The sequence below is a fragment of the Musca autumnalis genome, unplaced genomic scaffold (assembly GCF_047663935.1).
Source record: "Musca autumnalis isolate F117 unplaced genomic scaffold, ASM4766393v1 scaffold_3, whole genome shotgun sequence".
NCBI lineage: Eukaryota > Metazoa > Arthropoda > Insecta > Diptera > Muscidae > Musca > Musca autumnalis.
Genome location: NW_027411866.1, coordinates 114,555,100 through 114,692,069, shown reverse-complemented (window position 1 = coordinate 114,692,069; position 136,970 = coordinate 114,555,100). Strand labels below are relative to the sequence as shown.

General features: G+C 35.3%; 6 protein-coding genes, 2 non-coding genes and 2 pseudogenes across 11 annotated transcripts; 5 read left to right on the top strand and 5 right to left on the bottom strand.

Annotated features, from left to right (window-relative positions):
* The first annotated feature begins 4,700 nt into the window (after window positions 1-4,700).
* Window positions 4,701-12,315, top strand: Mgstl (Microsomal glutathione S-transferase-like). The gene is made up of 3 exons (XM_073973986.1): window positions 4,701-4,924; window positions 11,784-11,863; window positions 11,936-12,315. The coding sequence occupies exons 1-3, from the start codon at window positions 4,796-4,798 to the stop codon at window positions 12,177-12,179; spliced, it is 453 nt and encodes a 150-aa protein (XP_073830087.1). The 5' UTR covers window positions 4,701-4,795; the 3' UTR covers window positions 12,180-12,315.
* Window positions 12,316-32,699: 20,384 nt separating this feature from the next.
* Cbs (Cystathionine beta-synthase) lies at window positions 32,700-45,441 on the top strand. Of its 2 annotated transcripts, none has more exons than XM_073973984.1 (6): window positions 32,700-32,945; window positions 40,621-40,766; window positions 40,831-40,937; window positions 43,879-44,917; window positions 44,983-45,170; window positions 45,237-45,441. In XM_073973984.1, exons 2-6 carry the CDS (start codon window positions 40,651-40,653, stop codon window positions 45,335-45,337), a joined length of 1,551 nt encoding a protein of 516 aa, XP_073830085.1. In that variant the 5' UTR covers window positions 32,700-32,945; window positions 40,621-40,650; the 3' UTR covers window positions 45,338-45,441. The 2 variants fall into 2 exon arrangements, with proteins under 2 accessions (XP_073830085.1, XP_073830086.1); XM_073973985.1 differs by lacking the exon at window positions 32,700-32,945 and adding an exon at window positions 40,348-40,491.
* A 3,737-nt stretch (window positions 45,442-49,178) lies between these two features.
* Window positions 49,179-58,489, bottom strand: Stt3A (catalytic subunit 3A of the oligosaccharyltransferase complex). Its single transcript, XM_073973983.1, has 6 exons — window positions 58,050-58,489; window positions 52,137-52,465; window positions 51,542-51,931; window positions 51,193-51,480; window positions 50,288-50,767; window positions 49,179-50,096 (listed from the first exon to the last, which is right to left on the bottom strand). Exons 1-6 carry the CDS (start codon window positions 58,153-58,155, stop codon window positions 49,542-49,544), a joined length of 2,148 nt encoding a protein of 715 aa, XP_073830084.1. The 5' UTR covers window positions 58,156-58,489; the 3' UTR covers window positions 49,179-49,541.
* On the bottom strand, window positions 50,170-50,249 carry LOC141400217 (small nucleolar RNA Me28S-U3344). Its single transcript, XR_012412109.1, has one exon. It is a non-coding gene; the product is annotated as a small nucleolar RNA Me28S-U3344 (small nucleolar RNA).
* Window positions 52,001-52,079, bottom strand: LOC141400218 (small nucleolar RNA Me28S-U3344). The gene has a single exon (XR_012412110.1). It is a non-coding gene; the product is annotated as a small nucleolar RNA Me28S-U3344 (small nucleolar RNA).
* Window positions 58,490-64,974: 6,485 nt separating the features above from the next.
* On the top strand, window positions 64,975-66,615 carry LOC141399933 (U4/U6 small nuclear ribonucleoprotein Prp31-like; annotated as a pseudogene).
* LOC141398281 (U4/U6 small nuclear ribonucleoprotein Prp31 pseudogene) lies at window positions 66,150-66,652 on the top strand (annotated as a pseudogene).
* Window positions 66,653-76,495: 9,843 nt separating this feature from the next.
* Window positions 76,496-98,890, top strand: Grip91 (gamma-tubulin complex component 3). Of its 2 annotated transcripts, none has more exons than XM_073973977.1 (7): window positions 76,496-77,269; window positions 77,489-77,721; window positions 78,996-79,235; window positions 79,295-80,351; window positions 80,414-80,606; window positions 80,677-80,998; window positions 97,611-98,890. In XM_073973977.1, exons 1-7 carry the CDS (start codon window positions 77,134-77,136, stop codon window positions 98,310-98,312), a joined length of 2,883 nt encoding a protein of 960 aa, XP_073830078.1. In that variant the 5' UTR covers window positions 76,496-77,133; the 3' UTR covers window positions 98,313-98,890. The 2 variants fall into 2 exon arrangements, with proteins under 2 accessions (XP_073830078.1, XP_073830079.1); XM_073973978.1 differs by having other exon boundaries at window positions 77,267-77,430.
* Window positions 87,374-88,557, bottom strand: LOC141397550 (peroxisomal multifunctional enzyme type 2). 2 transcript variants are annotated; one of them, XM_073973980.1, is made up of 3 exons: window positions 88,418-88,557; window positions 88,089-88,255; window positions 87,374-87,831 (listed from the first exon to the last, which is right to left on the bottom strand). In XM_073973980.1, the coding sequence occupies exons 2-3, from the start codon at window positions 88,219-88,221 to the stop codon at window positions 87,614-87,616; spliced, it is 351 nt and encodes a 116-aa protein (XP_073830081.1). In that variant the 5' UTR covers window positions 88,222-88,255; window positions 88,418-88,557; the 3' UTR covers window positions 87,374-87,613. The 2 variants fall into 2 exon arrangements, with proteins under 2 accessions (XP_073830081.1, XP_073830083.1); XM_073973982.1 differs by having other exon boundaries at window positions 88,378-88,421.
* Window positions 98,891-120,867: 21,977 nt separating the features above from the next.
* On the bottom strand, window positions 120,868-122,247 carry LOC141397549 (uncharacterized). The gene is made up of 2 exons (XM_073973979.1): window positions 121,912-122,247; window positions 120,868-121,370 (listed from the first exon to the last, which is right to left on the bottom strand). Exons 1-2 carry the CDS (start codon window positions 122,241-122,243, stop codon window positions 121,310-121,312), a joined length of 393 nt encoding a protein of 130 aa, XP_073830080.1. The 5' UTR covers window positions 122,244-122,247; the 3' UTR covers window positions 120,868-121,309.
* Window positions 122,248-136,970: the final 14,723 nt, after the last annotated feature.

Genomic DNA, 136,970 nt, shown 5'->3' with positions numbered 1-136,970 from the left:
CAACTGCGTCCGTGTGAATGTTATTCAAATCAGTTTGGTATGCTTCTTGACCTAGGGGTTCTCGCCTGTATCGTTGGACCTCCTCCTCTAGAATGTGAGGCCTATCCAGCAGATGGTGATTGGGGTAATTCTCACGGTAACACCCAAGCAAGTACTACAACGAAAGAATCTCATTGTGTTGCTGTACTGGAATAATCTTTGTCTCATCATGTAAATGTTATCAGGACGATATTCTGACAAGTTTGAATCTTTATACCCTACACCACACAGTGGTAAGGGGTATTATGTCTTTGTGCATTTGTATGTAACATACAAATGGAAACGAAATAGACCCATAGTTCCTTTTGGGTATATACATATAATCACTTTCTGAGTCGATTTATGCATGTCCGTCCGTCTGTCTGTCTGTCCGTCTGTCCATGTATTTTTGTTCGCAACGTACAGGTCGCATTTTTTGTCCGATTCAGCTAAAACTTGGAAACTATAATTTTTTTAGCCATAGGAAGGACGCTATTGCTTTTGGTGAAAATCGGTTCAGATTTGGATATATCTCCCATATATATTTTCGGCCGATTTCACGTATTTGCTGCACCAAACACGCTATATACGTCCGATTTTGATGAAATTTGAAATGTTTGACTGAATTCGGTCTAGAAATAAGTGTGCCAAATTATATCGAAATCGGTTCAGATTTGGATATAGCTCCTATATATATTTTCGCCCGATTTCACGTATTTGATGCACCAAACACGCTATATACGTCCGATTTTGATGAAATTTAGAATGTGCGATTGAATTCGGTCTAGAAATAAATGTGCTAAATTATATCGAAATCGGTTCAGATTTGGATATAGCTCCCATATATTTTTTCGACCGATTTCGCGTATTTGCTGCACCAAACACGCTATATACTCGTAAGTCCGATTTCAATGAAATTTTGAATGTGTGACTGAACTCTGGAAATAAATGTGCCAAATTATATCGAAATCGGTTAAGATTGGGATATAGCTCCCATACATATTTTACATATTCACAGTGGTGTAGGGTATCAGATAGTCGGCCCCGCCCGACTTTGATCCTTTCCTTACTGGTTTTCCATTGCGTATCACGTAAACTCGGGGACGAAACTGGAGCCGCATTACTTACCACAGACCGACCTATCGTGTTGTATGTGGTCAACAAGGGTTTTATATCTGTACCCCAAGTGCTGCCGGCAAGGGACTTGAGGACATTGTTCCCACTTTTCAGTTTGTCGCAGATAGCTACGGCATATCGAATGTGACCCCTAGAGTTTTGGAGCAGTTTGTGGTAGGAATTCTGCTACCATCGACCACGTCAACTCTCTTCCCAACTGCGCCGCCCACGTGGTGAACAGAATGGCCGTAGATTAAGTGATGGATATCTACATATTCCTCGCGTGGAAAAAGGTGGTAAGATTGGTTAAATAAGAGTTCAGTCTCTCACAGATAACATTAGGGAAGGTACTTGACGGCATTATCGTGCAATCAAACGCATACGTTACGATCTCGATGCCGTTTGAAGGAGGCGAAATACAGGAGAGGTAGAGGTTAAACAGTTCCGGAGATATCACCCCACCTTGGGGAACTCCCTGTTTCACTCTACGGGATTTGGATTTCTTGTTTCTGATTTCTACGTACGACTGGCGTCCACACAGATAATTGATTATCCAACGTTTCAGACTTGGCCGGAGGGATGTCAGTTCAATGTCCTCAAACAGTGTGGAGTTCTTGACAGCATCAAAGGGTTTTGATAAGTCAAGCGCCACCATCACTGTTCTACCAAACGGCTTATCCTGGTTGAGTCCTCGACAAATATATGTGGAAATGGTGTGCAATGCTGTTGTCGCAATGTGTTGTCGTGCTGTGGTGCTTACGGAATCCATGCTGATAACACTGTGCTACAGTGAAAATTTGCAGGGGTTCTGTTTTCCATGCCATGATTTTCACCTTTTAAATAAAAAATAAGCTATATATTTCCATAGTGGAAAAAAAGTTATATCCGTTTTAAGTTGAAAATCCAAGAAACCCCGTTTTTCACTACATTTTCCGTTAAAAAATCAAAAAACGAAGTGACCCAAAGAAACCAAAGGTATTTTCGTCTTCCGTGGACTCCGACAATACCGACGCTTTGGATGATTTAACATTCCTGGTGGCATTCGCAACATCATCCATCGTAAATTGTCGTGGTTCATCTTCGGCAGGAAGATACCTGATGCGTTGTAGTACTCTTCTCTTCGCCCTCGGGGTGCTCGAGTGAGGTGTCATCCTTGTTTGCAGGTTCGATAGTGACTTAACCACTTGAACCGGCTCCAATGTTGCACCTCTTTAGAAGATATAACCACATGTTCCTCTTATGCTCGCCGACCAACCTGTTAACTTCCAGTGTCAGCTCCCTGAATCTGGGGTCACTATGGTTGGTTCGACCAAGCTCATCACGCTCATTTGCTAATTCCGTCGCCTCTGCTGAGAAGTTTGATCTCACTTCGGGTGATGATGCCTCTGAATGTCCTTTCCGCAACCCAAACATCAGAACGATTGGGCAGATCTCTTAAGCGGTGATTCCATGATTGACGAAAGTGCGGCTTTCAGAGGTGATGAAATAGGGCAGTCTGTTAAAGGGGGTGATGCTCTGATCCAAGAAAAATGACGGGTGTACCGGTGACGTCATTTGTCAGACCAGGCGACACGATGGTTATGTCTGGCAAATTATGACACTCTCCTTTAATTCTCATGGGAGCATCCGACGAATCGTTGTGGGCTGTGTTCACACAGTATACAGCAATATAGTCCCGATCATAGTCCCTCACATGGACAAGTCCAGAGCACCCACTCCTGACATCTATTGCATCTCACGGAAGGCTGGATATGGGTGAAGATGTAGATTTGACAAACTGAGCACAAATATATTGGTCCTGGGTTTTCCTCCGTCCCGGCACGGACCAAAAGAATCTGGAGTAGGTATTCCGGGATATGCTGCTTCCGACACAGAAAAACGATAAAAATACAAACATGTGTACACTGATGTGGCAGTCGCTAGCCGGAACACGGATGTTGTATGGTTCCGGGTCAATCCGGCATAAAAGAACCCGCCGCCGTGATTGATTGACTGTATTGATTTCGACTGTAGTTGTGCTCTGCGTGTGTTATGTACCCGCTATTGCATGCCTATAACTATCTGGTGCTAGAGGACTTCAATCCCATCATAAGCATTGGCTCTCCGTCCTAGACAATGACCAAAGGGTAAATGCGGTGGCCGAGCAAATTGATAGCTCCAAAATTTTTACCGTGAAAGACGAAGCTTCTATGAGGATAAGAGGAGATTGCCAAAACTTCCCAGACATCAATATCGATCTGATAAATTGCGTGTCTTGGCAATCAGTTCAATCTCAAATATTCTTCGGGTAGCTGAGTGAAATGAGTGTGATGACCTAGCAAATGAGTGTGATGAACTTCGTCGTACAAACTCTGAAGCCGCAAGAGATGGGGAATTTACTCTTGTAGTCAACAGAAGGCTAGACCACCTAAAGCAATGCAACACTGGTACAGAATTAAGTAAATTGTGGTTAACGGTTAAATCACACTCCAATGCGGCAAAGAAGGATGATAGAACGGCTGTTAGTTTCAACAGCGTAACAGAGACAAATCCCAAGCCAAGGAGGTACCAAGACAATTAACGATGAGCGATGTTGCAGGCGTCATCTGAAACGCGAAATCAGCCATAGCGTTGAGCCAACACAGAATCTCAATGAAAATAGGGGCTAACTGAAAACGTAGACATATACCGACAAATTTCAAATGGAAAGTTTCATACCTCCTACGAAAACTAAATACCAATTTCAGCCATTTCGGTGTGATAATGACGCTAAAACATCAAAAATACCGAAAATCGGGAGGTACCGTTCTATGGGGACTATATCTAAACTTGGACTGATACATATAGCTCATTTTCAATACCAAACGCCCAAGGTGTAATAGAAACTTCTATACCAAATTGTAAAGCTCTAACTTTAAAATTGCGAGCTGTATCTTGATTTCAACAGACGGAGGGACAGACGGAGGGACAGACGGACATGACTATTTCGACTTAGAATTTTATGATAATCAAGAAGATATGGACTCCGACGAATATTTCGATGTGTTACAAACGGAATGACAAATTTAATTATACCTTAATTATACCATATTATGTTGGAGGGTATAATAAATTAAGTAGTGGGTACTTGCTCTTTTCGTTTTAAAGTCATAGGTCATTAGGTCATCAATGACACAAATTCCGATTAAACTGACAGAAATTTGTGTTTATATACATAAATGTGATCTCCATAATTCAAAGTCCATACTGATACCCACAAATAGTGAGACATTTATTATGGAACGTCTCATAATCCCCAATTTAATGTTCGGCAACAACGTTTGAGAAACTCGCTGGAAAACAAACTAAACAACTACATATGGCCCAACGATTGTTAGACCTCTCTACAACCATAGCAAGAGAGACCAATTTGGGGGGGCTATATATTTTCTATAGAAAATATGCAGCATGCCCACCACCATGCCATTGACTATTGAGAATTCCGCCGGACATTGAATTCAAATAAACACAGAGATAACGAATGCAAACGACAGTACACGAAACCCATAAAGAAAAATGTTGAGACCAAAAAACTAGCATTTGTTATATCGTCACTTCAGTTCACTACGAAGTGTCGAATACGCCGGTAGTTTTTCATTGTTTTTCTGTAAATTAAATTAAGTTGAAAAAAAGCAACAACAAAATGGCCGTATTAGATTTATTGACTTTCGATAATGCCGTCTTCAAATCCTATGTCTTCTGGAGCGGAGTTTTGGTATTGAAAATGTTGTTGATGTCCACGCTTACCGCCGTACAACGTTTCAAGACCAAGGTAAGTTTTTATGAGGCCATCAAAAGTACAGTGGCAAATTGTTTCAATGTTATCAGTGAAATATTTCAGAAGAAGGGTGTGTTTGGGTGTAAAAACTAAATTTGTACAAATGTCTATTACGAAGGTGATTAAGGGCCCACTGGAATATTTTTGATTTGTTATCAATTGTTAGTTAAAACCTGATAAGGGTAACAACCTCTATTCAATGTTTTTTACAATAAAATAAAAGTCAAAGTTCAATAGGTGTTGGATTAGATAAATCCAGAAATAACGAATTTTCCATCAGGTGTTTTATAGAAAAGTATGGAACGAACATATTTTTTGGAGATCAGTATTCACAGCTTTCAAAACATGCTATAATATTTAACGGTTTTCAAGTCCAGTTTTACCGTCAAATATCGAAAATTGATAACACTTAATATGGCTTATGGCTGAGAAAGTCTCATCTAAATAGAAATTTTTATAATAAGTAATTTTCTATTTTATTCAAACTTTCTTCAAGATGCGAATGAAAGTTGTGGAGATCTTTTATGTTGAACCATGAAAGGTCAAAGTCTTCGTTGACAGAGGGGAGTCGACAATAATTAAACATCAGCAACCGGCAAAAGTCATTTACTTTCTCTCTGTTATTTATTTTGCATGCCTCTTTTCGCGAACACTTAATAAACAACATTAAGCAAAGCAAATCGCCTAAATCTCTGAATGTCTTCTTTGCACTATGCATTTAATAGGTGTGTCTGTTAACTTACTAACAATGTTTAGTCTTCGATGGGAGTATAAAATATTACAAAAGAGAATTATGAGTATAGGCCAACGTTTTCATATAGACTCATAGAAGGGTACCTAACGATTTTCCGTATTTTGAAAGTTGTGGCCTCAATTTCCCACCGAAATGGCTGAAATTTGGCATTTAGTCTTCGTTGGGGGTAAACAAGTTTTCACCAGAAATTTGTCGGTATTGATCCACGTCTTCATATAGCCACCATAGAACGGTACCCCCTATTTTCGGTATTTTGAAGGTTGTGTCTTCTTTATCCAACGGAATTGACTTAAAGTTGGCATTTAGTCCTTGTTGGGAGTATAAAACTTTCTTCCAGAAATTTGTCGACATTGACCCACGTATTCATATAGCCCCCTTAGAACGTTACCTGACGATTTTCGGTATTTTGAAGGTTGAAGACACAACCTTATCCAACCAACCAAAATGACAGACATTTTGAATTTAGTCTCCAATGGGGATATAAAATATTCCAGAAGAGAATTATGGGTATTGGTCCACGTTTTCATATAGCACCCATACAAGAGTCCCTTCTGATTTTCGGTATTTTGAATGTTTCAGCGTCATTATCAAACCGAAATGGATGAAAATTGGAATTTTGTCTTCGATGGGGGTGTAAAATATACCAGAAGAGATTTGTGAGAATAGGTCCACGTTTTCATATAGACCCCCCATTAAAGGATAAAGCATAAAATATTCCAAAAGAGAATTAGCAGTATAGGTCCAGGTTTTCATATAGGCCCCATAGAACGATCCCTTTAAATTTTCTATATTTTGAAGGGTTTGACCTAAATGTCCAACCGAAATGGCTGAAATTTGGCATTAATCTTCGTTGGGGGTAAACAAGTTTCCACCAGAAATTTGTCGGTATAGGTCCACCTCTTCATATAGGCACCCTAGAACGGTACCCCTATTTTCGGTACTTCGAAGGTTGTGTCTTCAATATCTCACCGAAATGGCTGAAATTTTACATTTAGTATTCATTGGTGAGTATAAATATTCTGGAAGAGAACTATCAGTATAGGTCGAATTTTTCATATAGCCCCCATAGACGGGTACCTCTCGATTTTTGGAATTTTTAAGGTTTTGGCCTCCATATCCAATTGAAATTGCTGAAATTTGGTATATGTTCTTCGATAGGGGTATAAAATATTCCAGAATAGAATTATGAGTATAGGTCCACGTTTTCATATAGCCCCTATAGAAGGGTACCTCTCGATTTTCGGTATTTTGAAGGTTGTGGCTTCAATATCTCACCGAAGTGACTGAAATTTAGCATTTAGTGTTCCTTGGTAAAAAACTTCACACCAGAAATTTGTCGGTATAGGTCCACGTCTTCGTTAGAGGATACCTTTCGATTTTTGATATTTTGAAGGTTTCATCGTCATTGTCAAAACGAAATGGATGAAATTTGGTATTTAGTCTTCGATGTGGGTATAAAATATTCCAGTAGAGAATTATCAGTATGGATCCACGTCTTCATATAGCCCCATAGAACGGTCCATCCCGATTTTCCGTATTTTGAAGGTCGAGGCCTCAATATCTAACCGAAATGGCTGAAATTTTGTATTAAGTCTTCGTCGGGGGTATACAAAGTTGTATAAATCAGTTGTAGGTATAGGTCCACGTTTTCATATAGCCCCCATAGAAGGGTACCTCCCGATTTTCGGAATTTTGATGGTTATTACCTCAACATTTAACCGAAATTTCTGAAATTTGGCATTTAGTTTTCGTTGGGGTATAAAACTTTCCACCAGAAATTTCTGGCCATTGGTCCACGTCTTCATATATCGCCCATAGGACGGTACCTCCCGATTTTCGGTATTTTGAAGGTTGTAGCCTCAATATCTAACCGAAATGGCTGAAATGTTGTATTTAGTATTCGTCGGAGGTATACAACTTTCCATCATGCAGTTGTAGATATAGGTCCACGCCTTCACATAGAATGGTACCTCCAGATTTTCGGTATTTTAAAGGTTGTGGCCCAATATCCAACCGAAATGGCTGAAATGTGACATTTAGTCTTCATGTAGCCCCATAGAAGGATCCATTCCCATTTTCCGTATTTTGAAGGTTGTGGCCTCAATATCAAACCGAAATGGCTGAAATTTTGTATTTAGTCTTCGTCGGGGTATACAACTTTTCATCAAGCAATTGTAGATATATGTACATAGGTGCATATCTTCATATAGCCCCCATAGAAGAGCACCTCCAGATTTTCGGTATTTTGAAGGTTGTAGCCCCAATATCCAACCGAAATGGCTGAAATTTGGCATTTAGTCTTCGTTGGTGGTATAAAACTTTCCACCAGAAATTTGTGGGTATAGGTTCACGTCTTAATATAACCTCCATAGAACGATCCCCCCGATTTTCGCTATTTTGAAGGTTGTGGCCTCAATATCCCACTGAAACGGCTAAAATTTGGTATTTAGTATATAACTTTCCACCTGAAATTTGTCGGCATAGGCCTATATCTTTATATAGCCCCATAGAAGTTACCTTTTTGCTTCTGAAGTAGATGTAACATGGTATTTTGGAATCTCAGTGGGTAGAAAAACTCCGAGTTGATGCCGAATTTATGTGGGTATGTATGGGTATTACATTTTGACAAAACTAGATAGTAGAAAAAACCTTTCGGCACTTTTTAGTTAAGTGGACAACTGTAAGTGCGTTTGGGCAAAGTAGTAGTGCGGGCCCCCTTATCGATCAACAGCTTTCGGTTTGTATCTGTTAGTCAATATATTCGTTAAAGGTGCCATCAGACCATCTGCTTTTTTACGTATGTATGTTTTGAAGCTTGTATATTCACAAAATTGTCATTTTACATACAGATTATGATTTTTGCTATCATACCTGGTTATGTTTTTTTGGTATGACATAACCTAAAAATGTAAACAACAACTTTGCCAAACAAACAAAACAGCGCACTGTGGTCCCAGCCCGCGACAAAAATACAAAAATCGATGTCTACAAATTATGATTGTAACTATTCAAATCCATCGTAGACACATCAAATTTTAGTATTCCGGCTTTCTTTTTGCAACTTCTAACGGTACTTGCTAAAGCAGAGCCACAGAAGTGAGCATTTCCATTTGAAGAAATTAAGACATTGAAATTTCCTTTAAAATAGTGACATGTTTAAAGTGATAATTACCAAAAAGTAATGTGTAATATTGCTATAGTAAGAAATGGAAGTTAAAGTTAATGGTATTGTTATTTTTTTTTTTTTTTTTAATTGATAACATCATAAAGTTGTATCTTTATTTTGTAGTAAAATTGATTTCTTTTGAAATGTATTTTTGTGAGTGATTTTATTAAATATTGTGAAAAGAAATACACTTTTAGTACCTTGGATCCTCGCGGATCCTCACGTTATTTTTATTTAAATGTTCGTGGAAGTGTCCAGAATTAGAAAAAAATTATCTCGTCTGCCGAAAGTTGCCGAGCGGTATTCAGTTTTCATTATACTGAGTATACTCGGAGTTTTGTGAATGTTTAATATAGGGTTTTTGGGTATTTTCAAGCAATCGGTGTTGTTGTTTTGCATTTGGTATCGATCTTATTTCCTAAAAAAATTATGTGTTTAGGATTACAGTTTGAATGTGTGTTTTCACCTTTGTATGTTTTTAAATATTGTGTTTCAAAAACGTTATCAATGTCAGCATGGGACGGACGGTAGTCGAAGAAATTTTAGCAAACCTTCAGGTGGATGTTGCGGGATATGATTTCTCTAAGTTGTCAGATCGTATACACTATCTCTGCAAAGGAATTTCAAAAATCTGGATACAGAACAAGAGAACAAAAAAATTGATAAACATCATGCAAATTGCTGGCTATAAAAGACACCATTATTTTTGAAAGATACATGCCACTTCAAAAATTATCTGCCGTTGAAAGTAACAACGCGGACGGCCTGCCGAAGATTTAATCTCCACACAGAAAACTAAAAAACGTGGAATGGTTAAAATGGCAATCAGGACACCACGTGTGGTCTTGTTTACTGTTTTTATAACCTGGTACATTTTTAGTCGATCTGGGAACTCTCCTAATCGAGATATCCTGTAGCTAGTGTTTATTGTAATAGATGCCAACCCATCTTCGCGACTAAAAATTCTAATAAAACATCTTAGTTTCCAGATATTCCCTGTTTGAGACCTATAGGACATTGTTGTTTATGTTAACGCACCTAGTAAGAATATTCTGTACCTCATATTGTTCAGTTAATCCATTTCAAGTATAAAATTCATAAAATTTCATGATTTTTACAAAAGTTTTCTGTAGAAAATTTAGGCCAAATAGTTAAACACAAAATGTCAAATTACAGCGAATTCACTTTGAAAATATAGACAAAATCTTGAAATGAGTAAAAAACTGGAAGTACCGTTATGGGGATCTATACCTAAAAGTGGACCAATCCTGATGATTTTTGGGGAAAATTATCTTCTGGTCACTACGAGTTTACTGTAAAATTTTCAGATCGATATCTTGATTAGAAATATTTGTGTCGCTCTCTCCCATACTAGCTAAACCACAGTGCAGCGGTTCCCTTTATGTTTACAGCAGGGATGGAAAATTCAGTACAATAGTACTTTTTTCAGTACTATTTCACTATAAAAAGTACCGAAGTACCCCCGCGGCCAATTCAGTACCATTTCCATACTCTAGTCTAGAAAAATTTTATTTGGAACTAAAAATGCAAAATTAAAGATTAAAATTACTAGAAATTTATAAATCTGGATATATGGGAATATACCAAAATATGAACCTATATTGATTATTTCACTACGGTAGACTAATCATTTAAAAGATTCACATCGAGAGGTATCGAAGTACATTCCAATATGAGAATCTGCAATACCTCTTTTATGGGGGTTATATTAGAGCTGGGAAACTATCGACAGATAGTCCAAAACATTTTTATCTGTCACGAATTATTTAAAAAGAAAATCATTTGTTCAGAGTTCAATATAAATAAGGCTTTACGACATCGATCAAAACGATAGTTTGCCAGCTCCAGGCTATATCAAAACGTGAACCTATAGAGCCCATTTGCAATACCAAACTTCCTAGGAGAAATTAAAGCTTCTGTACCAAATAAAAAAAGCTCCATATTAAATATGGAGAGCTGTATATAGAATTCAACAGACGGATGGATCTGGTTATATACTTTATAGGGTCTCCCACGAATATTCCGATGTGTTACAAACAGAATGACAAAGTTAAATATACCCTCCAGTATGGTATAAAAAATATACCATTTTGGAACATTCTTTAGATTTCAAAGATTTAAGCCTTTGTTGTTGTTTTTTACTGAATAAAATTTTTTTTAATTTTTTTCCTTAAAAAATAATAAAAAGTACCTTTTTATTAAAAAAAGTACAATTTTAGTACTTTTTGAAATTTTCATTTTTCCATCCCTGGTTTACAGACGAGAATAGAGAACGCTCTAATCGAAAAAAATGTACATACGTGTTGTCATCTCATTTTGATTCATCAAAATTTTTTTATGTATCACACGAACAGTAGAACTTACAGATCTGAAAAACAGATACATAAGATACGAAAAACAGATGGTCTGATGGAACTCTAACTATTTCCATTATTTTTTTCAAAAAGAGAGAGTCGAAATTTAGGTCTTTTTCACAGAGCGCAATCTGCTAATTATTCAAATAGCGGCATAGGTACTCGTATAACTTACAAAAATTTATTCGCATTTATTCAATAGCTCAATAGCGTCAAAAAGACTAACTAACAAAATATAGAAAATATAAAACAAAAGAAGGGAGCCACCGTGGTACAGTGATGAACAAGCCCGTCATGCACTCAGAATGTATGCGGTGCAATCCTTGACCAGAATATCAAAATTTTTGGCGATGGCAAATCCCCTCATGTATTGTTGGCTCACATTTTCTGTATTTCAGGCATGAAAAACTGCCGTTCGAACTTGGAGATAAAAATTAGATCCCATGTCATTGATCCAATATAAATCGGCGTGCACTCCATAAAATTAACCTTCCCATTTCTATTTTCTGTTTTATACATTTCATTCATTTTAATTACATTCTCTCCATTTTCTTCCAGACTTTCGCCAACCCCGAAGATTGCATGTCCAAAAAGGATAAGGTCGCCTATGACAATCCCTACGTTGAACGTGTACGCAGGTAAGAATTTCTAAGCAAAATTTCAAAATTCGAAATTTATTTTTCCATTTCCACTTTCTTCTTCTTTCCCAGAGCCCACTTGAATGATATGGAAAACATTTTGCCTTTCTTCATTACCGGCTTCTTGTACGTTTTGACCAATCCAGCTGCTTTCTTGGCCATTAATTTGTTCCGTGCTGTTGCTGCTGCCCGTATTCTCCACACTATTGTCTATGCCGTTGTTGTTATTCCCCAACCAGCCCGTGCCTTATCCTTCTTTGTTGCTTTCTTTGCTACCGGTTACATGGCATTGCAAGTTGTTTTGTATGCTTTTTAAGTTCTGAGAACTTTGTTGTAGTGAAAATACTTGTTTTCTAAGTATACTAAGAAAAATTTGAAAGTACATTAAAAGTGTATTATTATTTTTTCTATTTTAATAATAAAAAAAATTAATTAAAAAATTTAGAACACAACTTTAACATTTATTTTAGGCAGGAATTTGGTGTTAAAATTAGGATGCGTAATAGGTTTTACAAATCGTACAAGTGCAGACGACATTAGCTTAGACCGTACTATTAAATGTTATGCTTCCATAAACAAATTGATCGATGTAAGCCTGTACGGCCAGTATCCAAAAGAGGAAACAATGTTTTCCATGTCTGTTAAAATCGCTTAAACCGCCATCTACACGATTTGCATTTAATCTTCACCATAACATAAGTTAACAAACTCTTATCTGTTAATAATAAATCGTCACCATAAATGCCGGAAGACGTAACCCACAAAAATAAAACTTTACAGGAGAAGCAAAAAACGTTATAAAATGAAAACGGTGTTATAAAATATCGAAAATTTTTAGTATCGTAATTTAAGACAGAGAAGAAATATATTTTTGGAAAAAATTAATTTTTTTTTCCAGAATGTTAGAAGCTGTGTGGGTTACGTCTTTTGGTATTGTATTTTTCTGAAATGCTAAAAGACGTAACCCACAATTTATTGAGTATACATTTGAAGAAACTAGTAAAAATGAAAAATTATAAACAAATTAGGACTGGTTTATTGGCCTACGCGGTTAAGCGAACTTTAAACTAGCAATCTGACGGTGTTGGGTTCAATTCCCAGTCTTGACGACGATATTTCAATGGACCACAATAAGGTGAACTGTTTCTTCCAACCACCACTATAATTACTTATAATTTCAATTGTATTAGACGATATTAAATCTGGAATATTATATTTATTGTTGTATTTAAGTCAATTTATGGACAAAATATAGTTCATATAAATTAAGTGATCTGTAACAGTTTAAATGTACCTTTTAATTGTCATAAAAGTAATGACAATCACTTGGAATTAAGCGTTTTAAGTCTTGCAGGTGTTGAAATTTCTTTTTTGAAACTTTTAGCCTTTGTGTGTAAATTGAGGAGGATCCACTGCCTCAAAATTTCCGGAACTTCTATATGGTAGAATCTGGTAGTCGTCTTTGATATCAGTTTTAAAAAAGATTATACTGCTAGGATCAAAAACCAATTGTCGCAGTGACTGTAGGATCTTCTGTCTTTTTGTATAAGTAAACCAATACAGAAAATTTTCGTTTTTGTCTGGACCTATTTGATTATTACAATCAGTTGATCTCTATTAAACCATGGGTTGGTTGACCAGACCATCTTTAGCAAACTTACAGCCTAATCGTATCCGTCTTTAAAGAATACATCTTTCTATTAGAACGACGTGAATTTTGAGCATATACACGTTTTCGTATCAACACCTCAATTATTTCAATTAGGGATTTTTTCTGTAAGACCAGTAAAAACCGTCTTAAGTCAAAGTTATTGCTTTAAAAATTAACTAAAAGAATGGTCTTTGTGATTTTTGAAAAAAGCTACCATTCTTGAGATATCGTAACCTAAGAGTCCCATTATACATATATGGAGACATAAGCCGAGTTAAAGACAAAACTGTTAAAGTAACTACACCATGTGATAGGTATTTCCATAAGCTTTCATACCTTACCCATTTTGTAGTAATCGGTTCAGTAGAACTGGATCTAACCCGGTTTTGAACCTGGACTTTCGGGTCAAATAACCGGTTAACTGAATCCGCCCCGTGGAAATTATACATTAACTCAATAAGCCCTCCCTCTGGCATTATAATTGCTGCAAATATCAAAGAATACATTGTTTGTACTGCGGTTTAGTTTTGAAATAATGTGGGTTACGACTTTTGTGTTCTATGAAAATTACTGTATGCTGTTACGTCTATTGGCATTTTTTGAATAGGATCGTTATTTTTAAACGTAGAAGCTTGAAATTTTGCCAGAGCATGTATTTTAGCTTAATATATCAGATTCCATCAAAAAACGAATTTCAATTTCCATGTCGGTTACGTCTTCCGGCATTTATGGTGACGAAATACTCTTATACTCAAAGAGCATATTACACCATTTCCCATTTTTATTTTTATAAAAAACTAGCTGAACCCGGTGTGCTTCGCTACCCCGACTAAGATAATATACGAAGGAATGACTATACTTTTATTAACATTGCCAATTTTTTAATATTTTAAATTATTTTATTCATGGTAATATTTTTTTCCGAGTGCATATTCCATATATGGTATTGATTATTTTTAATTCAATTGATTTAGATATGTCATAAGTAAAATATATACATTGTTCCACTACTATTTTTCTACGATAACATTATAGTTATAGGAAAAAATATTACAAATTAGTAGACTCTTGCAGTTTTGGAACAGACCAACAGTTTCTGTTTCCTATTCACCCATTCACCTAATTACTTTGATGACAATGTGTTCGGGTTAATGCCTGTAGCATTGGTAGCGTCATTGCACGCTTATTATAATTACGATTTCTATTGACTTCGAAGTTTTTACCTTTAATAATGCAATTGCTGAAAAATCAGAAATAGTGATCAACAAATACAATATTGAAGATTAGTGTTCCCTCGCGGTACCTACCACTGCAACTTCCGCTTTCCCTATTGCAGCACTGTGAATTACATTGAAAACGATACCTAAGAAGTTAAAACCGATCTTATAGTGCTGATTCATAAAATACTGCATTTAATATTTGGGTTCTTTGAGAGTCATTGCTTCCCCCGAATCTACCCGTCCAATTTTTTCGTGGCTATATATGTACATATATACACATAACATTTCTCTAACCAACAATGACATTTCTCACTCTTATATTGAGTCAAATATAAGATCCTGTAGGGGACCTTCGCCATATGATAAACGGCTTACAAAACCCGGAAGCGACATTGAAATCCGCGAAGTACTACGCACCCAACTATATATATGCTACGATCAATTCGCTGGTGGGTTAGTTCATCAGGCATCTCGATGTGAACTGCTAGAAGACAAATGCGGAGTTCGATAACTTGTTATTATACGTACATTATTGCAAATTTGCAGATATGAAGTATTTTTGAAGCCTTTTTATTCAGTGTCCTTCTAGAATCATTTCTCAATACCAGTATCAGTTCATTGTTATGTTGAAATGACAATTTTATCAGATTTTTTCATAATTCATTTTTTAGCCACAGAAAAGAATGATGATACATAATCATATCAATAGTAACGGTTAGTCATTTTGAATCAATACTCTTCATCCGTTATATTTTTAAATGTTGTATACCAAATGACGTGACTCTTGATTCCCCAAAAATTACAATGATTCCGGCAGCATATCCGGTCGCTCCTTTAGCGTCTTCATATTAGATTTTCCAAAACCATGCTGAAAATAAAAGCAGCAAATCGAAGCTAATAATAATCACTTACAATTTAGACCAATCTCACGTTTTTTAAACCTTTTTTCGCATAAGCTTCCACACAAATTGTTTGAATAAAATGGAAACTAAAATCTATTAAAATAAAAATTGACATAGAGATAAATGAAAAAGTCAATCGCAGCTGGTGCGTATAGAATGTTCGTTGACACTACATAATGCAAACACGAATGCGCAGTAGAAATATGCGGAGAAATAAAGTTTCTAAAAATTGATTTTGCATATTTTTCGCAGATTTTCTGCCATGAAATTGTCTCGTAAACTAAATTTCAAACCGATACATTCTTATTTTTTGCAAATATTAAGTTTTTACAAAACAACATCTCTTCACCCCGCCTCTCCGAAGTTCAAAGAAATCTGTAAACTATTTTCACCATTCGCCATCCCCGCATATTCCTTGAAATTAATAATAATCATGATACGGAACAGATATCGATTTTTACGTATACCAAGAAAAATATGAATATCATCTAAAAATTTAACTGTTTCAAAAATAATATATGTCTAATCCTTCCTTGGATTAATACAAACATTTTAAAACAAACGCGAGACAAATCAGTAGTAGATTGTTCGAGTTTTTGATTCACGTACGCCATTTGAGTTTTATATAATAGAAGAAGATTACATCCAACATTCCAAATTTAAAATACATCAAATATTTTAGGGAGCTCTATTCAAATCTGAACCGATTTCAATATAACTTGGCATACTTCTTTCCAGAGATCATCAATGAGTTACTTGCCCCCGTAAGCCAATTGAACACGCACAAGTTTTTTGGGCCTTTTGCTATTTTAACGCATGTGTTTTCTCGCACTCGGTATTTTTTCCACCACCACCAAAAATACTTGCGACGCATCAAGACCGTAGCTTATGCGTAATAAGTAAAACAAGTATTCATCATATTTTGCACTGTTACAAAACTCGCAATCGTAGATAGTTTGCCAAGTGACTTATCAAGTGGAAGCACACACACACAACACTACAAAAAATAAACAATTGTAATTTTATTTGTTGTTGTTTCGTTTGTGTATGCTTTTCTTTATTTGCTTGGAATGTTATGTGTGTTTTTGCATGTTCTTTTAACGTTTGAAAATCAGTGATCTTAGCTCTCATTCTCTCGGAGAGCACGAGACAATCGGTTGAATTACAAGGGTTGAAAACAATACTTGATGTGCAATGAGCAAAAAAGTAAGACAGAAATTGTTATTGCGTATTTAAAACTACTTGGCAAAGCATACGCAAGTGTCAAAAAATATCCATTTTTAAACAACTTATTTTATGAGTGGCTAGCCACACTCGTACATATTTTGAGAATGACAAGCAACACTTGCATTTATTTTTTAGAGTAGCAAGCCGCACATACGCTTGTTTTTCAGCATGTGGCTTATGAGTGTCAAAATCAGCTACTTGCGCACTTCTCTGCTTCTTTCTATACCAAATTTCGTCACACATTCAAAATTTTAATGATATTGGACATACATTGCGTGTTTGACAGCTATATACAAATCTGAATCGATTTCAATATAATTTGATATGGTAAATTTCAAATTTCTTTTGCAATTCCATTGGAAGAAATGTTAAAAAAATTTTTCGAGCACATCCGTATAGATTAAGAAAAAAGTGGTGGTTTCAAATCTGTTCGCGTTCACAAAATTGGATACTGTGCTCCAAAGTTATGGGGGGCTTTATTATCTTATAAAGAAAAACTATTTAAAAATTCCATGTTTGCTGCAATAAGAAAATGTATATATAAAGCGTTAACAGCATTTCATATCTATCCGTAGATGCCCTATTTACTAAATGTATTTCTATTTTCGCTGAAAATCAAGAAATACTGAGTATATTTAATTTAATATATTTAATTTATTCTAATTTAGAGTCCCAATAAAACCCGAAAAAATAAATTAAAAATACATACAGAATCTAGACAACGCGTTGAAAAATATGAGACCAAAATTTTAAAGATAGGATTTAGAACAGGCATATTACAGCAACAACAAAACACGAAAACTTATTTTTGGAATATATTTTTTGTTTAACACGAAAAATAGAAAAAACATTTTTGGGAGTTATTCTACTATTTCGCTAAATTTCGATGCAAGGACTGACGGACTTTTCTGAAACTTCGATGACAAACCCGAAAGTGTATTTGCTTACTTTGATAAACAATAGGATTATGAAATAGAAAGTAATATTGAAATTACGAGCAAAGAAAAAACATAAAAGTTAAAAAACGTATAATTCTCGAGTTCGTAAAAGTCACTTAAGGCGAATGCACTTTTCAGATACAGCGAGTGCATCTCTATCAATACGTAGCGGTTTTTCCACTTTTCACTCATCGGCCAAAGTGTGCCTTCAGCTGCATCTTACTGTTCAAAAAACATTTATGTGGGAAAAATTGCGCGATGTATATAAGGCGCATCCGATTTCAGTGACCGCCTATAAAAAATACGTCATTATACAAATTTTAAACAAATTCGTCAAGAACCGCGGATGTGCTACCAAATTCTATTTTATACGAAATTCGAATATTACTCCAGAATCTCGGTAATTTATGCCACACGGTTTTAGAAAATAATAAAATCGCGTATAAAGGATTCCATTTATGTAAAAATAACCAAAGAAAATCGCGGTTCAACACGCGAAATCATCAAAATATAATTTTGCAGAATATAATTTTCCGGGGTTCAAGGGTACCTGAGTCACAGTTGTAAATTTTGAAGCCAAAAAATAGGTTTATAAAGAAAATATACGCACCAAAATTTCGACTTTGGACTCCTATTACTAAGAAGCTGTATGAAGCACACTCATGAGATATACATCAAACGACGTGGAATCACGAGTTCTACAATCAAATAAATAGTTTAGTTATTATCTAATTGCGCCCTCCAATTATAAGAAAAATTCAAAAAAACCCAGATTTCAAAACTTCGAAATGTCAGCATCGATTTTAGGGGGATGCAGTGTATATATCGTAAAGTCATACATTAGAATCATGTTGCCCAAGGGGTATTATCCAATTCTTTCTTTGACTTCAGGTCTAAATTTTCCGTGGTTTGACCAGAATTCAAGAAAGAACACAAAAAAAACTTGTAAACTTCAAAACATTTTTACCCTTTTTTTAATATTACCACCAACACAGCTTCCACATAAATTATTTGTTATGGTTCATTTTATGCGACCCCGGCTAAAACACTTCAATTAATATAAATATATTCATATTGTATAAAATATATTGACAGTTCGCTACTTATTAAATGGTGAACCTCAACGTCAACGATTGTAAAACATTTTTGAATATTACCATATACTTCTTTCATATCCAAATACCATCACACATTCCAAATTTCATTGAAATTGGATATACATAGCATGTTTGGTGCATCAAATACATGAAATCGGCCGAAAATATTTATGGGAGCTATGTATATGCAAATCTGAACCGATTTCAATATAATTTAGCATACTTACTTCTAAATCAATTTCCGCTAAAGTTTATACCCACATTATTCAAACGAAATGGCTATAACTGGTAGTTAGTCTCCCTTGGAGGTATAAAACATTTCTGCAGAGAATTATCGGCATAGCTCAACGGTCTAATACAGCTACAATAGGACGGTGGGTATAGAAGTTCGGGCCGGTCGAACTTAACAACTTTAGAGACTAAATTTATTACCGTTCTATAGATATCCGCATACAACTTTTACATTTTTTTGTAGATACCTCCGATCCCGATGCTATATCTCCAGATCAACGTGGAATTTCAATGATTTATGTATCCAATGTTACTTTCAGGCGATGCAGCATTATTCTCTGAAAATCCTTCTTCAAAATATATTTTTGCAAATTTTCGCGAATTTTTCGCGATATCTCAAAAATAAAATACGTCTGATCCTTCCTTGAATAAATACGAACATTTTGAGACAATTTTGTCTGACAATCTTTCTTCAAAATATATTTTTGCAAATTCTCGCGAATTTTTCGCGATATCTCAAAAATAAAATACATCAGATCTTTACATAAATAAATACGAATATTTTGAGACAATATTCTCTGACAATATTTCTTCAAAATATATTTTTGCAAATTTTCGCGGATTCTTCGCGATATCTCAAAAATAAAATACGTCAGATCCTTCCTTGGATAAATACGAACATTTTGCGACAACCGCGAAATAAATCGGTTGTAAATTGGTCGAGTTTTTGATTCACGTACGAACGTCATTTGAGTTTTATATAATAGATAATTTCACTAATAAGCTACGAATGCTTTGCGGATCTTTTTTCGTTTTTAAGGTACCACATAAAAATCTCAACTTCTGCGACTTAACATGGCATATTACCGCTGTAAATTGGCAAAAATAATACTGCATAATAAAAATACATCTTTGTGTTTATTTCAGCTTTAGTCCATATTTTGTTGTATTCAAGTATTTGAATAACAACAAAATGTTTTACAGTGGATATGAAATTGATTAGTTGCGGGCGCCAACAACGGATAATAAAAATTTAATGTGTTTAGAGAATATTTATTTCAATCGCAATTAAATTTGTCGACATAAATTTTTCGATTTTTGTCCACGGGCGGAACCACAGTGAAATGGTGATTACTGCAGACTATGTGAGGATTAGGAGTAGATACAGCGACCCTCGAGCATCTACTGTGCCGGTGTCCAATGTTAAACAACACTAGATACAGACTCTTCGGTGCTTATGAGTTCTCGTCTGTCTCATACCTATCAGACATGGAGGCCGCAGTCATTGTCCTTTTCTCAAGAAGTCTCAGATGGCTATGGGAAAAACTCTGGGCGTCTTCAGGCTTAAATCTATAAACCAATCAACTGAAGATTTCTTCGTTGAAGTCCTTACCTATCCACTCTTTCTAACTACTTACCATATAACTAAATTTACTTATCTATTTTATCAACATGGGTCCATGTTTTGATATAGCCCCCATATAACGGTCTGAACTGACAGCGTCTATAACGAATCAGGAGACATGTGAGTGGGGTTAGTTGGACTACTAAACAAATGCAGCGGGTTGTGCGGTTCCAATACACATGCAGATATGGTACCTTCCATTCAGGCCCAATATGAATTGAGGTAGCTGCATTGTCCAGATCCTGACTAGGCTAAAACCGCTCATGTTTGCCTTGGCAGCTGGCGTTCTTCTAATGTCATGGATGAGCGGTCTCCGAGTACAGCATTCACACTTAATCTTTGTACTGTCTGCTCAACTGCATCAGTGTAAATACAATTCAGGTCTGCCTGATAGGCTCATTGATCTAGAAGTTCACGCTTTTACCTTTGGACCTCTCCCTCCCAGGGCGGCATTCTGACAGGTATTTTTTGGCAGCGTAGCGCTAACAATTGCATACCACACTGGCGCCGCATAACTTGCCACAGACCGGCCTATTGCTCTTTAAGAGGTCAACATAGTTTCTTTGTCAGCACTAGAGTTGTATAGTTCATGAACGAACTAGTTCAATTGAACGATTCAATGAATAGAGCGTATGAACTAGATCAGTCGATATAGTTCATTATAGTTCAATAGTTCACTGAACTATAATCAGTCAGCGACCGTACGATTAACGAACGAACGATTCACAATCTAGTTCAACATGTCGTTCACATATGCATAAAGTTACGCCGTCGTCTGTGTGAAGTGGTGCCTTCGTAATGTGATGCGTTTGTTTACGTGTTGGATCAAGGTACAATGAATATCTGTTCGAAAGTGAAGATTTCTTCAAAAACACAACAAATTCCACATATTCCAATATTGAATGTGCCTGGTTTTGGATAGAAAAAAAATAAATAAAAAGAAACACACACGCACAAAGCTTTTTCGCATTGACAGTTTCTACACACACACACAACATAAGTTTTTTGCCAGCCAACTAAATGAAGGACGTGTATTCTTAAATTAATACCAACTTATGCTAAGTTTACATTTACGAAATCCACTCGATTTCAACTGTCAATTCCATAGCTCAAACGTCAAATGAAATCTCATCTGGATTTCATTTGACGTTTAACCTATGGATTTGACAGTTGAAATCGAGTGGATTCCGTAAATGTAAACTAAGCATTAATCTTTCTTTATGAATGGAATAAAACATGTAAATTTAATACTTTTGTTCTGGTGTATTTAAATTATATTATTCTATTGTTTATTTCTATTTGGTTTATGTATGCGTTTGTTTGAACGATTATGATCCGAATGATTGAACTGGATAGTGAACAATGAACTAGATTACTGAACTAGTTCAGTTAAAAGAGCTAAACTATTGAACTAGATCTTTCAAATGAACTAGATTGTACAACTCTAGTCAGCACCCCAAGTGCTGTCAGCCAGCTACTTCTGATCGTGTCGCAAATAGATGTGGCTTGCGCGTACTGTTTAAATTTGCTATTAAACATTACACCCAATATTACGGGGAAGTTTGTGGTCGGAATCAGGACACCATCTACCAATATATTCAGGTGGGAGCCTCATTTCCGCCGTCCATGTGGTGAACAGTTTCATATTCCGCAGATGGAAGAACTGCACTAACATGATAAGACCAAGATCGTACAATCTTGCACACATATTACGATCTTTATGCCATCTGGAGGTTGTGGAATTTCAGAAAGTTGGAGGTTAACCAGTTCCGAACATATCGCCCAGCCTTGTAGAAATCCCTGTTTCACTCTACGTTTCTTCGACTTCTTATTTGTTCTTATTTGATTATCTAACGACTCAAACGCAGCTGGAAGGAAGTCTTCTCTATGTTCTAATCTCTTCCTCTTATTGCGCGCAGGAACAAAATATCTTAAGTAATAGTACTCCCTTTAACCCACTTAGCGCCGAGAATTTTTTTTGCTAGAAAACTTAAAATTGTTTATGAAAATTATATTCTTGAGACTTTTTAAGCATTTTTAAAAAAATAAGTTTTTTCTTTTTTCTTTAAAAAACGCCAAAAATTTTGTAGGGTAATATATGTGTATCCTTACGTGCAAATCCCTTGGTTTTTGATTGAGAAAATACTCTTACTATATTCCTAACAAATCCCTGACTTTATATGATTCTAACATTTATGATTAAATTCTTATCGCATATTTAAATTTTTCATAAAAAGTCGAAAATTACAAAAAAGTAGATTTTTTTGAATTAAAAATTGCTAGCTGTATCTTGGTTTCAACAGACGGACGGACATGGTTATATCGACTTAGAATTTTACACTGATCAAGAATATACATATTTTATAGGGTCTCCGATGAATATTTCGATGTGTTACAAACGGAATGATAAATTTAATTATACCCTCCATATTATGGTGGAGGGTATAACAAAGGAAAAGATAAAACCATCTAAAGTTGACGACCCCCGCAAACTTTTTAAGGACCATGATCTGCACTTATAGCTACCATAACACAAAGCATGAGTTTGGTTGCGGGTTTGTAGTTGGTCGGATGTTAAAACACTTAGTCTCCAGATTCAACCCTGTACAAATTAACCCACTTAGCGCCGAGATTTTTTTTTGCGAGAAAACTTAAAATTTTGTATGAAAATTCTATTTTTGGGACTTTCTAAGCATTTCTTAAAAAATAACTTTTTTTCTCTAAAACGAATAGTTTTCCTGCAATCGGGCTTTCTTTTAAAAGTACCGAAAATTTTGAAGGGTAATATAGGTGCCCTGTAGGAAATGTCAATAGTGAATCTATACTGACTTACTACTGACATTGTCAACAGTACTACTGACAAACTGTAGACAACTAATGTAATTTCCTATAGACATTTTGTATGAACGTGTCATTCGAAAGTCAGTACTGACAATGGAACTAGTATGTCAATAGTAAGTCAGTAGTTCCTGAGGAACCATGTGTTGACATTGGAGGTAGTGAGTCAGTATAGACAATGGAGGTAGTAAGTCAGTATAGACATTGGAGGTAGTAAGTCAGTATAGACAATGGAGGTAGTGAGTCAGTATAGACATTGGAGGTAGTGAGTCAATAGTACCAGATTTTCAATACTAAATTTTATCTTATTTGGAACTTTTCATAGATAAAACAGCTAATAAGGAGATGAAGCTTCACATTCGTTTAAATACTATATTTCATTAAAGAATAAAACAAATAATATTGAAAATCTTTATCTTTTTAAATGGCTAAGCCAAAGATTCCACATAAGTAAAAATTAGTAAAAAAGACAATGTTTTCAAGGCTGCTTAAACATTTTAACATATAAATAAGAAAAAACGTTTTCGTTTTATTTTCTTGGCCAAGTCGCGCCAATGACTTGACTGCTTAAAATAGTTCTTCTTCTGTTGCACTTAACGTTTTATCAGGCGATTCGCTGAATGTTGATATAACATCTAGGAATTGGAAAGAATAAACATGTATAAATAAACATAAATAAAAAATTGTCCTTAAATTTGCTTGCCTATTACTGCTGTATAACATTGGCAAAATCTCACAATCGATTTTTGCCAAATAATTCTTCAACATTGTAATTCATTATTATGTTTAGTTGCATTCAGCATTTCCAGCGAGACGGGACAATATATACATCAAGCTCCACAATTTTCTCTAAAGGTTCCACATAATGTCTAATTGTCGAAATTTCACCACAAATGTTGTTAGTCGCCTCAGAATTCGTGCTTTGCTATAGAATTGTTTATTTTTCACATGTCTTTTATATTTTCTTTTGCTCATACATACTTGTTATTGAAATTATATGCTTTAAGTTTTCACAATATTTTATTGATTTTTACAAAAACACTTTTGGGCTATATTCTGTCAATATACACAATGCTTCTTCTTATTAAGGTAAAGGTATCAATAGTTGACAACCTGGTGACAAAGTGTTGACTTTGTCACCATATTAGTAGACAAAGTGGCGACATGTCAACACATGACCCCACACTTCCTACAGGGTATACACAATGCTTCTTCTTATTAAGGTAAAGGTATCAATAGTTGACAACCTGGTGACAAAGTGTTGACTTTGTCACCATATTAGTAGACAAAGTGGCGACATGTCAACACATGACCCCACACTTCCTACAGGGTGTATTCTTACATGTCAATCCCTTGGTTTTTATTGAGAAAATACTTTTACTACATCCCTAACAAATCCCTGAAGTTATATGAATGTAACATTTTAGATTAAATTTTTATCGCATATTTAAAATTTTCATCAAAATTGCAAAAAAGTCGATTTTTTTTATTTCCTTGCGTTTTAGGCCGATTGCGTGGAAATGCATGGACCAAATGAAACCTTTTAAGCATGGAATTACAGATAATAGACATTACTATAACCAAATGCAAAAAACCCCACAAAAATATGCGAAAAAACCCGAGTTTTATGTCAATTTTTGCAACCATTTTTGGTGGCATTTAAACGGCCAGTGGCTTTAAGTGGGTTAATTTGTACATGTTTTTCATATTCCCGGGTGTTTTGAGAATATTGATCAAGTGTTTCATAAATATTCTACACATGAGTTCACAGCAACAGTGATTAGAATAAGATTATTGTAAAGTTGGAGTCGCGTAAGCAGTCTAATCATATACTTTATTCTATGCACAGAATACTAGAGTTATGGTTTGGCTGTATTAGGTTAAGATAGTTTTTCATAAGTAGTTCTTAAGTGAAATACCTTTTAATCAATTTAGTGTCTTACAAGCACTCAGAGAGATTAGACGTTACCGTCTCGTCTTTTATTTTACAACCCCAGCGATAAGGATAAAACCAAAATTCTTTAACATTAGCTTTATTTGCGCTCAAGCGTCAACCGAAGACAACGACGAACAAACCTAAGATACATATATTTTTCGAGCGCTTAAAAGAAACGTATGAACGTTGTCCTGCACATGATATTAAAATTATTCTAGGCGATTTTATTGTCAAAATTGGAAAGGAGAATATCTTTGACCCAACAGTCAGAAAATTCAGTCTCCACAGTGAAACATCTAACAATGGAATGAGGCTGATAGACTTCGCAGAGGCAAAAAACATGGTAATTAGCAGTACCAGATTTAAGCATCTCGATATTCATTAGGGCACCTGGCTGCCTTCAGATCAAAGAAAAAGTAATCAAATTGATGATGTTGTGATATATAGAAGACATTCATTGAGCGTGTTGGATACACGATCGTTCCGAGGAGCAAAGACAGACTAAGACTACTACTTTGTTGCAGCAAAGAGACGTACCCGTCTAAACGTTGCAAATAAAGAACGAACATACACAACGCGGAAGTTGGACATCGGTAAGCTGCAGCACAACAGCATATTCCACTCAACTAGCCCAATTGCTTAATCAAAGCACTCCTCGTCCCGATAACATATCAGCACAATGGCAAAGTATTGCCCACTCCATGCAAATAGCCGCAAAATCCAAACTTGGATACCGGATACCTCCACCAAGGAATCAATCGAAGTGAAAAATGCGGCATATAGGGCCATTCTACAATCATTAGCAACGCGTAGCGCACGAAAGAGGTATCGGTAGAAAAGGAGAGAGGAGAAACGTCTTTTCCGCAGGAAAAAAGAGAAATGAAAAAGCGGGTGTGTGAAAAAATCGAGGAGCCAGAATGAAGTACGAAAGTTCTACCAAAGACTGAAACATCGAACTGATGGCTATGGTACAGGCACATCCTACTGTAGAGACCAGCAAGATAATTTGGTAACTGATACAGATAGTGTGCTAAGGATATGGAAAGAGCACTTTTCCAAACATTTTGTTTCCAATAGTAGCGAAGACAACGAAGATACCACAAATCCAATCCCAGAAGATGGTATTGAATGTATACCGCCCGGCTAAGATGAGGTAAAGACAACAATAAACCGCCTAAAGAATAATAAGGCAGCAAGAGCCGATGGTCCACCAGCCGAGTTGTTGAAATCCGGAGGCGACACGCTTATAAGTGTATGCATCAGCTAGTTAACACAATCTGGCAGGAAGAACGCGTACCCGACTACTGGAACCTGAGCATCATGTGCCCCGTCCACAAGAAAGGAGATAAGACTGTATGCTCTAACTACAGGGATATAACTAGGCGTTTACACCAGACAGTTTGTCTTCAAATACAACTCTGATTTACTAACACATGCATACATTTGTCGTTTGTCTCACAGCTGTCCATCAGTTTTTCACAGACATCCGGGTTGACAAATTTTTGACATTTTTGTGAAAAAGAAGTGAGATGATAATTCAAATGTGCTGAAAACAAAAGAATATGTACAAAACAAAATATGTAAACGGAAAACAAAAAGAAATCGGTGATTTTCATTCATAATATTACAACTGTTTTTGCAGTTGTCTGGACGCCTACGTCACACAGGCAAGTTGTGGGATTTTGACAATCAATACATGAACTCAACTGTCCTGTCATTTGTAAACGCAGGGTAAGTATTCTCCCTATTGCCTACAAGATAGTGTCAGGGATATTGGGCGAAGGAATAAAGCCGAACGAAATAATGGGGCGATACCAATGCGACTTTAGACCTGGCAAGTCCACCATGGACCAAAGAAATGCAGATCGACACCACCACCACCTTTTTGGCGATTATAAAACAGTCTTCGACAGTCCCCTACGTTCAGTGGTATTCCATCCATGTCAGAATTTGGTATCCATGCAAAGCTCATTCAGCTTTGTAAAATGACTTTAACGGATACCCGATTCTCAGTTAAAATAGGTAAGAACCTCACCAAAGAGTTTAGTACCAAAAGAGGTTCGTGTCACTTATCCACATTCTGCTGGAATACGAGATGTAGATGTTAAAAGAAATGGTAAAATTTACACCAATAGCCACATGTTACTTGCTTATGCTGGCGATATAGACATCATAGGCCGTTCAGTAAAATAAATAACTGATATCTTTAAGAAGGTCGAAGAAGAATCTGCTAAAGTGGGTTTGGCGCTAAACGGAGACAAAACAAAGCCTCATCTCGTCAAACAAAAACAATGCTGTGTTAATGTATGGCTCCCAAGCCTGGGTACTTGCGAAAGCAGATAACTGTGCTTGTTGTGTTTGAGAAAAATTCTACGAAAGATCTATGGGCCAATCTGCGTGGACGGTGAATATCGACGTCGTATGAACCACGAGCTGTATCTGCTATACAACGACATCAGTATTGTTAAACATATGGAGATGTAACGTTTGCGTTGGCTAGGCCATATCATAACAATGAGCGATGATGAACCCACTAAAAAGGCGTATAAATACGTGCCGCTTGGCGGTGCACGCAGAATTGGCAGGCCAAAGAATAGATGGAGCAAACAAGTAGATGAAGAGATGAAAAGGCGCAGTATTCCAGAAAGCGAAGCAGTAAACAGAGAGAATTGGAGATCTTTTCTTACTTCGGCTTATAGAACAAATGTTCTGTAATGGGCCAGCTAAGTAAATAAATAATTTAAAAATTTAGTGGAGAAAGGTTACTTGGAAAACCATTGTAGCAAAACGCGCCGAGTAGACTACCTCATTGGTAGTATGGGTATATGTGCATATTATCCATCGTTGAAATCGTATATCAAGAATGGTAGGACTTAGTCAGAAATCGTAAGAAAAATTTTTGTATAAAATTTTTCAATCTAAAAGTTTTACTTTAATAACTTTCTTATAAAACCTGCAGTTTTCGAAATAAGTTTAAACTAATCGCGTAATGTAAACATCCTCAGAGGTGGCGTGGAAATATTTTGTGTTATTTAACTCATATCTCAAGAACGGTAAGTCGTAGGGAGAGGCCGTACAATTCTTGTAGACAATGTTATAGTCTATAACCTTTTCTTAAATCATTTTTTCCCAGAACGTATAGTTTTCAAAACAAGTGTAAAATAATGGCGTAAGGTTAATTTCCTCTTAGCTGGCGTGGTAATAAGTGTATTCCGTGTATTCTTTGACTCGTATCGTAAGAACGATACCTCATAGGTATTTATTGGCAAAAGAAGTCTTATTCAAAATTGTGTAACCTAAATTTTTCTCTTTAGGCATTTCTTGATAGAAACTACAGTTTTTGAAATAAGTGTAAAAATATCGGGACATGCAAACTACCGCACAGGTGACATAAAATTGTTTGCATTTTCTATATTGCGTGACTCATATCTCGGGAACCGTAGCTTCGATGTCAATCATATAAATACCGATTTCGTATAAAATTTTAGAGTCTACAACTTTAGCGCACTTCTAAAAAATCTTATTGTTTTTGAGATACGATCAAAAAACAAACAAGTAAAGAAGTATCAGTCGGCTTTGCCGACAGAGATATACTCTCAGCCTGTGTGGATTTGGCGGGTTTTCAAAATTTTGAGCGTATGCACCGACAAAAGTATGCATAGGATTAAACCTCAAAAATTTGAGGGGATATCGATAGATAGAGCTTTTTTAATCACACTAGCCTACGAAAAACATAATATCGCTTTAAAAATGTCCAAAGGATCCTCGAACCACACAAAAATGTTGAACATTTGTGTGGGTGGTACCACAAGGATTGGACAGATATGCCCACATTTGAACATAAACTAAGCTTCGACAATATTTAGAGATCCAATGTTTGGACCAAATCGTTTGCTACGTCTATGAGAAATCGCGCGTACCATTTTAGCGAATATTTTCGAACTTTTGTGGGGAGGTACCGGAAGGAGTGGACCTATAAGCACCACCTTCGAATTTCATCTAATATTCGAAGAACTATTGCAATATCCACAATGTGGACGAACGCAGTATTCGGTTCGAGCTTTCCAGCCACTACATATTGTGTCATAGGGGTTTTTTTACAACTTTCGCGCTTTTTTCTCAAGAAGTATGGACTTGCCCCTAAAAAAAAATTTTACTGCAGTAATTGAGGCAGCGAATGCAAATTGCTTCAACAAAAATCAAAGTGATTCGAGAGTAGGTCTTAAAGTGAATTTATCCAAAATTTTGTGTGGGAGGTACCCGAAGGAGTGGACAACTATAGTCCATATTTGAACCTGACCTCTATCTGATATATATTATAGGATGTGTAAAGTATGGACCAAATCGGTCACTTCCACCAAGAGTTATCGTGCGCACAATTTTCCGAACATTTTTAAGCTTTTGTGGGGGAGGTACCTGAAGGAGTGGACCGATATGGCTTACCTTCGAACTAAAAATAAGTTTGCAAAAAATATTACGAAGACCAAATTTTGGACCGAATCGGTAGATCCGTTCGAGAGTTATCTTGCGCTTGAACCACTACACACGGTGTCATAGGGCTTTTTGTACCTTTCAGGCTATTTTCTCAGGAACTATGGACTTACCCCTGATGAAACTTATGCCGTTGTATGGGGGACAGTGAATACAAGTTGGTACAACAAAAATCAAAGCGATTCGCGAACAGGTCCTAAACTGAACTTTTCCGAAATGTTGTATGGGAGGAACCCGAAGGAGTGGACCGATTTGATCCTCATCTAAGTCTGGTAAAAATATCATGATTACTTCCTTCAAGAGTTATCGTACGAACAAATGTTCCGAACTTTTGTGTGGGAGATACCGGAAGGAGTGGAACGATATAACCCATCTTCGAACTTTAACTAAGTTTGGACAAAATATTACGAAAGCCAAATTTTGGACCGAATCGGTTGATCCGTTCGAGAGTTATCGTGCGCACCAGCCAGACAGACGGACGGACGGACATGGCTAAATCAACTCCCAATTGTCTGAAACATATTTCGTCCAAACATACTTGGAGTCTAAAACCATTATTTCGATGAGGCACATTTTGCTCGTATGAAAGTGTATATCACCAATATTTTTGAAAATTTAACATAGCTGAAGCCAAGGTTTACCCTTTTAGAACACGCGACTCGTGATTGTATATTATGCAAATTAAATACTTTTGGATAAAATGAAATGTTTTTGGACGTGGCAAAAAATATTGGCCTTAAAAGATAATTTGCATGGAAGCTGTGGCTATATTTATGTGAAAAAATTGGTGAAAATGGGTTGAAGCCACCATGTCTTTTTTTGTTTTCTCTCGATTTGTGAGTAAACCACACTTCTCTCGAGTTTCCTGTCAAAGTAAAAGCAGAAGCAAACTAAATAAGGATCATCTCACTAATGTATTACTTTTCAAAATTTCGTCTGCTTCTACCATTAAATGATGCTGACATTTTGAAGCCAGATTTACAGTGTTTTTTGGAATTTTCTTCTAATTTCATTCCGCAAACAGGTTTATCAAAAAACCATATATAGGATTGTAGTACTTGCGATTCTGAGTTATTTGATATGAATATTGTGAATGTAGTCTGCACAGATTCATAGAAATCTGCATCCAAATTTTGTGCGAACATTTTTCTAAAAATCGTATTTTTCGGGTATATTTTTAACAATTGTCATTCGATTTCTTGATTGCACATTTTAGTTTTTTACGTTCCTGATCCAATAAATCTTTCCCCGTGAAAATCCATCTACTAAAACGCGAGTTACAAGAAATTCCAAAGTAGAAAAATCATCTAAAATTGTTTTTGGAAATATCGCGTAGTTTATCACGTTTTCTACGGTTCTTTTCCACTGCAATGAAAAAAACTAGTACAGCATCTTCGTTTTAGCGGAAACAGAGATATGAAAACTTCACTGATAAGGGAGCTACATTCATTTTATCCGAAAAAATAGTGTGTGATGCTACATCCACGGTTCTTGACTGATCGCCTCGAAATATATATATTTCGATATAGATTTTCATGGAGAACACTGAAATCGGATGCGGACAAAAATTGTATGCACTTTGCGCAAATTAGCGATATTTTATAGGTTTTTTAATGCTAGGATGCAGCCGATGCTACATCTTAGCCTCCAAATTAAATTTCAAAAAATATGAATAAATTAAAAGATATAGTCTCGCTGTACATAAAAATCACATGCGGACAAAATGATTTTGAAAATTTCGCCGTTTACACGTATTTTAAATGCATATATGTAAATTAAAATGGGTTATTTGACCTCTATTTCCATTTCAGAAGCTTCGAGATATATCCTCATCAACCCAATTACCTTCCATAATGGGAAAGCTTTAATATGAATGTCAATAAAGCAAAATCCGTCTATTTTATTGGGAGATTTAAGCAAACTGAAGGAAGCATTCCTATAGATTTTTCCAATATTTTCTACTACATAATGCATGTGAAAAAATATGTATTTTGTCAAATAAATTTTTTTTTTGACCAAAATATGTGTTTATTTTGGCTGTAACATCAAAACTATAACACCAATCTGTACGATTGTAGTCTCATTTGATTCGCCGTGAAGTTTAGATCCACAAAAAATTTTTATGTAATTTTATGACCACTAAATGGGCCTCAATTTTGAAAAAAGTCGACTTATATTCAATAATTTATCAATTTTTTGTACATTCCGCGAATTCTGTGTAATATTTTGCAGGTATTATGCAATCTACTCACTGAAGTCACTTCGAGAGAACTTTCTTGTAACAATGGTGCTCATTAAAACAATTAGCGTTTTTATAATATTTTTTTCTTAAAAAGCGAAATAAAAGCGCCATAACTTTTGTCCGCAATAACCAAAAATTCGCTCGCGACCAGATTCGTACTGGGAATTTTTTTCTTAACCTACATATCAAAAACAAAAATTATCCTTTTTTTCTGAAATGCAATATGAAATAATTGGCAATATTCGTGATATACCCTCGTTAGCATAAATGCTGAGGGTATAAAAAAGTCCCAAAATTTGACCTTTGACCCCGAATCGATGGGGACTTTTAGGATGTCGCTTCTAATGGCTAAACCTAGCTTTCCACCAAAATTCAGCTTTGTGGAAATTTTTGCTATTTCCCCCTTATACGCATATCTATTTTGACTGGGCTAATCAGTCCAATAATCCATGTGACAGCAACTATGGAAATGGTGTAGCTCCCGATGCCAACACGTTGTACACGTTGTGTTACTACAGCACAGAGCATATTCAAATGAGGGGCCAACTTGACATAAAAATAAAGCAAACAAAAAACCGGCATTGAGAGATGAACATGTCGGGAGAGTGCTACAAGACAACATACTCTGTGTTCGTTTCTTATGTGGATGAGAATATTTACTTAGACGCGCACATTGATGGTGGTGAGGTTATAAATTCTTGGATAGGTTCGGTAGCTGTCAGTAGTCATAAAAACTCTGATTGAACTGGGGGCGTGTGGTATCCTCTGTTGTCTCGTTTTTTCGTAAACGCGCGTCGTGTGTGTCTCTCAACCAAAAAAACTGTTCCCAAACAATTGGCAGTGATTTTAATTTACATTTACTTATTTGTGCTCTAAAAACACACAATTGTTGTTATTTTTTAAGGTAAAAAACCTCATCAACGACAACAATAATAATCGCAAAAAGTGTATAAATAATTACAGTGTCAGGTCGGCCATGTGGTATAAACAATCAGGAACTGAGTATAATTCCTTTCCAGTTGGTTACAACGACAAAGTCTGTACTTTGCTACCATAAAATGTGCCTACTCTAGAGACAGACGGAGGGAGTATGATGAAACAGGTTTTTTAATTGTTCTTTTTACTGGAGTAATGACTGTGATAGGATTTCGAGTTATTTTCCACATAACATTCTATGTAAACAATTTTGAAGTGTTGCTTTCACTTCTCACTTCTAATAAATTTTGAAATAACAATTGCAGCGAATTTTTAAAAATTCTTTCCGCCGAGTAGAAAATGAGCATTGCCCCAATATTTACTTATATTATTATTATTATTTTTTTACTCTTTTCCATGAGCAAACATCTGTACACATTTGTTCTATACATTTAAGGCAGCCGTGTTTGAAAACGTTTTTATCATTTAAAAAAAAAATATTTCCATTCTTTCCACGCTTTTTACTGAAAAAAATATTTGTACTAAACTATTTGTGTGCGCCTTGGTTAGTTTTTTTATACAATTTCCAATATGCCTAAATTATTATCTCCCATTGACGGCCTTAGACAACAACAGAGAAGAGAGATAGGAAAAAAGACATGACATTATTAAAAACAACGTGTTTCTTTGGTTTTTATCTATTTCGATGAAATGAATATTCGTTTAATTTTGAATAGATATGAGTTTCTCATATTGATATGGGTTCCCTGTGGACTAATAAACAGTGGATCATTAAAATAATCGACAGGATTTCAATCTACCAAAGACAATATCCAGGGAAGGCTTAACAAAGCTCGCAGATGTTGTTCACTGGCTATTCTGAAGCGTAATTAGTAATCCTAACGTACACAGTAATTTAATAAGTAAACAAGTAAGAAAGCATCAGTCAGCTGTACCGACAGATCTAAAAAAAGAAGCCAACACAATACTTCTGACGTCTATGGATTTGTCCCCGAGAAAATTGAAACGCCTTAACTAGGGCCGCATACCCAACATGTTAGCAAAAATTTTAAAATCATCCCAGACGAGTTCTTAAACTACATAATTCGAATTATTCAATTTGTAATTCGAATTACTCCATGTGTAATTCGAATTATTCCATTTGTAATTCGAATAATTGCATTTGTAATTCGAATTATTCTATTTGTAATTCGAATTATTTTATTTGTAATTCGAATTGTTTTATTTGTAATTCAAATTGTTTTATTTGTAATTCGAATTATTCCATTTGTAATTCGAATGTTTTCATTTGTAATTTCAAATAAAATAATTCGAATTACAAATAGAACAATTGGAATTACAAATGAAATAATTCGAATTACAAATGGAATAATTCGAATTTCAAATGGAATAATTACAAATGAAATAATTCGAATTATAAATGGAATAATTCGAATTTCAAATGGAATAATTCAAATTACAAATGGAATAAATCGAATTTCTAATAGAATAATTCGAATTACAAATAGAATAATTCGAATTTCAAATGGAATAATTTGAATTACAATTGGAATTCTCGAATTACAAATAAAATGTTACGAATTACAAATAGAATAATCGAAATACAGATGAAATGTTACGAATTACAACTGGAATGTTCTGTACACTATTTCCAAACTTTGTGTGGGAGGTACCCGTAAGAGTGGTCCGATGTAGTTAAATTATCCAAGGATGTAAGAAATAATACGATGTAAAACGTTTGAACCAAATCGGTTTCTCCCTTAGAGGGCTATTATCTTACGTACTACCCATTATTTCAGGTAGTATGGACTTTCCCCCGAAAAAATGCGCCGTCGTATGAACTTTTCGAAAAAAAAAATCATAACGATCCGAAAATTTTGTGTTGGAGGCACCCGAAGGAGGGACCGATATACAGTAGAATCGCGATAATTCGTACCTCGATAAATCGAAATTCCTCAATAATTCGTGTAAGCTGTCGGTCCCTTGGATTACGAATTATTGAGATTCTACTGTTGTCCATAATCCAACCTGATACATGACTAGATGGAATAATACGATGTGCAAAGTTTGGACCAATCAGAGACTCCCTGCGAGAGTTATCTTGCGGATTTGCCATTTTCGTTGGTACCGTCGGGGTTTCTGGGAATTTTTAAGCCATTATCTCAGGAAGTATGGACTTGCCCCCGAAAAAAATGTACCGTCGAAGAGGGGACCGCAAGGACAACCTGCTGGAGAAAAATTCACAACGACCCGAGAGGTTCTCTTAAACTTCACATTTTCTGAATTTTGTGTGGGAGATACCTGAAGGAGTGGACCGATATAGCCGAGATTCGAAGCCGATCTATGTCTTGAAGTAATATTGTTATATGCCATTGATGTCAACGCCTGCACGTTGTCGTAACAACAGAGAATGACGAATTCAAATGAGAGGTATGTCAGCCGTTGTTTAACAAAGGGACATTATCCTCCCATCAATTCTCTCTCATTTATTTTGGACACCAATGCTATATGCAAATTCATGACCAATTCGGTTACTTTCTTCGAGAGTTATCGTGCGAAGAATTTTAACGAAAAATTTTGAACTTTTGTGGGGGAGGTACCCAAGGGAGTGGACCCATATGGCCCATCTTCAAAATTAAACTAAGATTGGACAAAATATCACGAATGCAAAATTTTGAACCCGACCGTTGCTTCGTTCGAGAGTTTTAGTGCGCACCAGCCAGACAGACGGACGGACAGACTAGACTAAATCGACTCCAAACTGTGTGAAACACATTTCGTCCAAATATACTTGGGGTCTAAAACCGTTATTTCGATGAATCACATTTTTTTTAGCCTAAAGGTTGAGGATATAAAAAGTATCAGTCGGCTATGTTGACAGAGATGTAACCTTCAAAATACTCAATTCCAAATTTCAGCAATTTCGATTGGATATTGGGGCGACAACCGTTACAATACCGAAATTCGGGACGTACACCAGTGCTCACTTACTCTCAGTAAGCGTTCACTGGGTATCTCAAACATATACACACATTTTTAAATGGTGGTGGTTTACTGAAAGCAACAACACACACACTTTTAAAATGAAAAACATGTATTTGTTTGCAAGCAGTCGCAAACATAACATAAGTTTGGGTCATGCAAACAAATTATATGTTTGGGTGCAAACAAATTCAAACCCAAAAGTCACAAAAAAACAAACACAAGGGAGCGTAAATTTCAATGTAAAACACATTAAAATGTATGCTCAATTGCTCTCAGTAAGCGCTCACTTACTATTTCCATTATTTACACACATTTATAAATTGTGGTTGTTTATTGAAAGGCAAATCAACAACAGACACATAGGTACATACAAAATTCCAAAGAAATACATAACACGCTTTAATAAAAGAACAATTAAAAAAGCGGTAAGTTCGGCCGGGCCGAACTTTTCATACCCTCCACCATAAAATATTCTGAACCAAAATGGAATAATTAGTTTTCATTCCTGTCCCCAACTTTACCAACTCTACCTATGTATGTTGACAATTTTTGGTGGGCTAGAAATTGGGAGGTACCGTTATATAGGGGTTATAATAAAACATGGACCTATGTTGACAGTTTTTCATGGGAGCTTTTAATGTCAAATAACTCCTAATTCGGTTAAAAATTTTAGCTAAAATCTTCAAAATAGAGAAAATCGGTACATAACGATATATGAAGGCTATACCAAAACTTAGACCAGTAGGCCTATTCTGTAACTTTTATCGATTGAAAAGTTGTTAAAATTCTTTTGTTTTTGTAACAACTACAAAACAAACAAATGAAATTGTTGTAAAATAAACAATGAGTAAAGTTGTTAAAAAGTTCCTGAATAGGCCCCCAGCCACCCTTTTAACAACTTTACTCATTGTTTATTTTACAACAATTTCATTTGTTTGTTTTGTAGTTGTTACAAAAACAAAAGAATTTTAACAACTTTTCAATCGATAAAAGTTACAGAATAGGCCTACTGGTCTAAGTTTTGGTATAGCCTTCATATATCGTTATGTACCGATTTTCTCTATTTTGAAGATTTTAGCTTAAATTTTTAACTGAATTAGGAGTTATTTGACATTAAAAGCTCCCATGAAAAACTGTCAACATAGGTCCATGTTTTATTATAACCCCTATATAACGGTACCTCCCAATTTCTAGCCCACCAAAAATTGTCAACATACATAGGTAGAGTTGGTAAAGTTGGGGACAGGAATGAAAACTAATTATTCCATTTTGGTTCAGAATATTTTATGGTGGAGGGTATGAAAAGTTCGGCCCGGCCGAACTTACCGCTTTTTTAATTGTTCTTTTATTAAAGTGTGTTATGTATTTCTTTGGAATTTTGTATGTACCTATGTGTCTGTTGTTGATTTGCCTTTCAATAAACAACCACAATTTATAAATGTGTGTAAATAATGGAAATAGTAAGTGAGCGCTTACTGAGAGCAATTGAGCATACATTTTAATGTGTTTTACATTGAAATTTACGCTCCCTTGTGTTTGTTTTTTTGTGACTTTTGGGTTTGAATTTGTTTGCACCCAAACATATAATTTGTTTGCATGACCCAAACTTATGTTATGTTTGCGACTGCTTGCAAACAAATACATGTTTTTCATTTTAAAAGTGTGTGTGTTGTTGCTTTCAGTAAACCACCACCATTTAAAAATGTGTGTATATGTTTGAGATACCCAGTGAACGCTTACTGAGAGTAAGTGAGCACTGGTGTACGTCCCGAATTTCGGTATTGTAACGGTTGTCGCCCCAATATCCAATCGAAATTGCTGAAATTTGGAATTGAGTATTTTGAAGGTTACATCTCTGTCAACATAGCCGACTGATACTTTTTATATCCTCAACCTTTAGGCTAAAAAAAATGTGATTCATCGAAATAACGGTTTTAGACCCCAAGTATATTTGGACGAAATGTGTTTCAGACAGTTTGGAGTCGATTTAGTCTAGTCTGTCCGTCCGTCTGTCTGGCTGGTGCGCACTAAAACTCTCGAACGAAGCAACGGTCGGGTTCAAAATTTTGCATTCGTGATATTTTGTCCAATCTTAGTTTAATTTTGAAGATGGGCCATATGGGTCCACTCCCTTGGGTACCTCCCCCACAAAAGTTCAAAATTTTTCGTTAAAATTCTTCGCACGATAACTCTCGAAGAAAGTAACCGAATTGGTCATGAATTTGCATATAGCATTGGTGTCCAAAATAAATGAGAGAGAATTGATGGGAGGATAATGTCCCTTTGTTAAACAACGGCTGACATACCTCTCATTTGAATTCGTCATTCTCTGTTGTTACGACAACGTGCAGGCGTTGACATCAATGGCATATAACAATATTACTTAACAACTTTTCAATCGATAAAAGTTACAGAATATCCCTACTGTGTTGAATATTTCTTGGATTGTGATCAATGGTAACTTCAAATGAAATTAACAGCTAGTTCGGCGGTACCGCTATATGTGGGCTATACGAAAATAGAACTTAAATGAACAATTTTTGCTGCAGAATTTTTGTTGGCTCTGAAATTTAAAATTACAGAAAGTTCGGCCAAAAAAAAAGCTAATGTACGGAAAATCGGTAGGTTTGTTTTGGGGCTATACCAAAACATGGACCCACGTTCGGTTAAACATTTGAAGTAAAATCCTCAAAGTACCGAAAATCGGGAGTACCGTTATATTGGGGCTATATCCAAACATGGACCAATGTTGAAAATTGTTGATGCAGATGTGTGGTGACCACTACAACCTTCAAATGTTAAATTACAGCTAGCAAAAATTGTAGCAAAAATTGCCAAATTACTGAAAATCGGGAGGTACCGTTATATGGGGGCTATATCCAAATATGGACCTATGTTGACAATTTATGATGGAGAGGTGTTGTTACCGCTAAGAACTTCATATAACGGTACCTCTCGATTTTCGGGCAGCGGGTTCTTACGTACCGGATTGACCCGAAACCAAAAGTGTTTCGGCCAGCGGCTGCCAACCCAGCATTATATGCTGCTACAACAACAACAACAAAGAAGATTCACTGGGGATCAAGTTGGCGCAACACGAAGCAACATGATACATACTGTTATACTCATTCAGGAAGGTCAGGCCTGAACAATTTCTGAAATGTACCCATTCACTACATCCGCTGTATCTCACCGATACCGTCCTATGGTGGATGAAACGGTGACAAACGAAGCAAAACCATCTATCCCCGACCAGCGGAATACGGGACGTACCGGGTAATAAACATGGATTTTTAAAAGATTTCTAAGGTTACCCAATCAGGGCAATAAACGTGGATTTTAAAAGATTACCAAGTTTACCCAACCAGGACAACAAACGTGGATTTTTAAAAGATTTTTAAAGTGGCCCAATTTGGACAATAAACGTGGATTTTTTAAAGATTTCTAAGTTTACACAATCAGGGCAATAAACGCGGATTTTTAAAAGATTTCTAAGGTTACCGAAACAGGACAATAAATACTCTCTGGGGATCAAGTTGGCGCAGAACGAAGCAATATAATACCTATCGCTATACTCACTCAGGAAGGTCAGGACTGAACAATTTTTAAAATGTTGCCATTCACGGCATCCGCTGCATCTCACCGGATGAAACGTTGACAAACGAAGCTAAATCATCTATCCCGGCACAGACCAGAGGAATCCGGGACGTGTCGATCACAAAATATCAGAGCTGCGATTCACTCGCGAGTGAAAAATTGGGGGGAGCTGGTAAGTTTTTTTGGGTGCAATTTTTTTGGTATGGATGGGGCAAGTTTGTTTGTGGGTGGGGTGGGTAGGAAAATGTAAAGGCTATTCAGAAACATAACTTTACAACTGTCATATTCAAAAATCTTTTTTTAGATAAATAAACTATTTCTACACTGGCACCTTATTGATAACCGAACTACTACGCAACTATTTTCACATTAACCCCCTTTATTATAAGTCTTCTTTTGTTATAGTTTGGATTTACCGAACAGATTTAAAGCGTTCCGGTTAACTTAAAGTTAAAAGTGATGATTGAATTTCAAGGAGGAGCTTCTCAAAATTAACTTTCAATGTAAATATATATTTTCAATGCCTCCAAATTGGTTTATTTTGCGTTTTGAAATCCATCAGATAGTAAAAGAACACATATAATAATAGCCCTAAGTCTTTCTTTATCTCCTAAGCCCCAGTGCGTTGAACGTGATTGTTTTGTTGTTGCTCAATGAGGCGTTGTCCCATCCTTTCGAACCAATACATTTGCAAGTTCCCCAAACCCCCCTAGCACATGGTGGCAATATACGCAAATCCCCACGTTTCATTATCAGTTTGCGATTAATTGTTTTTAAGTTAAGCTGTCACTGTTGTTATTTGTTCCATTCAATGGCTTACGAACTTAAGCTATCGCAGAAATTTCTATTTAACGGACAAAAAAGCTACTCACAGAAAAAAAAACAATTAACCAAAACCACAATTTATTAGATTAAAAGGTTCACCAACAAATGTGATTATGAGCGATAGGGAAAAGGGGGACTCAACATAAAAAAAAATAATCATATTCTGACAATCATCGCGGAAGTGTGTTTGGAAGAACACAATAAAACTAAATTTAGTTTCATTTCTTCCTTTATAGCCTACATACGAATTCTAAAGAGAAAAAAACATGCCTGCCCAAAAGCCCTACGAAAGACCAAAGGATTTTATTGATCCTGGAAAACCCTCAAAATGTCCCTGGAAATTGGGCACAACAGAGAAGACACCACACACTCAACGAGGAATGTAAGTTTGGGAGGCTTTGTTATTCAATTTGAAAAGTTACTTAATGACTTTCCTTTCGTTTCAGTGCCCATCGCCAGAAAATTACCCCCAATATTTTAGAGGCCATTGGCTGCACTCCTTTGGTGAGATTGCACAATATTCCCAAGTCGGAGGGTATTAAATGTGAAATGTGTAAGTATGAGTGCAAAAATAAATTGGCATGAAAGTGGATTTTGAGAATTTTGATGAGGACCCAATGAGGACAATTAACTTGGAAATTTTAAAGATTTTTTGAGGATCAAAAAGATTTTAAGGCGGCAATAAACGTGGATTTTTGAAAGATTTTTTAAGTGCCACCCAATAAAAGTTTTTTAAGGTCACCCTAACAAGACAATAAACGAGGATTTTTAAATAATTTTTAAGGTGACCCTTACAGGATAATAGACGTGGATTTTTAATAGATTTTTAAATTGACCCTAACAGGACAATCAACGTGGACTTTTAAATGATTTTTAAGGTGACCCTAACAGGACAATAAACGTGGTTTTTTAATATGTTTGTAAGGTGACCCTAACAGGACAATAAACGTGGATTTTAAATAGATTTTTAAGAAGACCCAAGCAGGACAAAAATTTTTGAATATGGACAACAAACTTGGATTTTAAAAGATTTTTAAGGTGACCCAATCATGACAATAAACGTGGAATGTGGACAATAAACGTGGATTTTAAAAGATTTTTAAGGTGGTCCAATCAGGACAATAAACATGGAATGTGAACAATAATCGTGGATTTTAAAAGATTTGTAAGGTGACCCTAACAGGACAATAAACGTGGATTTTTAAGGTGACCCTAACAGGACAATAAGCGTGGATTTTTAAAAGATTTTTTAGGTGACCCTAACAGGACAATAAACGTGGACTTTTAAACGATTTTTAAGGTGACCCTAACAGGACAGTAAACGTGGACTTTTAAACGATTTTTAAGGTGACCCAGACAGAACAATATACGTGGATTTTTAATACATTTTTAATGTGACCCTAACAGGACAATAAACATGGATTTTTAAGGTGACCCTAACAGGACAATAAACTTTGATTTTTAAGGTGACCATAACAGGACAATAAACGTGGATTTTTAATAGATTTTTAATGTGACCCTAACAGGACAATAAACGTGGATTTTTAAAAGTTTTTTTAAGGTGACCCAAACAGGACAATATACGTAGATTTTTAAAAGATTTTTAAGTATATCCAGTCAGGACAAATGTGGAATGTGTACAATAAATGGGGATTTTAAAAGATTTTTAAGGTGACCCAATTAGGATAATAAACGTGAATTTTTAAAAGATTTTTAAGGTGACCCTAACAGGACAATAAACGTAGATTTTTAAATGATTTGTAAGGTGACCCTAACAAGAATATAAACGTGGATTTTTAAAAGATTTGTAAGGTGACCCTAACACGACAATAAACGTGGACTTTTAAAAGATTTTCAAGATGACCCTAACAGGACAATAAACGTGGATTTTTAAAAGATTTTCAAGATGACCCTAACAGGACAATAAACGTGGATTTTTAAAAGATTTTTAAGAAGACCCAATCAGGACAAAAAATGTGGAATGTGGACAATAAACGTGGAATTTAATAGATTCTTAAGGTGACCCAATCAGGACAATAAACGTGAATTTTTGAAAGAATTTTAAGGTGACCCTAAAAGGACAATAAACGTGGATTTAAAAAAAAATAAAGTGAACCTAATAGGACAATAAACGTGGATTTTTAAGGTGATCCTAACGGGACAATAAAAATGGATTTTTAAGGTGACCCTAACAGGACAATAAACAAAAATGTGGAATTTGGACAATAATCGCGGATTTTAAAAGATTTTTTAGGAGACCCAATCAGGACAAAAATGTGGAATGTGGACAATAATCGCGGATTTTAAAAGATTTTCAAGATGAGCCTAACAGGGCAATAAACGTGTTTTTTTAATAGATTTTTAAAGTGACCCTAACAGGACAATGAACTTGGAGTTTTAAACGATTTTTTAAGTGACCGCCAATTAGGAAAATAAACGTGGATTTTTAAAAGTTTTTAAGGTGATCCAATCACGACAATAAAGGTGAATTTTTAAAAGATTTTTAAGGTGACCCAATTTGGAAAATTAACGTGGATTTGCAAAAGATTTTTAAGGTGACCCAATTAGGAAAATTAACGTGGATTTTTAAAAGATGTCTAAGGAGACCCAATTAGGCATATAAACGTGGATTTTTAAAAGATTTTTATGGCGACCCAATTAGGAAAATAAACGTGGATTTTTAAAAGGTTTTTAAGGTGATCCAACCACGACAATAAACGTGGGTTTTAAAAGATTTGTAAGGTGACCCAACCAGGACAATGAACGTAAATTTTATCAGATTTTTAAGGTGGCCCACGCACGACAATAAACGTAGATATTTAAAAGATTTTTAAGGTGACACAATTAGGAAAATAAACGTGGATTTTTAAAATATTTTTAAGGTGACCCAATTAGGGAAATAAACGTGGATTTTTAAAAGATTTTTAATGTGGCACAATTAGGAAAATAAACATGGATTTTTAAAAGATTTTTAATGTGGCCCCAATTAGGAAAATAAACATGGATTTTTAAAATATTTTCAAGGTGACTCATTTTTGAAAATAAACTTGTATTTTTAAAAAAAAGGTTAAGGTGATTCATTTTGGAAAATCAACGTGGATTTTTAAAAGATTTTTAAAGTAACTCATTTTGGAAAATAAATGTGGATTTTTTAAAGATTTGTAAGGTGACTAGTTTTAGATAAAAAACTTTTTAAAAGATTTTTAAGGTGAATAATTTTGGAAAATAAACCTGGATTTTTAAAAGATTTTTAAGGTGAATCGTTTGGAATATAAAGGTGGATTTTAAAAAGATTTTTAAGGTGATTCATTTAGGAAAATAAACGTGGTTTTTTATAAAGATTTTTCAGGTGACTCATTTTGAAAAATAAACGTAAATCTTTAAAAGATTTTTAAGGTGAATCATTTTGGAAAATAAACGAAGTTGGATTTTTAAAGGATTTTTAAGGTGAAAGATTTTTAAGTTGACCTTTCTCTTCTTCAATCTCATTTTAGATGCCAAATGTGAATTCCTTAATCCCGGTGGTTCGGTCAAGGATCGTATTGGCTACCGCATGGTACAAGATGCCGAAGATAAGGGTCTGTTGAAACCGGGCTGTACGATTATTGAACCCACATCTGGTAACACTGGTATTGGTTTGGCCATGGCCTGCGCTGTTAAGGGTTACAAATGTCTGATTGTTATGCCTGAAAAGATGTCCAACGAAAAGGTTTACGCTTTACGTGCCTTGGGTGCCAAAATTATTCGCACCCCCACCGAGGCTGCTTACGATTCTCCCGAAGGTTTAATTTGTGTTGCGCAACGTTTGCAAAAGGAAATACCCAATTCAATTGTTTTGGATCAATATCGCAATCCTGGCAATCCCTTGGCGCATTACGATGGTACTGGTGCTGAAATTCTCTGGCAGCTGGATAACAAGGTGGATATGATTGTCTGCAGTGCCGGTACGGCTGGTACCATTACTGGTATTGCCCGAAAAGTTAAGGAGGAGTTGCCTTCCTGCCAAATTGTTGGTGTTGATCCTTTCGGTTCAATTTTGGCCCGTCCTGAGGAATTGAACAAGTCCGATGTTCAATTCTATGAAGTTGAAGGTATCGGCTATGATTTCATACCCACCGTTATGGATCACTCCGTTATTGATGTTTGGACTAAGATCTGCGATAAGGACTGTTTCCCCATGAGCCGTCGTCTAAATGCCGAGGAAGGTCTCTTGTGTGGTGGTTCTTCAGGTGGTGCCATGGCTGCCGCCTTGAAGTTTGCCAAAAACCTCAAAGAAGGCCAACGTTGTGTCGTCGTATTACCCGATGGCATTCGTAACTATATGACCAAATTTGTATCGGATAACTGGATGGAGGCCCGAGATTTCAAAGAAGTTGTCAATGAACACCAACACTGGTGGTGGAATGTACCCGTGAGCGAATTGAAGCTAAACACTCCAGTGACAATTAAATCAGATGTAAAGTTCGCTGATGCCATTGAGGTTATGAAGAAGCTCAATTTAAATCAAGTTACCATGTTGGATGAAGATGATGGGTAAGTGTGGTCCACCCACAATCAATGTATTTCTCAAATAATGTTACTAACTTCTTCCTTTGCAGCTCAATATTGGGTACGGTAGGCCAGGAAACTCTCATCAATCAAATTGTCAGCATGAATCGTAAAACAGACGAATTGGCTTTGAAGGCCATTAACAAACGTGCCATTCGCATACCTTCGTCGGCAATTTTGGGTAAATTGGCCCGTGTATTGGAAGTCGATCCATGTGTTCTGATTGTTGACAAGGAGGGTAAGCAAAAATTATAACGGGATTTCTTAATTGGGGTATATGAAATGAATTTCATTTCTTTTTTAGATGGAAAAGATGTCCTCAAGGGTCTGGCCACTAAAATGGACGTGATGAGTTATATTGCTACTGGTAAACCAGCTCAAAATGGTGTCAACGGAACTCACTAAACAACCGTTTTTTAATATATACACTTATTTATACATTATATGTATGTAGTTTATATCGATGATGACAAAATTTGATTATGCTAAATAGAACATTTAACCCAAAACCTGTTTTTACCTGATTCACGGGATAATAAAAGGGTCAGAGCCACAGAAATGTATTCGCCTTAAGAATGTCCTTTAATAAATATATCATAACAGTCAACACACAGTTCAGATTAGGTTGAAAAATGGTGTTTCTATAGGCCCTTTCTGAGTGCTTCTTTAGAACCCTTCTGAAAGAAAGAGTTAGACTCCTAAAAGAAAGGGTGCTGCTTTAGACCCCTTCTGAAATAAGGGGTACTTCTTTAGGCCCCTTCTAAATGAATGGGTACTTCTTTAGACTCCATCTGAAAGAAAGGGTTGAACATTGTCATCAATACTTAAGCTATAGAAATTTAGCCGGCTGCACCATCTCGAGCGAAGTTGAGCCAAAACCATCCTGGTTTGTCGTGGCAGCTAAAGCCGCTCAGCTGTGAAAAATGGGGGATGTTCTCCGAGGACCGCATTCACACGGTAGTTGTTTATGGCATATGCGACGGCATCTTTGTGAATGCTATTCAAACCTGCTTGATAGACTTGTTGATCTAGTGGTTCTCTCTTGTAACGTTGGATCTCTCTTTCTAGATCATGAATATCCCTTCATACATGACTGGGTGGGGGTCCTGTCTATGATGATTAGGATGGCTCTCGTAACCACCAAGTAAGTGCGAGAGCATGCCATTGTGTTGCTGTACTGGAAGAATCCACTTCCTCTCTGTGTTCTCCTACCAACCTGCCGCCGACTTACTTCGGTATTCGAACAGCAGGTACATATCGAGCGCTTCCACATGTGACGATGTCCCGGAAAAATAGAAGGCTAGCGTAATTCTCTGAAGCGGTGATTGGTAAATTCGCTGATATTAGGCCAATAAGCTTTGTCGTAAAATCGGATGATCTACTGATGGAAACCCAGGTGACACGAGGGTTATATCTGGCTTACTGTGACACTCTCCTCTAATGGGTCGATTCCGTATTGCGACGCGAGTCATGTCGCGTCGTCTATCGTCTCTGTGACAAAATTTAAAAAATGTACTACGTGAAGCGTTAGAAAAAATCGTCGATAAAAAGTTATCGGTGATGTTGCGGAGCGTTTTTTGTTTTGATTTGAATAAATTGGAAAAAAATTCAGAACATGAGAAGTTCAAAGATTTATGGACTGTTTCTCTAAGACGATTTGAATTCAATTTCGTTCGAATTACAACTAAACTCCTGTTGTTGTAGAAAATTTTCTGAAAGAAAGGGTGCTTCTACAACCACTTTCTGAAAGAAAGGGTGCTTCTACAACCACTTTCTGAAAGAAAGAAAGGGTGCTTCTATAAACACATTCTGAAAGAAAGGGTGCGCCTATAGGCACATTCTGAAAGAAAGGGTGCTTCTATAGACACATTCTGAAAGAAAGGGTGCTTCTATAGACACATTCTGAAAGAAAGGGTGCTTCTATAGACACATTCTGAAAGAAAGGGTGCTTCTATAGACACATTCTGAAAGAAAGGGTGCTCCTATAGACCCTTTCGGAAAGAAAGGGTACTTTTATAGACCCTTTCGGAAAGAAAGTGCGTTTCTTTAGACCCCTTTCTGAAAGATAGGATGATTCTATAGACCCCTTCTCAAAAAAGGTACTTCTTTAGACCCCTTCTGAAAGGAAGGGTACTTTTTTAGACCCCTTCTGAATGAAAGGGTTCTTCTTTAGACCCCTTCTGAAAGAAATGTTGCTTCTCTAGACCAATATTGAAAGAAAGGGACACATTCTGTAAGAAAGGGTGCTTCTATAGACACATTCTGAAAGAAAGGGTGCGCCTATAGGCACATTCTGAAAGAAAGGGTGCTTCTATAGACACATTCTGAAAGAAAGGGTGCTTCTATAGACACATTCTGAAAGAAAGGGTGCTCCTATAGGCACATTCTGAAAGAAAGGGTGTTTCTTTGGACCCCTTCTGAAAGAAAGTGTACTTCTATAGACCCTTTCGGAAAGAAAGGGTACTTTTATAGACCCTTTCGGAAAGAAAGTGCGTTTCTTTAGACCCCTTTCTGAAAGAAAGGATGATTCTATAGACCCCTTCTCAAAAAAGGTACTTCTTTAGACCCCTTCTGAAAGGAAGGGTACTTTTTTAGACCCCTTCTGAATGAAAGGGTTCTTCTTTAGACCCCTTCTGAAAGAAAGAGTGCTTCTTTATACCCCTTCTGAAAGAATGAGAAGGAAGACCCCTTATGAATGAAAGAGTGCTTCTTTAGACCAATATTGAAAGAAAGGGTGCTTCTTTAGACCAATATTGAAAGAAAGAGTGCTTCTTTACAACCTTTCTGAAAGAAAGGGTGCTTCTTTAGACCCCTTCTGAAAGAAAGGGTACTTCTTTAGACCACTTCTGAAAGAAAAGGTACTTTTTTAGACCACTTCTGAAAGAAAAAGTACTTTTTTAGACACCTTCTGAATGAAAGGGCGTTTCTTTAGACCGCTTTCGGAAAGAAGGGATAATTCTATAGACCTCTTCTGAAAGAAAAGGTACTTCTTTAGATCCCTTCTGAAAGAAAGGGTACTTTTTTAGACCCCTTCTGAATGAAAGGGTGCTTCTTTAGACCCCTTCTGAATGAAAGGGTGCTTCTTTAGACCCCTTCTGAAAGAAAGGGTGCTTCCTTAGACCCCTTATGAAAGAAATGATGCTTCTCTAGACCAATATTGAAAGAAAGGGTGCTTCTTTAGACCAATATTGAAAGAAAGGGTGCTTCTTTAGACCAATATTGAAAGAAAGAGCATGTCATTGTGTTGCTGTACTAGAAGAATCCATTTCCTCTCCGTGTTCTTCCACCAACCTGCCGCCGACTTACTTCGGTATTCGAGCAGCAGATATATATCGAGCGCATCCACCTGTGATGATGGCCGGAAAAATAGAAGGGTAGCGTAATTCTCTGAACCGGTGATTGGTAAATTCTCTGAAATTAGGCCAATAAGCTTTGTCGTGGTTGATGAAGTGCGGCGTTTAGAGGTGATGAAATCGGATTATCTACTGATGGAGACCATTTTGTAATTTGTCAGCCCAAGTGACACGAGGGTTATATCTGGTTCGGGGCGTAATGCTGATCTGTCAGAGCTATAACCCTCTGGTCATTACCTTGTATCATAGTCTTCCCTGCCGTACTTGCTCCTTGGTGAACAAAGCCATTTTTTCCATTAATCGGGTATGTTCTGGGACACACTTCACCTCTCACTTCATTTATCCCTATTTCTTGGGGTTAATATTCATTAGGATATTTAAAAATAAGAGTACTACCTAGTCCGTCCATCAAATACTCGAAAAATAAGCGTAAATGGGGTAAACAAAATGCTTGAGACGTCTCAGAACATACCCGAATAAATTTTTTTAATAATATATTAAAACAACAACAATGGGATTAAGCCAGACTATTTAAAAAAATAAAAACATGTATTGATTTCATTTATATGCAACCCCTAAAATCTTTGGGTAGTTAGTGGTCGGAATAAATACAAGAGAGATAGAGGTTAAGCAATTCAAAAGATATCACGCCTATCGCTCTACGGGACATGGACTTCGTGTTCCTGAATCCCACGTACGACTGGCGTCCACACATATAATTAATTATCGAACGTTTGGAGCTTGGCCGGAAGGTAGTCTAATCAACGCCCTCAAACAGCGTGGAGTGTTTGACAGTACATGATACCTACGAATATGGAGTTCGTCCCCTCATTTATGGGTGGAAAAGAAGGCTTGCGAACTTAAAAAAAAAAAAATAAAAGATATCCTGTATATTGATTTCATTTATAAAATATATATTTTATTTTTAGAAAACCTTTGTCATGGATGGGAGTATGCATGGATACATTTTTGCCTTAAGTTAACTAGGAGCATTTTAGTTGTGCTAGAGTTAAGGAGGTTAATACTTGTTTTTAATGTTGCATTAGCTTACAATATTCGATGCATTTTAGTTCAAATGGAATTGTAGAGGAGATTCATAAAAGGATAAATTGTTTCGTGTGTTTTTCAAAACAACAAAAGAAAAGAATACTGTGTGTGTCGTATAAAAAATAAACAAAGAATTGATCAACAATGTTTTGAGATACAAATACAAAAGGTTTTAAGGAATTTAATAATAGAATATGATCCTCCTTTTCTTAAACACCACGATTACTTAAATCCTTAACTTTATAGATGCGCACCAACCAATGTTCAGTGGTATAAGCTTCCTCCAGCACATCCAATTCAAAATCTTTATTGCCAATTTCTGCAGCCCGGACACGATCATAGCCAGGAGGTTTTCCACCCTCCGTGTAAACTTGACCAAAACGATAATAGCACATTTTGTACATTAGACAATTGAGTAAAGTGGGTGAGCCTTCCTTGTCAACACGGAATTCACCATTGGCAGCATAATAATCTTTTTCTTTAATGTGAGCACCACGATCTGTACTGCCTCCTATGCGTACCATCCATAGGAACTTGTTAATATCATCAGAAGAGTAACCGGTAAGGCCACCAAATATGACCAAAACATAGTCAACATCGAGTTCGCGCATTATTTCATATGCCTTTTCCTCAGATGATGCCATAGCTTGGCCAACTCGTGAGATGTGTGTATTGTTCCAGGTATTGTTATCAACAAGTATGGTGCGATTGGCCATGGCTGTTATTTGATAACCATAATCCCACCAGGACATTATGCGAGCATCCTAAAACGAGAACAAATGTAAATTTTACATTAAATTATTGTAGTAGTAGAGGGGGGTATGAATTCTGAAATTGTGTTGTTTCAGCTTAGTTGTAGTACTCATTATGTGTCATACTCTTCCTATCAAGAATTACAAGTGTTCATCATTTTGAAAAACATTAAAAATTTTAGATTTTTCTTAATTTAACTTACCTCTGGTGTATTCATTTGCAACCAATAGTAGGCTTCACGAAAATCATCGAAAATAATACGTCCACCGTCATGCGATCGTGCACTGAGTACAATACTGGGTGATGAATATGCCTCGGATGTTACCCAAGTACAATGGAATGTATAGACAATTAGCATCATTGTTACAATACCCACAAAAGTAATGGCCACTTCCTTTTTGATACCACCACTTTGTTGTTCCATCTTTTTAAATTGTCGTTTACTTTCGACGGGTTTTTGGGCCGCTGATGCTACCTCTATGGATTGTATATATTTTGCTAATAAATGTGATACAGCAATACCAGAAAGAACACACATTACAGGGGCCAGTACCAACATCAAACGTACCATAACGCCAGCAAAATAAATACTTGTTACACCATAGAGGATAATGAAGATATTGGCATCTGTTAGTTTTACAAAACAAAAGTAAAGACCAGCTGGGAACAAGAATACCAGAATCTGTAATCAAAAGAAAAATATGTAATGAGTCTGATGAAGAGATATATTTAATCTAATTTTGTATGCAAATATTGGGCGATTTAAAATGGATAATTGCTTCCGGGATATATGGGAACCATCAGCGATCAAAGTGTATGTAATCAATGTGTGACATTAAGGCGTACTCATTAACGCTCAATGATATCATCAGATGTGGATTATGGGGATAATGAAGGGATGCTTAAGTCAAGTCTAGGGTCACCGCCCGCACGGGCTGTTTAGAATTGTTATTGAATGGAGCTTTAGGCACAAACGTTTTGTTAGAATTCATTTTAAATTTCTTGTAAAAGATATAAATTATTAAGATACATAAATAATAATGCAAAATGTTTAAGTCCCCCTAAACTTGACTTTTTAATACCATTAAATTACTTATTTTTTCATACCTGTAGATCAAAATAGAACGAAGACCATGAAGTGGGTTGATGTTCTGATACGGAGGCAATAATAGGAATATGATTTTTGGCATAAGAAGGATCCAGCAAGGAATAAAAACGACCAGTCCAAGGTGATACCTTGCCCGTTACAGTCAAAAGTATACCCACAATAAAGGCCACAGTTAAAACAGTAGAAACCAAGGCTTTAAACAATGTATCAAAATGATCAGCAGGCATGCGTGAACGAAGATAGTCGACAAAAGCATGGATTTGACACAAACCAAACACTCCCAAAGCCTGAAAGGAGAACGTATCATTATAAAATCTGTCTTTAACAAAATAAGAACATTTCACTTACCAACATATGTTCGGAACTTTGTATGGGTTGAAATCCCACGAATGATATTTGCATAGACAAAATAGTACCCAAACAATAGAGGGTACTATAGGCAATGTAAACGCGATGCGAAAAACGCCCAGTACACATTAAAGCCAACACATGCAGAGGTATTAAATTGATAAGGAAAACGTAACCACCCCATGAAGACACCATATAAAAATATGCCAAGGCCGACATTGCAGACCAAAAAATGGCACCAGTTTTGACTGCCTTGATCCACAGATAGTAGGTAAGAAGCATACAGAATATGGCAATACCTTCATTATCATATGAACCAGCCACCGAACGTGAAATATAACCAGGGACAATGGAGATTAAGGCTCCTGCCACCAAACCAGCACCAGTGCTCTGCAAAGGGAAACAAACAAAATTAAAGCAACTGTCCCCATAAAGAATAGAAAGTCATCACATTTATGTAAAAGTATCAGCTAGCACTAGTACTCATTATGTGTCATACCCTTCCTATCAAGAATTATTAAAATTCATCACAAATTCCATCACACAACACGTGAGGCACAAAACTTAACCTCAAACATTCGAGTACAATACTTACATGTATCTCCTTGGTCAGAGCATAGGTAACCAACGTGGTTAGGGATGAGAAAAATGGCGCCAAGAATACACAAACATTGCGTATATCCACGGTAAAATTTAATAGCCATAATATCCGATATAGGGCAGCTGATGTTATCATCAAACCGGGATAAATAGTTCCACCAATAATCCTTCCCAGCGGATACCATGCACGATCATCGAACCAATTATGGAATTTATAGAAACCATTTTCAGCCAAGAAACGTGTTGTACGATAGTTGAAGTATGGATCAAATTCATGGATGACACTTTCAAAGCGTAGCACTGAAAACAAGCGCGTGGCGAATGCTGTCAACGACACAAATCAAATGGAACGAAAGACAGAAAAAAGGAAATAAATTAAAATAGGGTAATTGTTAGGGCACACTAGATATGATTACTTGGTACACATAAATATTTTGGTAATTATAGGGTAATCTAGAAGCGATTATTAACATGTCATCGTGTAATAAAGTCGAAAATACAATAAAGGAAAAAAGTCAGACATCGCTTCGCTTAATAGGTGTGTACGATAACCCAATAATTTGTACAAATTCGTACAAATTTTTGCTGAATGCTGTTCGATAACAAAATTACCCAGCAAAAGAGAGCGAGTTTGGAGAGATTTTTGGAGAGTTTTGTGACTGAGAACTTGCAAATTTTTGCTGGGAAAATTTGTCCCGCAAAAATTTGCAAGTCTGATCAGCTGACATTTAGTCACCTGTTCAATGTAAACAACTCGAAATGTTAACAATTTTGGCCAAGAAAATTTCACAATTGCACATATTTTTAGATTCTAAAGCGTTGTGGATAGGATTAAAGCATTAAATAAATAAACTGCAATTTTAAAGTTTATGTTTTTGTTCCGTTTGGTTTAAAATATCAAAAGAAACAAAAACAAATTTCATACATTTTCGGAAACAGCTGACTTTCTTGCAAGTTTTTGCAAAATGCTGTTCGATAACTTTCTGCAATTTTTCTTGCTTGAGAGAGTAAAATTTACTGAGAGAGGTTGCTGGAACTGACTGAGTAATTATTGCTGGGAAAGTTATCGTACACACCTAATTTTTCCATTTAGTTCGTTTTTTTGGCATAAATAGAATACTCTCCCACCTGGCGGAAAAATCTGCAAAAATTACCACAGGTAGATCTTGTTGTCCTGATCACAAATATATAAACTTTTCCGGGGGGAAGTCCATACTTCCCGAGATATGGGCCTCTTAAGTTCCGAAAATTCCCTTGTTAAAGTAAGAAAAATTTTTAAATTAAAAAAAAAATGTTGTTTTCGTGCCCTAAATTGGCTCCTGTCCATAGGAGAAAGTCTTAAATCACCGGCCGAAGGCCGGCTACTTTGGAAAAACTTACAAGAGTATTCAATTTGTTCCGTTTTTTTTTTCTGGTAAAATAATAAAAGGCATATGGGGTTATTCTGGACGTAAATTTCCCGTGAGTTTTTTTACATTCTCCCTTAAGTTGAAACGGCGGAAAGACAAAAACTCACGGGGAATTTCTGTTCAGAATAGCACACATAGTGAACAACCTCATTCAAAAAACTGGAACAAAGTCGGCATACCAGCCAATTAGAAGCTCAAATTTGTCGTGTAAAAAGTTTTTAAAGAGAACGTCATTTAGCACCATTTTTGTTTAAAGAGAAGTGAACATTTTACAACTTGTTTGGGTATGGGAACGGTTTTTGTGGTAAAATGTGTAAAACTGGTAAGAATTGTAAAAACTGTTTAGTTCTGGAACAAAGCTTATTTTAATAATATGTCTGTTCCAAAATCTACAAGAATCTACAAGTTTTTTTACTGCGATGACTATTTTTAATTTATGTTATCGAAAAAATGGTAAACATTAGTAGATTCTTGCAGTTCTGGATCAAACCAAATTATTAACCAAAAAATTCAAATGTTGCCTTCATTCGGTGAATTAAATTTGCCGCCATTCTTATGTCACGACGAATGTTTTTTAGCCTTTCCACAAATTAAAGAAAATGTAAAAATTTGGAGTAGTGTATGTTTTGTAGCTTTTGGAACCGCTCTTGGTCCAATGTGCTAGGTTCCCATTTATGAAAATAAATAAATTGAATAAATAAATTGAATTGAATTGAAAGAGTAAAGGCCTGCGTACATAATCTGCCTCGCCTGCTTACCTTGCTTGCTTCTGATAAAAGAATAAAAAAGAAAAGGGCAACCAAGTTCGAAATTTGCTCGGCCTTCTTCTTTTATTTTTATTATGTCAGATATGAAGCAGGAAAGCAAGGCAACCAGGCGTGGCAGCTTATGTACCCAGGCCTTAAGGCCATGTTTATATTATAGCTTTTTGCAGGGTTAACCTTCTTCACGAGGATTTCTTTGAAATTTAAGCCAAGGAATTTGCATTTGAATATATACAATACATTTGTTGTCACCTCAAAGCAGTAGGCAATTCTTATTTTAGTCCGTATTTGTTATAAATTGCAAATAAACTTTGTCTATTTCGAGAATATTGTTTTGAGGACCAACAGCAAGAGTTGTGAACAAAAAACCCTATAGTTGTTACATATGTAATTTGTTGCCATAAGCGAACAATATGAATTTTTTTTACAATTTTGCCCTTTGCAATGCATTTGTTGTCAAACTGTACTTATTTTGTTTGACACTTTGCACTACATGCAAGATCTATTTATAAGGTCACGTAAGGAGAAAAATTACAACTCTGATTTGACCGAAAATTCTTCAATCTGTCAAAATGTTTGTTTACGTTTTCATACAATTAATTCACAATAACAAAAAAATTGACAGATTGAAACCAATCAGCTGGTCGTTTTACGCCACCTTATTATTTCATCGTGACTACATGTAATTATTACTTTTGGTTATTATTGTTGAACTACGTGGGATAATTTTTGGCTTAAGTTGAATGTTTTCATTAAGCTCCGATCGGGACCACATTTTTTCACAGGTAGGCTCGTCACCCTGATCACAAATATATATAACATTTATGGCGGAAGTCCATACTTCCAGAGTTATGGGCCTCTGAAGTTCCGAAAATTCCCTTGTTAAAGGCCGACTATTTAGACAAAAATTTATGATTTTATAGAAAATTTGGTTCCCGTTCCCTAGATTTGCACCTGTCCATAGGAGGAAGTCTTAAACCCCGGCCGAAGGACGGTTATTTACGGAAAATATGATTTTAAAGAAAATTTTGTTGCCGTTCCCGAGATTTGCACCTGTCCATAGAAAAAGTCTTAAATCCCCGGCCGAAGGCCCTCTATTTATAATAAAATGTATAAATATGATAGTGTAATCCTTATGCTTTACAATAGAATCCATATTATCATTATACGTTCAAAAATAGCGAAGTTACATACAAAGGAACTTTTGGAACTTCAGAGGCCCATATCTCGGGAAGTATGGACATCCGCAATAAATGTTATATATATTTGTGATCAGGGTGACGAGCCTACCTGTGAAAAAATGTGGTCCCGATCGGAGCTTAATGAAAACATTCAACTTGCTCCCTTGACAAACTCCATGTACACATAGCCCAGAAAGTCTGCGTTCACCTTACTACATTTCAAAAACGATGCTAAAACTTTAATAAATAGGTAAATGAGATCAGTTTTTCTTTCATAAATATGTTATTGGCACTCTTTACTACCAGAATAAAAAGAAAAATTCCAGAAAATATATTATTATTACGAAGATAACGGTAAAAAAGTGTTACAACTGCTAAATTAGAGCCCCAAAAAGTCTGCGTTCAATTTGTATGTTGCAATAATACCGTTAGTTTTTTTGAATTTTTTGCAGTTTTTTCCCATTTTTAATCAATATTGTCACAACTGGTCGTTCTGTGATGTCGTTTGCACACTTAACTTAAAAAAGTAAAATATTTCAAGAATGGAAAACAAGGGCAAAGAAATTGGCATCGATAAAAGGAAAATTCTAGGTAAATAATGGAAAAGCTATCGAAATATTGGCGAAACTGTAGGTAGAACATATTAGTCTATACATAGTGTGATAATTAACTATAAACAAATCGGAATTTTGAAGTCAATGCCCAGATCTGGACGGTCAAAGCTCAGTTTTGGACGGTCAAAAATATTATCAGAACGGGAGGAGCGTAACATAACTAATACAGTTAAAACAAACAGTTCGATAATTACTTCAAAAATTGTTGAAAATGTGAAAATGGCATCCCAAAAAAGTATTTGTGCACAAACCGCCAGAAAAATACTGCATAAAGCTGGACATCATGGCATAGTTGCACGGCGAAAGCCGTACATATCACTAGTGAACAGGCAGAAGCATAAATAATTTGCTAATAAATACATAAACAAGCCTCCAAGTATTCCGGAATCAAGTCATATTTTCGGCCGAAAGCATGTTCGATATGTTTGCAATGAAAGGACTTCAAACTGCTTGGATAAAGCTCGAAGAACGCTTGAAAAACAAAATCTTGTTTTACACTGTAAAAAATTTCGAGGGTGCTGTTTTGGTTTGGGGTGTGTAGCAGCTTCTGGAGTGGGCCAACTTGTATTTATTGAATCGACAATGGACAAGTATGGTTACCTAAACATCATGAAGCGCAATTTGAACCAAGATATAGAAGAACTACGATATTTTGGTTGCAACAACATAACGTTTCAAAGCATACTGCTGAGATTGTAAGGTTTTGGCTCCTGTATACTGTCTAGATCTGGGTTTTGACGTTCAAATTCTGGTTTGTTTATAGTTAATTATCACTCTATGTATAGACTAATATGTTCTACATACAGTTTCGCCAATATTTCGATAGCTTTTTCCATAATTTACCTAAATTTTCCTTTTATCGATGCCAATTTCTTTGCCCTTGTTTTCTATTCTTGAAATAACTTACTTTTTTAAGTTAAGTATGCAAGCGACCTCACAGTATGACCAGTTGTGACAATCAATGAACGGAAAGAAACAAAACGATTCCCGTACCAATCACACAACGCCACAAACTTTTCAGCTTCTCTGAATCGTTTCATTCTCACAACCAAAACACAAACTTTTCAACGTAAAAAGATGGAAACCGTACGATTGGTGAAATGTAACTTTGGCTATGCTTTGCCAAGTTGTTTCATTCACCACCGAAACGACAAGTATTTTTGGGAAACGTTTGCCGTGCGTTATGGTCAATGACACACTCAGACACACACACACATGTGACTGCTTAACAACACTATAAGTTAGCATCAGCATACCACAGTGAATTTTATCAACCACCAAACGTTTTTGATTTATTCACATGTGTTAAGTACTATTTAGTTTTCTATCTGTTGTTGTGGAGTTGAGTACTTTTCGCTTTTCGTTTTGTTCGTACTCACGAATGTAAACAAAACGAAACTAAACAGCGAGCTCGGCCAACGAGGGATATGTTTCGTTTTGTATTGTTCCTATGGAAAATACGAAACGAAACGATTGGAAATTTTATTTAAAGTATTTTTACGTACTCTGGTGACAATATTGATTAAAAATGGAAGAAAACTGCAAAAAAAAAATCAAAAAACTAACGGTATTATTGCAACATACAAAGTGAACGCAGACTTTTTTGGGCTCTAATTTAGCAGTTGTAACACTTTTCTACCGTTATCTTCGCAAAATAATATATATTCTGGAATTTTTCTTTTTATTCTGGTACTAAAGAGTGTCAATAACATATTTATGAAAGAAAACTTGATCTCATTTACCTATTTATTAAAGTTTTAGCATCATTTTTGAAAAGTAGTAAGTTGAACGCAGACTTTCTGGGCTATGTGTATGTATTTTCTCAGGTTGCACATAATTTAAAGCACCCTTTACTTTATTATTGCCGTCTCTCTTAGAGAGACAACCATTCATATATTTTTGCAAATCGCAACAAAAAATATGTACAGCTTTATACTTACACAAAACAGCAGCTATTATTAAAATAGCCATTTTAACAAGATGCTCCTGTTTCTCCCATGTTAGGAATTTTGTTTTCGCAGATGGATTAGCAGTTTCAACTGCCATATTTCCGTATTTAACAACTTATCATACACCCACTACACTACTTTAAGAAAAAAGCCGCAATGCAATAATTTACAGTGAATATTTTGTCTGCTTCTTCTTTTTTCGTGTTTGTTAGAAAGAACCGGTAGCGTCCGGATTTTTTATCACAGTTTTCTTCAGCTTGCAGTCACTTTTTCAATGTATTTATTATTACTTTACTTTAGGATGCAGTATTAGCATTTTTAACATTTAATTGTTTATATTAATTGTTTATGTTAAATAAAGCACAGAAAACTCTGTTCACACTCCCATCGAGAGAGCCGAGTAAAACTACAATGCCGGTTGCAAAAATGTCATGACGGAGAACTGTGGCTTTGCGACGACGGTTTTATCAACCACGACTTTGACTTTAGGCGAGTACACACTATCAGTTTTGAATGACAATCAACGTACTTTTAGTACAATTTTCTGGCAAATAAAAACTTTTGTTTAGCTAAAAATGTTTGAAATACAACATCCTAAGCATGGTACAATGATGTATAATAGTACGTTTATATATAACTGGATTTAACAAATATTTTGGGTTTCAAATGTCAATTCCTTTGCGTATACGTCAAATAAATGTTCATTGAGAAGGTTAACCCTGCAAAAGCCTATAATATACACATGGCCTAAGGTAGGCCTCATCTAACAGCTGGGTACAATTTTTTTCTTGTTATGGCCTATTCTGTCAAAAGCAGGGTTGACATTTTTTACTGTTGTTGACATTATGCAATTATAAAGGTAGATGCATCTGTCAATTGTTCCAACAAAAAACTCCTTTAACACTATATCTTAAAGTTGAAAACAAGGACAAGAAATTTTATTCGCGTGGTAATACTTGCGAATGAACGATTTGCCAATTATTGATATTTATTGAAATCTGTCTATATACGTCAATCTGCAACCGAAATCTTCAAATGAATAAACTTAATTTTTTTTATTTCTTCACAAACACAATTTTCCTTTTTTTCAAAATCGTTTTTGACAGTATTGAAAATACATCATATTCATTGGATTGACTGGGTTTCATTTCGAAAATCAAAACTATTTTGATTTTCCTCAATCCATACAATTCACACACACATTCTCATATTTTAAAAAATTTACACATACTACTACAAATATTGACATCAACATTTAATAGTGTATGACCACTTTAAAATTAACAGTAAAGTTCTAAATTTCATATGTTTTTGTAAAACCGACTAACTATGCATATACATCTACCTATATTATTGCTCCATGCCATTTGACGTTTTAAAGGGGTGAGTACATAAGCTGCCTTGCCTGCTTACCTTGCTTGCTTCTGGTAAAAGAATAAAAAAGAAAAGGGCAACCCAGTTCGAAATTTGCTCGGCCTCCTTTATTCTTTTATTTTTATTATGTCAGAAATGAAGCAGGAAAGCAAGGCAATCAGGCAAGGCAGCTTATGTACGCAGGCCTTAAGCCAGGGGCTGGATTCCTGTTCTGTGAAAAATTTAAATGAAAAATATTTCCTTTATAATTTTTTTCATTTGACAGTTTTTTCCTTTATAAAAGTTTTTATTTCACATTTTCATAGAAACAGAATTGAGCCCCAGGTATCGGCACCCATACAAATGAAGTATGTGCGGTCACACGCATACGACATCGAGAGCGTAAATTTCGCTCTCTCCACAAACATCGTGTGGGTTATTGCATTGCTAAAATTAAAACTCATTGAAAAAAGCGACGGCACAACCTTCTTTGCTGATGGTGGTTGTTTTATTGTTACTCTCATTAAGGCCACGTGTGCCCCTTTTTCCCGGATGCTGTTTTAAGCTATGACTACAGGGTTGTATTTTTCAGCAATTTTCATACCTTGCCTACCTCTACTACAGTTAATTTTTCATGTGGTTGTACCGCAACACTCAACGCGCCGTATGTGCAGCGGCCTTTAAGCCCTCGGCACATACGGTGCGTTGAGCAACAGCCACATGAAAACTTCAAGAACAAACTTGGCATCACTTACACATTTTTCACGTGGTTGTTGTTTTTAACGCGCAACGCGTCACACAATGGACCGTATGTATTTGGCCCATAAGTATTATTTAGAGATAAGAAAAATAATTATTTATGGGTACTTTACACGATATGTTTTTTACATATGAGTTGTCACTTTGCATATACATTTTGTATGGGAGAAGTGACAACTCATATGTTTCGTGATTTCGCGCGGAATCATGCAAAATTTATCATGATTTCGCATACAAAAATGAAATCATCTCATTTCGTGATTTCAGGAAATCAACATGGAAATCACAGTACACATGTTTTTGCCTAAAAAAATGCCAAAAGTTGCAACACTTTTCACGTATCACAATAAACAAGGTAGATGGTCACTTGCTGCAACAAAAAAAATTTAGTATGTCGATGGTCAGACTAGCAAGGTTTCTTGAAACCAATTTCGTTAAAGTTTCTTTTCAAGTTTCGTTAAGGGCTGTTTACACCATCTATCAAAGTCATATGAGCTGTCATTTCTTTCACCCATTCGACATTCTCTATGTTTGTCAAAATTGACGTCATCCATACAACTTTCAATTTGTGCGTTCATACCTACGAGTGTTATTTTCATATGACATAACCTATAAATATAAAAACAGCTGTTTTTGTCATTGTTTACATTTATTGCCGAGTTACAAATTTGCGCAAATTTTTAATTTTGGTTGAAGGAAAATGAATATCTAGCATGTTTGATGTGGTAGAATAGGTTTTTGGGGTTATAGAGGCATTCATGTTTTGCCACAAAGCAATAATTTCCAACACTGCTCCTTTCGACCAATCGATCTAAAAATAACATTATAAACACCCTTTATTTACTATTATAAATACTTAAATATACATAACTTTCCATTTTCTTTTTTAAAAGATTTTGTTTTTCAAATTTTTTTTTTTTTTGAGAATGCCAGAAAACCGCTGATAAATTTATTTTTACATACGAGAATGCCGTATCAAATAGAGCGCTCCCTAAATGAAAAATTTACATATGAGTTGCCAAATCATTTTGATAGATGAAAATTTTCATAGTGGTCACACTATGTGTACAACATTCGCAGGTAGAAAATTTGACATCTCATACGACTATGATAGATGGTGTAAACAACCCTTTAGTGTCCACACACGGTAACGTGAAATATAAGATTTTTGCATGTCCTCTTTATTTTACCATTCGCGTTTGTTGTGTTTCTCATACCAATAAAAACAAAACAAACATAAATAAACTAAAAAACAACAAAATAATTAAATTAATATTAATAGTTAAATTTTCACTATTTCATTAATTAATTGTTTTTATTAAATCTTTTTATGTTTGTTTTGCTGTTAACGATTGCTTGAGAAAATAAAAATGAAAGAAAATGGAAGAAAAAATCTTGCAACAAATAACAAGAAGAGGCAACACAACAAACACAGAAAACCATGTACATGGGTTTCACTACTTCATACCCCTCGCCTATAAACTGGACGTCGCCATGTTGAAATCGTGCTAGTCTGACCATCGACTATCAATATTTGTAAACAATAGCTGTGTTCCAGAACTAAAAAGTTTTTACAATTTTTACGACTTTTACACATTTTACTCCAAAAACCGTTCCCGTACACAAAAAAGTTGTAAAATGTTCACTTCTCTTTAAACAAAAATGGCGCTGAATGACGCTCTCTTTAAAAACTTTTTACACGACAAATTTGGGCGAGTAAAAAAATAGTAACATGGTTGCCGGCGTCTGATTGGCTGATACGCCGACTTTGACATTTGTTCCAGTTTTTTTGACGTATTTTCCATTTTTCCGTTCCCGAACTATTTCAAAAAACTTGTGTGTGACAACAAATTTTTTGCAGTTCTCTCTTTTACGAGTTTTACTATTAAAAAGTACGGGAACGAAGCTAATGTGAAAAAAATTACTTTGTTACAATGCTATTTTTCATTGTGTTCTCGTACTTTTTAATGGTAATGTTAGAAAAAAGAGCGAATTGCCAAAAATTTCTTCTCCACACAAATTTCTTAAAAAATACGGGAGCGAAAAAATGACGGAAATAGCAAAAACTGCAGCAGAAATGTCAAAATCAACGTATCAGCTATCGTATTTAGATGATAATGAACACGTTGCTGTTGTCTACTATGCCAAAATTGTATGGCAGAAAACAGGAGAATAGGGTGTTATTCGGCGCTGTTTTTGTTTAAAGAGAAGTGCAAATCTTGCTAGATTGCGGAGTACGGGAACGCATTTTTTCCACTAAACGGGAAAACTGCTGCAAGTATTAATATTTTGCAAGTTCTGAACACAAATTTTATCTATCAAAATTTAATATTATGATGTCTCATCGATAAAATCATTTTGTATTTTTTAATTTGTTAGTACTATACACAATTAATACGATCTATAGATAATTTTCCAACTAAAGTTGTAAAGTTTTATATTGTAGTATATTTTTGATACTTAATTTAATTTACAACAACTTATTTTGAAAATTCATGGTCGATCAGCTGCGCATAGGCATCTACCTTGATCATTGTGATATGTTTGAAATCAACAAAAAATAAGTGTAAACACCGGGGTGTATTTCAGGATTTCGTGAAATCCAGTGGATTTTGGAGCGCAAGTGTAAACTTAGCATAATGCATAAACCATGGCGGAATAAGAAGGTGTTACATCGATCACAATAATCGCACACCAAACTAGAGCTGGCAAAAAATCGATGGCACTATCGATAATATCGATTGTTATTTAAAAATTCAATATCGATAGATAGTTTTGCCTATCGATATTATCGGAATAAAAACCCCTAACCTGAAATCCATTGAAATAAATAGAAATTTCGCTGCTTTTCGGTCATGTGTGTGTAAGAAAGTAAGTCCGTAGTCACACGCATGGTATAAGTAAAGAGGTAGATTTAAATGAAAAAATCTATAGAACCCTTGTTTTTCTTGAATTCCTAAAACTTCAAAATAAAAGCAACAAGTGAGTTTGTTTACAATGCATTTTTTGAGCATTTTATAAAAAACGCGAAAAATGAATGACAAGTTAAGTTTTCTCCACATAATCGAGTTGTGAATATGATAAACTGATTGTTTCAATGCAAATCTCACCAATTTCTTCCATACAAATGGTCTAAAAACAATTTTAAAAATCATTGAATTCGATTGTTTTTAAAATTGTTTGGCATATTATTCAAACACCACACACACATACACAGTTTGTTTATATTGTTTTGAAGTTTTAGGCATACTCGAATGAAAAAATTTAAATTGACATAAAGCTTTGGCTAACCTTTCTTATTAAACCATGGTCACACGTACACATTTTTTGGTAAAATAAAATGCATTTTTTTACATTTTTATAAAATAAAAGCACTTGTTTATTCTCCTTTACATTTCTGTGAACTACTTTTGCATAATTTCAAGAAATTATTGACATTTCCACCATTTTTATCTCCAAATTAATGGCGATGACAACTTAACGATAATATCGATAGTAATCGATATTTTAAAACATTATATCGAAATTATCTAATGTTGGGAATATCGATGGTTTGCCAGCTCTACACCAAACGTCAAAATATCGCATTACTGTGAATTGCTTGTTTTCATTTTGTATGTGTTTTTTTTTCACAATAATGAATTTTGACAACTAGTCCCAGCAAAAAGTTTGCATCCGTGGATGCAGTTGAATCACTACAAGTGTGCAGTACATTTGCTGTTGGAGTACATCTTTTCCTATGAATTCACTTATGAATTTTACAAGAGAGCGCGCAGCTGGGATGCACTCTATTTTGCTTCCACAGCAAATATCGATAGCTATCGATTTTTTGAAATGAAGTATCGTAAATATCTAATGTTGGGAATATCGGTAGTTTGCCAGCTCTAGTGTACTATGCTTGTCCCAATCTACATAAGTCCGTGTTTAGACACACGGGAAAGTAAATTCAGTTTTTAGGCAATAGGGGGTAGGAAAGAGTATTGAGGAGCTCTTTTCTCTCCGCTCTCTCCCAAAAACTCAATTTACTTTCCCGAGAAATTTGTGTGTCTAAACACAGACTTAAGGCCTACGTACATAAGCTGCTTCGCCTGGTTGCCTTGCTTGCTTCTGATAAAAGAATAAAAAAGAAAAGGGCAACCCAGTTCGAAATTTGCTCGGCCTCCTTTATTCTTTTATTTTTATTATGTCAAAAATGAAGCAGGAAAGCAAGGCAACCAGGCAAAGCAACTTATGTACGCAGGCCTTTACTAGGCCTTTACACCAGACAGTTTGTCTTCAATACAACTCTGATTTACTAACACATACATACGTTTGTCTTTTGTCTCCCAGCTGTCCATCATTTTTTCACAGTTAACAAATTTTTGACATGTTCGTAAAAAAGAAGTGATATGATAATTGAAATATATTGAAAACAAAAGAACATGAACAAAAACAAAATATGTGAACGGAAAACAAGAAGAAATCGATGATTTTCATTAATAATTTTATATGCCATTTAGATATGACACCATTAGCCGGATTTAGCCCATTATCAGGTTTTATTTGCTAAATCCAGCCAAAATCTACCAGATTTCCCATACAAAAATAAATCCTCCTATTGAGTGGATTTGTTTTAAATCTGGTATAAATCCTCGTATACAACTCTGTTTTTTGCAACATGTTGCTCATGGCAGAATAAGAAGGTAATCTCATTTGAAAAACCCGTCCTTGAGCTGCCAAATACAACCATGCATTCGAAACAATATGAAAGTTGTTGTTATTGTATGTCATTGACAATAACAAAATATTGTTTGTTTATATTTATTTGAAAATTTTGTGTATATAAAATATTTTTTGGAATAATTGCTAATAAAAAATTGTAAGCAGTGTGAAAACCGATGCAGACATCGCGGTCCATGTGAATCTATTGAAATTCTGTGGAAACACGATAAAATAAATGTGTAAAAGCAAATCGGAATTATATTTTGTTTGCAGTTCTTCCATCTGATGAATATGTAAATATCGGCACTACATCCAATAGAGACCACTCCAATTCATCGCAGCAGAAGGACGCCAGTGCCAATGCAGAAACGAGTGGTTTTAGCCCAGCTAAGATCCGTACGAAGAGGCTGGCTTAATTTGTATTGTGCCCGAATTGAGTCTGTATAGAGAGGAAGCAGAAACTGATAACTGAAGTACACGAACGAACATACGGAACAAATTGATTTTACCCATGGTAAAAATTTCAGATTTTTCTGCCAGGTGCTCTTAAAATGTATGCCGATGATAATGATGTCGATGATGATTTGGCGGGAATGGATACGACCACCTCGGAGGAGGTCACGGAAGATATTGAAAAGTTTCTCAAACCAACTCCAAATCTAATGGATGTTGATGTTCAAGTGCGTTCCATAAGGGAATTGTGTAAACTACGAGACTCTGAACGTTTCAGAATATCTTGCAACAAATTGAAATGTATTCTCAGCGTCAACGTACCGCAAGTGAAATGTTGGGAAGTGTGGAATCAGATCCAGAATATAGATTTATTGTGGACGCTAATGCATTAGCCGTTGATGTGAATAATGAGATATGTAAGTCTTTCGGAACCTTTTTGGAAATTGGAAATGTTGATCAATTTTTTCTTTTGCAGAAATTATTCACAAATTTGCCAAGGAGAAGTATCAAAAACGTTTTCCCGAACTGGAGTCTTTGATTTTGGGGGAAATTGAATATCTATTGGCTGTCAAGGAATTGGGCAATGATTTGGATCAGGATAAGAACAATGAAGAGCTGCAGGCTATACTAACACATGCCACTATTATGATTGCTTCAGTGACAGCCTCCGCCACTCAGGGGTAAGGAGAAATAATTAAATAAATATATCCGAATATGGGAGCTAAAGTTTCCTTTCTTTTTTGTAGTACCCTTTTAACTCCCTCGGAAAAAGCCCATTGAGCTGAATAACATTAAAACCAAATAAAAGAATATGTGGAGAGTCGCATGACATTTATTGCCCCAAATCTGTCAATGATTGGGTAAGTGCTTTAAAAATTGTTAAAAAGTATGTCGATTCTCAAAAATCCCTTCTTTTAGGTGCTTTTACGGCTGCCTAATTGTTGGGTATTGCTGGTGGCCTAACCAAACTTTCCAAAATGCCTGCCTGTAATGTCCAAGTTTTGGGTTCGCAAAAGAAAACCTTGGCCGGTTTTTCCAAAACACAAATGTTACCTCATACCGGTTATGTTTTCTTTTCATAACTTATCTAGGACACGGCACCCGACTTGAGGCGCGGCTCGTTTGGTGGCCGCCAAGGCGGTATTGGCTGCCCGGGGAGATTGGTTTGAAGTTCAAGGAGGATATTGAGAAGAAGTTGGATAAGTTACAAGAACCACCTCCCGTGAAGTTTATAAAACCTCTACCCAAACCAATTGAGGGTAGTAAAAAGAAACGTTGCGGTGAGGAAAATGAAGGAACGTTATGCCCTGACAGACCCTGACAAATAGATTTTACGAACAGGCGGAAAAATCTTAATTTTTTTTAAATTGTATATTTATTCTAGTAGCCGGCCTTCGGCCGGGGACTTATAACTTTCTCCTATGGACAGGTGCAAATCTCGGACATGGAAACAACATTATGTTTTAAAGTGTAACTTGTTTCCACGTAAACAATGCAATTTTCGGAATTTCAGAGTCCAATATCTCGGGAAGTATCGAGGTTCTCCGACGCTTCGGCTGCAGAAAAGTGTACTATTGCCATGGCTGTAGTTAAGGCCAACAAGTGGAAAAAATTAAATACAAGACATTACAGATTTTATCTTCTAGACCGTTATTATACTTAATATTAAAAAATAACGTAACAACTTTGTAATATTGTCTTTTTTATTAGAATCTTTTCTGTAACTGCAAAAATCAATAAAAAGAGCAATAGACATAAATGTGCTTAGAACAGATCCCTAAGTTTAAATAAATGCCATTTTTTGCGTTTGTGGGGTAGGTATCACTTGGACCTAATTTTTGCTGTATAGCAACCCATCCCGATTGGCTGACTTCGATGCTATAATGTGATGTAACCATAACTACATTATTCCAAGATAAGTTATTTGAAAACTTAATTTAGGTATAGGTAAATTCGCCACCGTGGACTTTGCTGTTTTGATTTAGGATTTTGCTTTTCGGGAGTTTCGATATCGCAAACACTTTTAGGATTTTGGGTTATGTGCTTTCTGCGGCCATTCGTAGTTGACCTGTCACCGGCTTGTCTAGTTTCTTAGCAAGTGACCCTCTGAGGCCTTGAGTGGTGACTGGTAAATCATCCAAAGAAATTATCAGCTTCCGCCATGCTCTTGTCTTTCATAGACAATTTGGTCGACAATTTATCTTCTGCCATTTTCGTTGGTTGCAGTGGAATTTTGTTATTGTTCAGTTTTCTCTTCCTCAAATCTAATGGGCTGTAGACGAGCCATTAACATTTTCGAAATTGAAATTTAATTGGTTGCGGTGATGCCATCGGCATTTTAAAAATGGTTTCGGTTTAATCTTCACCCACACCTTTAGCCGCCAATGGTTTGTGTCTTGCAACTCCATCTGTGGTCAAAGTTGCAGATGATATTTTTTGTTTGCCGGATTATCTTCTTTGTTATGTGGCGGAGCACCACGAGTATCACCACCAGCGACTACATATTTATTGGGTTTAATTTTGTTTATTGTATCCGAAGATCTGGATTCCTGAGGTGGGGAAGGAGTTGGTCTTATTGAATCCTTTATTGTACGTTGCATGTTATCGCGCCTTATGCATGTTATTGGTGATATTTCCAAAATTGTTGACAATTGTTTACGTTGTGGCCACAACAATTGTAATAGCCACAGCAGTTGTAGACGGAGTATTTGAAGATTTCGCCTCCTCTTCATTTGGAACTTGCGGCACAAACAATTCGTTGAGGTTCTGGTTTCATTTCGGGTGTGCTTGCATTTTAAACCTTAAGAAATATATCATCAGCAGCATTGCCGGCTGTGGCAATGCCATTGTCTTTGAAATTTTCAAATGGCAATTTATTTTTTGTTCAAATTTTAATTTAAAGATGTTAAACAATAAATTTGGTTTAGAATTTGAAATTGTAAATATAACTGTCATATGTATGTATATTTTAACATATACATACAAAGTTTGTCAAAATCATTTTGTCAATGAAGGGACGGCAAATCGAATACAACTCTGTGAGCTCTGAGCGTGAGGTTACCTTGTATCATTGTATCATGCATGTTGCTAGAAAATACAAAAAGTTGCAAGCTGGCACAAGAAACAAGGTAGATGCATCGGTGAATTGCTACACTAAAAATAATTTAAAATGTAAAAATTTGTAAACAAGGCGGAAAAATTAAATTTGTTTTGATGTACAAAGTTGATTTTAATCAACCAAGACTAATATTTATGATGTCTAAACGATAAAATAATTCGTTTATTTATTTTATATGGGCAAACTGCGATAAAATAATTCTTTATTTGCTCTTTAGTTAGCATTAGTAACATAATGTGCTAACATTTTCAGTATAAAAGAATAAATTTTCAATTTAAATTCAATTTAAAAAAATTCGTTTGACGTTTCAAATTCGTTCAGATGGGCTGATACATCTACCTTGGTAATTGTGCTATGAACAAAAATCAGCTGACTGCCATTTAAATCCTTCTAAATGTATATCTAAATGCAATGAGATTTGTACTGGATTTATTAAATCCAGTCGAGGATTTATGGCTAATCTAATAGCTCATTTAGACTAGCCATAAATCATCGACTGGATTTAATAAATCCAGTACAAAGCTCATTGCATTTAGATATACATTTTGGAGGATTTAAATGGCAGTCAGCTGATTTTTGTTCATAGCACAATTACCAAGGTAGATGCTTCATCTGATCGAATTTGAAACGCCAAAAGAATTTTTTGTAAATTGAATTCGTCTCAATAAACATACGTCAAACTGCAAATTTATTGTTTATACTGAAAATAGGTGTGTTTGTTTACTCAACAATTTGTACAAATTTGTACAAGTCCAGTAACTTCTTGTAATCGGCTAAGGTCTTTTGCATTGTACTGTAGAGTAAACGAACAACATCCAGTAACAATTTGTAAAAATTTTAAGTAAACGAACACACATGTTAGCACAATGTTAGCACAGCTGACTGAACTGGGTTGTAACGTTAGTGTCAAATTTCATATGACATTTTATACATTTATTTCTATTTCGATGTACATTGGGGATATATTTTTTGAGAAAAAAAAATGTATCATTCGGAAAAAAACCATTTCCCAGAAAGACTTCTTCATATCAATAATATGTAACCTCCTCCAAGTTCGAACGATAAGACGCGCAGTAAATATGAGAGGTATTTTGTTAAAATTTAAAAAAATAAAGCCCTAATAAACATGTGCTTCTTTGATTTCTAAAACAAAACATTGAAACAGCTTCTCCTTTTTCTATGAATTTCCAGCGACCCCAAACTTTTCTGCAAGAATTCTACTTTCTGCGAGAATTTATGCATTTAGTGGAATGATGTGGAAACATGAAAATTGAAAATGTAACGAATTTTCATTCACGTTTTCCAAAATATTCAACCAAATGTGAAAAATTATTAGTTTTTTAAATTCCAATAATTTATAGACATTTCCTTGTTTTGTTTACAAATACAACTGGCAGTAACGTTACAAACAAAAACAAATTCCTTTGTGGTTGTTGTTCGAGTTGTATTTGTTGTAGTATTTACTTTACCTTATATTTGTTGTACCATGGAACATTATACTACTAATGCTAACTAAAGAGCAAATAAAGAATTATTTTATTGCAGTTTGCCCATCTAAATTAAATAATAGTAAATAAACGAATTATTTTATCGCTTAGACATCGTAAATATTAGTCTTGGTTGATTAAAATCAACTTTGTACATCAAAACAGATTTAATTTTTCCGCCTTGTTTACAAATTTTTACATTTAAAATTATTTTTAGTGTACCAATTCGCCGATGCATCTACCTTGTTTCTTGTGGCAGCTTGCAACTTTTTGTATTTTCTAGCAACATGTTGCAAAAAACAGAGTTGTATACGAGGATTTATGCCAGATTTAAAACAAATCCATTTAAGACGAGGATTTATTTTTGTATGGGAAATCTGGTAGATTTTGGCTGGATTTAGCAAATAAAACCTGATAATGTGCTAAATCCGGCTAATGAAGTCATATCTAAATGGGATATAATGCCCGTAATTTCTACGCGTAGTTATCTATGAGTTCATAGATATCCCCCGTGTAAGCAAAATTTCATAATTTCAATCCATAGGTAACGTTACCGGGTCGAAAATGGCCGTGTTACTTACACCAAGGATTTTGTCTGGTTGATCGTTGCCAATGTGTTAAATATTGAAAAACACTTATATGTGGCAATGTTTTTACCAAATCATGAATGAAAATCACCAATGTTACCACATGTATTCAAAATTTACACGCCTTGGTAAATGGCACGTAGAAATTACCAAACGCGTTGGTAAAGATAACTAATAGGTAGCTACCTACCCGGTTACCTAGGGCTAGAAATTACGGGCATAAATGAGCTATTACAACTGTTTTTGCAGTTGTCTGGACGCCTACGTCACACAGGCAAGTTTTGGTATTTTGATAATCAATACATGAAGTCAACTGTGCTGTCATTTGTAAACGCAGGGTTATTAGGCAAGTCTCTGTAACTAGGCGTTTACACCAGACAGTTTGTCTTCAAATACAACTCTGATTTACTAACACATACATATATTTGTCGTTTGTCTCCCAGCTGTCCATAATTTTTTCACAGACAGTCGGGGTAAAAATTTTTTGACATTTTTGTAAAAATAAATGATATAATAATTGAAATGTGTTGAAAAAAAAAGAACAAAAGCAAAATATGTGAACGGAAAACAAAAAGAAATTGAAGATTTTCACCCATAATTTTACAACTGTTTTTGCAGTTGTCTGGGCGCCTACGTCACACAGGCAAGTTTTGGGTTTTTAACAATCAATACATGTAATCAACTGTCCTGTCATGTGTAAACGCAGGGTAAGGGGAATGAAAGTGGAAAAATTCCTCGTAATGACAATTTATATAGTTGACATTTTTTGAGTTATCGACAATTGTTGATTGTAAAATGTAATTGTAAATTGCTTATAATTTCCGTAATTACCGATGTTTTTCGGTAAGTTAGCGACGAATAAAATCAGTCGTAAAGTTCTACCGATCGAAAGAGTGTTGTCAACTTTTATTTGAACATTTCTTTACAATTTTGCGTTTTAATTTTACCGATTTTTGTCGGTAACTTAAAAAAAGTGCTAGAGAATCACACTACTGAACCAGCAAGTCCCGGTCCACACTAGAGTGATTTTATTGAAAAAATTGCATGAAATTATGCATATGGTAGAGTAAAATCATAAAATTGCTGTAGTGGGGAATTCGATTTAAGAACACCTAATTTCATGAAATTTTTTTAATGAAATTCACGCTAGTGTGGACCGGGACCAAGAAGTACTAATTTTTACTACGATAACATGATACCATGCGACGATAACAATTGTTCCTTTATGTGGGTACACACGTTCTGTTTTGACTGTCAGTTTTGCTCAAATAATCGGTTGCTTGCCAGTGTGGCCGTTCACTTTTGTCAGTCATCAGGCAATCACAAAATATTTTGTGGTTGATGGATTGTTTGATAATTATCGATAATTTCGAAAAATCGACAGTCAAAACTGATCTTGTGTATCCCTCTTTATGATATAGAGAAAAAATAGTAAAGCGGTCCATACGCCATCAAATTGGCTTGTGCACCGGATTAACTCCTTCTGTACGTGCTGGATAATGGCTACATCACACCATATATTTTTTCACATGTATGACATCAGCTGGTCTGTATATTAAGGGGTGTTTACACTATCTATCAATGTCATATGAGCTGTCGCTTCTTTTATCCATTCGACATGCTTTATGTTTGTCAAAGTCCATACCACTTTTAGTTTTTGCGTTTACACTAGCATACAATTTTATATGAACACAAAATATAAATCACGCAAATAACACAATTTATATTGTTAAAAACTTAAATTGTACTTGCATTTTCGTTTTCTTTACCTAATTCCTTCATTTTTTGGTAAAACTGTTTTCTTCTAATAATTAATTTCTCAACTGCATACGAAAATACATGGCCGAATAGAGCGCTCCCTAAATGAAAAATTTACATATGAGTTGCCACATCATTTTGATAGATGAAAATTTTCATAGTGGTCACACTATATGTACAGCATTCACAGGTAGCAAATTTGACATCTCATATGACATTCATAGATAGTGTAATTAATTAATAATTATTAATAATTAAGATCGACATCGTATTAAAATGTATTTGACTTGCTACGTTTCAAATATTTGATTATTTATATGGAACAAAATTTGTTAATAAAGTACAGGGTAAGCACTTTAAAATAAAGCCAAAACATGTTTTAATTTCCCCCGTTTATACGGAAGAAACTAAAATTTATTAAAATAGTCATAAATCGACCTGGCCACATAATTAAGAACGATATAAGTAAAGGATACTTTGAGGTAATTTTCATACACAATATGTGAATATATCGTTATGTATTTTAGAAATCGGTTACTTTGGTTCATTTTTAGTATCAAATGTCCTTCAATGGTACATATTATTGAATCTAAGTTTGATAATTGAGCATACCTAACGTTTTCAAATATTTGCCCATAATTTGACGAATTTATTTTATTTTTGGGATCTAAAGCCACAGTTTTGGCTTCCTCTCATTCCCTCGACGACGCTCTGAACGATACCCTGTGTTTGTCGTTCCATAATCGGCGCTTATTTACCTTTAAATAGGCTTTAATCCCACTTCTTTGAGTCCTTTGCGAGGGAATTGTCTGGGAAATAGTTTTGTAAGAGCCATTTCCACCTTATAAAGCGGTAGGATTTTTGTCTGTAGGTAGTAGACAGGAAATGAAACAATAATATAACGTCTATACAAAAATTTGAAGAATTCCACACCGAATATAACATTTATTAACATAATGTTTTGACTGCTCGAATTCCACAATAATTTTGTCTATGTACATCAGACATTAGTTTATACAAAAATTGTATTTTCATCCATAAAAATTATTGATTTGACTGATTTTGATATTAATATGAGCTTCATTGATTAAAAAGTGTTTCATAACTATGCCTACCACACCTACAAAGACATTGTGCAATGAAGGCTTTCAAAATATTAAACCTTTCATTTTCGTTCGGTATACAGTTAGGCCAATTTTTTGTACAAAACGAAATTATTTTTTATTTCCTGTCTACTACCTGCAGACAACAATTCTACCGATTTATAAGCTGGAAATGGCTCATACGAATCTATTTCCCAGACAACTCCCTCGTAAAGGACTCAAAGAAGTGGGGAAAAACCAATTTAAGGGTAAATAAGCGCCGACTGTTGGACGACAATCACAGGGTATCGTTTAGAGCGTCATCGAGGGAATGAGAGGAAGCCAAAACTGTGGCTTTAGATCCCAAAAATAAATTCGTCAAATTATGGGCAAATTTTTGAAAACGTTATGTATGCCCTAATTTTCAATCTTAGACTCAATAATATGTAGCATTGAAGGACATTTTATACTAAAAATGAATCAAAGTAACCGATTTCTAAAATACATAATGATATATTCACATATTGTGTATGAAAATTACCTTAAAGTAACCTTTACTTATATCGTTCTTAATTATGTGGCCAGTAGTGGGATTCTCTAGGGCATTTTTTGGTTACCGACAAAAATCGGTCAAATTAAAACGCAAAAATAATGATGAAAAGTTCAAATAAAAGTTGACATCACTGTTGCTATCGGTGGATGTTTGCGAGTACTTTTTATTGGTCGCTAGCTTACCGAACAATATCGTTAATTACCGAAATTATAAGCATTTTAAATTTAACGATTTTTGTCGATACCCAAAAAATGCGTTAGAGAATCCCACTACAGGTCGATTTATGACTATTTTAATAAATCGAGGTTTCTTTCGTATAAACGAGGGAGAATTAAAACATATTTTGGCTTTATTTGAAAGTGCTTACCCTGTATTTTATTTACAAATTTTGTTCCATATAAATATTCAAATATTTGGAACGTAGCAAGTCAAATACTTTTTAATAGGATGTCGTTCTTACCCCCTGTTTTTGTAAAAGTTTTTATTCTTCTCACACGAACTGTCAAATTTTGTAGATCGATTTACTCGCCTCAGCGCAAATGATTTTTAAAAGAGGATTTCTTAACTATATGTGGAACGCGTCCAAGAAAAATTAGGTCCGTATGTAATCTGGGAGCTGAGCTATGGATGTCTAAATTATTACGAATATAGACGAACGAACAAAAAATAGTTACAAAAACAGGGGGTTAATTATATGGACGCCACTGTACATGTGAAAAAGCATATGGTGTGATATAGCCATAAGTGTGTAGCAAAGCATTCAATCAGCCTTCAATCTGCAACCGAAATTTCCTCTAAATATAGCTCTGTTCCTTTACGTGCAAGAATCTTCAAGTTTTACCACTTTTTACTCGAAAAGCGTTCCTTTACTTCAGACACCATACAATTCATATGGTAGCAGTTTACATTTTTTGCTACTTTTGCCGGTTTTACCACTTTCAAAAGTAAAGGAACAGACCAATGAATGAACTCAAGGCATATTTATATAAGGTAGAAGTGACAATCAGCTGTATTTTTTACTTTTTTTGTAAATTTGGTTTTCAAATGTAATGCCAAGTTTACACTTGCGCTCTAAAATCCACTGGATTTCACGAAATCCTGAAATACACCCCGGTGTTTACACTTATTTTTTTGTTGATTTCAAGCATATCACACTAATCAAGGTAGATGCAAATGCGCAGCTGATCGAACATGAATTTTCGAAAAAATTTGTTGTAAATTGAATTAATCATCAAAAATTTACGACAATATAGAACTTTACTGCTTTATTTCGAAAATGATCGTAAAATTATCTATATATCGTATTAATTGTTTATAATACTAAGAAATTTAAAACTAAAAAATGATTTTATCGTTGAGACATTATAATAATAAATTTTGATACATAAAAGTTGTGTTCAGAAACTGCAAAATATTACTACTTGCAGTATTTTCCCCGTTTAGTGCTAGAAATGCGTTCCAGTACTCCGAAATCTAGCAAGACTTGCACTTGATTTTGAATAAAAGCCTCTTCTCCTGTTTTCTGCTATAAAAATTTGGCCAAGTAAAAACTAGCAGCATGTATTTTGGCATCTGAACACGATGGCTAATACGCTGATTTTGGCATTTTTGCTGGAGTTTTTGCAATTTCCATCATTTTTTCGTTCCCGTATTTTTTAAGAAATTTGTATGGGGAAGCAATTTTTGACAATTCGGTCTATTTTCTAACATTACCATTAAAAAAACTACGTGAACACAATGAAAAATAGCATTGTAACAATGTAATTTAATATTTTTTCACGTTGTTTACAAATTTTGATATTAACATATTTTGTTCCAGCAATTCGCACATCTACCTTGTTTATTGTGATACGTGAAAAGTGTTGCAACTTTTGGTACTTTTTTAGGCAAAAGCAAGGTTGTATATCATGTGTACTGTGATTTCGATGTTGATTTCGCTGAAATCACGAAATAAGATGATTTCATTTTTGTATGCGAAATCATGATAAATTTTGCATGATTCCGCGCGAAATCACGAAACGCCTTCGAAATCACGAAAAGACGCCGAATGTAAACCAAACATAATAGGGTCTATTCATGAAATTTGAAACTTCGAATTTTGCTACCATAAAATACTTATTTTTTTCGTAAACTTGTAATAATTATGACCTACGACAGTTCTGAATGCTTCATATTTACATTTTAATTCAAATTTGTTCTATTTTAGACGATTTTCAAAATGTATTTATTCAATATTTTCTTTGACATTAAATTTTCTATAACAACAATGTTGTTTTTGTAAATTTGTTAGTTGTTGTAATTCATGCATTTACCTTATATGAATATGCCTTGAATGAACTTAAATTTTTTATTTAATATTTGGCCTGTTCCTTTACTTTTGAAAATGGTAAAACCGGCAAAAATAGCAAAAGTTGTAAACTGCTACCATATGAATTGTATGGTGTCTGAAGTAAAGGAACGCTTTTCGAGTAAAAAGTGGTAGAACTTGAAGATTCTTGCACGTAAAGGAACAGGGCTATTGTCTTATTATTTTTTTATTTCTTCACACATACAATTTTCTGTTTTTTCAATATTGCTTTTTGGCAATTTTGAAAATAAACCATATTCATCAGATTGACTGGGTTTCATTTTGAAAATCAAAACTATTTCGATTTTCCTCAATCCATAAAATTCACACACATTCTCATATTTTGAATAATTTACACATACTACTACAAATATTGACATCAAAATTTGATAGTGTATGTGCCGCTTTAAACTTAGCAGATTCTTGCAGTACTGGAACAGACCAAAGATTAAAAGGGGACGAGAAAAATTACGCAAAAAAATTTGCCGAATGTAAATCTGAACCTTCATGACCAAAAGTCGACTTCGATTTTTTGACATTTCAAATCAAAAAGTCGACTAACCGCAAGTCGACTTGCGAATCCCTAAATAAGGAATGTGTATCATTTGTTGTGTTATTCTTATTTAATTAATTAATTAATAATTAAAAACAACAACAACGAATTCAAAAATTTTAAAATTTTTATGGGATTTGAACAAACAATTTGAAGAAAACGAACTACATTTTTGCGAATCTGTAAACTGAATGTTTAATGGTGTGAGTGTGTTTGTGTGTACGATTAGAATACCACCAACCACAGAGATCAACAAAGCTATTTGATGCGCCTTGATTTAATTTGTTCAGAATACTCAAAAAAAGGAGAAAAAGATAAGAAGAAATGTCTTTTAATGCAACATCAGCGTCCCCATCATTGGGGATAAATCAATCGACAGGAAGTCGCAGCAATTATAAAGATATTTATGAGCTATTGGAACGTTTGTGTAAAAGTTTTACAGGCGCCAAAGGGAATCATAGTAAGTTTTAAACGAAAATACTTGTTATAATTTTGAAAATTTAGAAAAAAGTGTATTGAAACAATTGAAACAGAAAGTAGTGTTAATATTGCGAGGATATTTTAAAAGCCACAAAATTTGGAAAATACATCTTCTGCCTTTGTTTATATTGAGGTTATCTTGTGGGTCTCCGGTCTCCTTTGCATTGACATTTTTTTAATTATTTTCTGTTCTTTGCAGGGGATATTTTACGCCATGTAACCCAGTACATATCCAATTGCCCCTCTGCTTTAGGCTCAACAATGCCCTATGACGAATCTTCGCTGCTAACGAAAATAACACAACATCTAAATGCAGCCCAGGCCTCGGGCACAACGCAGTCATCAAACATTTTAAAAGGATCCACTGGCCATGGTAGTTCGGCAAACAATGCAGCTTTGTTTCTGAACTTGAATGAACAATTAAAATCCAGTGTAAGTAAACAACGCATAGCTCTCCATTTTCGCTTTTATTGTTGACAATTGAATGTTCCTTCCTAAAGTAGAATTTAAGCCAACATCACAGTTATGAATAAAGTCCAGGGAAATGTAGTGGCGTCCACAGATTTGTACGGAAAAGTAGCAAACGGATTCTTTGATGCGATATTTTGGAACAAAGTTCCAATTTCCATTTGAGACAAGACTTCTCGGTACAGGGAACATTTCAGATTTTGGGGTACTAGCGAATTATTTCAGAGACATCAACGGTACAGAAATCAATCGCTTTATAGCTGCTAGTTTTATATCGAACATGGAACAGAATTTCTCTACAGAGGCGGCGACTAAGCTTAACATTCGAACCCATTTATATAACCCACAATCGGGAAATGACAACGGAAGTCAACAGTTTGATTGGTGAGCTACAGTGCAATACGTGTATAGATAACCTGTGAACGCTTAAGTACCTCTCAAACTATGGATAAATGTGTGGTAGACTTTTATTCACGATATCGGATCCACAGTCAAATTTTCGACCACCCTGTGGATATAAGATTTCCAGCCTCTTATATCCAATTATCAAACTGTCTGTGGGCATAGAAAACACTAGACTCCGACAAAGTTTCAAGTTCCGTAGAGTGCCCCATAAGTGACATTTTCGAAAATGTGTATCTTCTGCTTTCGGATGTCCCAAGCCCTTAGATCGTTATGTATGATATAAATCACGAGGAGGTGAGGGCCATACTGTCCATTTGATTGTAATTACTGTAGCAGCATGGAAACCTTCGTAAAATTATAGGTTTGATGCTGGGTTGGATTGAATGTCGTGGGATAGACAAATTGATTGTTGATCTATATGGCGATCTCTGCCATAATCTTTCCACCTCCGAAACATCAGAAATATCTCCATTATCTGATAGAAATATTCGAATAGCTTTTACACCGATGCAGTCCCCCTCCGCTATCTGTCAAGGCGAACGCTGTGTCTTTTCAATGGGTTCAGTTAAATACACTCATGCGTTTCCCAATTTGTAAAAATGTTGATGCTTTTCAGAGAAGACAGTTAAGGGAAATATATATTGTTGCTGCAACAAGAATGGATAAGTAAAAAGGAATGACCGATGTTTTCACCAAACCTCGTTGGCAACAACTTTCGAATCAGTTCTCTTAAAGTTTGTTGAGGGGAATAATGAATATTGAACTATTAAATTATTTTCTTAATATATGGCTATCAACGACCACATAAATTTTGTGTTCTCTTCATTTTGCAGCAATTAGAAACTCGTCAACGCAACGCCTTGCTGACATTTCTCCTATTTATGGCTGACTCAAAATACAACTCGGAAAATGGTTCTTCCAGTAATTCAGCTGCAGCACCGACACAAACACGCACACGATATAGCAATCCAAATGCTTCCTTGCCACCAAATAATACCATACAAACACTAAGAAGTCACACATTACACAAGACACAACATTCAACTCCAATGTTTGGTTTGGCAAATGGAGGGGTAAGATGTCCATTATGTAAAATAGCCCCCAATTAATATTCTCTATTGCTGTCTTACAGGTATCCAGCAGCAGCATTTATAATTCCACAGATATCAATCACAAAATATCAGTTTTAAGGCAGTCTAATTATCAAACAGGAAATCATAGTGGTTCAGAAAACGATACAACACCACACCCCGCGGCGAGCATGATACCAACAGCAGGCAATACACCATTTTTCTTGAGAGCTGGTAGCGTTGGTCCCACCGATATGACAAAAATGTTGGAAACACAAAACAATGTCAATGATGATATTGTACAAAATGTCATTTATGCCTTTACTGGAATACCAGGAAAATATTTGAAGAAAGATGTTGTTTCGGGCAAATTTAAATTAGATGTTAAGGCCAAAAATTTGAATGTTGTACAGGCTGGTATGATGTTGCGTCTAGCGGAGCTAGGTTATTATCATGATTTGGTTAAATCATATACAGACACGAAAAGTGGTTTGTGTGCTTTGGGTTTAATGGGCCAGGGATTTATATCGGCTCTGAGAGCTGAATTGACAAAGTATTATGGCATGGTTGCATTGTTGCAAGAACAGTTGAACAAACAAAAACAAATTGAGAAGAGTGCATTACACAATACCCTCTCAAATCGTCAGGAACGATTGACATTAATGAAGATCCTGGTGTGGTCTGTTGATCCACTGCAACGATTACAGTTATTGGCTGCCGTAGCAGAGGCATGCCAAGAAAAGAAAGGTGGTGCATTGGCATCTACAGTACATGGCTTCCTCAGCAGTGGCAATCCAATGGTTAAACATTTGGCCAAGGAACTGTTGATGGCAATATGTGGCCCTCTCTATCAAATGCTTACCAAGTGGCTGCTGGAAGGTGAGATTTGCGATCCCCATGGTGAATTTTTCATTGAATGTTTTGTTGAGGTGGGACCGGATCGCCTGTGGCACGATAAGTATCGAGTGCGCTCCTCAATGTTGCCAAACTTTGTAACCACTGATATGGCCAACAAGATTTTGGTTACCGGTAAAAGTATTAACTTTCTATGTGAAATATGCGAAGACAAGCAACCGGTAAAGGGAAGGGATGAGCTAAGGCAGTGTATAGAGGAAAATGGTGTGTACTCCTCGCTTATTCCATTTAAAACCCCGTCTTCATTGTAAACTATTTTCTTTTAGCTGAGCATATTTTCTCTGCTGTGGCGGATACAAAACTCCACTCAACCATCGATTCAATTTACTTGAATACTTCCAAACGTGTGTTGGACATTGTTATGGGTCCGCATAAATTACTGGAACATCTGCAGGCTATGCGGCGCTATTTGCTATTGGGACAAGGCGATTTTATAGGCATTTTAATGGAAAACTTAAAGTAATTTAAAGCTACATAGCGTTTATAAGCGATTTCTTAAATTTCTGTACGTTTTATTTGTTTTCTATAGATCGGAGCTAGACAAACCCGCCAAAGAATTGTATTCTTATGATTTGTCTTCCATTATGGATGCTGCCATACGTTCAACCAATGCCCAATATGATGATCCCGAAATTCTAAATCATTTAGATGTCAGACTGATGTCACCATGTGATGGTGATATTGGTTGGGATATTCTATCGTTACAGTATACAGTTAGGGGTCCTCTGGCCACAATGCTTGAACCTTCAATGCGCATTTATCAAGTTTTGTTTAAGCCACTGTGGCGTATGAAACATATGGAATTTGTTTTGTCATCGAAAATATGGAAGGATCAGAAATGCAATTCAAAGGTAAGTTCAAACAAACGATATCAAATTTTTTTAAATGTGTGTTTGTTAGATGTGTCCAAAATTTAAACTTGTTAAATCAGAAATAATCGTTTAATGAATGGTTTTCATCTTGTATTAATCAGGAAGAAAGTACGTAAAAACTCGAAGAATGCACTTACATACTTCATTCCCGCGGAAACTTGTACTATAACTGGTTGACCCAACCCAGCGAAAAGTTTGCCTCCAAAGAGGCAGTTAAATGATATGTACAAGTGATTTGGAAGTGCATCAAATTATGCATTTTCACTCATGGTTTTTACAAGGGAGTGACCCCGGAAAGAGGCACTCCATTGCACCGCATTTTAACTGACCCTTTGGCATTGCATTTTAACTGAACCTTTGGCACTGCATTTTAACTGACTCTTTGGGGTAGAATGGGAGGCAGTCCAGAGCACGTGTTTTGAATAACAAAATAAAATGCATTTATTATTTGTGTGAAACAAAAATATTAATAACTAACTTTATTAAATTAACACAAATTATGAAAATTCTCTATTGAATTCAATCGCAAACATGTGTGTTTCCTCCGCTCTTCATTTAATCCAAGCTTAAGTGCTTTTGCTTCATCTGCTAAATGGGTTTGATATTGTCTTCCCATCACCAGTTAAGATTTCGACATGTACTCCAACAGCACTCCATTGGGAAATTTTCACAAATTAAATATTATTTAGTTTGTATTAACAAATGTTTGGAAATGTTAACACGATTATCTCTTTTTGGAAATGTATTCCGCTGCCTGTAGATATGTACAAACTTATTTATGTACATGTAGCGATCTCTAACAACTGCTAATAAAATGTAGTGAACGGAGTGCCTTTTTCACGACTCCGTTTGCACTGCATCCGGATGCTGTTAAATTGTGAGGAATTGAAGTGCCTTTTTCACGACTCCGTTGAACTGCCTCCGGATGTTGTTAAAATGTGACAAATGGATGTGATTCTTTGGATTGCATCCAAATGCGGTTAAAATGTGAGGAATGGAGTGTCTTTTTCACGACTCCGTTTGAACTGCAAAAAAACATGCCGTGAAAGAACTAGTCTACATTGCACTACTTCCAATTTATTTTGCTGGGAATGAAACACATTGCAATTTCAGTTTGTTTGGCAGTAGCTGAAAAAACACGTAAAATTTAGGCTTTAGACTGCTGCATGATTGACAATGTAGTCGATCTACAGGATGACAGAGAAGATAGAGGTTTCGTCAGAATATGTTAAGGCTTCTTACCTAAGAAATGGCTCCTTATTCGATTCGAGAATTTCATTTGCAATTCGAATTATTCCACTTATAATTCGAATTATTCCATTTGTAATTCGAATTTTTCCATTTGTAGTTCGAATTATTCTATTTGTAAATCGAATTATTCCATTTTTAATTCGAATTATTCCATTTTTAATTCGAATTATTCCATTTGTAATTCGAATTATTCCATTTGTAATTCGAATTATTATATTTGAAATTCGAATTATTCCATTTGTAATTGGTTGGAATCATTTTACTTTTCTCGGAAGATAGCAAGATTTTATGCTGATCAAGAATATAACTACTCTATAATGTCGCAAATGATTATTTCAATGCGTTAGAAACGGAAAAACTAACTTAATGTACCCTCCATACTATGGTGGAGAGTATAAAAAATTAGACACTCAAACTTAAAACAACGCAACATCAAAAATCGAGCGACGCATAGTGAAAATTGGTATTAACTAAAAGTGAAAAACGAGGTCTTGGTGTAATTATTTGTATGCATGGAGTTGTTTCTCTGGTGGGACAATCCCTGGTCGATTTTATCTCTGGCTACCTGTTTGCTTAATAGGGTCCAACTAGTTATTTTATTTTTTATGTAGTAATCTTTTTAAGTTGGGAAGTCAACTTCCAATCTCCAACTTAAAACGCGTTTTTCTCGGAACTTGATTTGTTGAGATGTGTCACTCTTAGAGTAAATGAGCGATATGTCCTTTGGTTAGGACAGAATCCTTAAACAAAAAGTACATATAGGATGAAAGTAGATCGTCGGTGTAGTTGTTTGATCTTCGGTGTCGAATCTTCAATCTTGGCGACATCTGAATTGATTTTGTGACCATCGGAGATAAAGATGTCTTTGAATTTAAATTCTGTTCGGACCACAACCAACTACATCTAAGCCAGTTTCATGTTTGAGTAGTCCACTCCAACCAAAGCAATTTTCAAGAGAATGATATTTTGAAACAAGCTCCTTAGTAAGGCTTATCAGATTACCACTTTGCAACCGCATCAAGGAATGAAGCTCATGATACCAGTGGGCTATTTAAAAATAAGGCGATGGGGTTTTCGTCTGCGTCCATGTAATTGCTATTGCTGTAATAAAAGCTTTGATATTATCGTAAATTTCACCAAAAATATGCAAAAATATGCGGCTTGCAAGTTAATTTTTTCTTATTTGTTCAATAGACGTCAGTACGTCTGTTGTAAAAATAATGTTTCTCGTATGCTTCCAGTGAGTAGTGGTGTTCCTCAGGGGTCTGTTCTTGGCCCGCTGTTGTTTGTGATGTATGTCAATGATTTGTTGAGTTGTATTAATAGTAGGAATTGTATGTCGTTTGCTTTTGCTGATGATGTGCAAATTTTGTTTAAAGGAGAATTTGTGTTTTTGGATGTTTTGCAGTCGTCGATTGATTTTACTGTGAATATGCTGGTTACTTGGTTGTCTTGCAATGGACTCTCCATTAATACTCAGAAAACTAAAGTTATGTTTTTCGGAAACATGCAAGAGGATTCAATAAGTGTTTCCATCTATAGTACTCCTATAAATGTTGTAAGCTCTATGAAATGTCTTGGTTTGTTTCTTGATAGTGGTTTGGTGTTTGATGTGCATGTGAATTCTTTGGTGTCCAAGGTGAACTTTATTCTAAGGAAGTTGTACTGTTTGGACTTAGCTCTGCCTAAGAGCATTAGAATTCAGTTGGTCCATGCACTGATTATGCCTCACTTTTTGTATTGTGTTGAGATTTTTGGGGGTAGTCCGGGTTGTGCTTTGCGTAAGTTGAAACTTTTGTTCCATAGTGTTATGCGATATGTGTTCTGTGTTAAACGTCGTGATCATATATCTCCTTATGTGAAAGAGTTTCTTGGCTGCACGTTTGAAAATTTTTTGAGTTTGCGGTCTATGTTATTCTTCTATAAGGTTTTTATGTTGAAGACCCCTTTATGTGTGTTGAGTCTGTTCACGTTTTCTCGTTCTGAGAGGAACAAACAGATAATTGTTCCGCAGTTGACTCCTTTTTTGGAAAAATCGTTTTATGTTAGAATTTCGCGTGTTTATAACAATCTGCCACCATGCCTCAAGACATTTAATTCCTCCTTAAAATGTTACAAGAATAAATTATGTGCTCATTTTAATCGTAATCAAATACAGCGTTCACAAATGTTGCCTTAGTTTGTAATGATATATTGTTGCATAGCTGATTCTATTAATGATTATTTTGTTATATATTTTCATTTCTTAATTTACATGCTTTTGCTTTTATTTATGTTTAATTCTATTCATGATATGCTAAGAAATATTGTTAGATATAAGTATCTGAGAGTAGTTATTGTATAGCTGTTTTTGGAACCGCTCATGGCCCTATGGGCTAGGTTACTGTGTTTGTCAAATAAAAATTAAATTAAATTAAATTAAAAACCCGGGAGAATAACACCTTGCAGCAGTTATATCAACGCAGCGTCTGCTGTTCCATTTACTTTTAGTGATCCAATTTATCAAATCATGCGCTGATGAACTTTGAATATTTCCTAAATGAAAAACGTACCTACCATATCTTTCAACGCCGTATACAAAGATTAACAAACCACTAGAATGAAATGTATATCTAATCTCAAGTGATCAATCGCTGATAGAGAAATTTCACACAGATTACATTACAACCTGAAATACCAGCCATGAATCGAAAACGGCGAAAGTCTAATCCACAATTAGCAACAATCGAAAACTATCGTAATTATTTTCAAAATAGTAGTTGTGACGTCTATTCTGGTTACTCTGCTGCAATCTGTTAAGGACGGACTCTGAGGAATAATGGGTTTCTGATAGTTTCGACTACCTTATACCTAGATCCTTCTTAAAACGTCTGGGCACGGATGTTCTATTTTAGTGATTGTGAAAATGACTCTAACGGTAACCATTTGGTGTTTTACTGCAACGAAAGTATGCTTATGTTGCAATTCTCAGTGCGACATTCTGACATTGTATTCGCAGGCACCTCCAATACTGTAACGGATGACTAGCACATATTGTAGAGTGTGACCTTAAAGATAATTGAAAAGTTGGTCGCAATTGATCTGTCGTTGACCTGGATATTATTGATCTCATTTACGTTAGTAGTATATGACAATAGATTTAGTAGTGCATGTTTGCAGATTTCTCGAATGAAATGAAACAGAAAGATGGCTGACTTCCGAAACGATAGCTGCTTTGTTAATCTCGTAAGCATCCTATTCCTATCGAGTAATGTAGAAACAATGCGAAGTGTTGTATTCTAAAACGAACAAAAAATAAGCTACATCTAGAAAACTAACGCAAAAAAAAAAAAATTGGAACCGTTAGTCCAGTCAATAAAGGGGGAAATTCTCACAAAGCTGAATTTTGGTGGAAAGAATGATCTTTATGACTTTTCAATAGGAGTCACCATTCTTGAGATATCGTGATATATAAGTGCCAAATTACATATGTTAAGAAGTAATCCGCGTAAGAACATAATGAGGTCGACCGTTTAAAACCACAATGACATGTGTTAGGTATTTCCATAAGTTTTCAAACGATACCCACTTTGCAGTAATCGGTTCAGTAGAACCGGGTCTAACCCGATTTTAAATCTGGCCTTTCGGGTCAAATAACCGGCGAACCGGATCCGCCGCACATGACAATTGTACATTTCCGTAATCAGCGCAACAAACCCTACCTTTGACAAAACATCAAAAAAATCGCAGAGTTGGGGTGGTTCCCGTTGGGCTTTCGACGATTACACATGTGGGTTAAAAGGGCTATATTTTATTTTTTGGGGGGACAGACCCGGTTACTTCGGTTATTTCAGCCAGTTCACCGGAATATGTCCGTATTTCTCTTATAAGTGCATACAAATGATGTGTTTTTAAGAACCGCTATATCTCAAGAACGGTTCCTTCTAGGAAAAAATTATAAAGGTCCAACTTGTAGACAATCTTCCTGTCTACAAAATTTGCTCTAGTCACCGTTTTAAAGAAAAAAAAAATTAAAACTCTTAAAAATCCCTACATTTTGACCTTTGACCCCGAATATCTGTTTTTGCAAACATGGGATCGATGGGGACTTTTAGCAAAAACTGAAACAACGCATTTTTGTTGCGTATCGGAAATTAACCGAACTGTCTTCTTCAACTATATGGTCTGACATCATGATCGTGCAATCATCCGCATGAGCAACGATCGCTTTGTTGTATGAAGAAGTAGGGAATTATAGAACCATATTACAAATGTCTGGAATCATCAACTAGGTAGGCAGGTAATATAACCTATAGCTTCGAGTTTGTTTAACATTCTCAAGTAAATGCGGTTTGGATTAAGGGTTTTGAATTAGTTTGAATTTGTCGATAATTTGTCGACTTCATTGGATGTGAAAGGGAGATGAACTGCAAATTTCTCTTAAGAGATTTAAATCTCCGGAATAGAACTGCTGTGTCGGAACTGTATTGCTTAGCTTTAGTAGTCCATTAATGAACGCATATTCTCATGTGACAGCAATATTATGTTTTTTTTTTCGCAAACTGAGCCGTATTATTTATTTATTAATGGAAATAGTTTACTGCGATCGGAAGAAATATTTCTCCGACCATTCCAATAACAACATGTGGGCTCTATATTAGAAAAAAAGGTTTTATAGAAGGGTAATGCTAGAAACTATATTCTCCAAAACGGAAACAACATGGTGAAGCATCCTTCTGTTCTTTTCTCTTAACAATTCCAAAATATTTTAACCAAACTGATTTAACATACTTTTTATAGTCTATACAAAAATATTTGATTTATCATCTAAAAACAATGGATAAGATTACTAATCTAGAAACTATATTCTCCAAAACGGAAACAACATGGTGAAGCATCCTTCTGTTCTTTTCTCTTAACAATTCCAAAATATTTTAACCAAACTGATTTAACATACTTTTTATAGTCTATACAAAAATATTTGATTTATCATCTAAAAACAATGGATAAGATTACTAATCTTATCCCTTTTAATTGGTGGTCACTAGTCGAGCGAAAAAAACTTATCTGCGTACTTTACCTTTGCGACATATCAAAGTACAATGTATTTTTAGATAATTGTAGTTTTCGTTTTTTGTATAAAAATTATACTTTTTTATTATTTTACATATAAAACATCAACATTTTTCTTTGCAAATACACAACATACATTATCCCGTATTCTTTGTTTCATAGAAAACAACACTACAAACGTTAATTATACTAAATTATTATTATACTTATATTTATATAAAAAAAGACGTGAAAGGAATTTTTAAAGCAGCAGGTATTTGATTGTGGTTGTCGTCGGCCTTCGAAGAAGATTTACAACTTAGCCTTGGCTTGTTGCAACAAGGGAGCCAATTTTTGGGTCAACATAATGTTGCCGGCAATCTTGAGTTTGCCCTTCATGAAAGCAGCTTGGGGGTTCAATTTGCCGCTGCCAATATCAACCATATCTTCATCACCAACAGTGATGGTGGTATCAACTTTGACACCTTGGGCTGGGCCTTCATAGACCTTAGCGTTCTTCAAGTCCAAAGCTGAAATGGGAGAAGACAGAAACAGTATTAATTATACAGCACGCAATTTCTCCTCCATGTTAAGCAAATATTGTCTAGTCATGGCATTTATGAAACAATACTACTAAAAGCAAACTGTGTAGACTATTAGTGCGAAGTATTTGTTTAGTATTGCAAATGTGTATGTTAAAACGGCTATTGAAAACGCCCTTTGTCCCCATGAAAACGCCAGGTAATTTCCATGCATTAGAACTGTTCTTGGGGTCATTAATACTTACTCCATTCCTTGGCAACTTTGCCATCCTTGGTGATTTTGTACACGAAAACTCCGTTGACAGCCTTGGCTTTGGCTTCATTGCCCTTAAGGCCATCAATGATTTGTTGGAAGATAGCATCAGAAGCGAGGGCCATTGTTGTTGTTTTCTTTAATTTGTATACTTGCAAACTGGAATGTATAACAGAAAATGCACAGTGATTAATATATTGAATTAATTTTCACTTTTTTGTGTATGGCATCTAACACTTCACGTTTTTATATTTTTTCTTTTATAAATTTTATATACACACAGAGATGTCACCACCACCCTGTACTGATTGTAATGCTTACTCTTTGAATGAAGAATGTTCAATGTGATGTGTGGTAACGTTTCTCCGTCGTTTATATGTTAACAGAGTTTCTACTCTTTGACTGTCATGTTATGTTATCAGACTTTGGGGCCAGCTGTTATGTTATCTTTATTGGGGAGGCTAACAGCTCTCTACTCTCGTTTATGTGTCATTTACATTAGGGGTCTCTCCCTGGTTCTCTATGTTCTTCTTTGCTGCTCTATTGTTTTTGACATTTGCTGGTGGTGTTGTTAATATGTTTGATAATCGAATATAGATTATATGTAAATAACCATATGCTTCATAGATAAGATTTGCTAAATATTCTTGCACTAAACAGAAAAAATTAACTAAAATTTCAAAGTTTTTTTTTTTTTTTTTTTTTTTTGAGATTAACCTTTGTCTTTATATGAATGATCAACACCAACACTGCCATAAAAGTTTCGTAGTAAGGTTCTTGTTTATTATATAAAATCATCAGATTTTGAATGAACGTTATACCCCCAAGCTTGTTTCTCTTTGCTATAAAGTAAAATAAACACTGAGTGGTATAATTATTGGAATCTATTTTTGCAATAGCTTGGAATTTTGCAGTCATAAAATTGCAAATCATGGATTTGCTACAAAAACTGATAACAAGAAATCAATTTATCAAAGCAGCAAATCTTCAAATTTAGGTTTTTCTTTTGTAACGGTATTTGGTAAGGGTCATTATTCATTAAGTAGGTAAAATCGGGATGTACTAAATATATAAAATCACTATGTAGTTATAATGGGCCCATACAAAAATGTACAAAACGATCACCCAATCAAACCCATTCCATGGCGGCGTGTTCTTCGATACAGGGTTGACTCGGAACCACATAACACCCGTGTTCGAGGCAGCGGCTACTACTTCAGTATACAACCGTTGCGTTTCCAATCACCGAAAATGTATCCTTTTTGCAATTTAATTGTAATGAATATCATAGTCGCGGCGGTGCAGGGAACCAAGCTCAACAATCCCACGGCAGCGGGTTCTTTCGTACCGGATTGACCCGAAACCATAATGCTTCGTCCAGCGGCTGCCAACTCAGCACCAAACCTATGCTTCTACGTAGGTTCCATGTTGCTAATCACCAACAACAGCAACTGCAGCTTGCACCGTTGTGATGGTTAAAACGTACTGAGGAAGGATGACTCCATGCGAGTTTTTTTCACGACTCCGACTCCGAGAGTGAATTCCTATACCACTAAAAATTAATAAAATGTGCACAAAATTTTAGTTTTTTCCAATATTTTGGCCTATATGGGCTAATGTGTTAGTTTTTCCTTACATATTCATTAGAAAGGGCATTCGTTCGAATACATTCGAACATATCAATACTGTTTCTACCGAATCTTACATGACAAATAGCAAAGTTATAAAGTTGTTGACGGTTTTCCTTTTTTTGCACGAGTATATTCTGGACGGAATTCTTCCGCGTGAGAAGATCTTTAAGACTTCAAAATATGTGAAAATGATGGGGCAATACAAATCGCAAGGACTACATGCAAATAAAAAAGACTACAGTCGAACCTCGATTATACGGGAATCGATTATCCGTAAACCTCCAGCATCCGGTAGAGGACAACACAGATATTTTGGTTTATTTTACATCGATTAATCGTGAAAATTTTTTGATGCTGGATTATAAGTTATTCGACCAAATTTCAATGGACAAAAATAATGCACAAATGAATTATTTTAGAACAGTTGTAATCTTTTAAACTTTATAGTAGGTTAGGTTATAGGATGCGCAGCTGCTGTATGGTCAGCCACTCCACTCGGAGACCTTGAGGTCCATTGTGTTCATCCTGGATATTGAAAACTGGTTGAAGATGTTATGGTATGATGTAGATACATATGTGTGACTATAGTTATGTATAGATGAAGATTGTAGGTGATGTGGTTGTGGATGTAGATTCTGGAGGTTCTGGGCTGGTGTGTATGCGACTGTTCGGCATCTTAGTTAGTGGTGGTGATTGTTGATGGTTATGGATGCGATTTAGGTGTGCATATAGATTTAGATGTGCATCTAGATGTGCATGTGTTAGAGAGAAGTTGAGGATGTAGACTATGGGTGTGTATAGATGAGACCATAGGTGTAGTGATGTGGTGTGAAGGTGTTGCCTGTGGATGAGAAGCAATTAGCGGTTCGTCTGTAACGGTAAGAAGAGGTTGGTGAGACTATAGTTGTAGTGATGTTGTTGATTAGATACGGATATATAGTGAATATTGTTAGTATTGAGGTGGTGAAATTGGGTGAGATGTAGTTGGAATGCGTTTGACGATGCTACTGTGTAGAGGTGGTGCTTGTCGCATTACCAGTACGTTGGAGCCATTTCAGGCCTTTAGCAAGGTAAAGTATATCCGACGGCTCTGCTTGGCTAAATGCTGTTGATGATTGGATGGTATGTACCCCCATGGTACACAGTCTTCTGGAAATGAGCATAGGACAGCGGCATAAAAGGTGTTCAATCGTCTCTATTTCTTCCTCATCCTCGCAAAGCCTACAGTAGTTGGCCAAGTCTACTTCCCATTTACTCGTCATGGATCTTGTTCTGCAGTGACCCGTGATGATCCCCACTGCTAGTTTCAGGTCTGGTTTCCTCATTGAGAGCAGTGAGGCGGTTCTTGTCTTCGACGGGATAAGCCAGATTGCCCTTGATGTGCTGCAGCTGGGCAAGTTTTGCCAGTGTTGGCAGAATTTTTCTTGACATTTTTGTACTATCTTCCTCCTGAAGTGGCACAGTGGTTGCTTGATGGAGTAGTCGATTTCAATGGTTTGTGACTCCGATCCACAGCGTGCCAGTTCGTCGGCTGCCTCGTTTCCTTCGATGTTGCAATGTCCTTGGAACCAACATAAGGTGACGATTGATTTTAGTGGCTCCAAAGCGTGTTTGCAATCCAGAACTGCCGCGGACTTGATGTAAAGGGACCTGAGAGATTTTAGGGCCGCTTGACTATTAACATAAATAGTCACCGGTCCAGATATGTCCCCTCTCATGTTGTTAATCAGTTCCGCGGCCTTCCTGATCGCAAAAATTTCAGCCTGGAAGACACTACAATATTCGTTCAGCTTGTATGAAATACGTAGATCCAGGGAATTGCTATAGACACCTGCTCCTGTGCCTGTTTCCATCTTAGAGCCATCGGTATAAATCTCTATACCGTCTGGAGGTGGGCTGCTAAGTGTCCAATCATCCCTATGGGGTATATGCACCTTCGTTGCCTCGAACGACATTTGTGGTGACATATAGTCACTAATGTTCCACGAGGCCGCTGGTAGCCCGAATCGACGTAAGATTGCAGTTCGTCCGTGTTCGGAACTGCGCCATGAACCTAGGGCCTTCAGCCGAAGGGCTCTCATTGCTGCCAGTTCCTGCACTACTAGGTCCAGTGGGTGTAGATCTAGTAGCACATTTAAGGCAGCTTGTGAAGTGCTCCTCAAAGCACCAGTTATTAGAAGTGATGCCGCTCTGTGGACGCTGTTTAGTTTGTTTAGATATGTCGTTTTGTTCAGGGCATTCCACCATACCAGAGAGCCATATGTAAGAATTGGGCGGACAATGGTCGTATAAATCCAATGGACGACCGTTAGATAATTTGACTAGAGCTTCTTGCAAGAGTTCTGATAGAGTGTGTGGGAACTTTCCGCTGAACATGATGACGACGTCGTGTATGGATTCGGGTCTAACGTTAGTGAAGGCCCCCTCTATGTCGAGAAATGCCGCCAGCGTATAGTCCGAGCCCTCCATATTTCTCTCAATATGTCCAACTGCCTCGTTTAATGCTGTTTCCACCGATTTGCCTTTTAGGTAGGCATGTTGGGCGGAACTTAGGTCTGTGGCTGAAAACTTGGCTCTAATGCCAAGTTCTAGCAGCCTTTCTAGAGTTTTCAGTAAAAAGGAGGAAAGACTAATTGGTCTATAGTCTTTGGAAGTGTGTGGCTTTACTTCCCCACTTTAGGGATGTATACCACAGTCACTTCCCTCCATAGAACCGGTATGTACGATAAATACAGACAAGCCCTGAAGATAAGTTCCAGATGTGGAATTAGTGACTCCAAGGCATTGTGTAGCATTGCGGGTATGATTCTATCTGGTCCGGGTGATTTAAAGGGCTTGAATGTGTTTATGGCCCATCTTATTTTTGGCTGACTGATGATCTCATCAATAGCACTCACATCTGCATCTACGGTGGCATGGTTATGTATGGTTGGAACGTCAGTTAGTTCTGATACATCCGTGAAATTAGGGAAGTGAGTGGTAGCAAGGAAAACTAGAGTCTCTAGGCCTGAGTTAGTCCATGTGCCGTCAACACGTTTAATACTACCAATGGTTTTCGGGTCCGTTGATAGTACTTTACGGAATCTAGCCACGTCCTTTACTCCTTCTATCGTCTCACTAAAGCAAATCCAGGATTTGCGTTTAGCCTTCTGAATTTCACTGTTGTATTTATTGAAAGATACTCTGTAGTTCTCCCAATCGGTTGAAAACTTTGACTTGTTTGCTTTATTGTAAAGCCTTCTACTAAACTTCCTTAGATTGGCAAGATCTTTTGACCACCAGGCCGGTTGGTTTCTCCTACCAGGGTGAGTTTGTGGGCAGGAGGCCTCATAGCTGTCCACCGGAACCTTTGTTACATGTTTCACAGAGTTATCAACTTCTGTGGCTGTTGTAGGATGACAGGGTACCCCCAGCATTGAAGTTGCTAACTCCGTACACTTGTCCCAATTGGCCTTCCGTGGATTCCTATGTGGTGGTTGCCGAATTCCATCAACAGAGACTTTGAAAAGTATCTTCCGATGATCCGAAAAGGAGCAATCTTCGGATACCTTCCAGTCAGTGATGTTTGAATCGTCTTTGTTTACGAGGGTTATTGATAACTTCCTCCCTGATACTGTTTTGGAAAGTGCTTTAATTTCCCCTGTTGCATATTTTTATGTTATATTTTAAGATAAATTCGAAAATGGACTCACCTCGTGCATTCGTGTCACTGCTACCCCAGTGGAAGTGATGGGCGTTGGCATAGCACCCCAAGATAATGAGGCAGGTGCTACGCATCTCTTCAACAAGTCTCTCCACGTGTTGGCCGGGTGGGTCAGGGCTCTCATATGGCATGTAAATTGACGCAAAGATGGTAGATTTTTGTGACACATCTTGCATCTTGACCTAGACGGAATCTTATCCATCCTAGGCCAAAGTGCAGTTTCCTCTCTCGAGCCCGCAGGTATTCCTGCCCTTGTGTGTCAATTCACACCCTTATCGCAATACCCTCACCCTACGGACTATGGCTGATGAGCTTCCATGAGCTGGTCTGGAGGTTAGGGTTCTGTCTGGCAAGTATTGTCAGAATCCTTGTTGGGTCCACCGCAGGCGGCGGTACCCACGCCGACAATACCTTTCTTCTGGGAATCTCGTCTACACCCACAGCCGCCAATTGGCAGCCCTTCCAGAGTTCACCAAGGCCGTCTATTGTGTTAACAAGGAAGTTTAAGGATTCCTTGTTCTCCTCTGTTCGCCTCTGAATGGAGCTGCACTGCCGAATTGTGTGTGCTTGGGAGGCTCCCCTTCGCCAGCAAACACTATCTCATGCAGCTGATTTTCAATCAGCCGCCAGTGCTTGTCGTTGATCCTGCATTCAGGATCCGCTCTGTCGATGACCGCTACGCGCAATTCATCTGGCACAAGCGGTCTGACAGTCCTTCTATTCCCCGTCCCGCTATTCTTGGGAGGAGAGCTAGGAGTCACCTTGTGACTTAAGTTGGCCTTAGAGGTTGCCTTAGTATTAGTGAACTTCTCGCTCTTGTTCCCTTGGTAACGGACAGAGGAGGTGGATGGCTTGGAGTCCTGTCTCGGGATGGGGTTTTTGGCCTTAGGGTGTGGTTCCTCCGTAGATCTAACCCTCTTCACCGGGTTTCTCGATGAAGAGTGGTTGGAAGGTGCTACACTCGCAGGTATAGATTCCGTCGTCGGGACAGGCATCCCAATTCTCTCCTCCTCTGAGTTTTGGGGCTTCCTACTTAGGAATGCAGGCTTTCCTGGAGGCTGAATCAATTCACCATCACTCTTGATTTGACCTTTACAGGTAGTAGGAGTGGATGATGACGTTGACAGCAGTATCTTGTCGACCATCTGGATAAGGGAGAGCCTATCAATCTCAGGATTTCTCCTGGGTAGGTGAGGGTACTTCTTTTCGAATTTGCTCACCACCCTGAGATTAATCCTGATTAACTTGCAGTCCCTTACCGAGATGGCCGAGATTCCATACCGATGCACTTCCTAAGGTAGTTCAAGGACCTTCGATAAGCCCCTTTATCCATCGTCAGTCGACCTGCTGTGTTTCCTGGGTTAGTGGGGACTTTGTCGTCCAAAGCCTTGGTCGTTGTCGGAACTTTGTCGCCCGAGTCCTTGGTCGTGGTACCCTCCTCAGTGGCATTCTGTCTGTGCAAGGTTGGCTTATCGGCTTCGGCCGATGCACAATTATCCCGGGTTAGTGATGGTTCCATATAGAAAGTTCATAACTGTTATTTTTTTAAAAATATTTGCCAGAATGCATATTTTTTTATTAAAATTACATGAGAAACAGTTTTACTCCATTTTCCGGGAATATCGATTATCCGTAATGCCTCCGGTCCCGACCATTACGGATAATCGAGGTCCGACTGTATAAGCAATTCACGACCAAGTTTTAAGCTGGATGTATGCCAACATATTAGTGTCCTTAGCCTCAAAAGGAGACCCCCAGTTGTAAATTTCAATAAAAGCCATTTTTCATGATTTTTTCGGAGAAAACTACGTAACTTTTTGGCAGATTTTTTTTCTTCGTCTGAAAGAGAAAAATATTACCAAGTTTTGATGTCATCTACGAAACCTTGTTTTTATTAAAGCAGTTTGCGGTGCCAACTCTATCTTGAAAACTAATAAACCATTTGTCATATATTTTTGTTTTTGTGGCCGTTTATATGCTGCATACAAAATAAAATAAATTGTTCCCGTCCAACGCTCATACTGAGGCAATATTGTTCCGCTCGACTTAAAAATTTGACCACATATTCTATGCTACTTGTAATTTCTACTTTTTTCTGAAATTTATAGGTAGGGATCACCCGTTAAACTAAAATTTAGCGCTCACATTTTGAACTTTGGTGTGGATAATTTTATTGAGTACACCACTCAGCACGTAGGCAGATGGATGTTTTCTAGAACTGAAAATTAGCAAACGATGAGATTTCGTGCATGAAAATATTGTACAAAAATGTTACTAGGAAAATTTTATGTAGGGTCGGTTCACTAGGACAAGAAATCGATATTGTCATGTTTTCATTGTCCTTTATCACTTTTAACCGATCCTTTCTCATGAAAATGTTATGATTATGTATTTCATTGAATTTCGTATATGCAAAACTCGGAAAGAAGAAAACTCGGATACACTTGAACTATATCTGTCTCTGGCGGACAGATCCGGTTATTTGAATGTCTACATCTAAAACCCTCAATGAGTATATAATGAATCCTAGAAGAAAGATTCACCGTTTGTCAGACTTCTGAGCTATAGCGGAATGAATCTGCCGTTAACCAACAACGAATTTATGATGCCTAATTCAGAAGCGTAACCATCATAAGTTGATATTTAGTTAATAGATTATGCGAAATTTTCCGAAATACATAAACATACGGTTTTTTTAGAAAGTAACGGGTAAAACTGATAAAGGACAATGAAAACGTGACAATGTCGATTTCTTGGATATGAGAAACCTACATATAATTTTCGGTGGAACATTTTTGTAGAAAATTTAATTTTGTTTTACATTTTGAGTTCAAGAACAAAAAGGACATGGAAGAAACTGAGCTAGAAGGACAACATATTTGACAGAAAGGTTCCTCATTCCATTTAACTGAAAACATGTCATCTAAAAATGATGAAACAATATCTCCAAACAGAGATATAAAACTATTTTCTCAATGATTGATGGGGGTCAATCAAAAAAAAAATCATTATGTCATGACTCAGAAATTTCAGCTATGGGATCCTTTGGGGTTCTCAATTGGGGCTTTCATTTCCAAAAGGAATTTTCCTCCCCCAGATCTTAACTTCCATTTTGTGTCACAGAGCACTCAGTAAGATTCCCCATAGAGACCACAATGTCTTTAATAGAAGACAAGGATGACTTCTCATAAAAAACAAGATGAGAATATCAATAGACCTTTGTGAGAAGACCAGTAAGACTTCTGACAAAAGAGGTTAAAGGTCCAATCTTAATTCGATTGTCATAGAACTTTACTTTTGTTTGCAAAAATGTAACGATTCAATTGGATCAACAAAATAGGGATGAATAGACTACACTTCAAAGGATAGTAAATATCCTGTGAATTGTCCTTTACTTACTACTTACTTGGCTGGCCTTTTACAGAACATTTGTTCCATAAGCCGAACTAAGGAAGAATCTCCAATCCTCTCTGTTTGCTGCTGTATTACTTACCAGAAGAAGGAATGAAGTTCTCCGCGCGATGCAAACATCCATCGCTATCCATCCGATCAGTGCGTATATCAAGTAGAGTTGTACAATCTAGTTCATTTGAAAGATCTAGTTCAATAGCTCAGCTCTTTAAACTGAACTAGGTCAGTAATCTAGTTCATAGTTCACTGTCCAGTTCAAACATTCGGATCAAAATCGTTCACCGGCTCTTAATCGGTCGTTTGATGATAACGCATACATGCACCAAATACAAACAAACAAAAGACTAATATAATTTAACTACTCCATAACAAAAATATAACATTTACATAGTTTTATTGCATCCTTAAAGAAAGATTAATTAATTTTAGAAAAAAACATCCTTCATTTAGGTGGCGAGAGTCTTTCGTGTGACTTATTCTTTGTTTATTCTTAAGAATTTCAATATCCTGAGACAGCCTTCGAATACAGTCGGTTCACCCTGACTGCAAATCTTGAACATCGTTGGAAACATATAGCTAGATATGATGTCCAAAAGAGAAAAATGTATCACGTCTACACTGTTACCGCTAGGGCGAATTCATTTTTAAACAAAATATTTTTCAGGATCCACAGACAATAATCTAAAAATCGTGAATATTATTTTTTCTATTTTGTACAGACCATACTTATTCCAACATTCCTCTATATTTCTCTCTCTTTCTTTCTCAGCCCCTACGACCGATGGCAGCCGAATTGGATAAAGTTCTATATCGTCTCCATTTATTCACTTCCGAAATGATTCACTTTATACATCAAATGCAATATTATATATTATTCGAAGTTATAGAATGTTCCTGGGCTGAACTACAAGAAAAGGTACAAAATGCCAAAGCCCTCGACGATATACTCAATGCCCATGATGAATTTCTAAGCACAATAAAATGTGGAGCATTTCTAGATTCTAACTCTGGTGATTTATGCCACAACATGGAAACGGTATATGAAGCTATTGTTCGTCTAGAAGTCTGGCAAGATAAATTCTATGAGCTATGCTTTCGTGAGTTAAACTCACGTAAAGAATTCGACAAAGACGTTCTGGAATCTGAGAAAATGGGTAAATTTGGTGTTACGGCAGAGAAGAAATTGGAACGAGATCAAGAACATAAAATCTTTGAACAAACTCTGAGTAGTTATCACAAGTCGCTGGAAAATATTGGTGGTGATTATGAAACAGCGGTGCGTTGCTTCCTTTTGGCTCTCAATTCAAATAATGATCATAATTTACAACTGTTTGGTATACGTTTGGATTTCAATGAATATTACAAGAAGCGGGATCAACGTTTGGGTGTACCGCTGACATTTGAACACATGCGTATGAGTAATATTTACTTTAATAATAGTAAAAGTCTTCTGGGTAGTCGTATAAATTGACGGTACAACAATAGTGAAGAGAAGGAAATGAAGAATAATGGAGAAGATCTTGGTGATGATGAGGATGCGAAGAATGTCAATGATGCATCTTTTAAGAAAATGCCTTCTTCTATTGTGGCCAATATAACCAATGGCGCCTGCAATGTTACCCTTCTTTATCCATCCCCCATGGCACATGCAAGTTCTTGTCTTTCCCAGAACATCATGAAAAATGGAAAGTCCCTTGAGCCGTTATTACTTAAAATTCTTTTAAAAAGATACCGCCATTTATGCAGTGCCAATAGTTTTAAGAAAAAGCCTTATGAACAAATTACCTGCTTGCAAAGAAAAGAGAAAAACAATCAATATGCTTCGTTTGCTAATAAAATTAAGAGTGATGATGGTGGTGATGTTCAAAACACTGGTCATGGTGATGATGATGATGGTAATGTGAAACGTCCTTTGATTTTAAAAGAAAATCGTTTTTATGAGCCTAGAAAAGAAATGATTTTACAAACATGTTGTCGTATATTGTAAACAAAAAAGAAGAAAAAAACCAATGAAGAAATAAAAAAATAAGCTAATTGGAATAACTCTAAGACAAAGTATTGAAATCAACTAGATGGCAGCACCTATTACAGTTGAATATATTTGCAATTAACGTTAACACTTTTCCCCTAATCCATCCTAGTCCAATTTCAGTCATTATATTCGCATATTGACATTTCATTAGTTTTGTTTTTTTTTGTCAGAGTAACAAACAATGTAATGATTTAATTCGTCAATTGTACAGGACAATCAAGAAGTTCTTCCCAAAAGTAATGTCAAAAGAATCCTTAAATATTTCGTATATTTTGGTTATGTAAGTATGTACATCATTTGTTATGCCAGTTTACAAGAGATGTAGCTTCCATTCGATGTCATAAATCAGTCCATAAAAATTATCTGATATCAATTGAGATTTCCATTGGCAGTTGCAATCCTTGGAAAAGGACTTAGACTTACGAGTGTCTTCATTCAAGCAAAAAACACAGCCAAACATGCTCTCCCTATACCAATGTCGTCAAGTAATTACAATCATGAAAATCCAAGGTGAACAAGTTCATCAATAAGTATTGCCCCCGTTATCGTAAGTTTCCTTTTGTTATTGTTTGTATTTTTCATCTTTGTGTTTTTTTCAGCTTGAGTCCATATTTTGTTTGTATTTTTCGATAACAATTTTGCTTTACAGTTGAAAGTAATTATTATATTTAAATGTGGACTTTCTTAGAATTAACTTTTAAAGTAAAATTTCTATCAATAACACCTCCAAATTTATTTATTTTTCGTTTCAAAATGCATTCGATAGCAAAAGGGGAATTTTTATACCCTCAGCCTTTAGGCTAACGAGGGTATGCACACTTTGATGCGACCAAAAATGTGCCTCATCGAAATAATGGTTTAGACCCCAAATAGGTTTGGTCGACAAATATGGAGTCGATTTAGCCCTGTCCGTCTGTCTGGTGGTTGGTGCGCACTATAACTCTCGAACAGATTAAGCGATACAAACAAAATTTTGTACTTCGTAATATTTTGCCCAAACATACTTTTGTGAGGGAGGTACCCGAAGATGGGCCATATCGGTCCACTCCTTAGGGTACCTCCCTCACAAAAGTTCAAAATTTTTCAGTAAAATGGTGAATGGTAAAATACGGACAGCGTATCATTCCATTCAGATATAGATTAGCTTCGAATATAAACTACATCGATCCACACCTTTGGGTACCTTCCCCAAAAATTTTCAAAATGTTTGGCACTAATGCAGTTTAGGAACAGTTTACGAAAGTACAATTTTTTGGGGACAAGTTCATAGTTCTAAATAACTGACGGCAACAATTCAAATGCATGATGAGTACGAAAACTTACGAATTGAGGATCCAATTTGGCCGAAACTTTGGGAATCGTAAAATTTCTTCCAAACACTCAACATCACAAAAGTTCAACATTTTTATTTAAGTGCAGTTTAAGGGCTGTTCGAGGTTCGTTTGCAAATATTTACTAAAACTACTTCTTGTGGTCCTGTTTACAGCTATATAATGTTTCTTGTGGGCAAGTCCATGCTTCCTGATATAATGGTCCATAAAATCCTGATGGGCACGATAACTTTTAAAAGGAAATTGCTGTAGTAAAAGAATAAACGAAAATTGACAACCTAGCTTGAATTTGTCTCGGCCGTTTTTTATTCTTTTACCAGAAATGAAGCGATGCAAGCCTTACGAATAGCTTCTGACGTGTAGGTGGATAAATTTTAAACTTTATTTCGGATAGCTCTCGCAGTAGTCATTACAACAGTAACGTTTTGAAAAAACAACCAATACTGCGTTCGTTTCTTTTCATTATGTGGGTATATCTCTTTAAAAAAGGTTGTGCCCTAATCAGTTATTATTTCTTTTCAGTGACCTCATTAAGGTATACCCTTAAAAAACGTTTTGCGGTGTCCACTAACGAAGGGACCGATTATCATATATATTTGTGGGCTTATTAAGTACCTAAAAATCTTGTCTTAAGAGATAAGAAGTCTGCTAGACTATTTGGGATGTTTGTGGATCAATTAAAAATAAATAAAATAATCCTGTCTTTAAAGCAGGAACTTTTATAAATATCAATTTAAAAAATGGCGAATGGTACAGTTCTATGGGGATCAAAACGTGGACCGACCAATCCAGTTACTTGTCCTCGAGATTGTAAGTAAACAATAGTACTTGCTTGGATCAAAATTCACATACCTAAGACAACTTCTATTTTTGGCCGCAGTTAATATTAACTCGCTAGATAGTGTGCCGTTACACACGCCGTTCGAACTCTCCTATTGTTAGGGTTCTACTGTAAACAATCAGAAACTAGGCATCATTGTTATTATACATACACACACACACTTGCTACCCTCATGCTATACTCTTTCTCACTCAGTCAGTCTCTTTCAGTCATTCAGACAACACAGTCATTGTATTACACCACAAGTATTAACACGCACATCAACTATTGTAACGTATTTCAGTTTCCAGAATTAAACAGAATAAATCTTGCTTAAGTTTGTTAATTTATCAATAAGTCTTTTATTTACAACATAAAAGCACAACTAAATCTTTTACTCAAACGTAAGAGTACAACACCTATGTATGTAGAGTTTAGGTTCACTCTCTTGTTCGTGGGAAGTAGTTTATTGTTCATCTATACAGATGAATTATTAATAATATTCCCAATTGATATTCTCTATAGATCGTCTATGGACTATTTTAGATCGTCTATACAAATTTTCTTTTGATCTTGTGTAAACGGACTTTAAACAAACTTTCTATGGAACATATACTTCTGTGAGTTATTTTATAAATGTTCGTATCTAAGGGATTTGTGGCAAAGGCCTCACTATTAATTTTGAATCAAATTGTACAAACATAATATATATCTCTGTTAACTCCCCCACCCTTAGCTTTAAAAGCGTTAATTTTTCTGGTTTATAATTTAAAAATTATTTTGGGTTCATTCGTATGAACATACAAATACAATCTCTACATAGGCTTCGTTATTCAACGATTTTTCTATTGTTTGAAGTAATTTAAACTCATTATTCATTCATTCATGTTGTGGCAGAAACTAATTAAAATATAACTCTCTCTAACATCTCAAATTTTAGCTTTAAAGAAATCCTTTTTTTAATTTTATAAAAGAATATTTTGAAAAATGTCTTAAAATGTATTTTTATTATATTATATTTTTTTATTAATAAGTTTACATAAGTTTGTTTCGTCTTTATTATATTGTAAAGCGAATTAATATATATCACTCTTGTTGTTGTTATTAACGTTTTATAAACTCTTTCTCATGCTCCCCCACTAAAAAGTATTATGTATTAATGATAGTTACTAATAAGTATCCTTGTTTTTTTGGAACAATGTGCTCAACATTTGAAACACAATACATTTTGAAAAGAGCAATAAACACAAATGTTTTAAAAAAGATATAAAACGATATTTTTTATAATTGTTTAAGTAAAAAAAAATGTAAAAAGTTTTGCCCGCATGTGCTACAAAAAGCACACGATGGATAATTTTAATATCTGGGTATTCCGTCATTTGAAGGACGGACCATTGATCGAAGCTGCATATTTTTAGTGTATTAAATGTGTTCTTAATATTATTTATAAAAGAAAACATACATATTTGGGTTTGGACCAAAAGTTTGTAACACATCAATATACCAAAATGAATGTCTCGACAAACTTAAACTCGTGTAAAAAAAGACCTAACCATCATATACCCTGTAGCTGCTCAAACCAGAAGCTGAGGCGAAGATCAAGAAAGTGGAGAAGGTGAAATGTACTGCCTCAAACAACGTGAGTTTAACGAACCCGCGGGCCCCAGTAAAAACGTTGGAAGTCAACGCTGCAGCGACGGTCTTACAATGAACGTCTGCAAACAACGTCTGTCTTGCAACAAGCGACTGAATAATGATCCTGGCAAGTTCGGAGACCAGTAGAAATTAATCTACAAGATAGCAGCCCTATCCGCGAATAGGTTCCAAAAGCCAGTCCCAAAGAAGAAAAGAATTATCTACAACCCACAACCGATGACTAGCAATAAGAAACGAAAAAGGACTGGAATTGGACAAGGAACGTTAGAACCCTATACCAATATGGAAAACGTGAATAGCTCGCCAAAGAATGTGAGAGGATGAAACTTTTCCTAATTGGTCTAAGCGCGGTACATTTGAACTATAGATGATAGTGGAAGAACATTGTTACATTCCGATATGCCCACTGAAAAAGATCCACATATCCGTGGAGTCGGAATTTATATTTAATGACATTAATATCATGGGAACCTATACATAATCAGCCCAATTATGAACGGCCTCTCACCGTGAGTTTTCTCTTTCTCGCCTCCTCCCCTATTATAAACATCATATCGCCGTGAGTGATGTTATGTTCTCACTGTTCCCTTATTATAAACAACAAGAGGGTGAGCAAAACTCACGTTCGTGAAAAAATTAGCTATTACAAATGTAAAAACAGTGAGAAAAAGAGGCAAATTTCTGCTGAAATTTCTCACTACCGAAATCAAAGTGAGTTGAACAAAAAAATTTAAGTGTGAACATTTATTTTAAAAAATACGAATATTTTGTATCTGTAATGATAATTAATTGTATTTTAGGTTGAAAGTAACAAAAAATAATAAGAGATTTTTTATGTTGTGAGGTTTTTGTTGACCTTTGGACGCTATTTTCTTTGGTTTTAATTTGGCTTGAGGTCAACTTAAAAATTTAAAAACAAATGGGCGTTTTTGTTTTTATTCTTATAAAAAGAAAGAAATATCATTATTATAAATTTCTACCATAATGTTTATAGTTGCATAAAACGAATGTTCTTGTTTTTTAAAGCTTAGGACATTGACCGCTAACATTTTTTCAGGGTTCTTTACGAATTCTGTCTGAATCTCTGAATTCTTTCAGAATTTGGTACAAAATTGGGTCTACCTTCAGTTCCAAGAATGGCATGTAACTATCCACTGGAGTTATATGACTAGGTTTGGCATCGCACCATTAAAAGACGCAGAGTGCTGTGCATGGTGCTATCAATATTTGCCTAAGAATTTAGACGACTGCAATATCCCAAGTATAGTTGAGCAAAAACTACTCTGGTTTGTTGTGGACTTTATTCACACTATATTTGTTTACATTAGAACCTGCGACTATGTGAAAGCTATTCAAAACTACTTGAAATGCTTGTTGAGCAAGGGATTCTATCCAGTATGGTTGGGCTTCCCTCTCTAGAACGTGAAGATCATTCTTGATGGACCTAGTGTGTCGGGCCAACCCACCCAACGTTTTAGTTACAGTACTTGCTCGGGCATTACCGTGAGAGCCATCCCTATCTCACGGTAATGCCCGAGCAAGTACTGTAACTAAAACGTTGCCCGTGGTATCAGTGAAGGAAGGCCTAAATCGAGTTTTCAGGTATGGACAGATCAAAAAGGTACATTCTGCATAAAGCGGCTCACAACTATACAAGGACCCAATCAGGAGCAACCCATGTCTGCAATTGTTATTCCTAGAGAGAGTAATGTACACGATTTGGATCTTTTGGGGTCGCAGTCTTGGAAAGAATGGGAGATGGTGCTAAACACAACTTCCACTTCATTTCCTTGGTATTCCTCAGAATTTGCCATTTCTGTTATCACCCAAAATGCAACATTAAACATTTACTTATTGTAGCCATTTAATGACGTTTTTAAACGACATTTGTTCACTTTTTTACGATTTTCCAATAAATTTCACGAATTCTTCAGTGTAAATAAACAATTTTCACATACAGTTTGACAAGTAATTGTTTTCAAACTGAGAAAACGAAAACTTTTCATGCATTAATTACTAAAAAATTACAAATAGTTGTGATAAAAATGTCGGGTTTTTTGCAAAAATTAGTTGGTCGACTTATTTAAGATCAAATTGAATGAATAAATCACCCTTATTACGGTTGGCGTAGTCGTAGACGTTCAAGTGACGTAGACGTTGTCGTAGGCGTAGACGTAGGCGTAGTCGTAAGATACATTTTTATATGATGAAAAATTATATACAAAGAAATTTTTTGTCTTTTATAGCATTTTATATCCTAAAAAAATCTAAAGAAATACATTTGTAATTCCCAAAATGAATTTCTTGGTTTAAATACAACATTTATTTTTTTTTGATACGACAAATCGGTATTACGTTTGGCGTATCACGACAAATTGGTATTACGTATGGCGTTGAAATACGAGGAAAGAGTCGTGACCGATTTTGTAAACGACAGCATATAAAAATAAAAACAAATTAATTTCAAAAGAATTTTTTGGCAATGGTTATTAAAATATATTGGAAAATAACTATAATAAATACAAATTTTACTACTTTGATTCATTTTCATAAGATAAATTTCGTGTCTTTATCAGATGACAAACTTTCTATTGAAAATCTGTTAGAGTCCTCATATAACGATTGATGCAATGTAAATTTCTTAGTTCTTGCTCAAAAGATGATTTCAAAAAAAATTGTTTTACAATTAAAAAAATATTTATTTTTTAAATTTTGTATGAGAAAAAAATTGTCGTTGTCGTAAATGTTACGTGGTACCAAAAAATATCCCTACGACAACGACTACGCCAACGACCACAAAAACGTCTACGCCAAACACTTATTTTGATTGTAAAAACTGTAGGGTTAGTTTTTCTTCTGAATTAAAAGTTTAAAAATGATCTACTAATAATTCTAATAATGTTAGTTACCAAAAGAATTCTTTAAAAATTGAAATTTTTGCTTTTTTGTACAAAAACATACATAATACCAATTAGACGTTACGACACGTCAGCTTTCAATTTTGGATACGACAACGCCAACCGTAATAAGGGTGAATAAAAAATTAACCCGCTTAGTTCAACAATAATAACCAAAATAGTAATTAACATGTAATGCAAGGTGCCACGAAAATGTTTTCAAAATTTAATTAAGGTTCCAAAATACCCCATGTTTTCAGTAAATGCTTACAAATCATGACATTTTATGAGTTTCATTCTTAACAAGGATTAGTTGCTAACAAGTATCAGCAATATTAGGCATGGGATATCCCCACTAAGAGGGTTACCATATGGACCAACTGGGTATCAGCTCATATTGCATGTAAACAATGTCCTATAGGTCTCAAGCCGAGAATATCTAAAAACTAAGACGTTTTATGAGTATTTTGGTTTACCAAGATGGTATGACATGAATTACAATGAATATTACCTACAGCAGAACTCGATCAGTAGGGTTGCCAGATCGACTAAAAATGTACCAGGTCTTAATAACAGTAAACTGGACCTCCTTGGCTCACAATTAGATCTTAAAAGTGGTTTATTTAACTGAAATTTAATTTAGGGATAAGGATATTCACTAAAACAAACCAAAATATAACCAAGAAGTACAAAAATCGGCTAGAAATGCGTATGGAAAATATTACTAAATTATACTGATCTTGCTGTAGACATCCAATTTTATCTATTAACAGCCATATTTAGGAATTCCCGTAAGTTTTTTGGCTTTGATGGTATACCATGGTAGCACTGTAGCATTATTTCCCCGTCACTTAGAAATTATTGTCACAGTATTACTTCACAGTACACGAAATGTCTCCAGTAGGTCATAGTAAGCATTTGCGAAAATTGTAGAAATCTGTACCCCACAAATTTCTAAGGAATATTAGTCTCCAAATGTGCTATTTTCGACTGTTTCATGAAATATTCTTATCTCTTAATACATTTTGAGTTGAATGAACCATTTGTAGGCTGTGGTTGTGGGCCTAGTTGGTCCCTTTTACTGTTAATAAGACCTGGTACTTTTTTAGTCGATCTGGCAACCCTCCTGATCGAGCTATTCTGTATGCAATATTTATTGTAATAGATGGAAGTACATCCTGGTGAACTAAATATACACATAAAATGTCTTAGTTTTCAGATATTCCCGGTTTGAGACCTATAGGACATCGTTTACATGTAATACGATCTGGTACCCCCTTGATCCATATGGTAACCCTCTTAGTGGGGATATTCCATGCCTAATATTGTTGATACTTGTTAGCAACTAATCGTTGTTAAGAATAAAGATCATAAAATGTCATGATTTTTAAGTATTTACCGAAAACATGGGGTATTTTGAAACCTCAATTACATTTTGAAAACATTTTCTTGGCACCTTGCATTACATGTTAATTACTCTTTTGGTTATTATTGTTGAACTAAGCGAGTTAATTTTTTATTTATCCATTCATTTTGGTCTTAAATAAGTCGACCAACTAATTTTTGCAAAAAAACCCGACATTTTTATCACAACTATTTGTAATTTTTTAGTATTTAATGCATGAAAAGTGCTCGCTTTCTCAGTTTGAAAACAATTACTTGTCAAACTGTATCTGCCAAAACAAAAGAACAGCTGTTACAGATGTTGCCATGTTGTTTTAATGTTGTATTTTCTTTTACCAATATCCATGTTCTTTTACAGTGGATTGTTAATAACTGACATTTTTCTTGCTAGAAATGTTTATTAATTTGAAAATTTATTTTTTATACAAAAAATAAGAATTAATTAATCTCAAAGTTATTTGTGCAAAAAATGACGGTATGGCAACACAAATTATTATTTCAAGGGTTCACAAGTCGCGCCATTATTTTCCATTTTCCGACTTGTCAACCCTTGTTCACTTTTTGTGCTCCTCCCTGCTCAATCATAATAGCTCGAGCAGGTGAAAGTGAACTGCAACTCACTTGTGAGTAGCTCCCTACGTGAAGATTCATAATCGCACACACTGAAGAAACTAATAATAAATACCGAAAAAATGACATCACTCCTTCTCCCACTCTTTGGAAAAATATGGATATTGGAAGATATACCCATCGAGTGGAAGGAATAAATTTTCATAAAGCTTCCAAAGAAAGGAGACGAGAAAAACCGAAACAATTGGAGGAAATTTCACGTCTACCATCAATCATGTCCCATATTTTAAGAGAAACAGCCAAATACCCAGCACCCAAGCTGGGTTTCGACAAAACCAAAGCTATATAAACCCTAGTGCGGTCTGAAACTTCATCGAAGAATCCGCAGAATTTAACTCCACCCTTTATCTGACGTTCGTGAACTTTGAAAAAGCCTTCGATGCGCTAAGGAGAGTTTATATGTGGAAAGCCTTGGAAGTGAAATGAATTCCACTAAAAAATATTAATATAATACGTAAAAGCTACAACGGAGGATCTTGGGTGATTCACGATGGATGCTTGAGTGGATAATTCCCCTGCGTGAGTGGTTCTTAACAATCTAGACCAAACACAAGGCATACCCTGGAGATTCAACAACCTGTCTGACGCTAACTACAGACTTCTACTTGAAACCAGACATCAAGATATGCAAATCGCAGATCTCTGAAATCTCTCAGAAGGCATACAAATTTGGACTGAAAATTAATACGCGTAAAACGAAATTACTCAACCTTATTTATCAGCAACGACGAAGTAGAGAATGTTGATAATTTTGAATATCTTGGCAACATCTTAAACAGAACGGCGGTTACCCTGGAAGATATTGACAACAGAATACGTAAAGCAAAAGGAGTTTTTGTGTCTACGCAGCGTGTCCGGAAAAGCAACAAAATAAATCAAACTACAAAACTTAAAATATTGAACGCATGCATTAATTCTACCCTTCTAGACGGTTGCAAGATATGAAAATCGCATTCTGGCATTGGAAAATATATTGGAAAAAGTCATTAGTATGTGATTTTGTTTAGTTTTATTGCAAAATCGTCCATTAAAGTTCGTTTTATGCCACACAAATAATCATTTCGACAGCAAATGGTTGGCGGGCAAAAACTCGCAAGATTCCACTCGAAAGTGTATGCCGTAATCCAAATACTGAAAATATCGATCGAAATAACTCGATCACGTATGCGAGAATTAGGCCCCAGTACTGAGAAGGTTGCTACCTTGAGAAAATCGACCTCCAAGGCGCATGGACAAGGGCGCAAAAAACCTTGTGCTGGACCCACTGATGCCTTGGTGAACTTTGGGAAGGGGCTAATCTTACTACAGTCTCCATATCTAAGATGCCATCCAGAAAGGTGTTACCAACATGGCCTCCCCCCAAGTACCATGGACAGGGAGCTCTGAAAATGCTGGAGTTTCAGAATACATATGTAGGCTAACTTACGAAACGTCAGTTGCTTTGTACTCGTGCATGAAACTAGGTGTTCTTAGATCGAGTTCCCCACTACTGCAATTTCATAAAATTACTCAAGTATGGAACTCGATCTAAGAATCCCTTGTTCCATGCACTAATATAAAGCAACTGACATTTCGGAAGTCAGCACATATTCAATGGGGTAGTAACAACACCGACAACAGAGGTAAGTCAGTATACAATTTTATTTTATCATATAATTTACGAATATGTAATGCGCGTAGCGCTCCAACATTTAAAATTAGCAATAGAGGGGAGGTCATTGATCTAACTCTCTCTAATAAAGAAGCCTGTGCCATCAGAAACTGGAAGGTATCCGATAAATGTTCCTTTTCGGATCTTACGAAGATACTTTTCGAAATTTCTGTTGATACAGCTTGTCAAACCCCTAATAGAAACTCGGTAAGCACAAACTGGAATAGGTACACGGAACTATCAAGCTAACGACCATTCAAAATATGGAAAAACTCGACATTTATTGAGACTCATACAAGGCGAGCTTCAATAAATATAAGAGTAAAATCAAACTCGCCAAGAAAAAGTTGTGGATTAGTTTATGCTACTCGATAGGAGTCTACGACGCGGCTAGATTTCGAAGAATGCTCGCCAAGAACCAAAATATGTTAAGAGTATAAAAATTCCTATAATACGTAGACAAACTGTGGTCTTGAGATTCTAAGCCTCCAACGGGGACCCATTTCCCGCGCTGCAAAGACGTCGGAACCGTTCACACAGAGATGTGACAATCTCCAAACTCAAACGAATATGGATCTCATTGGAAATGCAGTAAGCAGAAATAAGATAAAAAAGAAAATATACCGGCAATGCTCCATTTTGCCTCTCCGCGAATATACCAGATCCTGCAGGAGATATATAAGTCACTTACAACTCGAAAGCAGGGAAACACAGTCACTCTGTGACGAAAAACTACAGACCTATTAGCTTATCCTCCTTTCTCTTCATGATACTAGAATGACTAATTGACTTTAAACTGGATCCTCAAGCAATTCTACGCTGCACCCCGGTTAACTACCATTCATAAAATTCCAAAAAATGAGGCAGTTATACGGGAAAGGAAGTTATGAAAATCCCGCATAACTACCCCATGTATGTAGTTACAAATATCTCATCTCAACCTTACAACCTTACAAAAAGTGACAACATTTAGAACTTAATCGTCAAAATGATAACGGTGTATATTAGAATAATTCATTTCAAGTCTAAAAATACATATCGAGCCCTTCCCGCGAAAAAGATGTAAGCGGCATTTTTTCGATTTTCGTTTTTTTACGGAAATCTATGAAGAATATTCCAACACACCATCTCCCAAATTTTTAGAACTCAGCCATGTGCCGTTACGAAATTAGAGCAAAAACAATTTTGATGTAAGCGCCATTTTTGCTTTTTGTGTACATTTGTTTGTGACAGCGAATTGTCGCTTACATCAAATTGCACATTTACATACCGTGTCGTTATTCAACTATATTACAAGAAATACGTTTTAATCTTATAATTCTTCGAATAAATACTTACTATAAAATTAGTGTGCTTTGTTTTTAAATTGTAGATAAGAATTACTCTAAAAATGATTTGTTTCAAATAATTTTTTTGATGTAACCGCCACTTCTCAAAGTAAAAGCCTGATTGCGTGACAGCGAAAAAGATGTAAGCGACACAAACTACCGTTATATTGAAGATATTCCACAATTTTTTTATTTTTTCAGTAAATAGGATTTAATAACAGAACTATATCAAAAGTTATTCAATAAAAACCGTCTCCTGTAAAATTAGCTTTTTGTCGCTTACACCTTTTTCGCGGGAAGGGCTCGATATGTTGATAGTTTCTGCTAGGCCAAAATTGTCTGACAAAATAAGAAATGAGCTAGAAATGAATACTAGCAAAATATTGAATATTACATAACATTTTTCATATTTTACTAACAGCATATAACATATAAAAAACATATACAGGGCAATCATGAATATTTCTCTCTGAATTTTCTGCACGGAAAATAATTTTAAAAAGTGGAATTCTTTTCAAATTAATATTTGTTAAAAGTTGAAAACTACTAAATTCGCTTCATTATGGCGTATTCTAGTCGAATCGCCAAAATATTCCCTTTTTGGGTATAAATATGGAAATAAAAAATTGTGAAATTGGGGAAAGGAAACAAATTCCGCACGGAATTTTTATTCATGATTGCTCTGATAACAATATTTTAATACCCTTAGGGTATTATGTCATGGTGAATGCGTTTGCAACATGCAAAATGAAACGAAATAGACCCACAGTTCCTTTTGATGATCTGTATAGATTTGCACTTATCTATCTGGCCATGTCTTTTTGAAAACAAAGTACAGGTCACATTTATAGACCAATTCGCATAAAAATTGGAGATTTATTTTTTTTGGCCCAAGGGCGATCCCTATTTATTTTGGTAAGAATCGATTTAGATTTGGATATTGCTCCCATATATACAGTATATTCGCGATAATCCCTACACCACAGGTTTCGGCGGTGTCCGAATTATCAAATTGTCCGGATTAACGAATTGTAAAGAAAATAAATTATTTTCTATGATTAAATCACTCGTGGAAGTTATATAATAATACTTTTTTAAATTGTAATTGCTAATACCGAACACTTAAAAGAAAGTGCTCTACGTGTAAAAAATAGTGAGATTTTTCTACTCTACAATCCGGACATTTTTATTGGCATTGCCCGTATTTGTTTCAGAAAAAGCCAATCAGATTGTGAAATTAGAGCTAGAAATATGCAATTTTTAAAGTTTACATCAGGATGTAAGCAAAACAAGAGACAGATGTGGAATTTCATCGTTTTATTTATTTATTTATTATTAACAATGTAGTAAATACAGAGTTAGTAAAAGACAAGATATAGCATTGGCTGCTGTGGCCATCAGCTACCATCGTTTTGTAAACTAAGCATTTGGCAACTTTAATGACAATATTGCGGCGAATATTTTTCTTAATATATTTATTTATATCCTATACAACAAGACTAATGTGTCATAAAAGGTACAAGGACAACCTTGTACTCGATAATTTTTACTAAATGCTGCTGAAACAATTTTTTCACCAACTTCTCCATTAAACAACTCTCAAAATTCGAAGCATTGGTAATAATTTGTACAAATTATCGAGTACACGGACAGGTATAAATTAAACAATTGTCTATACAAAGGGACTTTTCGACTGTTGTTGGCGGAAATGTCATTCCACCAACTAACGACATTCAACAATAAGCAACATTTCAATAATTTGATATTATTATTACTTATTTTTTATTTTATTTATTATTTATTATAATTTAATTTGTTATTGCTTTTGAGCCACTGTGTGCTAAGCATAATATCTTACTGCATAATAACAGTTAAGAATATTTCTATGAATGTTAATTATTATTGAACTAACATTTGAGAGAAACATGCAAAATGTGAGTAAAATATCTCTTCATTTGCATATTCCATAAATTCCCAAAACTCTTTAAATTTAGTGAGTGCAGCCGCAACCACTGCTTAAGTCTTGCTTAAGGTGTTTGTTGTTGCCGTTGGCTGATCTCAGTTATAGCTGCCCTTAGCCACCTACAGGTATACCTGCAAGCACACGACAATGTTTGCCTGAAAACATTTAAAATATGTGTTGGTTGTGCGTGCAGGCTTCACTGTAGATTGGCTCTGTTGTAATTAATGGAATTTATGGAATGAGTATGCAATAGTTTTGGAAGTATTAAGAGGTTCAAGTAAAATAAACTCTCAATACTCTGCCCATTACATTTTGATCGTCAACAGCATCACATCTTGATAAGTATAAAACTGCATAATCTGTACATTTTGGTTTTCGCTTTACATACTGTAAAACAGCATATGTTTGAAAAATTTTGATTCTTTTCTCTAATAAAATTGTTAAATATTTTCGATAGAAAATTACAATTTTTTTTCTTTTTTTTTTTTTTAATTAATTGCGAACTTTTACGTACATTAGTTGGTGCCGAAACCCGGGAACTTTCTCGGTAAATTTTAAAAATATTTTCTTGTGAACAAATTTCTGGTGGAAAACGTGATTTTTCATTGCATAATTATAAAGTGAAACAGTGGTTGGAAAAATTAACTATTAAAAAGCTTGTGAAATATGTGTTCCCTCGACCAAATTATTCAATTGCAACGTGATGCGTTGTCAATTTTAGTTAAACATCAGACTCGGTTTTGTGCCAAGAATATTTCTGAAATAACTCCAGGTTATTTGCAAACACTTGGACAAAGAGTTGATGACATATTTTCTAATTTTGAAGGACAACACTGTGAAATTTTACAAAAGGTAAATGATGCAGGAATAGATTCAAGTGACGTTCCTTATTTAAGCGAAGATTTTTACTTCGAGTTTTCTGAAGTGTATTTCGTTTTTAAAGGCAAAATAATGGATGCATTGTCGCAACATTCTGTGCAGTATTCCCCCTTGTCCAGTACATTTGTAGCTCACAATAATGGTCGTGCGGATACCACAATTGGAGTTGATACCAAACTCCCAAAAATATCACTTCCAACTTTTACTGGCGACTACATGGAATGGATACCCTTTCGGGACATTTATGTTTCGCTAGTTCATAGCAATGAGTCTTTGAACAAAATTCAAAAATTTTATTATTTAAAAGGAACACTTGCTGGCGAAGCCGCAAATTTAATCAAAACGATTTCAGCTACAGAAGCAAATTATGATTCCGCATGGAAAACCCTGGAATCCAGATACCACAATAAACGAATGATTGTTGGTCATCTAATTAGTAAATTGTTTGGTATTGAAAAATCTAATGGTGGATTTCAGTCAATAAAAACCTTACTTGACTCCACTAAAGAATGTTTGGCCTCTCTTCAGAATTTGGACATAGATACTGGTAGTTGGGATCCTATCTTGATTCACATAGTGGCACAAAAGCTAGATATACAGACAAGAAAGGATTGGGAACATTCTTTAAAGTCTTCGACAGAAATTCCTACTCGTGCTGAAATGTTTGATTTTCTAGAGAGAACATTTAGGACTCTAGAATCAATTAATGGTGATTATCCTTCCGTCAGTAAACATAATTCTGCCAAACCTAATAAATATGGTTCACAAACTAAAAAAACTTTTGTCCATACGGGTAAATTTGCAAAACCAAATTCAAAATGTGTCTATTGTGACAAACCTCATTCTTTATCGAAATGCTACAAGTTCTTAGCATTATCATTACATGACAAAAGGCATTTATTATCTGAAAAGAAAGTGTGTACAAATTGTCTTACCATTGGTCACAGTGCTGGCCATTGCTCATCTCCTTTTCGTTGCATTATATGCAAACAATTACACCACACGGTTCTTCATACTGACGGACGTTCAGAACAGGTGGACAATAACAATTCACAATCGGCTTCAGGATCAAATCAAATGACTTCTCACAATGCTAGTTCTTTTACATCAGTGTTACTTTATACGATACGCTTGTATGTTCGCACACAATCAGGTTTCTATCCTTTGAGAGCGCTTTTAGATCCAGGTTCCCAGGGAACTTTAATTACTGAATCTGCTGTGCAACTTCTTGGGCTTCAAAAGCATAAATCACACTGCAATGTCATAGGCATTGGAGATGGTTATACAAACTTATCCAAATATTCAACAAGCATTGATCTTTTCTCGCGATCCAAAAACTTTGTCGTTTCTTGCCAAGCTTTAGTACTGTCCAATCTTTCAGCTTACACACCACAACCATCTACGAAACATGTAGTAATGCCTGAATTATCAGCTGATGATATGGCAGACCCCTTTTTCTTTCAATCTGATAAGATTGACCTTATACTTGGTTCCGACATTTGCTCGAAAATTCAAGTTCCAACTGAATCTTTTGTTTACAACAACCTGTTTTTCCAAAACACATATTTTGGTTGGGTATTTTCTGGTCCTACGACCCCTAATGTGAACAAAAGGATTCATGTACATACATCTAATCTGGAAATGATTCTGCGCTCATTTTGGGAGCAAGAAGAAACTCTGCCTGAAAGAGAGATCACCGATGAGGAATCAAAGTGTGAGTCTTTCTTTAATGCCACTACAAAACGTTCCGAATCAGGACGATATCTTGTGCAGCTTCCATTTAAATTATTAATTCAAGATCAAATTCTTCCAGAACTTGATAATAACATATTAAATGCTGTCAAACGTTTTAGACAGCTCGAAATTACATTCTCAAAACGTCCCGAATTTGCAGAAATCTATAAAAACTTCATGAAAGATTATGAGAATTTAGATCATATGTCTAAAGTCGGCATATACCCAGAATATGTCCGTAATCATTCTTATTTCTTACCACACCATGGGGTATTCAAAAACGACAGTTCAACTACAAAGTTAAGAGTCGTATTCGATGGCAGTAGTCATATGAAAAACAAACCCTCTTTAAATGAAACTTTATCGTCTGGTCCAGCTCTACAAAATGAGCTCGCAGTTGTTATGTCTCGATGGAGACGACATAAATATGCCTTTAGTGCTGACATCGAGAAAATGTTTCGACAGATTGATGTTGCCCCAGAGCACCGTAAATTTCAACAGATCTTGTGGAGATATAATGATCATGAAGAAATATCTATTTATGAGTTAAATACGGTAACCTATGGTACCACCTCAGCTCCATATCTCGCCATACGAGTGCTTCATCAACTGGCACATGATTTCAAATCCGAATATCCTGAAGCTTCTACCATTTTATTAAGAGACTCATATGTTGATGATGTATTATCAGGTTCAGATAGTTTAGAGGACGCAATATCATTGTACCAAACTTTAACCACTCTATTGAAAAAAGGAGGCTGCAATCTGCGAAAGTGGATATCAAATTCCACAGATATTTTGAACATTATTCCCCTAGCAGATAGAGACCCTTCTCTAACATTAGATTTCAGTTCTGGAAACACTGTGAAGACGTTAGGAATCCAGTGGAATACGGTAGAAGACTGTTTTACATTCAAAATAAATCTGTCTGACAGTAATAAAATTACAAAAAGATCAATTCTTTCCGAATCAGCTAGTTTGTATGACCCTTTGGGATGGCTAACCCCATCAACAGTCATGGCAAAATCGTTATTTAAAAGTCTATGGGAAAATGGTCTTGATTGGGATACGGATGTACCCAATTTCATCAAATCTAAGTGGCTGAAGTATCGCCAATCTTTGCCTAATCTTTCCTCCATCAAAATTCCAAGATGGTTACATTGTTCGACGAATTCTAAAATACAACTGCATTGTTTTTGTGATGCTTCAACAGCGGCATATGCCGCTGTTGTATATTCTAGAGTTGAATTAGCTGAGGGTATTTTTGTTAATATTTTACAGGCTAAGTCAAAAGTATCACCAATTAAAACTATAACCATTCCTAGGTTGGAGTTATGTGCTGCAACACTTCTGGTGAAATTGACTCAACAGGTTAGAAAATCTTTAAATAAAGCACAAATTGAAAGTATTTGTTATTGGAGCGATAGCTCTACAGTTTTAAGTTGGATTCAAAAGTCCCCAGACCATTGGAATGTCTATGTCGCAAATAGGGTTTCTGAAATACAACGCCTTAGTAACCCACTAGATTGGAGATATGTTCCTACCGGCTTAAATCCGGCAGATTGTGCTTCCAGAGGCATCTTTCCTCATGACTTAGTCGAAAAAAGTACTTGGTGGCAAGGGCCAGAATTTCTTTATCAATCGCCTGAAAATTGGCCAAACAATTTATCAAGCTTGTCAACAGCAGAAGAACAAAGAAAATCTAAGGTTTCAGTTAATGTTTCCACTACAAAAGAATACCCTTTAATATTGACTAAATTTTCAAGGCTACAAGTCGTGCTAAGATTTTCTGCCTATTTGATAAGGTACATTAAAAATCGCAAAAATCCTGATAACCACCAAACTGGTCCTCTTTTACAACCAGAAATTCGAAACTCTTTAATGAATTATGTCAAGTTAACTCAAAGTATAGATTTCCCAGAAGAAATCATAACTCTTTCTCAAAACAGAATACTTAAGAATTGCCATATTTTAAAATTGATGCCATTTTTTGATGATAATGGTATTCTAAGGGTTGGCGGTCGTATACATAATTCAGATTTCCCTTTTGAATTTAAACATCCTGTCTTATTAGCTAAATCCAATCCATTATCAAAATTGATTGTGTTAGATGCCCATGAGAAAACCCTTCATGGTGGAATAACTTTGACTATGGCGTATGTTAATCGAAAGTTTTGGATTATTTCAGGTAACCAATTAGCAAAGTCTTTGATTCAGAGTTGTTTCAGATGCTTTAAATATGCAGCCAAGACGTCACAACAAATTATGGGTAACTTGCCGAACGTGAGATTAAACATTACAAGGCCATTTAAACACAGCGGAGTGGATTACGCTGGTCCTATTACCATAAAGGCATCTAAACTAAGATCTGCATCTACCACAAAGGGCTACATATGTTTATTTGTATGTATGGTAACTAAGGCCATACATTTAGAAGCGGTAACTGATCTTACGACCAATGCCTTTCTTTCTGCTTTTCGCCGTTTTACATCCCGGAGAGGTTCTTGCACAGATCTATATTCCGATTGCGGAACTAACTTTGTTGGAGCGTCAAAAGAATTACAAGTCTTATACAATAAAGCTAAGCAATCACTGCCAGAAGACTTATTTAATTCGCTTAGTTTGATTGGGACCGACTGGCATTTCATTCCTCCAGCTTCTCCAAATTTTGGTGGCCTCTGGGAGGCAGGAGTCAAGTCCACAAAGTACCATCTCAAGCGGATAATGAATGATCGGGTTTTAACCTTTGAAGAGTTGGCTACTTTGTTGTGCCAGATTGAAAGTTGCCTAAATTCAAGACCTTTGGCTCCATTATCGACAGATCCTTCCAATTGTGACGCCATTACTCCAGCACATTTCCTGATTGGAGAGCCCACTACGTGCATTCAAGAAGAATCCTTACTGGATAGCAATTTAAATCACCTCACAAGATGGAAATGTGTGGAGAAAATGAAACAGCATTTCTGGAAAAGGTGGCGTAATGAATATTTGAATCGTTTACAGTCGAGACCAAAATGGCTAAAACCTTCTACTATGCCTCAAGTTGGCGATTTGGTACTTATAGCGGACGAGAGATGTGGTCCAGGCCAGTGGTTGTTAGGAAGAATTCATGAAACACATCCTGGTGCAGACGGACTAATTCGGGTTGTATCAGTTCTGACTAAAAATAAAATTATTAAAAGACCCATAACTAAAATTTGTCTTCTTCCAGGAAATCAAGATACAGGTGCTGCAGAAAGATCGGATTCCAAATAATAATCTCTCATCTTGTGGTTTCATCAACTCTACTTTTGGTTTATTATATCTTGGTTTTAATCATCTTCATATCATCATTACATCATCTTTTTAACATCTACATGCAGTACACTATACCCTGCCATCTATACATGCAGTTAGGATGGAGCCTATGTTCCAGGGCTGTGAGTCGGAGCACAGCTGAGTCCTAAACTCAACTAAAACACTCCCAACGATAGGCCGTCCTTCACAATATCTGCAAATAATATACATTCTTTGGTGGGGGAGAATGTTGGCGGAAATGTCATTCCACCAACTAACGACATTCAACAATAAGCAACATTTCAATAATTTGATATTATTATTACTTATTTTTTATTTTATTTATTATTTATTATAATTTAATTTGTTATTGCTTTTGAGCCACTGTGTGCTAAGCATAATATCTTACTGCATAATAACAGTTAAGAATATTTCTATGAATGTTAATTATTATTGAACTAACATTTGAGAGAAACATGCAAAATGTGAGTAAAATATCTCTTCATTTGCATATTCCATAAATTCCCAAAACTCTTTAAATTTAGTGAGTGCAGCCGCAACCACTGCTTAAGTCTTGCTTAAGGTGTTTGTTGTTGCCGTTGGCTGATCTCAGTTATAGCTGCCCTTAGCCACCTACAGGTATACCTGCAAGCACACGACAATGTTTGCCTGAAAACATTTAAAATATGTGTTGGTTGTGCGTGCAGGCTTCACTGTAGATTGGCTCTGTTGTAATTAATGGAATTTATGGAATGAGTATGCAATAGTTTTGGAAGTATTAAGAGGTTCAAGTAAAATAAACTCTCAATACTCTGCCCATTACATTTTGATCGTCAACAGCATCACATCTTGATAAGTATAAAACTGCATAATCTGTACATTTTGGTTTTCGCTTTACATACTGTAAAACAGCATATGTTTGAAAAATTTTGATTCTTTTCTCTAATAAAATTGTTAAATATTTTCGATAGAAAATTACAATTTTTTTTCTTTTTTTTTTTTTTTAATTAATTGCGAACTTTTACGTACAACTGTGTTATCAAAATTGTTTTCCTGTAGCAGGAATGAATGAACTACATTTTTTAGCATTCCAAATGCTTTTCTAGCAGAAATATGTGAGTGATTTTGCCATGTTAAAGATAATTCCAAGGTTTTTGACTTATTTTACCACTACCTCGCTATTGTGTGGTTTTTCTGAGTGATGTCATTTTGCACTAATCATTGGGTGTTCTTCATTTTGCTTATTATTCATTGTGGCTGGGTTTAACAGTAATGCATTACTTTTCGCCGAGGATTGAACATTTCCCAATTCTGCATTAAGCGGTAGTATCCGTACAATATAGATCGATATTATAAAATTATGTATTTTTAGTGCATTAAACTAAAACCATGTCATATATTCCATAACTTGGAATCGTAAATGGTACTCTAGTACTTTTTCCCATTTTTCCCTGAAAAACGAACCCTTTTTCCAAAAACTAGAAAAAATTGCGCTTTTATCTAAACAAAAATTGCGATCACTAACTCTAGCTCCTTTGTTTTTCGGCTAGACAATTTCGGCCGATTAGAAACTATCACCATATTTGGACACGTTGATTTTGACATTTCTGATTGAGTTTTTGAAATTTTTCCATTATCTACATTTGTATAGGAAGCAACTTATGTTGTAATAGGAATGCTGGGTTATTTGACATTTTCTCACCTTGTGAAAGCTGATTTAAGTCTTATTAGTGCAGATTTATTGCGGTGGCGGAATATTGAGAGTCTCAATAGCACAATTATCTGCAAAAATCTATGTTAAACGGAAAAAACTTAATTTAGAAGGCTTTTTTGATGATTTTCCAAATTTAATTGACGATTTTCGTAATATTTAGCATATTTTTTGCATATATTTTGCATATTTTTTGTATGTTTTTGATATGACCCCAAATATCGAAAAATTGACCCACAAAACGCATAGATCCAAATTTTGAGTCCAATCGGATATGAAATAAAAAACATGCTAAAATCCGATGTCTATTAATTATTTACGATAAAAAAACTGTTTGTGGTCACCAAGGTTAACGAAAATCTGGGTAATAGTACGGTTACACTTGAGTTTTTTGCCGGGTTAACCCACTTCGCTAGGATTTATTTGACGTTTGCGTTATGGAATTGACATTTTAAACCCAAACCCACTGGTTTAATCCGGTTAAGTGTAACCGGGGTATACAAGTTATAAAATAGAGCCCTGAGTTATATCTCGAAAACAAGAGCGTGTTTGAAAATTTCTCGCCAATTTGAATTAGAAGAAGAAAGAAACAAAAGTCGTGTTGACCAGTGTAATCCGTTATCAATTCCGAAAACACAAACTAATGTGATGCGACATATCACTTCGTTTTCTATCAATTAAAATTAAAAAGAGTTCATTTTAATAATTATTTTTTTTTTTTTATTGGCAAAAAATCTTCAGTTCAGTAATTAAACGAGAGAATTCTTTATCTTTAAATCAACTAAATTATTACTTAAACATTAAGTAAAATATATCATCAAACAAATCTCTATAAATTGCTACTCCAATTTTTTTCATTTATACAGCATATAGCTGTAATTAAAAAAAAATTAGCCATATACACAGAGAATTGTGTTATGATGTGTTTTTAAGTGTATGTAATTATTTTTTAATGTTTACGGAATCAATGATCTCAATGGATCTTATCAGAATGAATCAAATATAATTAATTTTTAGGGATGGAGAGAGACACAAAAATAACTTAAAATAACTGCAATTCGTGTTATTCATGTTGTTTTTGCTTTGTTTTTAGTTTCACTTTCAGGGATATATTTTTTCTTTAGTTTTACGGGTAAATTGTGGTATGTTGCCTATATTAACGACGACGATTCCTGTTTGTCCTCTTCTTATCGTCAAACTTAGGTTTATTGTTAGCGCTATAAAACCCAAATACAACCGGTGATAATACATGCGTATGTATTTTGTTTTCAGTAGAGATTACGTGGAGTTGTAGAGTAGAGCAAACAATGAAAAGAGAGGAAAAGAAATGGAATAAATTCCAATATTGTTAAGTGTCAAACTTGAGCATCAGTGTATCAGTACAGTAAAATAGTCTATTGGTTTTTTTTTTGTTTTTAGCTAAAAAGGACTAATGCAAGTAGGTAGTAATAGGTATATATCGTTATATATCACAAAGACCATTTATTGGCTCTTATGACAAAACGGAAACGGAAGGACGTTATTAGCTAAGAACCTTTCAGAATCAGGGTATTTGAATTAATCACAAAGAAAAAAAAACAACTTTTTATAAAGTACAAATATTCATTCATTGATGCTAGTGTACGGTAGCGCACACTTTTTATTGCATACTTTTAGGCGAGTAGTACGCCTAATAAGTTTTCCATAACTAATATAGTACTGTGATCCATTAGAAACTATAGATATAAGGAAAGAACAAATTAATTTAAATAAACTTACCCTCCTCCTCCTTTAGTCCATGGCTTTGGAGAATTGCCACCATCCAATGAGGGCGTCTTTGAGTTTTCATTGCGCCGGAATGGATTGTTAATATTGCGTGGAGTTTGAGCATTGTTTGTTGAATCGTCCAATGGAGGCTGCGAACTATCACGTCCAATGTTTCGAGCTGGAGTATTATTTGAGCCATTGTTGCGATTATTTGGACCAAAATTTGGACTGTTGGGACCATCTGGTCTAAAGTTGTTGTTATTGTTTGGTCCATTAGGGCCAAAACTATTGCGGTTATTTGGACCACGGAAATTTACCCAAAGGAGTGGACCGATTGAGTCCATATTGAAAATTCGTCTAAGTCCGGTAGACATTTCACGATTTGCAAAGTATGGACCAAATCGGTTACTCCCTTCAAGAGTTATCGTACGTACAAATTTTCCGAACATTTTCGAACTTTTGTGGGGGAGGTACCGGAAGGAGTGGACCGATATGGCTTATCTTCGAACTTAAACTAAGTTTGGACAAAATATGACGATAGCCAAATTTTGGATCGAATCGATTGATCCGTTCGAGAGTTATCGTGCGCTCCAGCCAGACAGACAGACGGACAGACATTGCTCAATCGACTCCAAATTGTCTGAAACACATTTCGTCCAAACATACTTGGGGTCTAAAACCATTATTTCGATGAGGCACATTTTGCCCTTATGAATGTGTATATACCCTCGTTAGCATAAATGCTGAGGGTATAAAAATACAAAATACCTGAAATCGAGCGGCACCTTGTATAGATGACCTCCCTGCAAACAAGAGGCAGAATTTCACCCTGAAATGTATAGGGTCGCCATTTATTTTTAATGCATTACAAACGAAAAACAAAACAAACTAACCCCCATTATTATAAGTCTTCTTTTGTTATAGTTCGGATTTACCGAACAGATTTATAGCGTTCCGGTTAACTTAAAGTTAAAAGTGATCATCATGGACGACCTTCTTGGCATTAACTTTTAACGTTAAAATTATATTTTTAATTCCTCCAAATTGGTTTAGTTTGCGTTTTAAAATCCATCCAATAGTAAAAGAACACATATAATAATGGCCCTTATTATAATATAAAAAGCTAAGTGCAATATAACTTTTGGCGATTTTGGTAGAATAAAATCCATGGTAGAACAAATATAAGGTAAAGTTAATATTACAACAAGTACAACTCGAACAACAACCACAAAGGAATTTGTTTTTGTTTGTAACGTTACTGCCAGTTGTATTTGTAAACAAAACAAGGAAATGTCTATAAATTATTGGAATTTAAAAAACTAATAATTTTTCACATTTGGTTGAATATTTTGGAAAACATGAATGAAAATTCGTTACATTTTCAATTTTTCCACTAAATGCATAAATTCTCGCAGAAAGTAGAATTCTTACAGAAAAGTTTGGGGTCGCTGGAAATTCATAGAAAAAGGAGAAGCTGTTTGAATGTTTTGTTCAAAGAAGCACATGTTTATTAGGGCTTTATTTTGTTAAATTTTAACAAAATAACTCACATATTAACAAACGTTGTATCGCCTCTAAATGTATAAAATGTCATATGAAATTTGACACTAACGTTACAACCCAGTTCACACCAAGCACTGCCATGTCTGCTTGCGCAAGTACCCAGGCTTCGGAGCCATACATCAGCACGGGTAGTATCAGTGTTTTGTAGAGTATTATTTTTGTTTGACGAGATGTGGCTTTGTTTTTGAACTGCTTACTTAAACCAAAGTAGCATCTGTTGGCCAATATAATTCTTCTTTTTATTTCACAACTGATGTCGTTTGTTGTGTTTACGGAGGTGCCGAAGTAGACGAAGTCTTTTACTACCTCAATATTATAGGAACCAACTTCCACAGTCGGTCCGAGCTCAATGGACGCATTGCGCGTCGACACCATCAACTTTGTCTTCTCACCGTTTACCGCCAGACCCACTTTAGCAGATTCTCCTTCGACCTTCATAAAGGTATCAGTTACTTCTTTTACTGATCGGCCTATGATGTCTATATCATCAGCATAAGCAAGTAACATGTGACTATTGGTGTAGATTGTGCCACTTCTTTTGACGTTTGCCTCTCGTATAACCTTTTCCAGCAGGATGTTAAAGAGATCACACGAAAGGCTGTCTCCTTGTCTGAAACCTTTTTTGGTACCAAACTCTTCGGAGAGGTTTTTTCCTATTTTAACTGAGGACCTCGTGTCGAAGGCTGCTTTATAATCGACTTCCCATCTTAAAAAGATTATTACACAAAAACTAAAATAACTACTTGGACCATATTTTTTCAAACAGCTAGCCAGATATCAGTGCTAAATTTCTGTGCAAGATCAAGCATGATTTGAGTTGTTTTAGTGCTTCATAAACTCAAAAAACTAGTATGTTGAGTTATGCGAAGCTCGTAGTAAATGAGCTGTAACTCGTTGAGTTTTAGAGATATCAGCATGAAAATTTGACTTAAGATAAAGTAGAAGTCGTAGAAAAAATAGAAATTGCTAACTCAGAAAACGCATTTTTTGAGTTATGCCACTCTTTGAGTAAATGAGCGATATATGTACATATGTAAATTATATTATGACATAAAACAATAGGTTATGGCATTTTCGTTATGTCGTGTAGCTCCAAATCTTATTTTCAGTTATATATCTGCTTATAGTGATTTATACCCCGGTCACAATTAACCGGATTAACCCAGTAGGATTGGGTTTCAAATGCCAATTCCATAGCACAAATGTAACCGTAATATTAAGAAGTTTGTCCAAAAAGCTCATATAGAAAAATTTTCAAATAACTTTGTATTTCTGCTTTTTTATTGAATCACACTATAATTAAGATTTTATCTAATTTTAGGTAAAACTCGTCAAAATATGACACAGGGATACGAGGTTGTAAACAAGTCATAATCATAGTACATATATTCAAAAATGAAACCAAAATTGACCATAGTTATATATTCATAGCTTTTATTTGTTTATCTTTTTCTGTTGATCTGTTGAATAACAAAAGTTAGTGAATTGATAAGTAGACATCGGATTTTGCATATTTGCATATTTTTTATTAATAAAGATACGAAAATTCTGATTGGACCAAAATTCGTTTTGAAGAAAACTGAATGCAATGACAGGCTCATATTTTTTATTTTTTTGCATATTTGCATATTTTGCATATGCACAAAATATGCAAAAAATATGCAAAATATGCAAAAAATATGTAAAATATGCAAAAAATATGCAAAATATGCAACTAATTTTTTAGACGAAAATCGTCAAATTAAATTTTGAAAGTCATAAAAAAGTGTTCTAAATTAAGTTTATTGTCGTTAAACGTCGATTTCTTAGCATTTTATTATGTTATTAATTATTATTCCGCCACAGCAATAAATCTGGACTAAAAGACTTAGAAAATTTCCTATAACCCAGCCTTCTTATTACAACATAAGTTGCTTTCTAATACAAAACTCAATCAGAAATGTCAAAATGATCGTATCCAAATATGTTGATATTTTCTTGTCGGCCAAATTGTCTGACAGAATATCAAATGAGCTAGAAATTAAGACTAAGACAATATTGAATATTACATAAAATCTTTCGTATTTTACTAAAAACATATAACATATAAAAACATATACAGGGCAATCATGAATATTTCCCTCCGAATTTTCCGCACGGAAAATAATTTTAGAAACTCTTTTAAAATCAATATTTGTTAAGAGTTGGAAGCTACTAGATTCGCTTTATGATGGCATATTCTAGTCGAATCGACAAAAATATTCCCTTTTTGGGCATAAATATGGAAAAAAAATTGTGAAATTTGGGAAAGGAAACAAATTATGCACGGAATTTTTATTCATGATTGCACTGATAACTATATTTTAATACCCTAAGGGTATTATGTCTTAGTGAATGAGTTTGCAACACGCAAAAGGAAACAACATAGACCCACAGTTCCTTTTGATTATCTGCATAGATTCGCACTTATCCATCTGGCCAGGTCATTTTGAAAACAAAGTACAGGTCACATTTATAGACCAATTCGCATAAAAATTGGAGATTTTTTGGCCCTAGGGCGATCCCTGTTTATTTTGGTAAGAATCGATTCAGATTTGGATATTGCACCCATATATACAGTATAATCTCCATAATCCCTACACCACAGGTTTCGGCGGTGTCCGAATTATCAAATTGTCCGGATTAACGAATAGTAAAGAAAATAAATTATTTTCTATGATTAAATAACTCGTGGTAGTTATATACTACTCTACGTGCTCTAAGTGTTAAAAATAGTGAGATTTTTCTATACGTCAATCCGGACATTTTTATTGGCATTGTCCGTATTTGTTCCTTTCCTTACTTTTTACAAATTTACCATGCAACAAGACTCAATTTTCCCAAATTACAGAAAACGTCAATCAGATTGTGAAAGTAGAGCTAGAAATATGACGTTTTTAAAGTATACATCAGGATGTAAGCAAAACACGGGACAGGTTTGAAATTTCATTTTTTCTGACAATTAAGATTCCTTGAAATCTTTGCCTTTTAGGTGTATAGTGCCTTTGGCAACTTTAATGACAATATTGCGGCGAATATTTTTCTTAATATTTTATTTATATCCTAGACAACAAGACTAATATGTTATAAAATGTGTTATATCCTTGTACTCGACAATTTTTTCTAAATGTTTCTGAAAAAATGTATACAGCAACTCCTCCATTAAACCTGTCCAAATTCGAAACATTTGTAATAATTAGTTCAAATTATCGAGTACACGGTCAGGTATAAGTTAATTAATTGTATAATTTCTTTTCGACTGTGTTATCAAAATTTTTTTTCCTGTAGCAGGAATGAAAGAACTATATTTTTTTAGCATTCCAAATGCTTTTCTAGCAGAAATATGTGAGTGGTTTGACATGTTAAAGATAATTCCAAGGGTTTGACTTAATTTACCACTACCACGCTATTGTGTGGTTTTTCTGAGTGATGTCATTTTGCACTAATCATTTGGTGTTCTTCACATCAATTTTAACTACATCCCACTTTAAATAAAACTTGTTGTTTTTAAATATTTGAAAACAACAAAACCCGAGATTAAGCTGAAATTATTTTACAACAATAAAATAATACACATCTCAACAAAACTGCCAAAAGTGAATCTAAAAATAATGCATTCCTTTTCGTCGAGGAGTGAACATTTCCCAATTCTGCATTAAGTGTACACTGCATTGTATGCGTACAATATACATATAAAATTATGTATTTTTATTGCATTAAACTAAAACCATGTCATCAATATTAAAGCGGTAGTTAGAGCATTTTTCCAAAGAAGCTTTTTGACCACAAATATAGGACTAAACACTATAAAATATATTCAAATCTAATATGTGGATATTCAAAACGTATACTTCTAATTCCAGAACCTGGAATCGTAAATGGTACTTTAGTACTTTTTCCCATTTTGCGCTAAAAACGAACCCTATTTCCAAAAACTAGAAAAAATTGTGCTTTTATCTAAACAAAAATAGCGATGACTAACTCTAGCTCCTTTGTTTTTCTGCTAGACAATTTTGGCCGATTAGAAACTATCACTGTATTTGGATACGTTGATTTTGACATTTCTAATTGAGCTTTTGAAATTTGTCCATTATCTATCTACATTTGTATAGGAAGCAAATTATGTTGTAATAGGAATGCTGGGTTATTTGACATTTTCTCACCTTGTGAAAACTGATTTAAGTCTTGTTAGTCTAGATTTATTGCTGTGGCGGACAGTCTCAATAACATAATAATCTGCAAAAAACTATGTTAAACGCCAAAAAACTTAATTTTGAATGCTTTTTTGATGATTTTCCAAATTTAATTGACGATTTTTGTCAAAAAAACACTTGCATATTTAGCATATTTTTTGCATATTTTGCATATTTTTTGCATATATTTTGCATATATTTTGCATATTTTTTTCATATTTTTTTTTGATATGACCCCAAATATGGAAAAATTGACCCTCAAAACGCCTAGATCCAAAATTTGAGTCCAATCGGATAAGAAATAAAAAACATGCTAAAATCCGATGTCTATTGATAAGTTACAAAGAATTTGTTAAAAAATATCTTATAGGTATAAAACAATTAGCAGAAAATACTTATATATCGACCAGGGTTTCGGAGTCGAGGTATTTTTAGGTCGACTCCGACTCCGACTCCAGACCAATTTTTTTCACGACTCCGGCTCCGACTCCGACTCCGGGTCGACTCCGAGAGTAAATTCCTATACCGCTAAAAAATAATAAAATGTCCACAAATTTTTAACTTTTTCGTATATTTGGACCCATATAATCTATTTTTTCCTAACATATTATTTAATACTAATAATACTTAACTACAGAACATAAATATGAAGTAAAATTCATATCTATATTGTTTCTACTTAATCTAACATAGAAAAATAGCAACAAAATTATTTGTCGGTTTTGCCAGGTTTTTGCACGAGAATATTCTGGGAGGAACTTTACTTCGTCAGAAAATATCTCTTGTGCTAGACATTGAAAATATAACATGAAAATTTTTTAACTTTTAGGAGAGAGAAGAGGTAAAGAAGATCCCTTTCTCCCTTTTTTCCATAAGCTGGCAATTCATTACCAGGTTTTAAAATGGATATAAGCCAACAGTTAAGAGTTCTTCGAGACCCTTAAGAAGTGGCCCCCATTTAAAAAGTTTCCAAACAACTACGAAACTTTTGTGATAGATTTTCCCTTAATTTGAAAGAGCATATCTTAATCTGATTTCTGAAATTTTTGTTAAAAAATATTAAGAAGTTTTGTGCAAATGGCCGTCTACGAAACCCTGTTTTTATAAAGCGTTTTCCTGTGCCAACTCTAGCTCGAAAACTAATAATCCGATTGTCATATATTTTGTGTGGGCTTAACAAGGACATCAAAATCTAGTCATTAATCGATCGATTTTGTAAAAATATTACATTTTACGGAAATGGTGGACAGAAAATGACAAAATTTCAATTTGTGGCTTTAAAAAATTAGGTTTTTGGTCATAAATCGGACAAAAAAGGTTTGAAAATTAAGGGGTTGTGGCCAATTATTGAGCACGAAAAAAAGTTCATGCGTTTTTTAGAAGAAATCTACCAAACGTTTTTAGAAGATTTTGTTTTCTTCTGATAGATCACACATACAGCCACTTTTGGATTTTTTTTTTTGAAAAATATTGCACAATATTCTGACGAATGGCCGCCTACGAAACACTGTTTGCTCAAAAACGAATGAACCGATCAGCATATGTTTTTGTGGCGTCATTAAGAATATCATTGTTTGAAAAAGTCCACATTTCGATTTTATCTAAAAAATGGATAGTTTTTACGCCATAAATCCGTCAATGTTTTTTTTTAAGTCTCTCGCTCAGTTACAAGCTTTTTATATGTATAATAATCCCACAAAAACATATAAAGATCGGCTTCATTCGGCACCGCATTCCAAAATGTTATTTTAAGAAAACCACGTTTCAAACTTCGCTGTTACATACAAATCAGAATACACTCACGTCTCAGCTAATTTTTGTCCCATCTTCTCGAAATTTTTGAAACATATTCTATTCTACCTTTTCTTTGAAATAAGCAAAAAAACTCGATTTGTAAGTGCCCATGATGAATTATTCGATTTTGATGTCCTTACCAAAATTTTCGGAGGAACATTTCTGCAGATTTTTTTTTTCATGTAGAAAATCTGATCTTGTGTTTATTTTTTCAGTTCAAGAACATAAAGGACATGGAAGGAACTGAGCTAGAAGGACAAAATTATCTACAAAATGATTATTCATTCTATTTATCTGAAAACCTTTCATCTCAAAATGATGAAACAATATCGCCGAACAAAGATATAAAGCTACTTACTCAAGCATTATTGGGGGTCAATAAAAAAATCTTTAAGTCATAACTCAGAACCTTCTGCAATGGGTCCTTAATATATTTAATAATGGCTCTCATTCCCAACATGGGGGTAGACAGACCTTCACTTCCATTTTATGTCACAGTGTTATCAGTAAGATTTCCCATATCGACCACAATGTCCTTCATAGGAGTGCAACCGGTCCTTTAATAGAAGACATGGATGACATCTCAAAAAATACAAGATGAGAAAATCAGTAGATTTTTGTGAGAAGACCAGTAGATCTGACAGAAGACTTGTAGGGCTTATATAAAATACGTTAAATGCCCAATTATAATTCGATTGCCATAGAACATTACTTTTGCTTGCAACAAAAATAAAGGATAAAATATTGTGGACATGCAATTTGTAATCAAAATAGAGATGAAAAGAAGTTCTCTAAATTTGTATAGTAAACCGTTTGCTTATATATTTTTTAGCTCTCTTCTAAAATAAATAATGATTTTTGGACAAAAAAATTTATGTCCCGAATTTAATGTTATATTTTTATATTGTAGAAGAAATTGCCCGGAGTCGGAGTCGAGTTATTTTTTTCGACTCAGACTCCGACTCCGACTCCAGCAAAATTGCTCGACTCCGACTCGTAGACTCCGACTCCGACTCCGAAACCCTGATATCGACGCCTCCAAACAATAGTATGCTAAGTCGACTTAGCATGTTTTCAAGTTCTTTACGTTTTTATATTTAACGTCCTTTAACCTCAATTCTGTCAAATTTTGGTAATAATCGGACAATCCGAACAGAAGTTATAAACAAATATTTACTTAGCATAGTACTGAGGTTCAAAAAAATATCCACACTTTGAGAGCTTCTCCTGCAAAACTCACTTTTTAGACTTAGCATACTATTATTTGGAGGTGTCGATATACGAGTACACACATTGATTTGTATGCAAAATGTACAGAAAAATAATTTAAAGTCACACAATTACAACTTGCCAAAAAAAAAAATAAAAATAAAAAATTTATAAAAATTCAATAGGCCTTTATCCTTTCCTTTATTAATTTTTAAACGAGAAATAAATTATAATTATAATACAAGTGTACTGCAAGAATCTTCTCATTTTTAATATTTTTTTCTATAATATTAAGGACTACTTTTTATTGCAGTAAAACTGTGTAGATTATTGCAGGTTGTGGAACAGGCATTTTAACTTGTTAAAAAATTAAGGATTCACTTCCGGAACACAAGGCATACGATAGAAAAGATATACAAATTGTCAATTCCCTTTTCAATACTATAGAGTCATTACCAGCAGGCACACTGTGGACGAAATCCAAATCTAGTGGGGAAAACAAATAACCTTTAAACTAGTTAAGAATGAAATTTTGATCATATGTTTCTTATGACCGTATGCATAATTTTACTGAATATACAGGCCTATTCTGAACATTCCCATGGGAACTGTTTCCCAAGGGAACAAAATTTCCCATTCCCACGCTTTCCATATTCTCAACGACGTGGGAAAAGCAAAAAATGGGAGAAGAAATTTCGAAATTAGTTACACCAAATTACTATAGTATACTTTTGCATTGAATTTCTGGTTTTTGAATTAGATTAGCAAAAGCACAACTCATCTAATTCAACAACCGTGCATTGATTTATGGATTTTTTTACTTGAATGGAGTCAAAATTTGTGTGATATTGTACTTATAAGCACATTTTCTTTAAAATATGCGAACTGCAGTGCGATTCTCTAACACATTTTTTGATTTACCGACAAAAATCGGTAAAATTATCGCTAGTTTTACTTATTCCTTTTTTTTGTTCGATAACATAAAGGAAAATTTTTTATCGGTGTAAAAAATTGCAGATTCTTGCAGGTTCTGGGCATATAATATCGATTTGTCTGTCTAACCCAAGAAATCCGTCCTCGGAATCATGAAATTGTTTTGTTTCTTTCGATATTTTATGGATCTAAGACGCTAAAACTTACAACAATTGTCGTAGTATATAATTTTCCATCATATAAGAATATGCAAAATCCAAAGTCTACTAATGACATATTTTACAGTACATTTTGTATGCTTTCATTAAGCAAACATATGCCGATTATAAATATTTGCAATAATTTTGTCATGTAGATGTCTTAAAATATGAAATTTCATAAAAATATGAAATTTCTTGAAACTTTTTTTTTTTTAAATCCCACACTGTTTGCTGGGGAGATTTTTCTCACAAAAAGACACAAAATTCTCCCACAATTCAAGATAGAGAATGCATACTTTTTTCTCTTGGGAACAAATTCCCAATTCGAACTTCATTCAGAATGAGGGGAGATGGGAAATGGAAAAAAAACTCCCACAAATTTTTTGTCAGAATACGAAAATGTAGGAATGGGAAAAAATTCCCAACTCCCATGGGTTCAGAATAGGGCTGATAGTCTATATTGGTTGATGTGCTGATAAAAAACCAACCGCTATCTTATTTGTTTTGAAAAAGTATTTATTTATTCATCAATAACTAAATTCTCCCCTTCAAAGTAATACCACTTCAAATATAATACACTTAAGCCGAAAACACATCCAACGTTTCAGAAAAACGTTAGCCGTCATATCTGATAAAAGAATAAAAGAGCAAGGACCACATAGATCGAATTTTTCTTTATTCTTTTATCAGAAAGGATGCCCAACTTTACTGAAACGTTGGATGTGTTTTCTCGGCTTTATGCCAGCGTTTTTCCCATCCTCGAAACACATCTGAAACTCGGTTTTTGATATAGCAAATATCTGTTTAGATTTTTCCTTTATCTACGATTGAGGAAGAGGAAAAAGTTTGAGCCCACCAGGTCCCGTGAATAAGGTGGTTGAGGTATGAGGCAGTGAGTTATCATGGTGCAAAATCCATGATTGGGTTTTCAACGGCACATAACTTCAAGGCAGTATTACTTATTGACCGTATGACCTTGTAGCAAGAATTCATAATGCACCACGACATTACAATCAAAAAAAAAAAAAGTGTGCAAAACATTCAAATTTGACTAAACTTGACGTCCTGTTTTGATCCTGGCACTTCTGGAAACACTGTTGCTATCGTTAGAATTTTAGGGCTATTTTTTATTGATCGCTAACTTACCGAATAATATTGTTAATTATAAGCATTTTAATTTTACCAATTTTTGTCGGTAACTCAAGAGAATCGCACTACAGGATCGTCGTTGACGATCATTGCAAACAGTTTCGTCGGGGGTTGTGTGAGGTTGCCAAAGAAAAACTTTTCATTGAAGTTTTTCCTTTGTTCACATTTATACGTCGAGTTGACGATTGATGTTTGCGCATGAAAAGCTTTTTGTTGAAGAAGTTATTGAAAAATAACTTCGGTGGAGAATATCCACAAAAAAGAAACAAGGGAAATTATGAGATCCTGTGGCGAGGATCGAAACTAGTCTTCCTGCCTTACCGCTTGGCGAACAATGCCAAACATTTTCACTAATAAATTAGTTGTTTTAAAATATTAAAAAACAATAAAGATATTAAGCAAGAGTACTTTGCAAAAAAAAATTGTAACAGCTATCCCAATAAAAAACCACTAATGTTCTACAAAAAAATCGAAAATCCAACATACGTAACTCACGAAATTTGAAATAACGGTTATTTTATTATATTCCATGTAAGTGTACCGCCTGATTTTCGAGGTTTTGAATAATTTTACAACATTTTCTAAACGAATTATCTACATTTTGACAATTGGGATTCTCTGATGTAAAGTAAACTCTAATCTCCGAAATTAAAACCATTTTAATTTTATCAATTTTTGAAAGTAATGGGCCGATTCCGTACAGCGAGGCGAGTCATGTCGCGTCGTCTATTGTCTCTGTGACAAAATTTAAAAAATGCACTACGTACAGCGATAGAAAATAATCGTCGATAACAAGTTATTTTTATTTTTTTTTTATTTGTATTCGTTAGTAAAAATGAACGGCGACAGCTAATTTGTTGTCGCCGGAAAATGACTTTTGCCATACGTAATGGAAAAATTGCAACTGGCAACGCGACACGACTCGCCTCGCTGTACGGAATCGGCCCATAAATATCTGTGTATACTCGTATAATATGGAAATTACAAGATTCAACTTAAAATTAATTAAAATATATTTTTGTTGAAATTATGATAAAACAACATTATGTAAATATAAATAATTATAATATTTTTATAAATACGTATAAACTGAAAAATATATTTATTGCTCTGTAACAAAACCCGCAAGACGGCATAAAGTTAATTTTGCGGCGACAATAATGGGTCGATTCCGTATTGCGACGTGAGTCGTGTCGCGTTGCCAGTTGCAATTTTTCCATTACGTATGGCAAAAGTCGCCCAAGGACGTCAAGTTCTGTCGCCATAAAGTTCATTTTCCGGCGACAACAAATTAGCTGTTTCCGTGCATTTTTACAAACGAATAAAAACGAAAAATTGAAACGTTAGTAACATTTTCATTTATTTTAAGTGAATTTATTTAATATTATATACGTTTTTGGTGTTGCAGTACTAATATTGGTAAAAACTACTACAAAACAGCAATTTGAAATACTGCTTGAAAAGTGGAAGCCAGAGATGGTCTGTATGACGATTTTTTAGGTTTTCGACTGTAAGAAAGTTGTAAACGTCGAAAACGTCATATACTCGTAGAAAACGTATAAAAAGTAGTAAATGTCATAAACGTCAAAATATTAAGGTTACCATCATATTTTTCACTTAATATTCTGCAAGCCTGTCTTTGTTATTGAAGAGGGTCCCTACTAGAGGTGGGCGCGTGTCGTGCCGTGAGTAGTGCGTGTTCGTGCCTTCTCGAAAAACGCCGTGTTTGTGCGTGTCGTGCCGGAATGCATTTTTGGCCGTGCGTGATCGTGTTTTTTTGTTCGACACGGTTTTGCACGACACGACTAAACACGATCTGCACTATGTGACACGATCGTGCTAAATTTTTGGTCTCCCTTTAGAAGTCGTGCAAGATACCTTACATAACACGAACATCGAACAAGAATATAAAACCGACCAAAATATACCTAAAATTATTTGCTTCGTTTTTGTAGTCTGGTACTTATTACCGTTTTGTTATGGAGAGGCCAGAGTATGAGTGAAAAAAGATGATGTTTGCCATTTGTTTTGTTCATGAGAGAAGCAAAGCAAAGAAAATGTTAAAACAAGATATAAGAACACATTGGAATTCAACATACACTGGTGTGCGAAATAATAGAGCCACTAAAGTTACAACGCATTAAACGTTTCTAAATCACTTCTGAAAAGTGTGTTACGGCGCAATTTACATTTTTATAGTGGGGCATTACCCCATAAATAAAATTCAGTCAACATTTGTCCAATTTGGGGGTTGACCTTGTATTATGCAGGGCAGAGCCTGTAAAGAGGTGTGCGAAATAATGGAGCCACTTTAAGTAAATAAGACAATTTCTTAAGGAAATTCAAATTTTACCGTCAAGTTAGTTTTCCTTCCTAACATTATTTTCCTAAATAACCCTGCAACAAAAATTAAAATTTTAACTCCCCTTCCAGAGTTAATGGGGCTGAAAACCCATATGGGCCCAGAATCAAAAATAATGTCCCATAAAAACCTCCAATATATCGCAAATATCAATAATATTTGTGATTGTGAAGAAAATGTGCTAAACTACTATCCAAGATAAGAAAACATCAAAAACCGGTCGAAAAAAGTTAATATTTTTATGATTTTAGAGCAAAAAATGGGGGGTCCTGTAAGGAATATTACCCTTTGTAGCTCCTCTGCTCCAATAAACGAGTAAATAATTTGTTGTTGTCAACTCTAACAGATCTTAGGTGTTATTTAAGAAAAGCCTGCAAAAATTTTTGTGTACAGAAATCACGAATCTTCTCGAAGGATACCCATCTGTGGCTACCTCCTTTATTGCTGGGTATTTCTGGCTTTATAAAACATCGGTGTTAGCTTTATTAAATTTCAAGGCTACCAGTGGTGAATGAAAATGATATCCGAAGCTGTCCGATCAAATTAAATAAATTTTCCACCACCTGTCAAAGAAAATGTTCAGCCATAGGTCAACCCACGCGTTTATCTCCGATCACGTGTAAACATATTCTGTATTTATGTTTAAGATTCGTGATTTCTGTACCCATAAATTGCGCCATATCACACTTTTCAGAAGTGATTTAGAAACGCTTAATGTGTTGTAACTTTAGTGGATCTATTATTTCGCACACCAGTGTATATTATGCTTGAGAGCATATACCAAGTCCAGAATGAGATTAAGAGTGTTTTGCTACAAAAGAATGAGTTGGATCGTATATCTGACTTAAAGTTTTCATTGCTAGAACTTTGTTTTTCATAAAATATTCAAAGAGTGTTCCGATACATTAAGCTCGGAAAAGTACCCTACTATGCACATTTTTGCCCTTTGGTCTAAAAAACTTTTGAAAGTCGACCTTTAGGCAAACTAAATCCAACAAAATATTACAACAACAGGTCAACAATATAAAAACAATAACAAACAGTCTGCTCAATTGATACCATTGACTCTCAATTCATGAAAGATTTGAAAGCTAAAACTAAACAATCATTACTTAAACGCTTTGTTTTATTTTTTATAAGCTAATGTGAAAGCAATGTTACTTGATATACAAAGTGAGAACATATGATAAGCAGGAAATTACAATGCCACATTTACACGAATTATCAGAGTTTTTGGATCAAAGTGGCAAAAAGACGAAAAATTAAAAAGTCTCCAATTGATACAGAAATTGATACATATTATCGAGTGCCGTATCTAGCCAGACTGATGTTTTAAATTTTGGAAACAGTCTAATCTAAAATATTTAAAACAAATAGCCAGGAAATTGACCGAACTCGTCAGCTCAGCAACGAGCGGGAGATTTTTTTCCACATCTGGAAATATTCTCAACGTATTATTCGGCGTACTAGATTTTTGGACAAAATGATGTTTTTAAAATAGAATAGAAAAATTAGAAGTACATGAATATTTATAAAATAAATGTACCCCTATATCGATTTCTCCTATTTTTGTAATTTCGTGCGTGAGTGTGCGTGTTCGTGCCTTCTCGAAAAACGCCGTGTTTGTGCGTGAATGTGCATAAAAATTTT

Coding starts and splice junctions, on each gene's coding strand:
- Stt3A (XM_073973983.1), bottom strand. CDS start 58,155: ATGGCAGTTGAAACTGCTAATCCATCTGCGAAAACAAAATTCCTAACA. Junction 51,932..52,136: donor CTCTGACCAAGGAGATACAT/GTAAGTATTGTA, acceptor TTCCCTTTGCAG/AGCACTGGTGCTGGTTTGGT. Junction 51,481..51,541: donor AAAGTTCCGAACATATGTTG/GTAAGTGAAATG, acceptor TTCTCCTTTCAG/GCTTTGGGAGTGTTTGGTTT.
- Cbs (XM_073973984.1), top strand. CDS start 40,651: ATGCCTGCCCAAAAGCCCTACGAAAGACCAAAGGATTTTATTGATCCT. Junction 40,767..40,830: donor CCACACACTCAACGAGGAAT/GTAAGTTTGGGA, acceptor CTTTCGTTTCAG/TGCCCATCGCCAGAAAATTA. Junction 40,938..43,878: donor GGGTATTAAATGTGAAATGT/GTAAGTATGAGT, acceptor ATCTCATTTTAG/ATGCCAAATGTGAATTCCTT.
- Mgstl (XM_073973986.1), top strand. CDS start 4,796: ATGGCCGTATTAGATTTATTGACTTTCGATAATGCCGTCTTCAAATCC. Junction 4,925..11,783: donor TACAACGTTTCAAGACCAAG/GTAAGTTTTTAT, acceptor ATTTTCTTCCAG/ACTTTCGCCAACCCCGAAGA. Junction 11,864..11,935: donor TACGTTGAACGTGTACGCAG/GTAAGAATTTCT, acceptor CTTCTTTCCCAG/AGCCCACTTGAATGATATGG.
- LOC141397549 (XM_073973979.1), bottom strand. CDS start 122,243: ATGGACTCAATCGGTCCACTCCTTTGGGTAAATTTCCGTGGTCCAAAT. Junction 121,371..121,911: donor TGGACTAAAGGAGGAGGAGG/GTAAGTTTATTT, acceptor TGGGTTTTATAG/CGCTAACAATAAACCTAAGT.
- LOC141397550 (XM_073973980.1), bottom strand. CDS start 88,221: ATGGCCCTCGCTTCTGATGCTATCTTCCAACAAATCATTGATGGCCTT. Junction 87,832..88,088: donor CAAAGTTGCCAAGGAATGGA/GTAAGTATTAAT, acceptor CTCCCATTTCAG/CTTTGGACTTGAAGAACGCT.
- Grip91 (XM_073973977.1), top strand. CDS start 77,134: ATGTCTTTTAATGCAACATCAGCGTCCCCATCATTGGGGATAAATCAA. Junction 77,270..77,488: donor AGGCGCCAAAGGGAATCATA/GTAAGTTTTAAA, acceptor TGTTCTTTGCAG/GGGATATTTTACGCCATGTA. Junction 77,722..78,995: donor ATGAACAATTAAAATCCAGT/GTAAGTAAACAA, acceptor TTCATTTTGCAG/CAATTAGAAACTCGTCAACG.